The sequence below is a fragment of the Microcebus murinus genome, chromosome X, assembly GCF_040939455.1.
Source record: "Microcebus murinus isolate Inina chromosome X, M.murinus_Inina_mat1.0, whole genome shotgun sequence".
Lineage (NCBI taxonomy): Eukaryota > Metazoa > Chordata > Mammalia > Primates > Cheirogaleidae > Microcebus > Microcebus murinus.
The window spans coordinates 56,118,708-56,239,425 of NC_134136.1; the positions used below are offsets into that span (position 1 = coordinate 56,118,708).

General features: G+C 49.8%; 2 protein-coding genes across 6 annotated transcripts; one reads left to right on the top strand and one right to left on the bottom strand.

The window, feature by feature from the left end:
* Nucleotides 1–8,133: 8,133 nt before the first annotated feature.
* Nucleotides 8,134–72,097, top strand: BCORL1 (BCL6 corepressor like 1). Of its 4 annotated transcripts, XM_075999073.1 has the most exons (16): nucleotides 8,134–8,236; nucleotides 9,532–9,611; nucleotides 27,946–28,074; nucleotides 32,088–32,124; nucleotides 32,422–32,512; nucleotides 32,782–36,054; nucleotides 41,122–41,287; nucleotides 42,355–42,435; nucleotides 44,423–44,812; nucleotides 49,233–49,456; nucleotides 53,723–53,944; nucleotides 55,905–56,071; nucleotides 56,943–57,088; nucleotides 64,418–64,495; nucleotides 65,579–65,732; nucleotides 69,299–72,097. In XM_075999073.1, exons 6-16 carry the CDS (start codon nucleotides 32,899–32,901, stop codon nucleotides 69,576–69,578), a joined length of 5,064 nt encoding a protein of 1,687 aa, XP_075855188.1. In that variant the 5' UTR covers nucleotides 8,134–8,236; nucleotides 9,532–9,611; nucleotides 27,946–28,074; nucleotides 32,088–32,124; nucleotides 32,422–32,512; nucleotides 32,782–32,898; the 3' UTR covers nucleotides 69,579–72,097. The 4 variants fall into 4 exon arrangements, with proteins under 4 accessions (XP_075855188.1, XP_012605869.1, XP_012605875.1 ...); XM_012750415.2 differs by lacking the exon at nucleotides 32,088–32,124 and having other exon boundaries at nucleotides 69,299–72,095; XM_012750421.2 differs by lacking the exons at nucleotides 32,088–32,124; nucleotides 44,423–44,812 and having other exon boundaries at nucleotides 69,299–72,095.
* Nucleotides 72,098–77,289: 5,192 nt separating this feature from the next.
* Nucleotides 77,290–117,545, bottom strand: ELF4 (E74 like ETS transcription factor 4). Of its 2 annotated transcripts, none has more exons than XM_012750436.3 (9): nucleotides 117,395–117,545; nucleotides 89,954–90,232; nucleotides 85,174–85,345; nucleotides 84,685–84,777; nucleotides 83,461–83,652; nucleotides 82,551–82,634; nucleotides 82,277–82,469; nucleotides 80,704–81,063; nucleotides 77,290–79,809 (listed from the first exon to the last, which is right to left on the bottom strand). In XM_012750436.3, exons 2-9 carry the CDS (start codon nucleotides 90,023–90,025, stop codon nucleotides 79,005–79,007), a joined length of 1,971 nt encoding a protein of 656 aa, XP_012605890.1. In that variant the 5' UTR covers nucleotides 90,026–90,232; nucleotides 117,395–117,545; the 3' UTR covers nucleotides 77,290–79,004. The 2 variants fall into 2 exon arrangements, with proteins under 2 accessions (XP_012605890.1, XP_012605892.1); XM_012750438.3 differs by lacking the exon at nucleotides 117,395–117,545 and adding an exon at nucleotides 117,098–117,359.
* Between the last annotated feature and the right edge of the window lie 3,173 nt (nucleotides 117,546–120,718).

Below are 120,718 nucleotides of genomic sequence, written 5' to 3' on the forward strand. Positions count from 1 at the left end.
CATGGAGGAACCTCAAAAACATGCAAAGTGAAAGAAACCGGATACAAAACGCCATTTATTACATGATTCCATTTATTTTTTATTTTTTTTATTTTTTTTTTTTTTTGAGACAGAGTCTCGCTTTGTTGCCCAGGCTAGAGTGAGTGCCGTGGCGTCAGCCTAGCTCACAGCAACCTCAAACTCCTGGCTCAAGCAATCCTGCTGCCTCAGCCTCCCAAGTAGCTGGGACTACAGGCATTCGCCACCATGCCCGGCTAATTTTTTGTATATATATTAGTTGGCCAATTAATTTCTTTCTATTTATAGTAGAGACGGGGTCTCACTCTTGCTCAGGCTGGTTTCGAACTCCTGACCTCGAGCAATCCGCCCGCCTCAGCCTCCCAGAGAGCTAGGATTACAGGCGTGAGCCACCGCGCCCGGCTACATGATTCCATTTAAATGAAATATCCAGAGTAGGTAAATCCACAGAAACAGAAAGCATAGGTGGTTGCCAGAGGTTCAGGGGAGGAGAGAATGGGGGAGCAACTGCTTAAAAGGCATGGAGTTTCATTTTGGGGTGATGAAAACATTTAGAAACTAGAGAGATGTGGTGGTTATATAACATTGTGAATGTACGAAATGTCACTGAATTGTCCACCTTATTTTTTATTTTTATTTTTTTCTGAGACAGAGTCTTGCTCTGTCACCCCAGCTAGAGTGCGGTGGCACAAACACCTCACTGCAGCCTTGAACTCCTGGGCTCAAGCAATCCTCCCACCTCAGCCTCCCAAGTAGCTGGGACTACAGGGACATGCCACCATGCCCGACTAATTTTTCTATTTTTTGTAGAGACAGGGTCTCATTATGTTGCCCAGGCCATGAATTGTACACTTTAATATGAGTATTTTATATTGCATGAATTTGACTTCAATTGAAAAAATCTTACTAGCTGGACAACCTTGGACAAGTCACTGAATCTGTCTGTATCTCAGTTTCTTCATCTATAAAAGGGGAAAATAATAGTATGTACATTATGGGATTGTCATGAGTATTAAATAAATTAATATTTGTAAAATCCTTAGAACAGTGTTTGGCACATACTAAGTGACATATAACTGTGTGTTAAATGGGGCCCATGAGGGGAAAGAAATAGTAAAAGCCTTGGTAGTGAAAAGTTTGAGAATCTCTAGTGAAGACGAAAATGGAAACAGTGCTCAATGACTTTTAAGGTGTAGTCCAAGAACCCACTGGTTCTAGAATTTACTGTAGAGATTGGTAGAAATGCCACCCCAGAGACACCACCCCAGACCTATTCAACAAAGCTCTGAATGGGAGGGTGCCTTGGAATCTGAATTTTAGCAACCTCTCTGGTAATTCTGATGTATGTTAAAGTTTGAGAAAATTTGGTGTAAGAATATAGACTGAATGTGTACTGAAGGCGGAACATTCATTCCCTGGATTCTAAAAAATATCCAAATCCCAGGATTTAACTTGTTTTTTAATAATCTTCTGACTTTCATCACAACATGGACAACCCTCCCCTCTGGATCCCCTTGTAGCTTAATGAGCAAGAACAGACACACATGAATACAAATAAACACAGACACACACACCCAAAATAAAATGGTATCTGTACCAAGTTATCTATAGTAGCGAAACTATGTGCTTACTCTCTGCTGTTAATGTTGGAAGCTCTGAGCTGGGCCATGTGGCAGACACAGTAAAACGTGGCCCCCTTGCAGTCCAGATACTTACACATTCTAAGAGACAAGATGGCTACTGAAAAGGCTGGGGTGTCTGTGGGTGGTTGGTTTGAAAAGTGTGGTGTGTGTGGAGATGGAGGCTTGGTGGGACGCTTGGTGGAAGGCGTGGTAGGCATGACTTGAAGGGACCTGTGCCCCCACTGCTCCTCATGAACGCCTACTTGTCCATCAGTCTCAAAAGGATTCATGGAGTGCTGTCTGCTCAGATGCTGCCAGGCATGATGGGAATGCTGCTTTCTATGACAAGGTGCCTGCTCTCAGATGGGGTGGTCTAATGAAGGCACAGAGCACAGAAGAGCACTAAGTGCTAAACTGTGCAGTACTTACCTACAAGGCCAAGAGCTCAGGGACAGGAGAGCTTCTCAGAGGGAGGTGGTGCTGGAAGTATTTGCTCAGGTGGAGGGGACCTCAAGTGTAGGCACACGGATAGGTTCAAGAATGGTACATGTGGGTTCAGCAGGGTACCTCAGTCTGTGCCAACATCCCTAAGCCTATATATAATAGGATTACCATCACTGCAAGAGGAACACAGACGCTCCAAATTCAGTGGAATTTGGTGAGCATTCACTAACGTGGGCCACTGAACTAGGTGCTATTCTCAATATTCTTTTCTTTTCTTTTTTGTTTTTTTTGAGACAGAGTCTCACTCTGTCACCCTGGTTAGAGTGCTGTGGTGTCAGCCTGGCTCACAGCAACTTCAAACTCCTGGGCTCAAGTGATCCTCCTGCCTCAGCTTCCCAAATAGCTGGGACTACAGGCATGCGCCACCATGCCCGGCTAATTTATATATATATATATATATATATATATATATATATATATATTTAGTTGGCCAATTAATTTCTTTCTATTATTAGTATAGACGAGGTCTCGCTCTTGCTTAGGCTGGTTTCAAACTCCTGACCTTGAGCAACCCGCTCACCTCAGCCTCCCAGAGTGCTAGGATTCCAGGCGTGAGCCACCTCGCTGGCCTATTCTCAATATTCTTTAGCCTCTTTGGGGGAAGAGGTAATAGTTTTACTGAAAGTTCTTGCTAAATGTTATTACACTCCTCTTACCCAAGTATACCTCTTTTTTTTTTTTTTTAATGTTCAGGCTATGGCTTTTATTCCTGGGCTTGAGTGAAGCAGGTGCTCTCAAGTTCTGAATTCTTGAAAAATCCCTTAAGGTTTTTTGTTTGTTTGTTTGTTTTGTTTTGTTTTTGACAAGATCTTGCTCGGTCACCCAGGCTAGAGTGTAGTGGCGTCATCGTAGCTCACTGCAACCTCAAACTTCTGGGCTCCAGTGATCCTCCTGCCTCAGCCTCCCGAGTAGCTGGGACTACAGAAGGGCACCACCACACCCGGCTGATTTTTCTTTTTCTGTAGAGACGGGTTTCACTCGTGCTCAGGTTAGTCTTGAACTCCTAGTGTCAAGCAATCCTCCCCCCTTGGCCTCCCAAAGTGCTAGGATTACAGGTGTAAGCCTCATGCCTGCCCCCTCCTAAGTTTAAAAAAAAAAAAAGACTGCTACGAAGCATCTACTAGGTGCCAGCACTGTTTTAAGTGCTTAACACATGAGAACTCATTTGATCCTTATAACATTTTCAGGAGGTACTCATTAGCCCCCATTTTATAAATGAGTAAACTGAGGCTCAGAGAAAAGTTGAGTGTACAAGGTGATGTCTCTAGGAAGTGGTGGAGCCAGGATTCAAACCACATCTGTCTAACTTCAGAGACTGTGTGCATAACCACTGATTGGGAAGAGAAAGACTAAAAGAGACCAAGATCTAAAAATGAATGTTTGATGAGAAGGGAATTCAGGTCTGGGCCTCAGCTTCTCCATTTTAAAATAAGGGGAATGGATTAGATTATCCATCCATTCATCCACTTAACAAACATTGGTAGAGGTCCTATTCCATGACAAGGTGGGGTATCTTGGGAGGAAAGGAAAGAGGCTGTGATGCACAGATGAGAAATATTGGGTCCCTTCATCTAAGGAACTAAAGATCTAGTTGGAGAAATAGATAGGCAGTGTGTCAAAGTGCTAACTAAAGGGACAAGCTAAATACTGGGGGGGTGGGGATACCCCAGAGGAGTAGTTAACTTCCATGGGGAGGGTTTAGGGGTCAGGGAGGGGGCATGAAATAGCTGGCTTGAGTAATGGTTGAGTGAGATTTCAATAAGCTGAGAAGAGCATATAAAAAGTTGAGGGAGCAGAGTGGAGAAAATGCATGTCTTGTCCAAGGAATGGCAAGAGGGCTGGTTTGGTTGGAACAGAGGGCTTGTGATGGGCATGGAAGGAAAGGAGGCTGGAACCAGATCAGGGAGGGCCCTGAAAGCTAGGTGAAGGCTCATGGACTTGATTTTGTTGGCAGTGGGCAGTCATGGCCAGTTTTTTAGGAGGGCAGATAATTTCTTAGAGTCCCTTCCCACCCCTAGCATTGTATGTTAGATTGAGAACTTTATTAAGGGGCTTGGAGTCTTAGGGAAGAGGGGAGTGGTCAACGAGCTGAGGGGCTTGACCTGGTGAGGCCTCTGGGGTGATCGTAGCCCCCTTCCTCAGTTTTCCTCCTCTGGCCATAAAATCCAGAAAAGTTGTTAGTTGTTTACAGAGTTAAGTTTAACCAGACATGCTGTCTCCCCATCTAGATCCGGGGCTCTGAAAGGGCAGAGACCAGGCCTTTCTCAGCCATTTATTCTCAGGGAGCCAATACTTTTAGTCCCCAGATCTTGTGGTCTGCTGGAATGCATCTAAGGCAGCAGCTCTGCTTGCAACAGGGTTTGTGCCTTTGAGGATTTAGGGGCAAAGAATCCTCCTCCAACCCCACATTGCCCCTGGAACATAAAGTGAAACACTAGGGAGCACATAGTGTAACATAAAATCACTCTTCCACATTTGCAAGGCTCTGTCTGTACCTTTCCCTCTCCTGGTCCCTTTTCAATGGGAGTGACTTAGAATGAGCCCTTTGGCAGTCTGAGACCCTTAGTTCCAAACCTGACTTCACCTTCAATTGACTGAGGTGCAGGGAATGAAGGGACCGCTACAAGCTTCACATTTACTTCAGTCTGGTAACTCTAAAGATCTAAACCACTGGGATTTAATTTTTTTGGTCATAAGCCTGGGCTATCTTACCAGTAAGACGAGGCCTCTGGTTGCAAAACACAGCAGATAATTAATTATCCTATGGATTTAGTCAGAGGTTGATTTGGGGCCTAAATTACTCCAGGAACCCCAAATGCCCTGCTTTGTCTGGCAAGCTTCAGGAGGACAGGGCCCAGGCCAGCATCACCCCTAGTCTCTGTGCTACACTCAGGGAAGCTGGTGATAATAACATGCATGAGTCCAGGAATTTATGCTGTACAAAACTCTACCATCCATAACTCATTGGATACCCATGTGGTGTCCTTGTGAGGGAGGTAGGGCAGGTACATTGATTTCCACATGTAAGAGGGAATGGGGGGACTGGGCGTGGTGGCTCACGCCTGTAATCCTAGCACTCTGGGAGACTGAGGTGGGCAGATCGCTCAAGGTCAGGAGTTCAAAACCAGCCTGAGCAAGATCCAGACCCTGTCTCTACTAAAAATAGAAATAAACTGGCCAACTAAAAATATATACAAAAAATTAGCTGGGCATGGTGGTGTGTGCCTGTAGTCCCAGCTACTCAGGAGACTGAGGCAATAGGATCGCTTTACCCACAAGTTTGAGGTTGCTGTAAGCTAGGCTGACACCACGGCACTCTAGCCCAGGCAACAGAGTGAGACTCTGACTTAAATAAATAAATAAATAGGGAATGGGGGAGACCTAAAACATGGTACCTGGCATCAGGCTGACATTATTCAGTCAAATGTCAGGGCTTGCTTGAGGTCCCATTGCTACCTAATGACAAAATAGGACTAGGGCCTTGTTCTTAGAACTCCCCCAAAACAGTCCTCTTTCCATTACACCAAGCTGCTTCTCTGAGAGTCCAGACCTGGGTCAGTAGATGTTACTGATGGGAGAAATAATTAAGAAAAACAATCTGAAAAAAGACCATTTTGGCATTAAATGGAGGTGCTATACCATATTGAAAAGAACTTTGGATGTAGAATCAAGACTACTGGGGTTGAGTCCTGGCCCAGGAACTCACTAACCATGTGACCTTGAAGAAGCCACTCATAGACACTCATAGACTCAGTTTCCTCAATTACAAAATCGAGAGTTGTAGCCAGAAACAAATGAAATAACACAAGTGAAAGGGCTTTGTAAACACTCCAATGCTGTACAAAGGTAAGGTATTATTATTATGGTTATGTTGTAGTCCTAGCCTTAAATAAAATAATCATTAATACCTACATTCTTTATAAGGTTTCCCACAGCTCTCCCCACCGTGCTCCTTGGTTTCCCATCATCTCCTGTAGGGCAGGAAGCCTGGCCCCCAACAGGAAAGGGCTCAGAGAAGCTAGAACTTCAGCCAGGAAATATTCATCTTACCCCAAACTTCATTTCACCAGATAAATGAGGCAGCCAAATGGTGAGACACAGACTAGTGTGAATCAAGGGGTTCAGGATTCATTTCAGCCTCAAACCAAGGAGCAAAGTAGCCCTAAGGCCTCATAAAGGCCTTAAGAGAAATGGTGATTTAGTAATTACTAGATTAATTAAAATCAGTGACAACAGTCCACTTGAATCAAAGTAGATTTGGTGGGGTCTGCATTATCAGCCCCCCAGAGAGGCAATTTCCCCCTTAATAAAGCATTTTGAGTTCATATGTTGATTAGCTCAAACAAATCATTTCCAAATCTTCACTTTCCCTTGGTGTAACTTAGGCCAAACACTTTTTAAGATGTATGTGTGGTGCATAGGAGGGTAAGAGTGGCCAAATAAAATAACTAGTGAGGAGGTTCCCGAAGCAAAATAAAGTGGCTAGTGCCATGTCCACGTTGCTGGCAATAGATTTTGAAGTTGATGAGGATACACGTGTGTGTGCGTGGGGGTCACATAACACCAGGCCTCAGGCAACAGCAAAGCCCGGGCAGCCTTAGATAACTTGCTCCAATACTCATGCACATCCCTCAAACCAGGTGAGGGAGACATATCAACTGCCATTTCTAAAGTCCTTCCAAAGGAGAGAAGACATCCCATAGCTCAGAGATGGAACCACTGGGCCTAGGAGAAGCGAGGGGGGGGGTTGGGCAGGGAGGAGGCGGAGGAAGACATTAATCCGACATGGCTTCCTTCTAGTCCAAATGACTGTCTGGCTTTTTTAGTATAGATAAATATATAATAAATAATATCAATATATCTGCACATAAAGATTAAAAAAATTCCTGCTATTCGTTTCACATTCCGTTTCCAAAGCACTGAATCCTCCAGGAACTGCTGGGCACCTCCCCTAATACCCTCTAGGCTGAGGCGATGCCTTTGAAGTCCCCATCACGGGCTCAGGGTTGGGGCTGCTAAGAAACACCCTAAGACTGAAAGCAAATCGGCCGGCAGCTTCAGCTCCTTCGCGAGCTGCTCTCTTTCGAGTCAATGTAAAGTCATCAGAGTTCGAATGTGGACCGTAAGGTTCTCAGCCCTTCAGTCCCGGGGATGGCCTGGGATGTAAACACACACGAGGATTTATTCCTTTGGCCAGGCGGGGAGACGTTAGGGTAAAGGGTAAGGGTCAAGGGGCTCGGATTGGTGACTGAAGAACCCGGGGGAAGCGGGTAGAAGCCCAACTGGAGGTAGGTTTTCAGCTCAGAGTCGTGCAGGCTTCCCCCTTTAAACAGACTTTTCGTCCCCCTCCTCCTCCTTCCTCCCTCAGGTCTCTCGCCCCCCCCCATGCCCAGATGACTCCACGTCCAGGTGGGGGTTGCCCACTGAGGGTGGCCCAAGGGGTTTGCAACCCAGGAGATTGCCACGAAGGGTGGGCCGCCCCGGAGACGCGAGGCGAGGCGGCGAGCCCCGGCATTTTCCCTTCCCCAGCACCTGTCCCACTTCGGCGCTGGGGCTGGGCTGGGGCTGCGCCCGCGGGCAGCCTCGGTGCCTGAGCGCCAGAACCACGCACCGAGGTCGCCCGGGGTGGGGAAGTGGGGGCCGGAGGAGGGGCGGGGCGAGCCGCTGGGGCGTCCCCCCCAACGCACGCAGGACCCTCCGCCTCCACCCCCCACATACACTAGGCTAAACGGGGGTAGAGAGAGTCATATATAAAGCGTGAGCTAGAACGCTCGCTCTCTGGCTCGCTCTCCGACCCCGAACGGCGTTGCTCGGCCCCCCTCTCCTGGAGCCGGGGGCTGGCGGCTCCGTTCTTCCCCCGTGGCCAGTGCGGGGTCTGCGGCTGCCCGGCTAGGTTCCGGCTTCCCCAGGGCTGGCAGGGGGAGCCCCGAGAACTGCAGGCCCGCCCCCCCTTCCTCCTCCTCCTTCCCCTCCTCCCCCACGTGTCCTCCCGGAGCCCAGCGGCCTGATCCCAGCACCCCCTGCCACCTCCCTCCTCCTCCCGCTTCGCCCGCTTCCCCGGCGGCGTGGAGAAGAGCAAAGTTGCGACAGCGGTAAGGGGCTCTGCCCAGGTGAAGGGGGCGCCTTAGCGGGGGCGGGGGGGGGGGGGACGGCGCAGCCCTGCGGCGGGGGCGGGGGGAGGATAAAGAAACTTGCTTTCCGCGGCCCCCACCCCGCGCGGGTTCGGATCTTGCGTGGACCGAGTCCTCGTGGCGAGTCGCGGCAACGCCGCCGGGACCGAGGCCGGCACCGGGACCCGGACCTGGACCGCGCTTGGGGTGGCTAGGCGGGCGCAGGCAGCGGGCCAGGCCAGCACCCAGGCAAGGGCGGGGTGGGTGGCCGTACACCGGACCGAATCGGGGATTCCGGTGGCGTGGGTGCGGGCCGAACCCGGACCGGACCGAGTTGGGTGGCGAAGTAGTACGTGGATTCGGGGGCGGGGCGCGGCGGGAGGGGGAAACCAGGCCCGGCCGGACTGGCCTGGGCGTGGGGGCGGGGGGCGAGTTCGGGGCACTTGCTGGGCTCTGGACCGAGCGGTAGGGCGGGGCGGTGCTAGGGGCAGGGCCGGACCACGGGGAGAGGGCCAGGGGAGGGGGAGCCGGGGGTGGAGTAGGGGCGTGGAGTTGCGAGCGGGGTCTGGCCTCGGCCGGGGGCGAAGGTAGATCGGCGGGGCCGGGAGCGGAGGGAGGGAGGCCCGCAGCAGCGCAGCGACAGCGAAGGCCAGCTTCCGCGGAGTTTGTGCCGGGGCTTCCCGGGCTCCGGTGGCCTCACGCGCACAAATGGGGCTAGGGGACTGAGTGGTAAGCAGCTCCTAGTGTTAGACGGTGTTTGGCTGCGATTCCGGGAAAAGCGAGGAAAGACACCGTCCGCGATTATGCCGAACCCCCCACCCACCCCTTAGCATCTGAATTCTGCTCTCTGGGGGCCCGTAGACCCTCCCCACCACAATCCTTTCACTCTCCAGCACTCCCACCGCCTCCCCCCCTTCCTCAGCCATCTGATTATCCTAGGGGTACGTGTTTTGGGGTGCATGGCGACGGGGGGTTTATACTTTCTCTCCCGCGGCGGCAGCCTAGTTGGTATCTTATTCCTATGAGGTAGCGTTGCTTCGAGTCGCTTGGACATTGGGGTTTAGATAATTTAACCCCCACCCCAAACGATTTGATGGCTTTTAAGGAAAAGGGCGAATCCCGAGATTTCCACGGCTGGGATGAGGTTTGAGAATTGGGCTTCACCCCCAGCTCACTTCCACTACCGACCCCTCTTTCCTGTGAGCCACTTCCACGGGGATCCAAACCTGGGGGGAGGGGGGACGGGAGTATTAACGTGCTTCTCTATCTCTACACAGGGTCTGCGTGGCGAAAGACGTCTAGTCTCTGAGGGAAAGTACTCACCAGTCCAACTCGGGTCGCCCCCAGTATTACTTCGGTGAGGGGGGCCCTTGCTAAGAAGGGGATACTGGTGGGTAGGAGCCCAGTATAAGGGAGGGGGCTCAGTAGTCGCCCCCAGGGGGAGTCCGTTTCTTGGCGGGGCGAGGGAGAGGCGAGCCCTGGCTTCAGGGGAGGGGTTCCGGGGAGGGAGATGCGGGTGGCGACGACGGTGGGGGGCGGGAAGAAGGGGGGGAGTCACGCCCTGCCTGCAAGGGGAGCCTCCCTGGGCCCCCTGGGAGAAGGGGACTGAATGCGTCTGTTCTGGGCTGCCCGGCAGGAGAGATCTGGGGTCCTCAGATTTGCACACTAGATCGGGCACTAGTGGTCTGAGAAAGTCAGGTCAGGGCATAAGGTGAAGAGCGTTGGAAGAAAGAAACCCCTGGCCTCGGCGCACCGATCTTCTCCCTTCCTCAACTTCCCCCTTCGAGGGGCGTCGAGGTGTGGGGGGGCGTGGGGCTCCTGCAACCCCGAGGATCGAGTGCCTCCGCCTCTCCCGGGAGTCTAGCTTTTTGCCCGGCTTGCTGCAGCCACTGCTGCCTCCCTCTCCGGAATCCGCTTGGTCCTTGCAGCGATCCCCTCCTCCCCTCCCCTCCCAGTGTCACCGGGGCTGCTTGGCTCTGCCCCCTTCGCCGCCGCTTGCTCCCTGCTTTCGTCCCTCCCTCTCTTGCTCGCTCCCTCCCTTCGCCTCCTCCTCCCCATTCCCCCCCCCGCGTAGGCGGCATTCTGGGAGTTGTAGTCCTGGGGCGAGGGGGTGGCGCCGCCCGCGAACCGGCCCGGACTCCACTTCCCGTCGAGCCCTGCGACCGGCACCCACTCCACCAGGCTTCGCTCGCACACAGACACACACACACTCCGCTCTCCCCCTCACTCTTTCGCTCGCCGCGGCTGCTGCCAGTGTGTGGCTCTGTCTCTCCTCCGCTTTGCTGAGCCCTCCCTTCTTCCTCTCAGTTCCTAGAGTCCGACCGCCGCCGCCGCCGAGAGAGAGGAGAAGGAGGTCGGTGGTGATAAGGGGCGGAGGGGGTGATCCGATCGGGGCAGTATTTGGCGGGTGGCGGTTCTGAGGGGGTAAGAGTGAGCCCGGGTGGCGGCCTGAGCCTCCCCGCGGAGCCGACCCGGGAACAGGTGCGTCTTTTTTCTCTCTCCCCCAACCCCTCCACCCCTTTTGACTCCCTGGCTTTTTCGTATCCCCCCACCCGCTTCTTCTATCTTAAGCCTTTCTCCAACCCTGTCCCTTCTTCGCCCTGCGGCCGCTCTGCTTGCCCCCCGGGGGCGCCGTCCTCTTCGTGTCCCCGGACGTAGCGCTCCCTGGAGCTTGCTCTGTCCTCGCCCCTCCCTTCAGGACAGCTCCCCTCCACTTCCCACCTTCCTACCCCATCCCCTGCCCTACCCCCTCCTCGACCCCCTTCTCTCTTAGCCAGGTGAGACTTGTTCGCCACAATCTGAGAGAGTCTTCTTCCCGGCTGGGCGGGGGTCTCCATGGAAACGGGGGTCGGTTGATCCTGGGGGAGAAACCATAGGAATTACCCCACTCCTTGGAAAGGGAGGTGGAGGCTACGATCTTTTTAACTACCTGGCCCCAACCCCCGATCCGATCCAAGGATCTGAAGGGAGGCTGAAGGGAGGCTGGCTAGTAGGGCAGGGTGGGAAAAGGGTTGTTTTTTTTTTGGGGGGGGTGTCCGTAATGAAGTCTTGAAGAGACCAGGAGAAAATAACCCTCCAACCTCTGAGGGGAGGTGCGACGGGTGCTCCTCAGGGCTGCTTTCTTCCCGGTACTGGGGTGCGGGAACCGTAGGGTAAGGGGTACCCCTAGGTGGCGGCGGGGCCTGGGTTCGGGAGTGGGAGTGCTGTGATGGGGGCAGGGGCAATTATCTGAGTCCCTGGAAAAAAGGCGGGGGATGACTTAGGAGCGCCCTGGCTCCGCTGCCCTCGCTGTAGGGGCGGGGGCCGCCGGGCCGGGCGCGGCGGAGAGGGGGCTTAAATTGAAGGAGGGTGAGATCGGGGGCAATTCCTACTAGCCCCGGCAAACCAGGGGGGAGATCGGCATGCAAGCCCTCCACCCGCTTCGCGCCAGGCCTGGAGGCTAGGGGTCGGCGAGCGAAGCAGAGGGCTGGAAGGAGGGAGGCTCCGGTTACGGGGCCGGGTTTTGGGATCAGGGGTAATCCCCCAGCCCTTGGAGATGGAGGGAGAGGGATGGCCGTGAACCCCAGGGCTCCCCCACCCCAGGTCTTAAGGGGCGTGAGGAACGGACAGCAGGCCCAGTGGAGCAGGATTCGAGCGGATCGCGGCCGGGGAGTGGGGGGGCTTAGTGGTGGGCTTCGGGGGGAGCAGTCCGGCGGCGGGGCGGGCGGGCGGGGCGTGGGGCTCCGGCGGGCGGCGGGGCGGGGCCGGGGCGGCGCTGCTGCCGCCGCCGCCGCTGCCGCCGCCGCCGCCGCCGCTGCTGCTCCTGCTGGGGCCGCCGCAGCCGTTGCCGCCGCCGCCGCCGCCGCTTCTGGGCGGGGAGCGGAGGCCAAAGAGAGTCCCGTGCCGGGGCAGAGGGCGCAGGCGGCGCGCGGTGGGGAGAGGGCCGTCCTGGGGGCGGGGGCAGGCGGGGGGGTGGAGCCCCCGACGGGGGGCGGTACGAGCCGGGAAGACGACGTTGAGGAGCCCCGGGGGCTGGGTGCATGGAGGACGAGGTGCTGGGAGAAGGAAGGGGGGTGTGGGTCCCACGACGGGCCTCGTGGGCTTGGCTCGTCGAGGTTCGGCTTCGGGACAGAACCCTGCTGGGGCGCTCACAGGCCCGGGAAGGGATAGGGAGGTGAACTGGACTGTGGAGCGGGCCCTCCTCGCCAGGGTCCCGCCGAGAGGAAGGCTGGGCCAGAGGGACGTCCGGGGTAAGGCTGGGAGGAGCCGGCTGCACCTCGGCTAGGGATTTCGCGTTGTGGAGGTGCCAGGAGATCGTTGTAGGGAGAGCTGTGGTCCAGGGAAAAGGTGGGAGGGAAGCACGCTGCGAACGCGGGAGGCCAGTAGCACAGGCCGGTGGGGGTGCCCTTCTATTTCGCTCGCACCTCCCCCCTCCCCCAGTGGAAGCACTATGTTTTTGTTTTATTGTTTTGAGATTTTTCAGTGTTGGCTGATCGAAACTGTCGATGTGGTGATACTCGTTCTGGGTGTCTCCTAGAATAGACAGTAAGCACAGGCGTCCCTTGGTGAGCACCAGTCTAGCCCAGGGTTTAGGAGCTCTTTATGAGAGTGTGAGAAGGAGGCCCAGGAACTTTGTACCACAGCAGAATACTCTCAAGGCAGTTTGGAGGTCGTCCCTGTGCCACAGAGGTGGAATATAGTTGCAAAAATCTTTGGTGAGACTTCTCAGGATGCAGTTGTAGGTTAGCATTGCACTGATTAGCCCCATGGTTCTTTGAACTTTGAAGGCTATTCTCAAAAGCACGCTGCTGAAACGCGTTATGGGAAAATAAACAGGGGATGCATTTGGGGTTGGGAGTGGATTAGGTGGATAATAAAATTCTAAGGTTGGAAGGGACTTTAAAGGTTATCGAGTTCTCTGTTCCCTGTCCTGTCTTTGAATGTTGGAATTGAGGGAGCTTTATTATGGGGGAGATGGTAGGTGGCACAACAGAGGATGTTTGGGGCAGATGATGATGTCACCATGTGGTACTGAAGATGACAGTATGTAGGAAAGAAATTTGGGGGATTCCACTGTGGATTAAATGGGATAACCCAATTCCAAGAACCCAATTCCAGGAGCTCCAAATAGAAGCAAAAGGTTGGGGAGGAATCTGTGAAATTCTGATGGAGAACCAGTTAGTAGGAAAGACTGGGGGAGCTGGGAGGGAGGAGCAGGGGGCTTGGTGAGTCAAGAGAATCTGAGGGTTGATTGTAGAGTTTAGGAGGGACATGGCCATCTGGACTAAGTCATGAGGATATTGATAGGCAGACATCTTTTGATAGGGCAACTGAGGCAACTGCCCTTGGGGTGGATGTGGGGAATGAGGGGGAATGAGAGGCACAGGCCTTGGGGCATAGAGGTTTACTAAAATTGACTTTAAGAGGGCGGACCCTGTTACCAGCTTTGCAGCAAGGGTAGGTAGGTTTCTTTTCATTCTGGCTCTGAGAAGACCAGGACTTGGGAAATCATTGCTGGAGGAAGGGGAAGGGATGTTGATGTCTGGGTTAAGGAGGACGAGTTCTTTAGGCCAGTAAGGAAGGGATGGCAAATTGTTGGTATAGGGCAGAGAAAAGCTACGGCCTTGGCAAGCTCTGCTGTTGGAGTGGGGATTGGGCAAAATGGAGGGAGTTCCAGAAGAATTGGTGGCTGCACCAAGGGTGCTCATATGGATCTGGCTGTTTCGATTTGCCAGGAAAGGGTAGGGAGAGAGGGAGGATCCCTTTCTTTCTCAGTGGTGTAGGCAGAAGGGGTTACTCCTGAGGTCTCTGCTCTATTCCTGATGCAGTTCACTAAGTAGAAAAATGTTTAGTACAGGTGGCAGAGATTCTAACCACATGATTAGTCTGGATTATGGGTTGCGGGAGCCTTCTTTGAGAGAAACAGAATTATGGGGGAAAAAGACTTGAACATTAGAAAGGAGGAAGGCAAATAGAAAAGTCAAAAAGAGGGTTGATTAGGCAATGAAGGGGGAAGAAAGGTGGTCATCACTTGGTCCCATGTTAGGGCCAACTAAGGAAAAGGTAGAAATCTTCAGGATAATGTTTTCAAAGTAAAATTTGAAGAACCCTGAAGGCTCATTTCACTTTTATGCTAGAATCACTAAGTTTGGGGCAAGAGAGAAGGAAGAGCTTGAGTAAAAGTAGGGTTGGGGAAAACTGGCATTTTGGGAGAAATACAAATATATTAACCTGCAAGGGAATAGAGAACTTAGCATACAGGTTAAAAGTGCAGAATGTGAGAGAAAAAAAAGAGAATAAGCCAAAGGGAGAAGAAATTTACCCAGCTGTCTTTGGAGCTGGTGTTGGGAAATGGAGAAGTTTGCCATTGACAGCCACTGCTCCGGGAGGGCTCAGGAAGCAGAGGTTAGCTGGGATCTAGGGCTTACACATCTAAGCATTAATTAGAAAATCTTTACTAAAGTAAGGATACTAAATAGGGGAAAGGATTCACTTTCCTAAATATAATGGCCTTGAAAGGAGGAGAAAGTGGGAATACACTAGTTTTTCCAGTCAGCAGGTGGGAGGGATCCTAGGTATAAGGAGGTGACTGATGGAAATTCCAGAGTGAAACCAAATTAAGAACAGTGGCATGAGAGCCTTGGGCCAGAATTGGAAGGTAAGGTAGGGGCATGGACGAGAGGCTTCAATCAGGAGTTGCACTGGAAGCCATATGGAGCTCATTGATTTTGGGCTGAGCTAAGCTTGGAATGGACAAGAATGGCCATGTAGAGTAGAGAGTTGTTCTCCAGGGCCAACCAGCATCTGAGAATCAGAAGAAATTTGAGGTTAAGTTTGGATAAGAAAGTGAACACCAGAGTGGAACAGAGTGAGTGTTGTGTAAAGTGGAAATTGTTGGGGTAAAATAAGAAAGGGGAGAAGCCACTAATGATCACATAAGGGGAAAGAATACCCTAGATGTTTGAGTTTTCAAAAAGAAAGGAAATTTCTTTTTCTTTCTTTTCTTCTTATTTTTTTCAGACAGAGTCTCACTCTGTCACCGTGAGTAGAGTGCAGTGGCACCATCATAGCTCACTGCAACCTCAAACTTCTCGGCTCACTTGATCCCCCTGCCTCAGACTCCCAAGTAGCTGAGACTACAGGTGTGTGCTACAGTGCCTGGCTAATTTTTTCTATTTTTGGTAGAGACTGGGTCTTGCTCTTGCTCAGGCTGGTCTCAAACTCCTGACCTCAAGTGACCCTCCTGCCTTGGCACTCCCAGAGCACTAGGAGTACAGGTGTGAGCCCCTACGCCTGGCTGAAAGGAAGTTTCTTAATGCTGGAGTTTGAATTAGGTGTGAGTCCATGCTTGCAAGAATGTTTAGCATCAGGACGGCCAAAGAGGGAGCTAATACCTACCTTTTGGTCACTAGGATGCTAACACAGTATTTTATATAACCTCATATACAAATTAGTTTTTATTTTTATTTATTTATGTTTTTGAGACAGAGTCTCACTTTGTTGCCCAGGCTAAAGTGAATGCTGTAGCATCAGCCTAGCTCACAGCAACCTCAAACTACCGGGCTCAAGCAATCCTACTGCCTCAGCCTCCCGAGTAGCTGGGACTACAGGCATGCGCCACCATGCCCGGCTAATTTTTTCTATATATATATTAGTTGGCTAATTAATTTCTTTCTATTTATAGTAGAGATGGGGTCTTGCTCTTGCTCAGGCTGGTTTCGAACCTCTGACCTTGAGCAATCCGCCCGCCTCAGCCTCCCAGAGTGCTAGGATTACAGGCATGAGCCACTGAGCCCGGCCAAATTAGTCTTTATTAATACTAGTTTTCTTTCTTTTTATTTTTGAGACGAAGTCTTATTCTGTTGCCCTGGCTAGAGTGCCGTGGCGTCAGCCTAGCTCACAGCAACCTCAAACTCCTGGGCTCAAGCAATCCTTCTGCCTCAGCCTCCCGAGTAGCTGGGACTACAGGCATGCACCACCATGCCCGGCTAATTTTTTTTTCTATATATTTTTAGTTGGACAATTAATTTTTTTTAATTTTTAGTAGAGACGGGGTCTCACTCTTGCTCAGGCTGGTTTTGAACTCCTGACCTTGAGCAATCCTCTCGCCTCGGCCTCCTAGAGTGCTAGGATTACAGGTGTGAGCCACCGTGCCCAGCCTAATACCAGTTTTTGAATGGTCATCCTTATAATAATGTAGAAACAGTTCTCTTTCCAAATCATCCCCTTTTACGTTGTTCGTAACTTAAAAACAATCTTTTATGATGAGAACTTTCTTTGGTTAACTAAAGCTGCATTCTGGTCAAGAGTAAAATTTTAACTCTGTTTCTATCCTCATAATTCAAATATGCTGTTCTAGTTCCCTCTTTTTTTTTTTTTTTTTAAAGCAGACCCACCCTTTCCCCATAAAACATTAAGAAATGGATCATTTTTTAAAAAGTAATTGCAGGCTGCTTGTCAAGGTCATATTTTTCCTGGTCAATGAATTGTGATGAATTTGAAGAGAAATGATTTATTATTTGTAAAATGTGGTAATTTTCAGATTTACTCATCAGAATATGTGAGACAGGATATATCTTCATTTGGATTTTAAGAAGACCTTAAGCTTCTTGTCTGTGAACAATCGAGAGTACTAAGGAGGAGGGAAAGCTTTGTGTTTTGGGCTTTTTTACTGACTGTCTGCTAAGAAACAAAATTTGGTTACCTCATTACTAAGGTATGCCTAGAAATCATAGTGTTAGTGCTATTTAAGGATACAGTCGAGTTTGGTTATAATGCTGGTGTCTAGGGACAAGAACAAGCAGATTTTTATTTTCCAAAGTTCTGTGGAAAAATATACCATATGTGACTATGATCCCAAGGATGAGTTGGTACACTTCATACCTGAATCCATGAAATGGTTAGGTATCTTCTTATGATGAGGCTATACTTGGGTTTGACTTGCCTGTAGTGTGCCCACGTTAGTATAGTGCAGTTGTTCTCAAACGTGACCACGCATCAGAATTACCTGGGGGGCTTTGGAGACATACAGCCTTAGGGTTAGGGTCCTTGATCTTCTACTTCCTAGCTATGTCACAGGAAGCAAGTCACTTAACTTTCTTGAGCCTCAGTTTTCTCATCTATACAATGGAGACGATAATACCAGTCTCACAGGGCTGTGAGGATTACACAAGATAATGTATATATATAGCGCCAGGCCCATGATAGGTGCCCAATAAATGGGATCTATATTATACTGTAATCTAATTTTTCTTATTCAGTTGTATCTTATGATATTACCTTTTATATTATGTTATAGTATACATGGTGCTAGAATGAAAACTATCAGTAGCTCCTGAGTGTTGCCTTATAGCTTGATTCTCTGTCCTCTTTCTTCATATGCCTGCTGTATTAGTACTCTTTTAACATTTACAGCATGATAGGAAGAAATAGCTTGGCTCCTCACTGTATCCACCTTTGAGGTGGAACTGGCAGCTTCTTTAACAGCTGTGTTGTAACACTGCTCAGTATTTCAGGACAGGAACTGAAGAGTGTATATCCCATTGAAACTTTAGGGGACATTTTGGGCCATGGATGACATTTTAAAAACCCATTGCTTTCTTAAAAGGGCTGCTGTATTTAATTATGACTGGTTGGGTTTTCCAGCTGTCTCTGACATCTGGAAATTCTACAAAAGCTTGTAGATAGAGCCAGGGGCTGGTGTGGCCCTATGTCAAGGATGTTCATCAATGATAGAATGGGAGAGAATAATATCTCAAATTGCTCTGGATTCCCCAAGCTAAACTTCTGAGCAGAGAAAACTGATGACTTGTAAAATAGACCTCCCCTCTATAGCTAGGGTGGACTTTGATGCCAACAGTCAATTCTCTGTTAGCTATGCCAATATAGGGAGAGAGTGATACCAGGCCAATCTAAAATAGTAGATTGGTTAACAAATTAATAATTTCTGTTTGACTTTGAAAATGCATTATTATTTTCTACCTGCCCCCCTCTCCAGCAGATTTACCTTCCTATTTATATTGTTTAGGCAAATATTAAAATGAGTTGTTCCTTGAGCACATATTTACTGACAGTGGCAAAAGGCAGTCCATAAATTGGCTGGGTTTAAAAATTAGCTATGGCGGCTAATTTAAAAATTAGCTATGGCGGCTCACGCCTGTAATCCTAGCATTCTGGGAGGCTGAGGTGGGCGGATTACTCGAGGTCAGGAGTTTGAAACCAGCTTGAGCAAGAGCAAGACCCCGTCTCTACTATAAATAGAAAGAAATAATTGGCCAACTAATATATATAGAAAAAATCAGCCAGGCATGGTGGCACATGCCTGTAGTCCCAGCTACTCGGGAGGCTGAGGCAGGAGGATCGCTTGAGCCCAGGAGTTTGAGGTTGCTATGAGCTAGGCTGATGCCACGGCACTCACTCTAGCCTGGGCAACAAAGCGAGACTCTGACTCAAAAAAAAAAAAAAAAAATTAGATATGGCTAAGCCACACTCAGATAATTAGAAGTTGATTTTATTGTTTTGCCTGGCTCCATTTTATTTTATTTTGGTGATTGTCTTTATCATGGAAGTAAAGAAAAGAAAGAAGAGAAAGTTTATGTGAGAGCAAGGGAAGTAAAAGCAATCCATAGACCCAATGATTTTTACATGGGATACTTGGTCTCCATGTGAAATAGGATTTCAGTTTTCCATAGTAGTTTAGCAAGTATTTATTGAGCACATATTGTGTGCCTTGTATCATGCTAGACACTACTGGGAGGGGGATATTAAAAGAAGTAGAAAATAGCCGGGTGCAGTGTGGTGGGCTTATAGTCCCAGAAACTTAGGAGGCTGAAGTAGGAGGATCATTTGAGGCCAGGAGTTTGAGACCAGCCTGGGCAACATAGCGAAACCTCTTCTCTACAATTTTTTTTTTTAATTAGCTGGGTGTCGTAGTGTGTGCCTGTAGGTCCATCTATTTGGAAGGCTGAGGTGAGAAGATTGCTTGAGCCCATATGTTCAAGTCCAGCCTGAGCAACATAGCAAGACCTCGCCTCTAATTAATAAATGAATGAATGAAGTAGAAAATATTCTTTTTAGCCTTGAGGAACTGTGGACTGGTAGCAGATTGAGTCAATACCAAGAACTGGAACCTCTTTGTGCTAATACTGTTTAGTGAAAGATGTATACCTTTGAATGAGTAATATATATAAAATTAGTTGAACCCATAGCTGGGTCTGGTCTGGGCTAAGAGAATAGAAAAAATAACCTAATAGTGGTCTCTTCAAATATCTGTGTATGCATTCCAGTAGGCTTTTTTTTTTTTTTTTTTGAGACAGAGTCTCACTCTGTTGCCCAGGCTAGAGTGCTGTGGCGTCAGCCTGGCTCACAGCAACCTCAAACTCCTAGGCTCAAGCGATCCTCCTGCCTCAGCCTCCCAAGTAGCTGGGACTGCAGGTACATGCTACCATGCCCGACTAATTTTTCTATGTTTTGTGGAGACGGGGTCTTGCTCTTGCTCAGGCTGGTCTCGAACTCCTGGCCTCAAGCAGTCCTCCCACCTCAGCTTTCCAGAGTGTGCTAGGGTTACAGAGATAAACCAGCTCGCCCAGATGGACTGTCTTCTTTAAATGGAGTAAAATAATTTCCTTACTGCAGTAAATGGAAGTGAGTACTGTTTGTATAATGGGAAAAAAGTATCATGGCAACAGGTTGAAAAGCTAAAATAATCTAGTGGTATGAAAATGTAAGTGAAAGATTAAAACTTTTGCCTACTTCATTGTTGGAGTAGATTTCCTTTGGTCCTTTTAAGTGCTTTCACATTATTCTCAATTTTCGGTAGGAACTGGTTTATTCCCGTTTTGCACGTGACATGGTAAATGGTCATAGTGAGACAGTCTGAGATGGTGAGAAGTGGGGACTGCGAGTGCTGTCCAAGTTTTCCTACCACAGTGTGTAGGCTATGGATGCTGCTTGCTTAGGCAGATCTGTTTAATATTGCTGCTGTTTGATTGGATGGTTCTGAATGGATTTTGGATATTCCTAAATATGAAATCATCCCTGAAAGAATGGGACTTACTAGTGAGGAGATTGACAAGGGCGTGGCATGGGTTTGGATGGTAATGCTCACAGAGGAGCTTCAGCAAGATTGCAAACCTGGGCCACTTAGTTGAGATGAATGTCCAGCCTCCTGAGGTGACTACTTTGGAGGTAACTACCTTCATTTGAATGAGTAAACTCTCAGATGTTTAACAGACAGTTAACAGTCCTTTGTATCCAGTCTCTTAAATGTTTATAGACAAGGTTTTTAAACACGGAGGTACCCAACTAGTCTATGAAGGGGTCCATGGTGGAACTTTGTGCATGCAACTACTCAGCTTTCTCAGTAAATATAAGAATTAATGTATCTGGGAACAAGATACAAGGTCCCTTATAAGACTGATCCCTTGGGGTAAACATACGAGTGGAACTATTTAGATAGGAAGAAAAAAATCCAGGGAACTAGAAAGTGCTAGAATAAATTTAGTCAGGCAGAAGGTTGGGATGAACAGCACAAAGGGCCCTTCTTCCTTCTTTAAATTGCCTGGCATATTATTTCCAGTTGATTGTGTGTGTGTGGTGATAGAGGAACCCACTTTGCATGAAGGGAGACAAAGTAAAGTGATTGGGACATGTCTGTGGAACTCTTGGATTTCAGGGAAAGCTATTTGGTTAATAGTAGGGAAAGATGAGGGGATATAAATATTGGGGGGAAAGCCTGAGGAGAATATTAGAAACCCTTACACAGGACATCATTAAAATAGAACAATTTAAATTAGGAGAACTTCCTCATTGGGGACAGAGGTTGGGGTATGTAATGAAGTAGGGAAAACAGGAATGTTAGTCTCTTGTTGAATATAGGTCCTGTTGAATATACATGGAAGGAAGCTGAGCAACCAGGAGGTAAGATCTGTATAGCAAGAATTCCATATCTAAAGCCAGGTAATGTTATCCTTGCTGGGTATGTGTACACTTTCCTATGGAAAATGATGAGAAGCTTTATTTTCTCTCTAAAGGCACTTCAGTGACTAGGCAGAAGCCATGGCCTTTTCCCTTTAGCCTGGGATCTCAATGTCAGTGGTCTCTTGGATCTCCTCAGGGAAGTGGTATAATGGGGTAGCCTCTCCTTTGCTTCTGTGAGGTTTGCCTCTGTCTTATGGGAACTTTACCAAGAGCTCTGGGTTTCTATTGGAGCAGTAGGTCCCAAAGTTGGTTTTCTTTACTCATTAGTCATCACGGACCCAACCCTCCTCCTTAAACTGTCTACTGGCCACGCCTATCCTCTTGAGGACAGATTCAGGGCCAGGCTTCAAGATGAATATTTTCCGGCTCTTTCATTTTTTAAAATCATAATTGCTTCCAGGTCACCAGGCAGTATGAACCAAAAGGAGCCTGGGGAAGTACTACCAGATTTAGTTTAGCTGAGACCTTCTTAATCGTGGGTTTCTAATTTACTGTCTTGATGGTAGAGTTTAACATGAATAAATGGGCAGGTTCATGCTATGTGTAGAGGGACTAGTTGTGTTCCATAGTTGCCAGCTCTGATTGTTCTACATTAAGGGGTCTTTGGCCACAAAGGGAGCTACGTGATTCTGCACATTTGTCAACTGAATGAACACCCTGTCTGATCATTTTCAAGGTTAAAAACTTTAAACAGTGCCTACATTGGTAGAAAACATTTGTCAGATAGATGTGCTATTGCCTCCTTTAATGTCCTTCTCTTCCTCATATGCATGATGACAACCATCCTTTTGCTTGTAATTGTTGTGAAATCTGCTTGTTTTGGCATCTTCATTTCAAAACAAAATACAAAAAAATTCTACTCCATCTGTACAATCTCCTTTGAGATTTTAGTGCTGCCCATTCCCTTCTACTAACTCCTCTAACCCTGACTTGTGCTGTAATTTGATGTTGTTCTTTCCCTTTTGAGCACATATTCTCTCTTAACTTTTCTAAAATGTCTGTCTTCCGTGCTTCCCCACAGTGTTTCAGTTTGGCCCATGATGGTGAAATATTCAGGTTCCCCTATTTCATTTTTTCCCTTTTGGTTGTGATATGCAATGGGCTTCTCTTTCATGCCTGTCACACCTGCCATTGTCTTCTAGTGTTTTTCTTTTGGATTTTTTTTAAAGATCTCTGCTTCCTTATGATTTTTCCTCCACTCTGCCCTCAGCTTAGCTGCTATTTTCACCATTTTAAAGTTATTGCTCTCCTATCAGTCCATTTCCTTTTTGGTTTATCTCATTCCATAGTGTGGTGTTTGTGTCTGGCTGCCTGCTCTCTGCTGCCTGCTGGTTGGATTCATTTCCTCATATCTTAATCTTTTTTATTCAATTATTTTTTAGCAATGGGGTCTGGCTATGTTGCCCAGGCTGATCTCAAACTCTTGGCCTCTCACGAGGCCAAGGATAGGATTATAGGTATGAGCCACCACACCTGGCCATTTCTTTGGATCTTGGTCAGTCCTAACTTCTGAATGCGTGTCCCTCCTAAATTGAAAATTTTTATTTTTATTTTTTTCAGCCATGCTCCTGGCTTTGGGTTGGTTGAGCATGTGCTCTTCTTTGTCTTCACATGAGTTGGATATGTCTTTTGAGTCCCCCCCCCCACATGGAGATAGCTCACAGTGGTCCCACTGACTTGCAGGCAGTGACCAACATTTGGTTCTTGGGCCATGCAGCTGTTCATTTCTTAACAATTACATGGTTGTGACATCTGGGAAAATCCTTTGAGGTAATTCATATCCTTGTGCCTCTGCTTCCTGGGTCATTTGGGATTACCAAGTTTCATCCAAGTTCCTTTTTGGAACTTCGCCTTGGATGTGATGGTTCCCTTCAGAGACAGAGAGAGAGAGAGAACGAACACGAGTATGGTTGCTTCAAGTGAAATCAAGCTAGTATTGGAGTGTGTACACCAGTGGAACCTACCAAGTGTGGCATGTCTGTAAGGTTTTTCCTTTTTGCTCACCTATCCTGAGTAGTTTACAGTTGAGTGGTTACTAATTTGATTGGGCATGATGTATAACAAAACAAAACCCTAGACCTACTGAATCAGAATCTCTAGGGCTGAGACCTATGACTCTGTATTTCAGACAAGCTCTTCAGTGATTGTGGCTTGGGAAATGTTGGTTTACATTGACCATCCTGACTCCTACCTTTTTACGTGGGCATTGATGCAACGAGGAGCCTGTTTTCTAGTGCTGTGTCAGGAGTTCCTTTTGCTTTCTCTCTGGTTCAGGGGGACAAATCTTGATTTATTTATTTATTTATTTTTGAGACAGAGTCTCACTCTGTAGCCTGGGCTAGAGTACTGTGGCATCAGCCTAGCTCACAGCAACCTCAAACTCCTGGGCTCAAGCGATCCTCTTGCCTCAGCCTCGCAGGTAGCTGGAACTATAGGCACGCGCCACCGTGCCTGGATAATTTTTTCTATTTTTAGTTGTTTGGCTAATTTCTTTTTATTTATAGTAGAGACGGGGTCTCACTCTTGCTCAGGTTGGTCTCAAACTCATGAGCTCAAGCAATCCTCCCACCTCAGCCTCACAGAGTGCTAGGATTACAGGCGTGAGCCACTGCGCCTGGCCAATCTTGATTTCTTGTATGACGTGTCCAGTATCAGTTTTGCTCTCTAGGTAGCCATAAAATATGTATTGCATAGTAATTATTTTGGTTTTAACTTGGTTTTCTCTTTTTGGTTTGTTTTTTATTTGGTCTGAAAACTCTTTATCTAGGTGATGTTTTTTTTATGCATTTTCTTTCCAAATGCTGGGATTCCCCCTCTGATTTCTGCCCCAGACCCTATAAACTACTAATCCCCTCTAAACAGAATAAAAATAAATGTGAGAATGAAAAATCCATAGTCACTGACTTATATCTGCTGCCTATAGGTATTTGGGTAGAAACTAACACTTGTACTTTGTGTTGAAGTGCATCTTATGGCAAGAATCGCCCCTTCCATTGCCTAAGTCCTTTAATGCTTCCTAGAGAGAAAAGATGAAAAAAGTACCTCGTGCATCAGCCAATAGGCTGAGCTCCTGTTTCTTAAACTGAGGATATTCTAAGAAACAGTCAAAACTTGATTAACCAGGATGTTCGGGGAATGGGGTCCTTGTTAAAAATCTTTCTAAAATTATGCTAACCCACATAACTGTCTTAGTAATGTTTAAAGATAATTTTTAGAAAAAGGTAAAAAAAATCATGACTCTTGTACAGATACAAAAATGAACACGTGTTAAAGATTTTATTTTACTTGTTAATCAACTAGAGAATAGATATTATAGCCAGTTCAAAGAAAAAATCAAAAAGCACAAATTTATATGGAGTAAAGGATTCAAATTGCAAATAGAGGCAAAACTGATTTTTCCACAGTGGGGAGGAAAGTTAGTCCAAACTCTATGGATAAGACAGACTTTGCATATCCATCAGTTATCTGAAATTTATAGAGGTGCAAAATAGCTCAAACACAATGAACCGGGTTAAAATCAGACAGCCCAGAAGGGTGTGCTATAGACAATTCATAGTTTTTTCATTGGAGTACAAAATTCTTTTCTACAGTAAGCAAGCATGGTGAATGTTTTTTTTTTTTTTTGGTTGATTTTTCTTCTTGTGATTTCTCAGGGTCATCACCTCAGTTCTCATCCAGAATTCAGTTCCATATAACTCGCATTTACTAAGTGCTTACTATATATAAGGTGTTGTGAAGGAACAAAAAATGAAAAAGAATGCTGTTTCTCACCTTGAGTAGTTGATTGTTTGGTGGGGGAGACAGACATTCCACGCCCCCAAGTAACCACACTGCAGAGAATAAGAATCAGTGCTGTGGTAGAGGTGGAAATTAGATGTTTGAGGAGAACCAGAGAGGGAGGGGTTAGCTGATCAGGGCCTGGGGGATGACATGATGACATTTAAGCTAGGTCTTGGAGGATGATAGAGAGAGGAAAGGGGGCACAGGGAGAGGCTGTTGCAGGGTGAGGAAGCAGCGGAGTCCTAAAGCTGGATGGTCTTCTTAGGAAGGGTCAGGAGCAGGGAGTGGCAAGGGTGGCAGGGAACTGGCAGGATGTGGCTGAAGAGGAGGTTTGAGGCCAGGTCATGAGGGCTGTGCTAAGAAATACATGGGCTTGATGCTGAAGGCCCAGGAAAGCTATTGAAAGCTTTTGAGGAGAGGAGAGGGTGACATGATCGAACGGGAGCTATAGAAGATGAATTGATTGTAGAATCAAGAGATTGGAGGCAGAGGGAGCAGTTAAGAGGCACTTGTAATATTCTGGGTGAGAGCTGATGAGGGTCTGCACCAGGATAGTGGCAAGAGAGGTGGAAGGCAAGGATGAAGATGGCATTATTGAGGCTTGATTCCTGATTGGATATGGGTAGCCGAGGGAGAGATGGAGTTGAAGATGACAAGGTGGAAATTTCCAGGCTAGGGGACAGTAGTGCCATTAACTAAGACGGGAAACACACTGCATGCTGGTGCTGGACATGGGGGGTGGGGAGTGGGTTTATGGGTACAGATAATGAGTACGGTTTGAGACACGTTGAGTTTGAGGGGCTCAGTGGACATCCAATTAACAGTGAGTTGCTGGCAGCTGGAAATTCTGGTCTGGGCCTTAGGAGAGAGGTCAGGGCTAGAGATACAGATTTGGGAGTTACCAGAGCACCAAGGAGTGAGTTGAAACATGCACTTAGAGAGGAGGGGCAAGGCTCACAACTCACACAGAGGGAAAGAGATGGGGTGGGAGAGCCAGGGAGAGCCAGAAAAAGATGGAGGAGGAAAAGAGAAGCAGAGGGAGACAGACAGACAGACTGAAGGCCAAAGAGTAGAGGGGAGGATGAGGCACAGAGGAGGGAGAAAGGGAAGGAGGGGGAGAGGGAGGAGAGACTGAGGGAAATAGGGAAGGTGAGATAAAGTGAGGAGAGCACAGGGTAGAGAGGTGGGAAGGGGGAGGAAGTCAGAGGAGAGGGGATGGTGACAGAGGGAGAGAGGGGAGGATTGGGGAGGGAGGGAAAGAGAGAAGGAGCCTTGGGAAATAGGAAGGGGAAGGAACGGGAGGGGGCAGAGGTGAGGAGAGCCAGAGAGGCAGATGCAGGGCAGACCTCAGTGAACGCCCAGGTCCCTGAGGCGGGCAGTGGGAGAAATGGGCCTCAGAGAAGCCAGCAGGCACTGGGTCAGGAGAGCCAGGAGAGGGGAAAGTGTAAAGAAAAGGGGTGAGGGCAGCAGTGTCTTGCTCTGTAGAGATGGGGAGCAGGATGAGGCCCAGGAAGGGCATGGGTGGACACACCTCTGCTCACCTCTTACTACCTCCCTCCTTCCTTCCATGCTGGTCTCCTGGCTCTTCTTAGCAGGCAGCCTCCTGCCCAGGACCCTGGCACGCACCCTTCCCTCAGGCTCACTCCTTCGCCTCCCTCAGGTTCTTTAAATGTCTCCTTCTCAGCAAGGTCTACCCTGATAACCCTATTACAAATTATAGCCAACCTGCCCCACACCACCCAGACTGTCCCCATGGCCCTAGGCCTATGTTGTACCACCTTCTAACATGCTGTGACATAGAATTAGTTAACATTTTTTTTTTAATCCATCTTGTCCCACTAGGATATATGCTCCATGCAGGTGGGAATTTTGGTATGTTGTGTTAAGCATTAAATCCCTGGTACCTAGGACAGTACTGGCACTTGGTAGGGGCTCAATAAGTTGTGATATTGTGCTGAATGGGGACAGTTTCTGAAAACTGAACAAAAGACAAATGAAACAAGTTCCTGATGTGACTATATTTTAATGTGATTTACTTCTTTGGAAAATGGAGGATAACATAAAATTCTGATCACCATAGGGTTCTGTTCAGTTGAGCTTTGATGAATAAGGATTTTAGCTAATAAGCTAACTCAAGAGTTTAAGGGTCTTAAGACAAGCCTATTGGATAAAGCTTTATCTTGATGCTTCATTTTCTCTGGAAGGTGAATTGACTGTGCCCTGGTTGTCAACAGCGAGAGCTGGACATTGGCTGGTGAAGGGGGTGGTAGGTCATTGGGATGACAGACTAATAGGAAGGGACAAGGACAGAAACTTACGGTTCTTGATGGAACATTGTTTTTTGTTTGCTTATTGGTGATCAGAGTACAAGGAATATTGCACCTGATTTGGAGGAATCTTTAAACCAGGTTATATGTCCAACTTGAAGTCAGAATAGAGTATAGTTGAAGGGCTTATACAAAAGCATGTGCTTCCTCTGGAGAGCTTAAATTGCCTACGTCACTCAAATACTTCGGTACCCATGAATTACAGAGTAGATGAGAAAAAGATCCCCACAGTAGTCTTTCAATGCACTGTTCATATATGGGTACAACCCTCTAATTGTAGTTGGTTAGGTTAAATGTGTAGAAAAATACACTGTCATCTCATTTGTCTGAAATAGATTGAATTTCCTCGAATGCTCAAGCATATCTGTCTTTTACGATAATTTAAAAATCACTCTAGGTGATTAACAGTGTCCTCATCTCCATCCTGAAACCTATGGATTCCTAGAAGGCTGGCGCTCCCTCTTCCCCATTTGGACCTTAATTTTCCATAGCAAGCTGGCTTGTGAGAGAGACTGCTTCAACATTTCAGTGCTATAATTACCTTTATTGAAACATTTCTGTGTAAAAAGTGGTTAAAGCAGCTGTCCCTGTTACAAGTTTTGATTGTGCTGGCTTCTTTTTTCCCAGGGGAGTGGCCACAGTGGGTCCTATCTGGTGGTGAGTGGCTGTCATGATCTCTACAGCACCGCTCTACAGCGGCGTGCATAACTGGACCAGTTCTGACCGGATTCGCATGTGTGGCATCAACGAAGAGAGGTGAGGAGGCTGGGAAGGTGGCTGTTGCTGGCCTCCATTGAGTGATACCTGGTCACCAGAGGGGTGGCCACATGGAATAAGGCCTGGGGAGGGAACCTGGGGAGGAGACCCTTGGTTGTTTTTAATGTTCCTTAGATGGGATGGGGATGAGTGAGTGGCCTGTTCTGCCATACTGTCCCTGTTCAGATGAAGGTGAGGAGGCCAAAAGATGACCTTTTTCCAGCTAGTACTTGTCTACTCATTAAGAACTGTCAGATTGTGGAGTAAGGAGAAGCTCAGGTGATTGCAGTTTTTATTTGCTGCATCAAAGTTTGGTGCTTGAGGATACATGTAAGATATTTTTGGTCTTTGATCTAGGCCTGGAAGAAAAGCAGTTTCGTCATTCAGCTTTATGCTGGGAACTGGTAGTGAGCATTCTGGTGGTCAGCGCTTTCTTGCCTCATGAGGCTAATGCTGATTCGAAGTAAGATCCTTATGAAGTATCAAGGGAAGATGAGCCCATCTAACAGTGTTGTAACACGGCATTGAAAGTTGGCGATGCTTGCTTGATGTGTGTGTGTTTTAGTTTTCTCTTCACCAAAATATTTGGTTGACCACGACGTGCCATTTCCTCATCATGCCCCATACCAAGGGCACTCAAAATGGCCTTCAGAATTCATACTTGACGTTCATAACCCTTGGCCAAAGAGCTCTATATGATGGCTACAGTGCCTCTTTCATCTTTAGAGAAGGCATGGCATGCTTGCTGGCGTTTTGCTGTTGTTTCACTCCATTGACTATTTAAATTCAAATACAGCAGTTAAATCACCAAGAACATAGAATGACATGGGTTTTCCTGAGATTCAAAAGCTGATGTTTCTTGAGTAAATCTTAGAAGTGTGTGTGTACTTGTAGAGGGGTATTGGTGATTTTGAAGGGAAAAGGAATAGATGTCTTTGTGTTTATCTACTTTCTTTTTCTGTTCCTAACTGGAGAAGTGTGTACTTGTTCAAGGTTAAGGTTAGGAGAATAGACCTTTTTATTTTCTTAAGCCATTAGTGCCTGATAGCTTAATGTTCTCTGTACTGAGGAACAAGTGAGAGATGGACTTAAAAGGAATTGAAATTCAGAATGCAAAAGTCAAGACTAAGGAAAATAAGACAGAATTTCTCTCAGATGCTGAGGAAGAAAAGTATTTTCCTTTGTGTATGAGGTATGTCCTTAGATAATTACTAAGAGATGATCTAGGGCAAGGCAGAGTGGTGGTATTGATTTGTATAAGTATTCATTGGCAGATTATGTTGATCTAATTATAAGTAGTTGAGACTCTGATGCAGAGATCTGGACTAGAGCCTTCAGAAACCCAGTGGACCAGTTCCCTTGCCAAGAACAGAGCAGGAAGTGAGCTTGAAACCTGATTTTGCCTCCTCTGGACCTTTCTTGGATGCTAACTGACCAAATGTGCCTAGTGATTAAGATGACCTTTTAAGTGTTATCACTTCTGTTCTCATCCATCCTTTGTTGTCACTTTCTTGCCACAGTCTAGGCCATGCTACAGCTGATTTCCAAAATGTGATCTTACTTTATTTAAAAACCATCTTCCTCAGCCCTTTACAATGTGTAGAACGTAGAAATTTGGGGTATAATGCTGCACTTGGGGGTTAACTCTTAAAGAGATGTTAAGAGAGCAAACCAATAGTCATAGTACATTGGTGGTTAGTGCTCTAGAATGGCATGTAGAGGTCCTGTGGGTGTCTAGATGCAAGAATAACCAATTTCCTGAGGAAATAAGGGAAGGCTTCCTAGAGACAGTGCCATTTGAGCTTGAGGGATAAGTAGGAGTTTGAGGTGAGAGCTGGTGTTTCCCTGGGACAATTAAGAGAGCACGGTGTGTTTGGGGAAGGCCTTGGCTGGAATGAAGGGAGTCTTGGGATGTGGTGAGACTCGAGCCAGGAAAAGTCTGAAGGGGTTGGAAGGTAAGGAGCCTGGTGTGTGCTGGTGGTATATTTTTCTTACGAGTAGTCTGAGCCCAACAGGAACTGAAAAAGATCTGGTTTGACAGTGGTGCTAGCCCTTAATAATTAGGAAAAAGCCCTGAGAGGTCATGGCTGTTTTTGGTTTAAGTTCAACAAAGCTTTGAGTATAATAGCCCTGTGACCTCGCTGGTGGGAAGAAACAGTGGGATTGATTTTCCATCCTGATTGAAGCCTGCTTTGACCCTTGTTCCCTCCTGCCCCTGTATCCCTACCCGCACCCTCATAACCCTGCCTGGTTGACCCAGCTCTCCCCAGGACCCCTCCCCTGCAAGTTATCCCTGTCCCAGGCTCTTCTCTCAATGGAGCAATTTAATGTTTGCTTAGCTCTGCTCACCCCTCTCCTCAGAGGATTTGAAGCATGGCCATAGGACCATTTTCCTAGCGCCTTGAGGGCTGGCAGTTGGGCTCAGGGATGGCTGGAGTAGCCAGGACTGCTGTTGCTCCGCCTGGCTCTGCAGTTCTCTGGTGGCTGCCTTTGTAGACAGGGTTCCTGCTTTCAAGTGTAATTTCAGGTGGAGTGGGAGACCAGCACAGGGCAAGGTGGGGGGAGCGAGTATGCAACTCATTCCCCTGTGTATGGTCAGGAGAGGAAAGAATGTAAATAAATAGTGCCTTCCCATGTGGGGTTGGTAAAGAGGGGACTGCTGCCACTACCGTCCTCCCCCTAAAACCATCCCTGGCAAGGCTAGTCGAACACACTTCCTCAGCCCAAGGCTAGGTATAGGTCCTGCTTTTCTGGTCTCTCAGTAGTTGATGTGAAAAGTATTTTCCCTTTCCCCTGGGCCCTCCCTTCCTCCAGACCCTCTGACTGCATCTAAAGCCCTTGCCTCTCCTTACGGTCATTTCTGTTTGTCACCAACAGTCATTTCCAGCAGTGGAACCCTCCTATTTCTGCCAGCCTGGCTACCTTTTAAAGGGAACAAGCCTTTCCCCCTTGATTACCCCCTTCTATGCCCCAAAAAGCTGGGGAGAGGCCTGTGGTGCCTCCCCTTATTTTTGGAGTCCCTATTTCAGCGAGGAGGGAGTTAGCAGGGCTTTGTCCCTCGTCAGTGAAGTTGGCTTAGGCACCCTGACTAGCCTTTGGCTAGGGTGGCTGGTGAGGTGGGAGCCGGCTTCTCCTGTGGCTGTCTTCAGGAACTGGGATGAGGCTCTCAAGAAGGAGTGTGACCCCAGGGGAGTGACCCCAAGCACAGCATATTTCCCCAGGGGCATGCAGAGCAGCCCCCCGTACTTTGTCCATGCAGGAAACACTGTTTATATTGGGGCTTTATTCTTTAACCCAAACCTCCTCCTTGGCTGCTCCCACCTCAGGCTCCTGCCCCAGTGGGTCTCTTTCCTAAGGCAGAGGGCAGTAGTTCTTGCCTTACTTAAAACACCAAACTTCACCCTCCTGCTCTGACTTTTTTTTTTTTTAGCTAGGTAGACCATTTTCTAAGATTCTTACCTACAATTTGGAAAGGACTTTTGAGCAGGTGGGGATACAGTTGAGTTTTCCTCCTTTGGAACCCAGCTCTCTGGCCTTGAGCCTTTTTCTCTGGGCTATACCAACCTGAATTTGAGGTCTGTGGCCTTGAAGGGCTCCCTTCGGGATGGGAGAGAGTGTGGTGGTGCTAGGAGGCCAAGGAGGGTGTGGAGCACTTGCAAGGAATGGAATGCAAGCAAAGATAGAAGGCAGGTAGAAAGGAAGATGCTGGTTGGAACTCTAGAAAAGGGGGAGATGTCCCCTAGAAGGAAAGAAGTAGTGTCCTTAATATGCCCTCAGTACCCAGTGACCTGGTGGCCTCAAAACAGTATCATTACCTTTGCTAATAAATGTGATTCAAATTTACACTAGACCTGAAAATACAACGCGGGTGGTTATTTGTTTTAGAAAAGGATTGCCCATATGGTACTTTCAGCCAGCTTCCCTTATAGACTTAAAATAAGATTGTATTGAAAAGAAAAACGGTTTGCATGCCTTTTGAGGCCTTTAGTGGTTCCTATCTCTCTCCCTTTCAGCCAATGCCCTGTACATCCTGGATGGTGACCCTGACGGGTAAGCTCTGGGGAAAAGGTGAAGGTGCTGGGGTGTTTGCCACACTCCTGGCAAGAACCTGGGACAAACAGCCCAAGGGGGGAGGCTAGTCAGATCGGGCTCCTTGGCCCGAACTTGTAAAGCTGAGTGTGGAGGCTCCACTTTGCAACCTGGACCCTGTGATCCCCCAAACCACCAAGGGAAGCGAGACAGGAAGGTTTTATGGGAACCCAGGGAGGTGTGGGCATTCTGGGGAAGGTGGTGATAGCTCAAAGACTGGGCCTCATATCCCTTCTCTGGTTGTGTCTTCCATGCTAGAAGAGCACCTCTTTCTGATGAGGAGTGCACGACAGGTGACTGCCAGCACTTTGGATCTCAGGAGTTTTGTGTTAGCAGCAGTTTTTCCAAGGTAAGGGGCCATGTGGAGCTAAGTACTACCTGCCAAAGGGTGGAGCTGAGCTGCCCGGGAGAAGTGCCCAGCCTGCCATCCCAAGAAGGGGGCAGAAAGGGACAGGGTACTTTCCAGGAGTTGACATGGGGGGACAGAAATTAGCCAGCTGCCCTTTGCTTCTGCTGAGATGTGGTTGGTTGAGCTGCAGTTGCCTCTCAGGGGCCTCAGGACATTTGCACCATCCACAGGGAACTAGCTAAGACGTGCGTGCTATTCTGTCATTGCAGGTGGAGCTCACGGCAGTTGGAAGTGGCAGCAATGCCCGGGGGGCAGACCCAGATGGCGGTGCAACAGAAAAACTTGGGCACAAGTCAGAAGACAAGCCTGATGACCCCCAGCCGAAAATGGACTATGCTGGAAATGTGGCAGAGGCTGAGGGCCTCTTGGTACCACTGAGCAGCCCAGGAGACGGGCTCAAGCTTCCTGCTCCTGACAGCGCTGAGGCCAGCAACAGCAGGGCTGACTGCTCCTGGACTCCCCTCAACACCCAAATGAACAAACAGGTTGACTGCTCACCAGCGGGGGTAAAGGCTTTGGACTCTCGGCCTCGAGTCGGAGAGAAAAATACTTTCATTTTGGCAACTCTGGGAACTGGAGTCCCCGTGGAGGGGACTCTGCCTCTGGTTACCACTAACTTCAATCCAATGCCAGCCCCCATCTGTACCCCTGCGCCGGGTTCAGCCTCTGTCCCCCAGTCTGTTCCAGATCCATTCCAGGTTCCCCTCTCCGTCCCTGCCCCTGTGCCCCATTCTGGGCTTGTTCCAGTCCAAGTTGCCACTTCAGTTCCAGCTGCTTCACCTCCCTTAGCACCAGTCCCTGCTCTGGCGCCAGCACCACCATCAGTGCCCACACTCATCTCTGACTCGACCCCCCTTTCGGTTTCGGCCTCGGTCTTGGTGCCTGTGCCAGCTTCTGCTCCCCCCTCTGGCCCAGTTCCCCTGTCGGCTCCAGCTCCCACACCCCTCTCAGTCCCAGTTTCAGCTCCTCCCTTGGCTCTGATCCAGGCTCCCGTGCCCCCTTCAGCACCAACCTTGGTCCTCACTCCTGTCCCCACTCCGGTTCTGGCTCCCCTGCCGGCATCCACACCTCCAGCAGCTCCTGCACCCCCATCCGTGCCAATGCCCACTCCAACCCCATCTTCCGGCCCACCTTCTACCCCTACCCTCATCCCTGCCTTCGCTCCTGCGCCGGTGCCTGCACCCACCCCAGCCCCAATCTTTACTCCAGCCCCCACGCCCATGCCTGCTGCCACACCAACTGCCATTCCCACCTCTGCACCCATCCCAGCCTCCTTCAGTTTGAGTCGAGTGTGTTTTCCTGCAGCTCAGGCACCAGCTATGCAAAAAGTCCCCCTGTCCTTTCAGCCAGGGACAGTGCTAACCCCGAGCCAGCCGCTGGTATATATCCCACCTCCAAGCTGTGGGCAGCCGCTCAGTGTGGCTACACTGCCAACCACCCTGGGGGTCTCTTCCACTCTCACACTCCCTGTCCTGCCATCCTACCTGCAGGACAGGTGTCTCCCGGGTGTGCTGGCCTCCCCAGAGCTCCGGTCTTACCCATATGCGTTTTCTGTGGCCCGGCCTCTGACTTCAGATTCAAAGCTGGTCTCCCTGGAGGTGAACAGGCTCCCTTCCACTTCCCCATCCGGCAGCACCACCACCCAGCCTGCACCCGATGGGGTCTCCGGGCCTTTGGCAGATACCTCTCTGGCCACTGCTTCTGCCAAGGTGCTTCCAACTCCACAGCCTTTGCTGCCAGCCCCTAGCGGGAGTTCTGCCCCACTGCACCCCACCAAGATGCCAGGTGGCACTGAGCAGCAAACAGAAGGGACTTCGGTTACCTTCTCTCCCCTCAAGTCACCTCCACAGCTGGAGCGAGAGATGGCCTCTCCACCTGAATGCAGTGAGATGCCCCTTGATCTCTCCTCTAAGTCCAACCGCCAGAAACTTCCATTGCCGAACCAGCGCAAGACACCCCCCATGCCTGTGTTGACCCCTGTGCACACCAGCAGCAAGGCCCTCCTCTCCACGGTCCTGTCTAGGTCTCAGCGTACAACCCAGGCTGCCGGCAGCAATGTCACCTCCTGCCTGGGCTCTACCTCCTCGCCTTTTGTCATCTTTCCTGAGATTGTGAGGAACGGGGACCCAAGCACCTGGGTGAAAAACTCAACTGCGCTGATCAGCACCATTCCTGGCACTTATGTGGGAGTGGCCAACCCAGTGCCTGCATCCCTGCTGCTGAACAAAGACCCCAATCTGGGCCTCAACCGTGACCCCCGCCATCTCCCCAAGCAAGAGCCCATCTCCATCATTGATCAAGGAGAGCCTAAGAGCACTGGTGCCACATGTGGCAAGAAGGGCAACCAGGCTGGTGCTGAGGGACAGCCAAGCACAGTCAAACGTTATACCCCAGCCCGCATCGCCCCTGGGCTGCCGGGGTGTCAAACTAAGGAGCTCTCTTTGTGGAAACCCACGGGGCCGGCAAATATTTATCCACGGTGTTCAGTCAATGGGAAACCCACCAGCACCCAGGTCCTGCCTGTTGGCTGGTCACCATACCACCCTACATCTCTGCTTTCCATTGGCATTTCCAGTGCCGGGCAGCTGACCCCCAGTCAGGGGGTGCCCATCAAGCCCACCAGCGTTGTTTCTGAGTTTTCTGGTGTGCCATCTCTTGGCTCCAGTGAAGCCGTGCACGGACTTCCTGAGGGGCAGCCACGGCCTGGGGGCTCCTTTGCTCCAGAGCAGGACACTGTCACAAAGAACAAAACTTGCCGGATTGCTGCCAAGCCTTACGAAGAACAAGTCAACCCTGTCCTCCTGACCCTCAGCCCTCAGACAGGGACCCTGGCACTGTCTGTTCAGCCTAGCAGTGGGGACATTCGAGTAAATCAGGGGCCTGAGGAATCAGAGAGCCACCTCTGCTCTGACAGCACTCCCAAGATGGAAAGCCCCCAGGGGGCTTGTGGCGTGAAGCTGGCAGGAGACACAAAGCCTAAGAACCAAGTGCTGGCTACCTATATGTCCCACGAGCTGGTCCTGGCCACCCCCCAGAACCTGCGCAAGATGCCTGAGCTGCCTTTGCTACCTCATGACAGCCACCCCAAGGAACTCATCTTGGATGTGGTTCCGAGCAGCAAGAGGGGCTCCGGCACAGAGCCTTCGCAGCTTGGAAGCCAGGTGGATCTGGGGCGGGTGAAAATGGAGAAAGTGGATGGTGATGTGGTCTTCAATTTATCCACCTGCTTCCGGGCTGATGGCCTCCCAGCATCTCCCCAGAGGGGCCAAGCTGAAGCTCGGGGTAAGGCCGGGCAGGCTCGAGTGAAACAGGAAAGCGTAGGGGTCTTTGCTTGCAAGAACAAGTGGCAGCCAGATGATGTGACCGAATCTCTGCCACCCAAGAAGATGAAGTGTGGCAAAGAGAAAGAAGATGAAGAGCAGGAGCAGCAGGAGCAGCAGCCACAAACCAAGCCCATAGTCCGGAGTTCCCACAGACCAAAGGTGAGTGCCAGGCTATAGTCGAGGGTGGTGCTCAGACACTGCTGGTCTGCTTCATGCTCCAGATGGCAACCTCCTGTGACCCTCCTTCGTGGCACAGTGTTCTTGAGTAGCTGTGTGAACTGAACTGATTGGAAGGCTTTTCTAAAGTGAATAATGACCTGCTGTCCCCTTTCTAAGTCATATTTTCTATATACAGTGTTTTAGTATCGGATGTGGGAAATTATTCTGTCCCTGGGGCTAAGGAAGCGACTGTCCCAGATGAGGTTGGAAAGCAGAAGAAGGTATTGGTGAGGGAAATCAATTAATAACAGGCTCTTTCTTCCCTGAATAACCATTCTTCCTTTTCCTTTGCTGAGATGAGCATGGCCTTGAGAACTGGGGGACTGAGGAGGGAAGGGACCTTTGACAGGGTCATTCCTTGCACCACTGCGGGGGGCTGTCGGGGGAGCCTGCTTAGGATTTGCTTGGAGTTTGGTGAGGTCAGAGCCAATTTAGCTTCAGGGCTAACCCACTAGTTTCCTACCCCCTCAAATGCTTGAGATGGCAGCTTTGGGTTTTGGCCCATTGGGAACGTGGTGTATAAGGCAGGTGGGCATCTGGATCTTGATTCTTTTTTCTTTTTTTTTTTTTGAGACAGAGTCTGTTGCCCGGCTAGAGTGCCATGGTGTCTACCTAGCTCACAGCAACCTCAAACTCCTGGGCTCAGGCGATCCTCCTGCCTCAGCCTCCTGAGTAGCTGGGACTACAGGTGTATGCCACCATGCCTGGCTAATTTTTTGTATATATTTTTAGTTGGGCAATTAATTTCTATTTATAGTAGAGACGGGGTCTTTGCTCTTGCTCAGGCTGGTTTCGAACTCCTGACCTTGAGCAATCAACCCGCCTCGGCCTCCCAGAGTGTTAGGATTACAGACGTGAGCCACCGCACCCGGCCTGGATCTTGGTTCTTAATAGGCTCCAGATGGTGGCAGAGTTCTAGGCAAAAAGATTGGCCAGGAACACTAGACTCAAATCCACTCTTCCTCCAGAGGGGGTCTGGAGGACACTGGTGATCCTCGGGGAGTCTTAAAATAGTTGAGGATAGGGTTTGAAATGTGGAACAATTTGCAGTTCTGTTAACAAGCCTTCAAATCAGATGTTGATGTATACTAAGGGATGGATTTCTAGCCAGAGTGCTGTGTTTGTGGCATAAGTTCTTAGTCTTTTTTGGATCATAGACTGCTTTGGAAAGCTGATGAGAGCTATGGACCCTGTCCTCAGAATTTTGCCAATAATTTCAGGGCGTTCATGGACCCACCCCCTTCCCTAAAGCCCACACAGGGACTCCAGGTTAAGAACCCATGGGAAAGAGTTGGGGTGGGTTTTACCCAGTGACCTCACAACCACCCCTGTAAGTCAGAGACACACAAAATAGGAACATGGGTCATGACATAGTATACAGCAAGTAACATTTGGTCTGGTAATTGCAATCTACCCTCAGTGGTAATAAGAACAATAGTAATTCACATTGTCAGAGTTGTTACCATTTGTTGAACTCCTACTATATGTCAAGTGCTTTTTACATATGTTATCTAATTTAGTCCTTACAGTAACTGTATGAGGTGAATGCTACACCCAATTTCCAGGTGAGAAAATGAAGGAAACATAAGCTCAGGTTAAGTTACCCAAAGTTACAGAGCTACCAAATGGCAGAGCTGTAAGTTAAATTCTGTCCCTTTGGCTCCAAAGTCAATGTTCCTCTTTAACTTTGCCACACTCTCTTCTACTCTCCTTCTATATAACTGTTTCACTGAGCGTTTAGCAAGTGTTTGCTGAATGGCTACTATATGCCAGTCCCTCTCAGGCAGTGGGGATGTATCTTTAGGAGGGTGGTATGGAGCGAGGCACAGAGCCCAAGTTTGAATTGTGGCCCACTTCTTCCTAGCTGTGTGATATTGGTCAAGCCACTTAACTTCTCTGGCCCCCAGTTTCCTCATCTGTAGGTGAGACAATAATGGTACCCACTCATAGAGTTCTCATGAAGATTAAATTAGATGATGATGTGAAATGTCCAGAATAGGCAAATCCATAGAAACAGAAAGTATACTGGTAGTTGCCTAGGGCTGGGGAGGATGGGGTAACTGGGGGAGTGACTGCTTAATAGGTACAGGGTTTCCATTTGGGGTGATGGAAACGTTCCAGAACTAGATAAGTGTGATAGTTGCACAACTCTGTGACTACACTAATAACAATTGAATTATATGCTCAAATAAGTGAATTGCATGGTATATTTCAATAAATTGTATCTCAGTAAAGCTATTCTGAAAAAAAAAAAAAGGATTAGGCTAGTCACGGTGGCTTATACCTGTAATCCCAGCACTTTGGGGGTCGAGGCAGGAGGATCACTTGAGACCAGGGGTTCAAGACCAGCCTGAGCAACAATAGCGAGACCCCATCTCTACAAAAAAGTTTTTAAAAATTAGCCAGGTAAGGTGGTGCATGCCTGTAGTCCCAGCTACTCAGGATGCTAAGAGAGGAAGATTGCTTGAGTCCAGGAGTTTGCAGTTACAGTGAGTTAGGATGATGCCACTGTACTCTAGCCTGGATGATGGAGTGAGACCCTGTCTCAAAAACAATAAAGATTAAATGAGGCGATATATGTAAGTGCTTAGAACAGTACCTGGCACATGGTAAGTGCTCAGTTAGTATTAGTGGCTGCTGCTGTTATTGTTGGTATTACAAACAAAACAGATATGGACCCTGCCCTCATGGAGCTTATGTCTTGCAGATGACTCAGTGACAGGCAAGCACTACCCCTTCCTATATTAGATCAACAGTTCATTATGTCCACTGACAGATGCAGAGAGCAGAGAATAAAGTTACAGGACCAAGGGCCTGCAAGCAGCCCTTTGTGACTATCTGTAACAATTTAGTAAATGTGCATTTTTCAGTAGAGCAACTATTAAAATAACAACTCTTTCTTTTGTTATGTTCACTTTTCCTGTGAAGGAAACCATTGATCAGCAAACCTAGATCAGAGTTTCATTCCAAACAGCCCCTTTCAGGGCATGGCCAAGAATCAGAACAGTTTCATGTCGCCTGCACCACCTGCCAAGGCCTCTCAGAATCCTAAAGGGCCTTCTTTCTGAATCATTGGCAAAGAGAGCTTCATTTGGTGCTGGGCATATTTTATTGTCTTTTCATTCTTTGGAAAATTCTTTGGAAAATATTTCAAAACTCTGTTAACCGGAACATTCATCTCACGTAGCCTCCCCTATTCTCCCAATTTTTTGTATAAGTTGGAGTGTGCAATATATTTTTACTTTCAGTGTTGCCCTGGAAGGAAGAGGCAGACAGAAATCCCTTCTAGATGTTCTGTTTTACTTGATTTTGTCTATCTTAGGAAGTAAAAGTTAATCATCTGCACTTGAAAGAGCCAGCTAAAAATGATATTCAGAAATAAATAGGACATGTTCAAATTTATGTGTGTTTTGACTTTATTCCCCCTGACTTAAAAATAGTTTTTTTCTTGGCCATACCTGAAGGTCAGATTTTAAGCAGCAGTTCCACATCTTCCTCTTTCCTCTCCAGTTCTTTCCTTCTCCTAACATTTTGGTTTGTAGGAACTGGCAGCAAGCAAAGGGAGAAACTGAACTTGTATTTCAAGCTCAGCCCTCTGCTAAATAATAAGCAGGAGGAGTTCATGGGATGGGAGAGTCCCCAGAATTTGAAGGGTAGTGGTGATTCCCTGTCTCTGGAGAATTGAGATACACTCCCCTCCCTGAAAATGTTCCATTAGATATCTGCTATCCCCTTAGCTGGAGCTAGACAGTGATAACATTCTAGAAGGTGAGGTGTGGGTCTGCTTAGGGGAAAATCAACTCAAGCAGGTTAACTCTTCTTTTCCTCCTAGTACCTGCTTTTGTTGTTCAAATGTTTTGCTTATTTTGCACTCCCTGGATCCTAGAATACTGGAAATCCCTACCTTGCCCTATTTCTTGTTTGGTGGCATGGAGAGACCTTAAAGCTCATGAGAATACACAACTACTAGGCTGAGAGTGTCCTTGCAGTGTGTGAGCATAGCCATCATGCACCTTGGATGCACCAGGCAGTAGGTGTGAGAGGGGCTGAGCTGAAGCAGCCAAGGACGCGAGTAGGGGAGAAGTAGTGAGAGCTGATGCCAAGAGGCCTAGGCTGGGGACCAGGAGCCCCAGGTACTAGTCCCTGCCCTGTGTCTTTGTCACTGCAAGCACAACTGGGCTAGCTTGCAGGGTGGCCTGGTAAGTAGCAGCCCCTGAGCAAGTAGACACATTGGGCTATGCGTTGCCCTGGACAAATCATTCAGCCTGTTGTCTTGGAACTTCAGTTTCCTCACCTGTTCAGTGGGAATGATATTAGCTTCTCCTCTCAGGGTTGTTGGGAGGATACAGTCAAATAATAGAGATGAGAACATTTTGAAAAGTTGAAAGTGCTGCAGAGTATAAAGTGGTATTATTAATGTCTGGGCCTTTTCATTGTGTCTCATAAGTATAGGGAGGTTTGAATTGCTTCTGTCTCATGTTTTTCTTCTTTCCTTAGTTGAATCTATTTTCCGGTATTAATTTGCATGTGAAAATAGACAATTTTTGTTGAGTTGGCCTGTACTGGGAATTTTCAGTTGTTGGTGTCAATACCATTCACAGTGAAGTTATTTGAACAATGTAGTCACCCAACTTGCAGAAGAGGCACTTTGTTTAATGCCCATCTCTCCATTGGTGTTTGGATATAGAGAGTATGGGGCCTGACTTTGCACCTTTTAAAATGACTTTGGGTGTTAATTCAATGGTTTATGCATGCAGACTCTCTAGACATCTGTAAAGTGGTGGAGCGTGCATGCCTTTGGGGATTAGCTAGGGCACTGGATTCAGTCCAGAAGAGCCTCTTTAGCCCACTGTGGAAGGGTAGAACTTGGCAGCCCCTTCTCTCTGGTCCTCTACCCTGGGTGGCTCATGTCCACATGTCAGAAACGGGACACATGGGTAAACCCTGGGAGAGCTTTCTGATGAAGTGAAACTGACCTCAGACCTGACTCTCTCTACCTCTCCACAGTGCCGGAAGCCGCCCAGTGACCCCCAGGAACCCACCAAGAAAAGCCCCAAGGGGGCTTCAGATTCAGGTAAAGAGCACAATGGAGTCAGGGGAAAGCACAAGCACCAGAAGCCAACAAAGCCGGAGTCCCAGTCTCCAGGAAAACGAGCCGAGGGCCACGAGGAAGGTAGGCTGAGAGGGATCCCTGTGGCACGGTGGTGAGGGGACAGGGGTCAGAGACTGACTGGGAAGGTGAGACTTCTTCACTTGGGAAAGGAGGTATGATTGACACCTATGGAGGCTGAGGCAAGGGAGGAGGAGCAGGGGCTCATTCTGTTCTCCCTGGGTGCTAGAATAAGGCACACTCTGAAAGCCGAAAGAGGTGATTTTCAGACAGACAAATGTGGGTCCTACAATAGAGTAGCCAACCCATTTTCCTGCAGTGGGTCTAGGCTCAAAGAAGAAACAGGCTTAAGGAGGATTTAGACAAAAACAGAATGGGGGTTCATTACACTGTTTTCTCTCCCTTTGAGTATATTGGAAAAGTCCCATTCTAAAAAGATGAAATTAAATAGCTAGCTAGCCAGCTAGAAGGGTTTAGAGAAATGCTCAACTTTTATTATCATTCAGGAACACACAGGGTGTTTGGGGTGTGGGTGAGTATGTATGCTTAGCCTGTGCACTTTGCCACATATAGTTCCTCTGCACCCTCATCAGGGAGAGATTCCCAAGCATTCCTGACCAGACTAGTCCATGTTCATAATCTCGCCTATCTGACATGACCTGCCTCTTCTAGTCTGTTCTTATATAGCAGTTTTCCTCTGTTCACCACTTCCTGCTCCCATCCTTGACCACCATGCTCAGTCCTGTAAGATTCATTGAGGTTGCCCTTCTCTGGGACCTGCTCCAGCTCAGTTATAACTTTGTTGAGGCGCAGCAGCCTCAGAGTCACACAGGTGGCCGGGCCTCCTTTCTGGCATGTAGAATCGATACTGTGCGCTGCCTTCTTTGGTGTCAGCAAAAGTGACCAAATTCCCAGTTTTCAAAAACTACTGGGAAATACTCATTCTCTACAAGAGGTACACATGTGATAGCAGCATAAAGTGAGCTAATAAGTATAACCCAGGATAACCACAGGGTAAACGCAAACCCTCCCTTGATTTTTCTACCTGAGCCATTCAGGTAGGCTTTCTGGTTTTTAGACTCTGATTGTGATATTTCTGCCTTCTGCCCTGAAACCACACATTCCTCCAGGTTCCTTGGAAAAGAAAGCAAAGAGCAGTTTCCGTGACTTCATCCCCGTGGTTCTGAGCACCCGGACGCGCAGTCAGTCTGGTGAGTGAGTCTAAGGTGACGGTCCCTCTTGGAATCGTCTGCAAAAAAAAAGAGGCAGCAGTCTGGTTGAGCGCTTTGCCCATTGGTCCTGGTGGAGTGCTGGGAATTGAATTCACTGTGCCAAGATGGCCAGTTCCTTGCAGAGAAAAGAGAGCCCTGGGTGGGGATAGGGAGGATTGCCCATGATTTTAAGACTAACTTTTCAGAGCAGGGATTTGACATCTTTTGTTGGGACCCATTGAGAGAAAGAGGAAAGTCCTGTTTCATTCAAGAAAGCTGGTTCTCCTCCATGCTTTGGCATCTCATGATTTGGGGCCAATCTCAGGCACAGGCATTTAACCTTTGGGCCTCAGTCTTATTGCTCTTTGTGACTGGCATCATCAAAATTGGAAAGGTCATTCATTGATTCATCAGGGCCAGCAGAATCACATTTGGCCCCCTGAGTTTGTATCAGTCAACCTCCAGGGTCTAAAAAAAAATAACCCTTTCCTGTCCCCACTGCCTTCTGCGAGTCTCTGTGTTGGTACACAGGGACAGAGATAGTGGCCCAGGTTCACCCAGATTTCCATGCAAATTGGACAGAATGGGGAGGCAGGGTGCAGTGTAAACTCAGTTGACATTCTATTAAGTGGCACCTCTGCACATGGTAAGTGCGGTGGTGGTAATTGGGGCTCATAATGATGGCCTGGAGGCCTCGCAAAATCGTGAAGTGTCTTCTGAATCATCAAAGAGCGATTACATTATAGCCAGTCCCATTTTAGTGTTAAACACGCCGTACTGCATTTGATTCTTTGGAAATTGGTGATCTCTGTGATCTCTATGGTGATTGTGTGTAACCAGACTATTAGATTAACCAGAACACTTTGTTCCCTGCCTGGTCTATACAACGGAAAGATCGCTGGTTGTTTGCTGTCTTTACGTGGTTTGACTGACTTGAAGCTTTGGTCAAGGGCTGTTCTGTTTCCCTCGAACCATTTCTTTCTTCTGCTGACCTTGCTTGGGTCTGTGGATTGTCGAGTAAATAGCTGGGCCTTGGGAAAAAGATGGTAGTGTGTCACAGCTGCTTCCGAGGAAGGTGTCAGATCTCCTGTAGTGCGAAACTGGGCCAATTTAGGATTGGACTTTTGTTGTTAGCAGAGTTGGAGAAAAGAGTGGCGCGAGAAAATGGTCTCTTGGCAAGTGGGCTGAGGAGGGCAAAAAAGGTGCCATCCATCCCCTGGTGGTTGGGAGAGAAGGGGGAAGAGCCTGCGCAGTGGTGAGGAACAGCTGCAGCACAGTGCCAGTGCGGGAGGTGCCAGTGAGAAAGCTCCACCCCTGAGCTCTTGGCAATTCAGGAGGAGGTGGGGTCAATTTAAGGGAAGAGGGCCTGGCTGGGTGCATTTGGGCATGACTCAACCAGGCTGTTTCACAGGAAAGGGACTCCTTCTGGCTTTGCTTTTCCTGAGACTCTCCTTTTGTGATGATTCTGCTTGTCCAGGGTGGCTCTGTCCCTGAGATTGGTGGTGTCACAAAGTGAGCAGGGGCTGGGGAGCCCTCCCTTGACCTCTTCTAGACCCCGATTTCCCAAACACCAGGGGCTTTTGGCCCTCTCCTGCCCCTCACACAATGCTTGGTGCCTCGTAAGTACTAAGCAAGAGTTTGTGGAGTGAATTCAAGTGACACAGTAATGTGGATGCATAAGGGTGTGTGTGTTTGTTTAATACTTGATAGTTGTCTGGTATATCAGACTCTGCAAAGCACTTACAGGTGAAAGATCTCATTTGAGCCTCAAAACAGCCCTGTGCAATCCATAAGGGGAGAACAGTATCCCCATTTTATAGATGAGGAAACCGCAGTGAAGGAACTTTCCCAAAGTGTACAGCTAATAACTGGCAGAGCCTGAACTTGAACCCAGACCTTCAAACTCCTAGTCCAGGGCACTCTCTTCGACACCATACTTTGTCCTTTGAAGAGGTACCTGACCGTCCTCTGTGCATCCTGTCCACAGGAAGCATCTGTAGCTCCTTTGCTGGTATGGCAGACAGTGACATGGGAAGCCAAGAAGTCTTCCCCACAGAAGAGGAAGAGGAGGTGGCCCCCACCCCAGCTAAGCGTCGAAAGGTCAGAAAGACCCAGCGGGACACCCAGTATCGCAGCCATCATGCCCAGGACAAGACTCTGCTGAGCCAGGGCCGCAGACACTTGTGGCGAGCCCGAGAAATGCCCTGGAGGACAGAGGCTGCCCGGCAAATGTGGGACACCAATGAAGAGGAGGAGGAAGATGAGGAGGAGGGCCTGGTGAAGAGGAAGAAACGGAGAAGGCAGAAGAGCAGAAAATATCAGACTGGGGAGTACCTCACCGAGCAAGAAGAAGAGCAGCGGCGGAAAGGGAGAGCAGGTAAGGCTGGCCAGGGTTGCTGTCACTGCAGCGAGTGTGGCTTCTGGCAACCCTCAGGCATCTCTACACCAGCCAAAGACCTCAGGACCCAGAGAAACCTGGTGCTATGACCTCCAGCTGCCAGAGGGGGTCACTCAACTCCAGCCCCAAACTTCTGGCTTTGGGTTGAGATTGCATGAGTTTGGATTGGCCTACAGGTGAGCTGAGGATGAAGGGCCCAAGGCCTTTGCTTTCTTATAGAAGTCTGAACCTGTAGGCAAGGCCATGGTGACATCCTTGGCATGGGACAACTCGATACCAAGGAGTTCTCTGGTTGGCTTGAGGGAGTCAAGTCTTTCAGGAGGACAGGTTCTCTCTCCTAGAATCTTGGGTTTAAGAAGAAAGAGGGCATCGGCTGCCTTTCCTGGGATGCCTCAAGCCCCTAAACTAAAAAGAAGTATAGTGGTTCCCTCAAACCAATAGAAGAACTTCAACTAGAAGCGGGCACGACTTTGCTTTTTCAGTTAAAGCCACAATGATTATTCAGAGGCGGAATGAAGCTTTGAGGTGACCCAAGCAAGGTGGCATCATTTTTGTTGGACCTGAGTTGGGAAAGCAGGCAGCCCAAAGAGAAAACCAGGCTTTCTTTGGCTGCATCAGATGCTATGATATACAATCATGGAGACACAGACTGTCACAAGAGGCTAATAGCAGTATGTTCCGCTACGTACTGTTCAGGCCCATTCCTATAGTGGATTTCTAAATGAGCAAAAATTGTATCTCTGGGTTCCATAAGAACACATTTGTTTCTCACTCTCATTCTCTGACCTCTACCCTGGAAGCACCAATTGATTGCCTTCTATAATGCATTTGTCCTGAGCTGCCAGTTAACATCTGTAGTTTCCTTATTAGCTATAACTGAATAATCCCATTGAGTGGGCAGTAGATTCTGGGTTTGCTATAATACAAAGAAGGCTTAACCTCATTTCCAGCTCTGTTTAAGTGGAAGTATATATGATACCCATCCCTACACTCAAGTGAGTAATTGAGCTAATTTTCATCAACTATGTGAGAGAGTGGGGACAATTTTCTCTTTTTTCTCTCAGAGCCATAATGGATTGGTCAGGAATGAGCTGTCAAGCCATTGGCCTCAGCCACTTGTGTTAAGATGAAGAGGAGCTTTTGTATATTACCCGATCTTCTCTAATGGCGACTGGTTTGCTAGCTTGGAAGCTTCCTATGGAAATTATCAGCTCTTGGAACCAGAAGGACCTTCAGGGTTGCCTGGTCCAGTTTTCCACCCAATGCAGAGATACAGATCTCCACAGTATTCTTGAGTGGTAGCTAGTGTTCGTGTGAACACCTCCAGTGACACGGAGAACACCACCGATCGAAGCATCCTATTTGATTTGGGGGCAGCTCCAATTGTTGGAAAGTGGGTCATTCTCCTTCTATGGATGTGTCTAAGTGTTTTTCATTGAGGCAGCTGGCTTTGGCATGTGGTGTGGTCACCTTCCTCAAGATCTGATGATGGCATCTTCATGCAGGAATTGCCTGACAAACATCTCTCTTCTCAGAGAGCTCCAATCCCTCCTACTGCTACCTATCTTTCAGGTTGACATCAGAGAGGCAGGCAAAGGCCAGACCAGGTCACCCTACTCCTGACTGAGCCTTATGACCTTTCCTTTCATCCTGGGCTTGGCTATCTCCCTTCTTGACCTGTGGAGGAGGTAGGGAGAGTCACTTCCACTCATACATTTGCTGCCTCCACTCTCTGGTCCTTTGTGTGCTTCTATAAAGCCCTTGCTCCTCTGTAATTGAATAAACTCCAGAGCCTGCCCTGACCTGGATAAATGGGGTATGGGGCTGTTTCTTTGCCTGGGTATTAGATACTGTAATATGGCTTCCCCATGTTTCCTGAGGTCCTCAGAAGGCATGGTTCTGTTCCTTCCTCTTTTGCCTCAGCCCAAACTTGTTAGATCAAAAGCCCAAATTTAGGCCAGGCGCAGTGGCTCATGCCTGTAATCCTAGCACTTTGGGAGGCTGAGGTGGGAGGAACAATTGAGGTCAGGAGTTAGAGACCAGCCTGAGCAAGAGCAAGACCCCATCTCTGTAAAAACTAGAAAAATTATCCAGGCATGGTGGCACTAGTCTCTAGTCCCAGCTACTTGGGATGCTGAGGCAGGAGGATTGCTTGAGCCCAGGAGTCTGAGGTTGCCGTGAGCTATGATGGTGCCACTGCACTCTAGTCCAGGTGACAGAGCAAGACCCTGTCTCAAAAAAACAAAACAAAACAAAAAAAACAAACAAAACCCTGAGTTTAGAACTTTCTGGCTGGAATTGTCATTATATATTGTGTAGTACAGTAATTCGTGGACAGTCTGTAGGGACCCACTAGTGGCCTGGGGCTAGTTGGGAGAAAGGGGTGGTATGACAACTGGCCTTCCAAAAGCTGAGCATAAGCTAAAGCCAGCTCCTCATACTAGAACGATGACTCTCACATCTGGATCTGCCCTTGGCAATGTCACATGCAAAAGCCTGTATCAAGGTCAGGGGAGGCAACTTGAGAACTCTTGGATCTCAATCCTTTAATTTCACAAATTGGAGAAACTGAGGGCTGCAGTTAATTCACTTCACAGACATACTGATCTTTTACATATGCTAGGCATGGTGTTCAGTCCTGTGGGGGAGACAAAGAACACATGGGCATGGCCCTACTTCAAGAGCTTGTGCTTAGCCCGGGCGTGGTGGCTCACGTCTGTAATCCTAGCACTCTGGGTGGCTGAGGCATGCAGATTGCTCGAGGTCAGGAGTTCGAAACTAGCCTGAGCAAGAGCGAGACCCTGTCTCTACTATAAATAGAAAGAAATTAATTGGCCAACTAATAGATATAGAAAAAATTAGCCGGGCATGGTGGCGCATGCCTGTAGTCCCAGCTACTCGGGAGGCTGAGGCAGCAGGATCGCTTGAGCCCAGGGGTTTGAGGTTGCTGTGAGCTAGTCTGATGCCACAGCACTCACTCTAGCCTGGGCAACAAAGCGAGACTCTGTCTCAAAAAAAAAACAAAAAACGAGCTTATGCTTATTAATAAATAATACTATAATGGTGCCTTATTCCTTATAACACTTTACAAAAGGGCTTTGCATGAATTACCTCATTTAGTTCTCATACCACTCCTGTGATGTGGATTATATTCTCCCCATTTTATAGATATGGAAACTGAGGCTCAGAGCAATTATGACTTGCCTCTAGCCTCCAAAGTTAGTGACCCAGCCACATAACACTAATGTTAAAAGATAAGGGTAAACACAATCTGTTCCCCCTACACATGGGGTTTAGGACAGACCCTATGGGACGAAGCTCTTGATAATGGAGTCTCCAGCAGGCCTTTTTGAAATTAGAATGTGCTTTGTTCAGCAAGATGTGGCTAGAATTAGAGATGTTGTCCAGTATGTTCTAGTGGCACTGGTAACTTGATTTCCAGGGAGGACAGCAGGTTTCTACTCTTGACGGCGAGCTAAGTAGGTCCATGGTACCTTCTGGTTTGGGGACATTTCTGTGGCTTTGATCTTTGTGTTCTCAGAGGGTGACATTTGGGGCAGTCAAGTGGATAGAGCTGAGGCTATGAAGGTAGCCTTCTATCACTTACTCCCCACTCCCTTGTACATGATAGTTAATGTCAGCAGAGTGGCTAAATTTGCTTTCATACTGGAGTGGAGAAAGAGACAAGGGGATGGGCCGGGTGTGGTGGCTCACGCCTGTAATCCTAGCATTCTGGGAGGCCGAGGCGGGCGGATCGCTCAAGGTCAGGAGTTTGAGACCAGCCTGAGCAAGAGCGAGACCCTGTCTCTACTATAAATAGAAAGAAATTAATTGGCCAACTAAAAATATATAGAGAAAAAATTAGCCGGGCATGGTGGCGCATGCCTGTAGTCCCAGCTACTCAGGAGGCTGAGGCAGGAGGATCGCCTGAGCCCAGGAGTTGGAGGTTGCTGTGAGCTAGGTTGATGCCACGGCACTGTAGCCCAGGCAACAGACTGAGACTCTGTCTCAAGAAAAAAAAAAAAAAGAGAGAGAGAGAGAGACAAGGGGATGGAGGAGAAGCTGAAAAGAAATCCCCGTTTGCTCTGGGCTGTGGGGAAATGTTACAGTTAAAATTACCCTCGTCTTGGAGACAGCCCGATGGGCCGCCCCCTGCTGGCAGGGCTGGGAGCTGTCTCCTGTGTGTAGAGGAGGGACTTTGATGTGGAAGTATAGCATGTCCATTCAAGAAGCATTTAGCGGAGTAGGCAGCACTGCATTAAGTACCGATAGCTGATAGTTATACATCTTTGCACTGCAATTCTAATCCCCGAATTCCTCTGATTCGTCTTGGAGGAAAGCGTTGCTTTTCTGTGTTCCATTTCTCTGACATCCGTTCTTTCCTGTTTCTTGCCTTCAGATTTAAAGGCCCGTAAGCAGAAGACTTCCCCTCAGAGTTCAGAGCACTGCCTCAGGAATAGGAACCTTCTTTCGCCCAACAAAGCCCAAGGGATCTCTGATTCACCAAATGGTTTCCTCCCAAATAACCTGGAGGAGCCAGCCTGCCTTGAAAATTCAGAAAAGCCATCAGGAAAACGAAAGTGCAAGACCAAGCACATGACGAACGTCTCGGAAGAGGCAAAGGTACGTTGTCATCAAGGGGAGTTGTGCAGGAGAGGGGAGCAGGCCAGAGAAGGCAGGCTTCCTACCATGCTCCTCAGCCAGTAATCCTCTGTGAGATGGACAGAGGGAGGGAAGGAGTGGAGGGGGAGGATCAAATTAACCTATATTTATGAAAGTCTTCTAAACTAGTTCTAGAAGGGTTGGAGGGCATATTTGAAGAAAGGGAACTACTACTATAGTTATAGCTAACTATAGGGTTTGGTCCATGATGGCTTTTCCTCTACAATCCTTGGATCTCCTTTGAGTTAAGGAAGAGTTAAAGAATATGGCAGGATGTTAGCCTGAATAGCTTGTTAACATCCAATCAAGAAGCTTTTGTTTGGGCTTAACTCACTGGAAATCAATCATGGAGCTTTCTGGGTCAATCAAGGTAGAAAACAACTTGTAGGAGCAAGGTTTTGATGTCCAGACAATGGTTGCTTGAGAGTGGGGCCAAAGGAATTCCACTTGGGCCCAGGTTATAGCTGTTTTTCTCCACCGCTGCTCCCCAGTTTCTTTGCTTTTCATGGAAGCATAGGAGCGAGTGGACACTCACCAATTAGTAGCCATGCAAGCATTCCTAGAACCCCAATGTTCAAAATTGACATCTCTTTTGGGTCTGATGTTCATGGTATTGGTGTTGGGTTCCATGTTGTACCATTAGAAAAAAAATCAGATGGTCTTCATGCAGGGTAAGCCTTACATTTGAGAGAAGTGAAGGTCCAGAGTTAAGTGTATACCTGTAATATGTGTTTGTCATTGGCAATTAAAAGCAAAAGGTTATCTTGGGCTTGTTTTGGTGATTTTGATTCCTGTGGCTCTCTCCAGTTCCAGAGCAGGGGTCCCTGAATGGCACTGCTGGGAGACCCAGGTGTTTGTGTTCCCTTCTTTTCTTTTCCTCTTCCCCAAATCTCATTCCAGCTCAGACAAGGTACTCAAGCTTATTTCCTTATCTTTAAAAATGGAGCTGGTGCTCCATGCCTTCTCTATCTCACAAGGGTACTTGGGGGAACAAAGGAGACAATGTCTGTGACAGGCCTTGATATCATAAAGTGTTCTCCAAGGACTGGGGTGCATCATTGTGCTTCAGGTGGGGGCAAGAAGGAGGGAACAGAGGCATGGCATGGCAAGGTAGCAGTATCCATTTTTTCTGATCCTCTGCGTGGGAGAAAGACAGGGGCCCTGGGGAAAAGCAAGGAACTCTGGTGTGTGCTAAGCACTTCATTCACATTATCACTTTTAATTCCTGCAACGCCTCTTGGAGGTGGGCACTTTAATATCCTCATTTTATATCAAGGAAACTGAGGCTCAAGGAGGTTAAGGGACTTGTGCAAGGTCACTCGGTGGTCATGAGCCACAGAGTTGGGACATGAAGCAGGCCTGTCTGCCTCTGGAGCCCCAGCTCATTCCATATGCCTCCCAGGCTCTGAATGGGTGGCTTCTGTTTGTATCCGGGAGACACTGGGGAAGGGGGGCAGTTGGACAGAAAACAGTGCCACCCCAAGCAGCTCTGGCAAAAGATGGACATCCCAGGCTCCTGGTCTCCCCCTCCCCTTCTCCGTGCTCCTCCCCAGACACTCACATGGACGGCCCCATCCCACACAAAGGTAACCAGCCGCCTGACATTCAGTAGCACATGCTAATGCTTCTGTCTGGTTGTTCTGCCTGGCAGTGTGTCTGCTGAAATGTTCTCCTGGAGAGGTTTTTGTCCATCCCCAGGGCCTCTCTTTCTCCCTCCCGCCTTTCTTTCTCTCCCAGTCACCACCACCTGCTCCAGTTGCCCCCATGGCACAGGGCTTTGTAGTGGGAAGCAAGGGGGGGGAGGGGGGGACGCTCCTGTCACACTAAAGCAGGGCATTGGCCAAGGGCTTCTTCCCACAGGGGCTCAAAGCCAGGGGGAAGGGAGGGAGGAGGGGTCCCCCGACTTGTTCTTGCTCCTCCCCGTCTCAGGCAGCCTGCTTCTCTGCTCTCTGGCTGCTCTGGCCCCCAGAAGGAGAGGCACCCTTTGGTTCCTGGCTTGGCTTAGCAAAACCCTGGGTACTTTACCCAGCATCCTCCAGTCCTGCCATTGTATACTCTATCCTCCTGGTGATAAAGCAGCATTATACCCTCATAGCTGGTGCCTTCCTGCTAGAGCTTATACCTCTCTGCCCTTTCAGGATGGGGTCTCATTGTGGCTTCTCCTTGTCTTGGGGCTTACCAGAGGAAACAAAGGCCTTGAGCCCTCATTTTTCCTCTGCTACTTCTCCTTTCCTGACTTTGTCTTTCTAGGCAACTTTTTTGGCTGCCCAAGGCTCTTGCTCATGGCTGGCTGGAATCAAGTCAACAAATATTTGTTGCAATAATGTGCCCAGCCCTGAGTTAAGTGCTTTAAGGAACAGAAAAAAAGATGACGATACAAACCCTGCCCCCAAGGAGCTTAAAGCCTAGGAGAGGCAAGACTTACCTGTGAAACACTGGAATGAAAGAAGAAAGTGAGGCATCAGGCATCAGATTATGTGATTCAGACTAGGTGCTTTGGATATGCAGAGAAACAGGGCAGTGGGACCAGAGGGTTACAGAATATTATAGAAGACATAGGACCAAAGTGAGACCTTGATGCTCAGAGGGATTTGGATAAGTAGGGAGTATTAGTTATCTTTGTGGTATAACAAATTACTCTAAAACTTAGCAGCTTTATACAACAATAAGCATGTATAAAATTTTCTCACAGTTTCTGGGAATTCAGGAGCAGCTTAGCTGGGCCTGGCTTGGGGTATCTCAAGAGATTGCAGTTGAGGTGTCGGCCAGGGTGGCATTCATCTGAAGGCTTGACTGGGACTGGAGAATCTGCTTCCAGGGTATATGCTCACATGGCTGGCAAGTTGATGCTGGTTGTTGGGAGGAGGCTGCCTTTCCTAGTCCCATGGATCTCTCCAAAGGGCTCCTTGAATGTCCTCAGGACATAGCAGCTGGCTTTCTCCACAATTAGTGATCCAAAAGAGAACAAGGCAAAAGCCACTGTGCTTTTAGGACCTCGCCTTAGAAGTCACACACCGTCATTTCTGCAATCTCCTATGGGTTACACAGGTCACCGCTACACAACACAGGAGGGGGCTACACAAGAGCATGAATGTCAGGGGGTGGGGATCACCAGGAGCCATCATGGAGGCTGCCTAACACAGTCTGCCCTCTGCTCACCCCCAGTGATTCATGTCCCTCCCATATGCAAAGTATATCCCCTCCCAAACCCCCCCAAAGTCGCATCCAATTATGGCATCTGCTCCCAATTGAGAATCTCATCATCTAACTTAGGTCCAGGTGCATACGAGGTTCCTTCGATTGAGTTCTTTGAGCATAGCTCCTCAAGCACAGTTCCTCCTATTCTGAAGACCCTTGAACTAGGTACAGGTTACCTGTCCCTATAGCATGGGAATCCCCTGTATATTACAGTTCAAAATGGGGGGAAAGGGGAGGCACACAGGAGTTGCTCAGGAGGGTACAACTCCTCATGTTTTGTGAGAACCCACTACATTCATTGTTCTGGAGCCTTTATAGTTCATTATCTCAAAGACCCTGCAAGGAAGAAAGTGAGGCCCCATGAGGTTGGCCCTTGCCCCAGGTCCTATAGCTAATGGATGGCAGAGGCAAGTTTCAAACTCCAGCCTGTCTGATTCTCAAGCCTGAGCTCATTCCACCACTCCAGGTGGGCCTGAGTATGATCTGGGGACATGGTGTGGTGAAAGATGGGAAACGCCTGTGAGGGTGGCCTGTGGGGGGAAGGTATTTTCAAAAAGAGTGTAGCTGTGACTCTTTAGTCAAAGATAGCTGTCTGCACTTCTCTTTACTCTCAGAGTGTGCTTCTGCTTATTTATACATAGTACTTATAAAAACCTCAATAAATGGGGATTAGAGACAGGTAAAGAAGGCATGCAGAGTGCTTGAGAGAAGCTGGGATGTCTCCTCAGTCTCTGATTTCCAGTCCCTTCATCATTCCTTCATTTATGGGATTGAGGATTTGAGCCTCTTCACATCTCCCCACTGAGTAGGAATGCATGGGAACCTGTGCTGATCCTGGCAGTACTTCATGTGGCTAGTGACCTGCCCGGCCTCTAGCTTCAAACCTGACAGTAGTCCAAGCCATTTAGGGTACTGTAAGCAAAGCATGGCATGGACACAGGTGAAATGAGATGGCCTTGGCAGCAGAGTGGCGTAGCCATGATAGATTGGAATATGTTGCCTGGCCTGACCCATATCTCTGCTTTCCAGGGCAAAGGTCGTTGGAGCCAGCAGAAGACACGATCTCCCAAATCTCCCACCTCTGTGAAACCCACAGAACCATGTACACCTTCTAAGTCCCGAAGTGCCGGCCCCGAGGAGGCCTCAGAGTCACCTACAGCCAGGCAGATCCCCCCGGAGGCACGTCGACTCATAGTGAACAAAAACGCTGGTGAGACCCTCCTGCAGAGGGCAGCTCGTCTTGGCTATAAGGTAAGGGAGATCTCCAGCCACGGGGTGCCTTTGGGCTGAGCAGCTGTGGGGAAGCTTCTCTCCATGGGCCTTTTTGGGGCTTGAATTCAGGCTGGCCTCCCTCTACTACCCTGATGGCCCCTGGGGCTCCTTGACCCTCATTGCTCTGATATCAGTGTGTGGGAATGCAAGCTCATTTGAATGTCACTTTGGGATGAACGCAGTTGAAATGGTAACACAATATCATGCAGTATATTCCTAGACCAGGAGTGGAATTTTTGGATTTTCATGTTGTATTGAATTTCCCTGTATGGTGGCTCCCACCTCAGAGAGGAACAAGGGGTGATCATTGCTCATTCTTATCTCCTCCTCCGGCATCCTCTCATTTCAGTTTCCAGGAGAGAGGGGTCAGAAGTATGTTTAAGGGACAAGGCTGAGCTAACCCCACCTTACACTACTTCCCTATAGATTGGAAATAAGGCAGGAAAGGAAGCTGGCCTCTTGAGCACCTCTTTTGTCATGTTAAGAGCTCTAATTACTTCATATCATTTAACCTTCGCAGTAAGCCTGTGGAGGTAGGATTTATTATCCCTATTATATGGATGAGAAAATCAAGGCTTAGCAGTATTAAGTGATATGTCCAAGATCACTCAACTACTACATATATGTGAGTCTGAAATCAAACCAAGGCCTTTGATTCCCAAGTGCCAGGGTAGGGGTGCAAGACTGACTCATTTACCATCATTAAGTTATGTTGTTGGACATTTCAGTTGTTCCCCATTTTGTGTTGAACATGTATCTTTGTCCACAACACTGATTTTTTCCTCAGGGTTTGCTCCTGGCAGTGGAGCTCTGCTGGGTTAGTTACAGAGTGTGTCTTTTGTTCTAAGACTTTCGATCCCCATACCTGACTTGTTTCAAGCCAGCCGTGCTCCCAGCTAGGCTGGTCAGCCCAAGAGAGCTGATGTGACCGTGTGTCACCATTAAGCTGCCCATCTTTTCTAAGCACCTAGTGTGGGTGCCTGTATAGCTGCCAAGAGAGACCTGAAGCAGAAATTAAGATCAATCTGTGCCGTCAAGGCTAATTGTCTTGTACCCTGGGCAAAATCAGCAAAGAGGAAACCGTTGGAGGAGCAAAGAGGACAGGGCTGAGGCACAGGGCAGCCAGTCGGGAGGGCAGGAGAAGCCCTCTGAGGCTTCAGCAAAAGACAAACATGTGCATGGGTATAGAGAGTAGGACGCTTGGCGCTTTCTCCTAGGTAAAGGCAACCTGACAGTTTCTGTATACAGGCGGCAGAACCCCCAACACAGGCACTCCAGCCAGCCAGCCAGCCTGGGAGCTGTCAGGCATAACAGCGGAGCAGCCCATCTCCCCAGTGCACTGGAGAGGGCCGGCGATAGTGCACCAGTGGTGTCCGATGCTCAGAAAGCCCGGCAGCCAGTGATGCCGCCAGCCTCTCCCCTCCCCCTCAGCTTATCCACCAGCTTCTTCTCATTCTAGCTAGGCCTCTTCAGGTCCCCGCAGTCCAGCCTCTGGTCCCATCATCTCAGCCCGAGGAAGTCAATCATTAAAGTGTGCATGAATGACTACTAGGTTATACTCAGATGACTCCTGATTTGAGGGGAGGGCTAGAACTGACGACCCTGGCATGAATATTGGTCCTGTTGAGACCAGCATCCAGGGATGGTCCTTAAAACAATTCTTTCTTCCTTGTTCTCGAATTACCACCAGGGGCTGTGCTCATTTCCCTGGTCTGGGGCTGGCTTGCCAAGCTCAGAGAGTCAAGGTCTGAGCGCTTGAGTTCTCGGTGAGCAGATGAGCCTGCCTGAGGACTTCACCCCAACAACCACCACCCAGAAGAGTGTTCTTGGCCATAAGAAATGTCTCCCCACTGCCAAAGAAACAGCCCAGAGCTGGGGCACTGGTAATAGCAGCTCAGGACAGACTTCTTTGCTCATGGAGCTGTCCCTGTCCCCACAGGATGTTGTTCTCTACTGCCTCCAGAAAGACAGTGAGGACGTCAATCACCGTGACAATGCTGGCTACACAGCCCTGCATGAGGCCTGTTCCAGGGGCTGGACCGACATCCTGAACATCCTCCTGGAGCACGGGGCCAATGTGAACTGCAGCGCGCAGGATGGCACGAGGCAAGAAGGCTGCTCCTCCCCCGGGCTCAGCCCCTCACTCAGCCTGGACCTTTCAGCACTCCAGGCTGCAAGTTGCAGAGAGGACTTGTCAGGCATTTCAGAAAGACCAGTCTAGACTAAAGAGGGAACTGTTTTAGGGCTGGGCTGATAAGCTCCTGGGTGGCCAGTCCTCATTGGTTACTAAGGAGAGGGAGGCTGCAGTGGTCTGGGAATCATTCCATCACATGCAGGGGTCACCAGGAAAACCATGCAGGCTTCCCTGCACTCATCTCGGCCGGGCACTTGTCTCAGGCAGAATCTGAGGCTTTAGGAATTGGGAGACTGACCTGAGGGTCACATTCCAGATTTTATTTCTTAAATTTGATCTCTATGTACTTTTTAAAAATTCTACCTGCCGTGTCTTAAAGAAATTGCACCTATTCTCTTCTGTTCTACCAGAGAGCCTACTTCCTGGGCAAAGTAGAAACAGGAGCTGCAGACCAAGTAGAGGGGGCTCTGCACTCTGCTCATCTTCCTCTTGGGCAGTCACCTGGCTTCTTTGCTTTTATCCCCCACAGCTGCTTTAGCTTAACCCAAGTTGGGGACCCATTCTCTGCCCAACTCCAGAACCACCAGTGGAGCTACACTGTGCCTTGCCCCAAGACATGGGAAGAACATAAGAGAGAGAGAGAGTAATGGGAAGGAGGAGGTGGGGAGATGGTAGTGAGGGTTTCAGGCCAGAGGTGACTCCCTTGCCATAAGCCTCAACCCCAATTACACCAAGGTTACCCTGGGCTCATCTCATTTCTTTCCCCAGTGTGGCAGCCTGAAGCCCAGAAACCCCTGTTCCTACTTGAGCCCTGTTGTCCTCACCCTTGTCTCACCTCTGCAGGCCAGTTCATGATGCAGTGGTCAATGACAACCTGGAGACCATCTGGCTCCTGCTGTCCTATGGGGCCGACCCCACACTGGCTACCTACTCGGGCCAAACGGCCATGAAGCTGGCCAGCAGCGACACCATGAAGCGCTTTCTAAGCGGTAAGCACAGCTTGGATGTGAAGCCGTCATCCTTAGGGCTGGCCTCTGATTCCTGAACTGTTGAGGATGTCCTCTCCATCTCAAATAGCTCCCATGAGGAGCATCTGCCCTCTTTACATGCTTTCTTTCCAACATCTCAGAAATCTTTGTCCACTTAAAAAGCCCAAAGGGCCACTTCCTCTCATCCCCTAGCTATGAGTGCCTGCATCCTCTTCAGGGTCTGGGAGCCAATGGGGACCCATTTCACAGCTAGGTATCTTGGGTGTGCATGCCTCTTTGTGGGACAGCAGTCCCACTAGCAGACATAGTTGGGGGAAGAATTTGTTGACCTGTGCTTAGAATGGGATGTCAGTTGCAAAGCAGTGACACTTAGCAGTTTGCTTTTGTTTTTGCAATTTCTCCTTGTTTATGATCAAAGTAGACTCCCTGGGACCCTTCCCGAAGCTTTATTCCTCACAGCCCTTGCCTGTGCAAACTGTGATGTTTTCCCTTTGCATCTCAGTGTCCCCCTTCTTTCCACGCCTTCCCCCCCCTCACCTGCCCCTCCTAGAAAAGTGTCTAGTGTGGAAGCCCATGGCAAGGGCCACAAGCCAACACACATTTATTTCTCATTAGTGGATAGCAGCTGTTTGTCTGCAGTTAAACAGCTCTATGGAGTTGGGCAGGGGAGGAGGGAAAAAGGGGAGTCTAGCTTGGGCATGCTCAGTAGCAGTCTCCTCAGACTTGACCTCTGAATGAAGGAACCCCGCCTCTTAGTGACATCACAGCTTGGCCCTTGCTCTAGCAGTTACTTCTTCAGACTGCCTGAGCGACCGGGGCAGCTGGGACTTGTATCTCTGAGCCTCCTTGGAGGCTTCAATGTTTATGATAGAACCGCTCTTGGACCAGGAGCCAACAGGACCAAGGATTTGCCCAAGACTACTCCCTCCTCTCACCCAGGCTTTGGCCCCCATTACTCCTGAACCCCTACCCCACCAGAGATACAGTTCTGGGCTTCCAACCAGGGGCTCATTTGTTTATTGAACAAAGGTTAACTGAGCTGACGATGGAGGAAGAAACAAAGGGACTTGAACTGAAGTTTCCATGGAAGGAGGACTAGGCAGAGGCTGGGAGGGGATGACAGGAGGCCGCCAAGGGAGATCTTGACTCCTGCTCAGCTAGTCTCCACCCAGGTCTCAGTTGAGCTGTCTAATCCCTGGAGTATAGGCCTTAGACCCACACAGTCTGGCCCAGCCTCTCCTTGTGGGAGGCAAGAAGGCTGCCTTTTCCGTTTCCCTCCCCCCCCCAGCTCTGGCTTCCTAAGCCCCTGTCTTTGAGGGGCAGAGCAGCTTTGGGATGCTCATTCAGTCATTCCTCCTGGGCCAGTGATGACTGCTGTTCCCTTCAGCTGAGCCATAACTGGGGTACAGGGCTCAGGGCAAGCCACCTTTTGTGGCCCCCTCCCACATGGTGTGCACATGTGTCTCTCTTTTAGACACACACACATGTTGTCTGCACTCCACTGGGTTCCCAGGAAAGTCTGACACAATGTCTAGAGCATCTCAATATGATAAAGACACCACGTGAAGCTCTGCCTTTGATAAACTTGTCTAGTCCAGAGGCCTCATTAGGCTAGAACCTGCCTTCCCGAGGGTCCTGGGGGTCTCTCTGACCACTTTCGTGAGCAGATGAACTCCTTGCTTCTCCACCCTCTCCTCCAAAACCCCAAAGGAGTCTGAATGTTGAAACCATTTTAAGTAGTTGAAAAATGAGAAGTGAACATTTTTCTCTCACCTTCTTCTTTCTGTCAATTCATCCTATTATACTAGCCAGCCTTTTGACACCTCCTTAAACTAACTTGAATGCCAGTCTGTGTCATAGAATGTAGAGAAGGCTTTCCTTAGCTCTGTAGCTCTTCCTAGCCTGTCCAGGCTGGGCACCCTCATTCAGATCTTGATGCCCTTGCTCAATTTATGGACATGGGTCTGGCTTAATAGTGGGGTTTGGGAGCCAATGGAATGTTATAAACTGAGCCACCTCTTTTCGATGCAAAGCAGGGCTCTGTCTGCCTGTTAGGGAAAGTTCTAGGACCTTGGCCCAACACCTTAGAGAGGCAGGTGGTAACAGAACTCAGCAGGTGCCCAGGAAGGGGTACTTGGGCACAAAGGCTGCTAGAGGGGATAGGGGTGAGAGGACAATTCTCAGAAGCTTTTTCTTAGAAAACTGAGGTGAAATTTACCTAACATGACCATGTGTTAGGTGAGCAATCCAGTGGCATTTAGTGTATTCATAATGTGGTGCGGCCATCGTCAGGGGCTATTTTGATGCCTTGAACTGAGTCCTTGTCTCTCATTTTTTTTCCCTGTCCACCCCCCTCCCACAGCAAATCTGCAGGAGCCTCTGGGTGCAGTGGTGTAGTGGCTGTAGGGTGTGCTGGAGGTCAGAGGTCGGAGTTTAGGGAAGTTTTGCCCTCCACTGTTCTGCCTCCCCACCCCCTACACCTGGATACATTTTCATGGAGTCCTGGATTTTTTTACTTTGCCTGTCTGGCTGAGTGAGGTATTTAAAAGGCTTTTTCCTTTCATCCCCAAACGTTTGCCAGACCAGACTCTCTGTAGATTAATTGTCTTCATCCTCCCCTAGTGGAGGTCCCACTGAGCAGAAAATGAAGGCGAATCCCCATAGGGTGCAGAGGGCTTCGTTTTCTGCAGGAGGAAAAGGTGAGCAAGAGCATCAGGTGCCTCATGTAGAGCTTCCCTGGCTTTGTGCAGGGCCCTTGTTCTGGAAAAGTTGTTGGGGCATCAAATCCTTTCCTAAGTACACACGAAAAGGTCTCTATTCATGGGTATCCTGTAGTGAGTCCTTTTGTAAAGCAGAAGATGCTGGTAATTCATCTGGGCTATAAACATGGATTTTCTTATATTGGATTGGCTTAAGGTGAGGCCCATTTCTGCTGAGATTGTGAAGGAGGGAGTGGCACTCCTTCATTCATTCATCTATCCATTTATTTATTTACTTACTTACTTATTGAGCACCTATTATTAGATTTCAGGTGCTGTGCTAGGTGTAGGAGGCCAGAGAGTAGTGGCCTCTTTCTACCTCAGGCTTGGGCTTGGAGCACCAAGCTGTCCAAACTCCCTAAGAGGCCTTTAAAGGGCCTCCCCCTTGGGCCAAATTATAGGCAGGCATGTGGCTGATTTACCTTTGACCCTTTGAAGAAAAGAGCAATAACCAAGCTAGCTGAAGGAAAACAGACTCGTTTTTCCTCCTCTGTTGGAAAGAATGTGGGGGTTGGGGGGAATTGGCGCAGTTTGGTTTGGGGCATCAGAGGAAGTATCAGGACTGCTCTGCCTTCCACTGATGAAAGGGTTAGCAATTTACCACTTGAGGTCACTGAATCACAGGTTTTTGTTTTTCCTGCCAGAGACCTCTGCCATCTGACCTCATGTTGAAGACCACTTGTTTTTTGTTTCCCTCTCCTTTCATGTCCCTCAGCTGGTGGCTTAGTTGGAGGAGATGGGGAGGGGTGTAATGGGATCATGGAAAAGAGAAACTGATTGTTGGGGTGGCCGCTCACATTGAGATGAGAGGCTCTGTTCTTACAATGAAGCCCTGAGCGTGCTTTCTAAAATAAAAAGAATTATTGAGACGAAATTCACATAACATAAAATTAGGCATTTAAAAGTGAACAATTCAGTGGCATTTAGTGTATTCACTACCTTGTGCAACCACTACCTCTATTTAGTTCCAAAACATTTTCAGCAGCCTAAAACAGAACCTCGTGCCCACTACTCCCTATTCCCCCTTGGTCCCTGCCCCGGCAACCACTAGTCATTCTGTCTCTATGGATTTGCCTATTCTGGACATTACATATAAATGGAATCATATGATATGGAGCCTTTTGTGTCTGGCTTCTTTCATGTACTATACTGTTTTCCAGGTCCATCCATGTGTTAGCATATTTCAGTACTTAATGCCTTTTTAAGGCTGAATAATATTCCATTGTGTGGAGATATATATACACACACACACACACCGTTTTGTTTATCCATTCATCCATTGATAGACATTTGGGCTGTGTCCACCTATTTGGCTATCGTGAATAGAGCTGCCATGAGCATGCATGTACAAGTATTTATTTGAATATCTGTTTTAATTCTTTTGGGTATATACCTCAGAGTAGCCTTGCTGGGTCCAGGGTACTTTTTCAAGGAAAGGACTAAAAGTTGTGGCTGGGGGTGGGAGAGAGGGAGAATCAAGGAAGAGGAAGGTCACTCTTCATCCTGATTGTATGTGAGCATTTATGAGGAAACGTGAATCGAAGCTGCACCATAGAGCAAAGCTTGGCACTCCTCCTGTGTGCCACTCATGGGCCTATTCCAACTTTAGCATCTTAGCTCTTGCCAGTTAACTTTTGGCTATCTCAAAAAGGCAAATTCACCTGCAAATGACAAAGATTTTCAGTCAGCAAAGAGAATTAGAGGAATGTGCTGTAGGCTCTGAAGGCAGTTCCTAGAGAGGAGCCCCAGGAATGTGGTGAGCTAGGGCTGCTCTGATGGAATCCTTGTGTGATCTCTTGTGGGGGGGGGGGCAGCAGTCATTTGAATGCATGTGTTTAAGCATGCTGGTAAAGCATGCACTTCATAGTTGCACCTTGTGGTAATTCGTTCCTGCCTTGCTCCCTCTCCATATATTTATTAAGCTCCTTACTATGTGCCAGGCACTGAGCTTAGGGACATGGGAGGTAATGGTGAACAAGACAGGCATGATCCCTGCCCCTTTGGAACTTACACTGTTGTTCCATTATCTCCCATGACACCTAGCACAGGGCTAGGCACACAACAGACACCTACCTACCTGACAGATGCTTCTGGAAGAAACTACTTCCAACTCTCAAGTGGCGCAGGGTACAGCAGAGCACATGAGCTGGCAGCGGGACCTCAAAGTCTTTGTGGAGGACACAGGCAACCTAATGTATATCACTAAATGTTTCCCACTCTGCTCAGTCATTACTTTGAAAGCTTCTTACTGGACGCTTTATCCTACCGGGAGAACTCTTCATTGCCGAGAAGATTCCTTAAAAATGAGTTTTTTTAGTAGCTCACAAGAGCTAATTCTTGTTCTTGTTGACAGGATGATCCCAGAGGATTATTGGGTCACGAGGATGCTTTCCATTGGAGGAAACTAGCTCCACTCCTCTAAGAGTGGCCACCAACTTCCTCCTGGGATTTGGTTTTCAGGGGACACCCTCACCTCACCTGTGCCCTTTGGACTCTCCTGTCCAGTTGCACAGGTGTCACTTGAGGGCTGGTGGCAACCACATACAACTGAGTCAGTTTGCCAGTTTTACTAGGTGGCATATTGGCAACCACTGGCCATGTGCTCACAGATGACATGGTTGAATTTGTCACGAAAGCCAGTGGACCAGCTTTTTGTTCAGGTGGGACTGAGAGGTGAAACAGTACCACTAGATAATGCCTAGCTAGGAAACAAGGAGGCTAAGGGGGTGGCCTGATATCTGTCTTCAGAGCAAGTAATCAAAAGGTTGTTGTTAAAACTGTTTTATTGTGTTCAAGTATATGTAACACAAGATTTACTGTTTTTTTTTTTTTTTTTTTTTGAGACAGAGTCTCGCTTTCTTGCCTAGGCTAGAGTGAGTGCCGTGGCATCAGCCTAGCTCACAGCAACCTCAAACTCCTGGGCTCAAGCGATCCTCCTGCCTCAGCCTCCCGAGTAGCTGGGACTACAGGCACAAGCCACCATGCCCGGCTGATTTTTATATTATATATATTAGTTGGCCAATTAATTTCTTTCTATTTTTATGGTAGAGACGGGGTCTCGCTCAGGCTGGTTTTGAACTCCTGACCTTGAGCAATCCGCCCGCCTCGGCCTCCCAGAGTGCTAGGATTACAGGCGTGAGCCACCGCGCCCGGCCAGATTTACTGTTTTAACCATTTTAAAATGTACAATTGAGTGACAGTAAGTGCATTCACAATGTTGTACAACCATCACCACTATCTAGTTTCAGAACTTTTTTGTCATTCCAAAGGAAAAACCATGTCTGTTACCGGTCACTCCCCACTTCCCTCTCTCCCTCGCTGCTGGTAGCCACGAGTCTGCTTTCTAGCTCTACGGATTTGCCTCTTCTGAACATTTCATATAAATGGAATCATATAATGTGGGGCCTCTTTCGTCTGGCTTCTATCACTTATCATGTGGCAATGTGTCAGAATTTTCATTCATTTTTAGGGCTGAATAATATTCCACTGCATGGATATACTACAATTTGTTTATCAACTCATCCATCGATGGACACTTGGGCTGGGTCTACCTTTTGGCTATTTTGAATAGTGCAGTTGTGAACATGCATGCACATGTCTGAGTGTCTGTTTTCAGTTCTTTGGGGTATGTATGTACCCAGGAGTGGAGGTCATATGGTCATATGGTAATTCTGGGTCATATGGTAATTCTGTGTTTACCTTTTTGAGGAATCACTAAACTGTTTTTACTAGCAGCTGAAGTATTTAATATTTCCACCAGAAATTTCATCAGTTGATGGGCATTTGGATGGTTTCCACCTTTTGGCTATTGTGAATAGAGCTGCTGTGAACATTCGAGTAGAAGTTTTTGTTTGAACACCTGTTTTCCGCTCTTTTGGGTGTATACCTAGGGGTGGAAGCCAGTGGTTTTTTATGAGGATAAACCTGGCGATTCCCCCCATGTTTTCCAAAGACAAAGCCATATTTATCTTACTATAAATTGGAGAGATAGTGATCAGATATGTAAACATTGTGACCAACAGGGAATTAAAATGCTGGGCTAGGTCTAGGATTCTGCTTGTAGAGTAATTCCCTATACCATTTAAGGCAGGGGTCTCAAACCTAAATGCCTTCAGGATGATCATGTAAAAGAGGGAAGCAGGCTGGGTGGGGAGTGGTGAACTGAAGCCCACATGTGTCGCCATTCTCTCTAGCTAACTGTTGACAGGCAGGAATTTGGACACAGTTTGCCAGATCTTCTGATTTTTTTTTTCACAAGAAAATTGGAAATCTGGATTTCTAAGTGGAAATTGCCCAATTTTAAAATGTTGGAAAAGAATTAAAAAAATTTTTTTTCCTCTGAAACACTGGGCCAAACCTCAGGTGGTCAGTGGGCTAGATTGGGCTCCTGGCTGCTGGTTTGCAATCTCTGACCAAGAACAGGAAACGTCTCTCTCTGGTCACGCCTGGCTGCTCTCGTGGTCCTTCCTTCCCTTCTCCCATTCTCCTGGCCCTATATGCATGGACTTTGCTTCAAGATTCCTTCTTCAGCGTACCCTCCTTGTCTCACTGCCTTCTCTTCTTTCATCAGATCACCTCTCGGATCTTCAGGGCCGGGCAGAGGGTGATCCTGGTGTATCCTGGGATTTTTACAGCAGTTCTGTGCTAGGTAAGTTTTAAGTGGGATTCTTCCCCCTCTCATCTGTGCCACAGAGATGTGGAGTTTGGGTTGGCTTTCACTGATTCTTCTCAAAGATAGGAGTAGCCATGTGGAGGCATCCCTTCTTCACCTGTTAATAGCTTACAGACCCTTTTAGCCCAAACCCTAATACCTCCTTCCCCAGACTCAGAAGACATTGGCCTAAACCAGAAGATTCAGCACTGATTTGGATTAAAGTCATCCCTTGTTAGTCCTCTACCACTCCCCAGCCTGGGCACTTTTTAAATTCTCTCTCTTCCAAAGTCTCTTTCTCCTCCCTTGCTAACCCCACCAGATGCCCCTATGAACACTGTCACCTCTTTTGGTATTGCTCATACTCAAGAGGGGCCCTGCCCCTCACTTGGAAGCTGTCATTCCCCCACCCTGCCCCTACAATGTACACATAGTTTTGAAATAGCTGCTTTCTCCTGAAAACCTTAGTCTTCTAGGCCCAGCTTTCCTTTCCTGAAAGATCACATCTTTATCCGTGGTGGTTGTCTAGCATTCACCTATTGGGCTAGCAGCTGAAGGTGAAGGAAAGCACCCTCCCCTAAGCTTGGGGGAAGCTGGAACAGGAGAAGGCTGGGGTGGAATGCAGCAGGCCACACCCAGACACATGGCTAGGGAAGAGAACTGTCTGGGCCCCTGCTGGACTTCCAGGGAGCCTGGCAGGCAGTGAGGCAGCTTGGGAAAGTCGCAGCCAGAGAAGGGCAGGTGTTTTCACCTTGCCCTTGACTGCTGATAGTATCTTCAGGCTTCTATCTCCAACAGCTGAGCAGCTCATCCTTCACATCACCTTGCTTTTTCCGGTTGGAGGGTAGAGGAATATAATAAATCTCTGGCCACAAAAGATTTTCTTCCAGGACTAGAACTTTCACATCCCCGCCCAAGGATGAGAGCCGTGGGATCAGCAAACCTTGGCCCCAACCAGGGTCTATGACCTTCTTGTCTCCCCAGCACCACCTTTCACATCCCTTTATTTGGTTGGAGCATTTCTTTTCTTCAGTTTTGTGCATGTAGCCAAGACCTAATCACTATGCGCTCTCCTTACAGAGGAAAAAGACGGGTTTGCCTGTGACCTCCTACATAATCCCCCTGGGACCTCTGATCAAGAAGGAGATGATGGGGAAGAGGATGATTTCATGTTCGAATTCTCAGACAAGCCTCTTCTCCCTTGCTACAACCTCCAAGTGTCAGTGTCCTGCGGGTAAGTGGCTGAGAGATCTACAGGGACCGTGCGCCAAGACCTGCCAACCCCTGGCTCACCTCCCCCAGAAGGTGCAGTTCTGTAGGAGGAAGTGAAGACCTGGCAAGTGAGCGCTAGAGCATGGGAAAGATAATATGTGACAAAGACCCTTCCAGCTCAGATTAGTTATGTTCAAACTAGAAGCTGTAGGCTCTAAGTACATCAACCATGTGGATTTCCTGAACCCAAAATCTAGATTCACTCTGGAGAGGTTTTTTGCAGTTCTTCTGTGTGACAGAGAATCTGGGAGATATTTGGGCTGATACGCTATTAGAATCTTTGGAATATTTTTGTGGTTTCTGGGGACAGCCAGACAGAATATTTGAAATTGAGATTGTTGGAAAAGCCAGGACATACAGTTGCCATGGCTGTGAGTTCACTAGGGTCCTTAAGTAATCCACAGCTTTGTTTCTCATAACTGTAGTGTTGATGAGGTGGTGGCACCAACGCTGTCATCAGCTCAGATTACTGTGCATATTATAACAGGGATCTCCCATTTTCAGAGACTAGAATATACCTGGAACTTAACATTAGACACAACCAAATTTAATCTTTATTTGATGATGCAGAAGGGAGTTGGGACAGCCAGCAGGGCCAGGGTTGTCGGTCTCCCGAACAGTGAGCATGTGAAAGTGCAGGTTTAGAGAATGAGAATGTGGGATGAATTAATTGCCCTTTTGTTCTTAGCCTCCGTTATTTTTTTCTAGTGGGTTGTCTTCACATATCTCAAATACCTTTGCAAACAATTTTAAGGATAATTTTTCTTTGATATCTCTTCGTAAAATATCAGACCCTATTTGAAGAACCAGTGAAGTAGCATGAGGTGCACAGGATAGGGAGCCCGGTGGACAATGGATTAGGAACCCTTCAAGTGAGACCCTCTATTTATGACCCTATCCACTGGACCACAGTTTCTTTGCATCCCTTCCCCCATGGCCTAATAAGAATAAAAATAGCCTATATGATGACACTAGTAGGGTCAAGTTTCAGGGGTTTTTGGTCCTTATTCTTCTGGGCATAAACTGATCCCTGAGGGTGGGGCAGGGCCTCTGGGATATAGTATTGCACAGTTAATTAATTCCTCCAAAGTATTCAGCACCTCCTTCTCTGAAACAGGATCTTAGGCCCCAGGCAGTAAGAGGACCAGGGTAATCTGCTTTAGGTGTGGACAGAACACAGGCCACCAAGGGCCACGTGTTACTCAGTGAACCAGGCAGCAGGCACCTTGTCCGGCTGGAGCTCAGTACCGGCAAAGCTGGTTTTCCTGATGTTATATCCTCCAGCGCTTGTTCTGAAGCTGCCTTTCTCATAGCTGTAGCACAAATGTGAAATTTTCTGTTCTTCAAGAAGGTGGGGGTGGTGGTGGTATAAAATGATGACTCTGTGGCCCCATGGGGTTCAGAAGGACCATCTGAATCATCAAATGGGTAAGACTGAATTCTGATGACCAGGGTGAATGTTCTGAGGGTTTTTTTTCCCCATTCTTACTAGTGTTTGGTATCTCTAGCCCCTTTTTCTTAACCCAGAACACTCATTTCCCTAAGCATGTGAGATGACAGAGTTCGCCATATTTGGAAGAAATGTTGCACTTTAGGGATAAGGATTATGGTTCTGGGCAGATGTTTTAGGTGCTATATAGAACAATCGATTCCATAAACATGTCTTGAGCTGCTGCACCAGATCAAACCCTGAGGACCAGAACATATCTCTGGCCTTCAAAGAATCCACAGGCTAGTGGAGTAGGCAGACAAGTATATAATTAACTCTAATAAAAGACAAAATGGGTCAGGCACAATGGCTCACACCTGTAATTCCAGCACTTTGGGAGGCCAAAGCAGGAGGATTGCTTGAAGCCAGGAGTTGGAGACCAGCCTGGGCAACATAGTGAGACCCTATTTCTACAAAAAATAAAAAAAATTAGCCCAGCATGGTTGTATGCGCCTGTAGTCCCAGCTACTTGGGAGGCTGAGGTGGGATGATGGCTTGAGCCCAGGAGTTCAAGGCTGCAGTAAGCTATGATCATGCCACTGAACTCCAGCCTGGGCAACAGAGTGAGACCTTGTCTCTAATAAAAAAGACAAAATGTCCTAAGCAGATTCATTATTGTAAAAAACTCAATTCATCAAGTAAAAAAAGTTCTAGTCATCCCTAATCCCCTGTTCCCGTGTCATAGAACCTCAGTCTTAAGTTTCTTGTGCATCCTTTCTGAAATGGGCTCTGTTAGAAGTGTTGTAATAGGGGTGTGAACCAAGTACCACAAGACCATGAGAAAAAGGTTTCACAGGTACTATGGCACCTGAGGTAGTCCAGAATGGAGAGTAGGATAGAGGGCAAGGCACTGGGGACATACAAGTTCAGAAAGTTCAGAAAGCAGGGGTAGTCTTATATCTCATGGCTGGCATGTGATAGGGTGGGAAATATAGTGTGTGTTTGTGTGTATGTGTGTGTTTTACTGGGTAGAGATTGGACTCAAGAGGTTGAATAGGGTTATGTTTGGAAGGTCTTGTATAATATCATGCTAAAGAATTTGGAGTCTTTCTGGAGGCACTGGGAATCTACTGAAAGCTGTTTAGAGAAGGAGTAGGTCAGTTTCTTTTTAGAAAACTCTAATGGTAAGAGAGGATCTGATGAGTGTGGGTGGGGGTGCAGAAGAGTGACTTTTGGCAAAAGGAAACCAGTTAGGAGGCTGACGCAATATAGCCCAGGCCAGAAATGGTGAAGGCTGGAACTGGGACTGTGGAATGGTGAGGAGGTTAAAACCCTGTAAACTGGGACCACTGACGTGGGGAGGCAGCGCTTTCTTCCCGGTTTAGTCTGTGGAAGCATTTGGCCCCTGACTGGCCTCTCCAGCACTCCTCCCAGCTGTCCCCAGGCTGCCGCCCAGTCGGGTGTGCTCAGCAAAGTCAGACTCGCTGTAATGTGAGCTCCGGCCCTGCAGAAACGATGGTGCTGCCTCGGAGAAAAAACTTGTCTAATGCATTCCAGAGCCAGAGAGAAATGCCTTTTGGATTACCCGCAGTTTAGGCCTTTCTCCACGGCTCCCCCTCTGCTGGGGAAGATCTTGGAGAACAAGAAGGCAGGGGAGGCTGGAGAGAGAACGGGAGAGGGAAACCAGCCCGGGTTGGCAGGGGCAGGGGTGGGCGGAAGACTGAGCCCAGCAGATGGTAAATTCCAGGTCACAGGGGTGCGGGCTAAGCCCCGGGGAAGCCTGCTAACAGTTTTAGGCCCTGGCAGGCCCATTTCCCTCCTGCTTGCTCTTTGTTGGATGAAGTCAGTCATGGATTGAGTACTTGCCATTTAGCTGAAATCTGGGCCAGGCAATGTAGGGGACAGGAGAAAATATTTGCCTCCAGTACACCCAAGAAGCCTGTGGTTTAGTGGGGTTGGGGTAGCCAGACTGGCAGCAAGACACAGTGGAAGACTCCTGTGGGCACGCAGCAGCCTCCATAGGCCTCGCAGGTGTGCCCGGTAGGTCCTGCCTCTGCTTTCCGAGTCACCTTCCCTAACTTCTGTACTTGCTTTTTCAGGCCCTCCAATTGGTTCCTCTTCACCGATGTCCTGAAGAGGCTGAAGCTTTCCTCCAGGATCTTTCAGGCCCGGTTCCCGCACTTTGAAATCGTCACCATGCCCAAGGCTGAGTTCTACCGGCAGGTGGCCTCCAGTCAGCTGCTGACCCCTGCCGAGAGGCCTGGAGGGGAGGACAGATCTCCCCCAGGCTCCTCTGAGACTGTAGAGCTGGTGCAGTATGAGCCAGAGCTACTTAGGCTCCTAGGGTCGGAGGTGGAATTCCACTCTTGGAGCAGTTGACGGGGCAAACAGCCCCTTCCTTTTTCTTCTTTCTCCTCCTGAGTTCACCCTTCCCCCACCTCCCATGTCTTCCCCCACCGAGCACCAGACTGCAGAATGAGGCAATAATATGGACCAACAAGAAGCCGCCTTATCAATGCCAGCATTAGTGACTGGACCGTTTTTTGTTTTTTTGGTTACAATTAGTTCTCATCTCCCTGTCATCGTCATTGTTGTTGTGGTTGGTGATGGGGGTGGAAAGTTGAACTTTGTCTGAGGACAAGAGGTCCCAGGGTGGTGGGGAGGTGGCACCAGGGTACCTTGGACTGGCCTCCTTGTGTATGACCAAGACCTGACAAGGGCCCTGGGTGGCCACGGCCTGTCCCATGGAGAAATGAGAAAAGCCCAAATCTTGAGCGCCCCCCTCCATTCCCCTGTGTTCTTCTGTCTTCCATAGTATTTATTTTATTAGTATTTAATTTGTATTGTTTCATTGGTTTCTGATAAGTCTGTATCACTGTGACAATTTGAGACAACTTGTTGTATTGAGGGACTTTCTTTACCTCCTTTCTTTTTCTTTCTTGATAAGCTCTGACAGATTTATTCCCAGGTGGTTTTTTTCCCCCCACTGGGGAGGGAGTGGGGTGGAGTGGGATTGGGGGACCTGGATTTGTGACTAATGAAGCCGGCTGCTGCTGGCCCAGGGCTGGGGGTAAATCCGGAGGCTTTGGTGCTCCCTCTCCTTCCGGTTTTCTTTCCTCTCACCCACCCCCAGCAGCCCTGCTATCTTGAGATGAGTGTTTACGGGGAGGGGAGGATTGTAGGGCGAGGGGTTGGTGAGTTACTCTGATAAAGGAGAGTGGAAAAGGAGCCTGTGGGGTGAGTGTGTCCCCTCCTGATGCCTGCTTCACCTCAAAGGGCACGATATGGGTTTGTTCCTGCATCTTTCCCCCCTACACCCCCATCCCGTCCTGGCCTCCCCCTCTCAAGATACTGAGCCTCAAACCTCCCAGCCCTCACCTGCCATCTCTGCCCCTTCCCAGACAGGCAACACCCCTTCCTCCTCTCTCCTCCCTCTGGCCCCCCCATTCTCTGGAATCTGCAGAGGGCTCTGGGACTGACTGCCAGATGTGAAATCCAGGCGTCAGCTGTTTCCTAGGCGAGCATAGGAAACTGGTCTCCAGCCCGGGCTCCACTCCTGCTGGAGACCTAGGGCTGAGTGTGTGGCCCCACCAGACCTCCCCCCAAGCCTCTAGGCCTCCAGTGCTGGATTTGTTCAGGGAAAGAGGGAGAGAGAGAGGAGCTTGGGTTGCTTCCCTGTCCCCACCCTCTCTGTGGCATTGTCTTTCCCGTCCTTGTTCTTATTTTTCTACTGATTGCTATTTTTCCGAACAATCCTTGTAGAGAGTACGTACCATCCAAAGGCAGGAGGGCCTCGCTGTGGCCAGCTCTGGTTGGAGATGGTACAGTTTTATTGTACAGGTGCTAAAACAACAACAACAAAAGAAGAAAATGGAAAAAAAATTTTAAAAAAAGAAAAAAAAAAAAAGCCAGTTTGAGGATGGGACAATCTGTTCTCTGGAGGCTCCTGACCCATGCGGGAGCATTGGTGGTTATTTTCTTTGTATTGTGTTTGTTCTTTGTTCCCCGGGGCAGATTCTGGGCCCCCTTCTGTAGGACTGCACCCCACCCCTGCCATACTGCCCAGTTGGTTTTGAACAGTTGTTCTCCCTTTTTAAGAAAAAAAAAAAATATATATATATATATATATAAAGTTGAGGGGTTTTGGATTTTAATTTTTTGGTTTTGTTGGGGTTCCTGGTATTGTGTGGTTTATTTTATGTTTTACGTTTGCCTTTACTTTTTTGCATTTGGGTGTGTATTCTGGCTGCCCTTTATGTTTCATTTTAAGCAAATGGCTGTGGAGTCAAAAACACTTGCATACTGAAAAACCTGTGTCGGGGCTTCTGTCTCTTGTCTCTCTTTTCACTTTTCTCCCCTTTGTGGCTTTTTGGTGCTTTAAGAAGATGGGTGTCCCAGTTCAGTAAATGGGGAAACGCCTGATCCAGCCTCGCAGTTGTGGGTCTTGAGGGGTATGATGCACGAAGGCAAGGTGCAGTGGCTAGTGAACATTTGGGTCACTGGGTCACGATCTGGAAAGGAAAGGCAAGATGGGCAAATCCAGGGGAGGGGAGCTGATGGGGAAAATTGAGTATCCGGCTTATGTTGCAGGGGATGTGTGTGCCCCTAAGCCTCCCCAGGCTTAGGCAGGGGATGTGTGTGCCCAAGTGTTCTCATTTGCCATAGAGCCCCTCTCTTTGGTGTCTGTGGGGAATGAGCCTCCTTGAGGAAATCCCCTGCCTGCTCTGGATCACCCTACCTAGGTGGCTTCTGGCTATGTGGTCCTCTCACTGCCCCCTCCCTGTTATGCCAGCACCTCCCGTCCACCCACACAGTGTGGGCCTTCCATGGTTCTGTTTGCCTGTGACCCAGCTACTAGGAAGGCAAGATGCCCATCCTGGATTTTACAATTTTTCCTCCCACTTCTGAAAAACTGGTAGAAGCTATGATTCTTGTGACTGCTGGTTCCAGAATGTACCACCCATTTCCATCTGAGGGGGAGGGGGTGGGATGAGGCCCTTTGAAGCTATATTCTTAGTGCCTCTTGCTGTGGCTTAAGTGTCTGGAGAGCCCTATCAGAGTGTAGAGGCGAGGGGAATCTGTGTGTCTGGCAGGCTGGAGTCCAGCCATCCCCAAGAGTGAACTGTGAGCTGTGCAGTCTTTGCTCGGGCCTGCTTGTCCTGGGTCTTGCTGCTCAGATGTAGAGGGATCATTCTCTTTGAGCCATAGCATTAATCTTCCTCACTGGCTTTCCCTTCCCCACTTTCTGATCCTGAGGCCCTGTACAATAGCCACCTTTCTCAGTTCCCAAACAAGCCCATAATGGTTCTGATTTCAGATCCATCCTCTCTTTGGAACTTGCAGCTAAGTAAAGTCAGACATATCAATAGGTCATGAAAGCCACGTGGTGAGTGTAGCACTCAACTAGGTCCAGGATGCTGTGGGAGCTCGCAGGGATGAGCAAGGGCACTGGAGTGGGTGGGAAAGACTTCCTGGGAGAGGTGATGCCTAGTTGATACTTAAATAAATAGAAATATAAGAATTAGATGTGGCAGGGAAGAACATCTGAACCAAGGGGACAATCTGAGCAAATGCTTGGAGACAAAAAAAGGAGAGGAGTTAAAAGCAGAGCCAAACAGCAGTTTATTCTTTGCTTGCTTTTGGGGTCCTTTACCACATTACTTGGGGGTCTCACTGTCCTTCTGCCTGTTGTGAACATCAAGGACTGATACTAAATCTACATCCCTAGTGAGGTTTGGGGTGAGGAGTCAGTCGGTGGCCTCTTATTAAATGATCTTCTAATCCTTTCAGTATGGTGTGGGAGAAAGAGCCAGCACCACCACTACCTACCTACTAGGCTGACCTTGGGTGAGAACCCAATCTTTCTGAGCCTTCGTTGCCCCATCTCCCAAATGGGGCTCAATTTGCCCACCGAATGACAAGAATCATAGCGAGGACAAAACATGACTGTTTAGCCGAAATTAGTTCCTCCTTCGCACCGAGGTCTCGAGCCTATCATTAATGACTGCCTTCCCAGAATTTCCTCTTTGGGGTTTAAAGAACGGCCCTGTTCAAGCCTTGGTATTCCCAGAGAAGGGACCATATCCGCATCCCTATTTGATGTGGGGTAGGTGGGTTAAGGGGTGGGGCGAAGGGCAGTAAACTCCTGCCCCTTCAGTACTCTAACCCACTAACCGGGAAGCCTGTTGGGTATTTTACCGTGTCCCACCCCCGCTGGGATCGGCTCGTGTGTTTTAAGAGTGGGGGGTCTGACCCGAGGGCGACTTGCTTAGCTGCTAGGGCGAGGAGCGAAATGCTCGGGCCTTCTGGACCTGCAGCGGGGCGGGGCGGGGCGGGGCTCCACGTGTTTCCCCAGCGCACGGGCTTCCACCGCGAGGGGGGCTGGCAAGCCGCAGCGTCCGGCCTCTCGGTGCGACGCCTCCCCGGCTCCGCGCCGGCCCTCCGGATCCCGGGCTCGCGCGGCGGGCGGTCGGGGCCCTCGCTGGCAAACGGATGTCGCGGGCGCCTCGATCGCTCTATTTCAAGGTGGAAAGCGGCAGCGCGTACAAATGTAGCTAAAGGCAGGCCGGGCGAAGAGTGGCCCAGGTTCAGTGCCCCGCGGCAGTGGCAGCGACAGCCTGGGGCTCACGCCTGCGGCCCCGGGGCAGGCGGCGGCTGGTGCGGGAGGCCGGGCGCAGGGTGCGCTCACCTGCCGGTCTGGGAGGCTGGGGGAGGGGGCCGCTGGGGGCGGGGCCAGGGCGCGACTGGCCAATGGGGAGAGCGCATTCACTGGACTGCTAAATTCCCCCTGGAAAGTGAAGGGGGCGGGGGCCGGGGGAAAGTTCGAAGCTCTGGAGCAATGGAGGGCGTTGGTGGGGCCGGAGCCGCTCAGGGACAGTTGGGGGCGCAGCGGCATGGCAGAGGACGGGAAGACGCTGGCCGTGGCAGCCTCTGCCAGGAGCGGTAGGCCCCGCCCTGGCTGCCCCTCCCTCCTTTCCTGGGCTCCGCCGGGCCACCCGCCCGCCATCGCCGGCTCGACAGCGCCACCTGCTGGACGTCGGCCTCCACGTCTAGCGTGCCAGGGCCGAGCCTCTCAGAGGCTGCGATCTCTGGGAGGGGAACGCGCCCTTACCCCAGGTCGGGCGGTTTCGGAGCTATCACTCTTGCTCCGATGTCAGCTGCCTCTTTTAGAGTACGTGGTGGGATCAGAAAGGCCTGTGACTGTCAGAATAACTTCTCTTCCCGCCCCACCCACTAGGGCTGACATTTCCACCACTCAGTCCCACCCAGGGATGAAGAAATAGTGGTGAGGCAGTCCTTGGAAGGAGGCAGCAGCAGCAAAGGGCCAGAGTTCTGGAGTCGCCTGTGGCACCTGGTGAGGGCAAGGCACAGCTGGAAACAGCCCTGGGCTCCCTGTGGACCTTGTCTAGGGGTGGCTATAGACGGAAGCAAAGGAAGTAACTGCCTGCAGTGTTACACGAGGGGGCAAAGGCTGCAATAGCTTCCAAGTATGAATTGTCCTCCCTCTCTTGTCTGCCACAGTAGAGGGCAGAAGCCCTCACAGTTAGAATCAGGACTCATTCATTCTTTAAATAAACATTTATTGAGCACCTACTGTGTGCCAGGCACTGTGCTAGGTGCTGGGAATACATCAGTGACTAACACACAGTCCCTGTCCTTGAGGAGCTCACAGTCTGTGTGTGGGGGGGACATACATAAACACATAATTAAGGAACCACAGTGTGCTATGTGCTACGATAAGAAGTATATACAAAGTGCTGTGGGAGCCCAGAGGAGGGAGTGACACATCAGCTGCCGGTAGATACGGGTCATCTCTTGACTGGTGACTCTATTAAACCATCACAAAGGCAGAGATGTTGTTGCCACATGGCCCTGGCTAAAATGGACCATTCTCCTGAGGCTCTCCTCTAGTCTTCTCCCATAACTACATCAGCACAGGTTAGGTTATGTGATTAGCTAGTTTAACACTTTCAGAAGGAAAGAAACTGGACAGGGAAGTTTCCTTAAGGGCAGAGAATGTTCAAAGTAGTAACAAATCTCAAATGCTAAGGTGGGGTGGGATGGAGTACCATGAGGGTACAGAGCCAGAGAGGGCAGGCCCTGGGCAGTGGAGAACCTGGGGTGAGTGCCTGTGCAGACGGAAGGTCAGGGGTCACCAAACTCCAAGTTGGGTCCCCATATCCCATTTGCTCCATCAGTAACTGTTCCTTGATGATGTCTGCTTCGTACTCTGCCCTGTTCTGTGGGTGATCCAGCTCCCCTGTTCCTTAGGAGGTAACATCCTAACTGGGGAGACTGAATAGGTACAGGCCATTGAAGGTTTAAGTAACAGTTTGTGATTTATTATAATAACCACAGGAGATGTCACAGGCTGTTTATGATCAGTCAGTGGCCTTAAAAAAAGTGGCAATTGCAATGAGTTTAAAATAAAGAACTCACTTAAGGATGGGCTGGTCTGGGGAGGCAGCTTCCATGAATTGAGTGTTGAAGGATGGACACAATTTAGTTGGTACCAGCAGAATAGGAAGGGCATTCTGGTTGAGCAGAGCCAAGTAAAACAAAAGCTCGGAGGTGGGCAACTGTGCACAGAGGCATCTTCCAAGGCCAGAGGAGGGAGCAGGGGGAGTTGTCAGGGGAAGTCAGTCAGGACCTGATGGTGAGGAATCTTGACGGCAGGCCGAGGACTTGGGCCTTTGTCCCAAAGGGGGGCTGATGCTAAACTTAAAATATTTCTGGAACTACTGCCCTGAGCCCTACATGTGTTCCCCGTTCCTCCTCCAAGATCCCTGGCCTGGATTCAGCAACTAAATGGTTAATGCCAGGCCACCTAGAAAGGATTGGAGGTTCAGTGTTTTGAGTATCACCGCTACCTGCAGGCCAGGAGGGGTCACTGAAGGCTTTCTGGCAGAGGAAGGGACAGAATGGGTACCCTGGCAGATGGGAGGGGTTGCCACAGGTCACACTGGGGGCCATTGATGTGTATGTTGGAGGGAGCTTTTGGGTAGTTGGGGCAAGGCTGGGGGTTCGGGGAATGTGGAAGAAAGGCTAGATTTTAGGACATCACAAGTCGCATGCTGGACTTCGGGGACATGGAGGAGAGGGATGGGAGAAGTGAAGGCAGCTGTCAGGTGGCTCTGAAATTTTGAGCTTAGAAGGCCAGGAAAATGGTGGCACCATCAACAGAAATATGTAAGTCATGACAGCCTTTTGTTTGTTTGTTTTTTGGAAAGGTTTTTCTGTGAGTGTGGAAAGAATTTAAAAATCCATTTTTGATAGAGCAGCTATCTTTGAGGGCCTGAGGGGCATCTAGGTGGGAATGTCCGACAGATCATTGGAAATGTGGGCCAGGAGCTTAGGGAAAAAAGTAGGAGCTGGAGCCCTAGATTTAGGACTAGGAATGAGCCCAGAATGGCTGAGACCCATGGGGAACACCCACACTGGATGTGGCAGATGAGAGGCGGCAGTAGCAGCCATAGCACAGACACAGGGCGTCAGGGGAGGCAGGAGAGCCCAGGTGGTGCGGCTCATGGGGGCCAGAACTGTGAAGAAGACATTTGCTTTCATCCTCAGGGCACACATGACCTTCCGATGATGACTTTTTTTGTGTGTGTGTGACAGAGTCTCACTCTGTTGCCCAGGCTCGAGTGAGTGCTGTGGCATCAGCCTGGCTCACAGCAACCTCAAACTCCTGGGCTCAAGTGATCTTCCTGCCTCAGCCTCCCAAGTAGCTGGGACAACAGGCATGTGCCACCATGCCTGGCTAATATTTTCTATATATATTAGTTGGCCAATTAATTTCTTTCTATTTATAGTAGAGACAGGGTCTTGCTCTTGCTCAGGCTGGTTTCCAACTCCTGACCTCGAGCAATCTGCCCACCTAGGCCTCCCAGAGTGCTAGGATTACAGGCATGAGCCACCGCACCCGGCCCCGATGATGACTTTCTATGAAGTTGGGGCAGCAGTGGCAGAAACCAGATTTTAGGCAGAGACAGGGCCACCCCTGACCCATGCAGTGTCTTTGTGCAGTTTTTTTTTTAAAAAAACAAAAAACAAAGCAGTGACCTTTTCTGAAATACTTTCAACCATGAAATTGTCATAATAAACTGATTTTATTAGAAAAAGGCACTTTAATGCCAACTACTGGAAATGTGTAGTAAACGCACCTGCACAACCCCCCCCCCGGGGGGCTGGACAGGGAGGAGAGAGGAGGACAGAGAGGAGCAGCCAGGGGAGGTAGTTAGGTCACGTGGATGGTTTTGTACCAAGGACATAGCACACAGGTCCTGAGGCACTGATTCACATTAACCAAAGCCACCAGATGATACAGTTGTTTCTGAGGCTGACATTTTTTAGCCTTTCCCCCAAACTTGGCAGGAGAGAGGCAAATTAATTCAGAGGGGAGAAGGGAGGGGGATCCAGGCCCTGCGCTGCCAAGGGGTTGACTTTAAGAGAATGGGTTGAGGACCGAGGGAAGCGAGGAGCCACGTAGCGACAGGGGAAATGCCACGGGAACTCATGTCTGCTGGCTCCTGTCTTCTTGGTGCGGAAGGAATCAGGGGTAAGTGTGAAAGTTGGTGATGAGGGGCAACAGGCCACCCGAGAATGTCTGCGGGAGCCATTGTGGGAGCGGCTGGCCGACCTGCGCACTGAGCAGAAGGCAAGCTGAGCGGCAGGGCATACGTGCCCCGCCACACAAGCAGGAATGGAGGTGGCCCGGTCTAGGTTGTGCCGGACAGCTGGAAAACGTCAGGCACGAAAGTAATCAAGAGGGAACCCAGGATTGGAATGTAGGTTGGGGTGCCAGCAAAAGCTGTTTCCGGCATAGGGCTGCTGTTACACAAAACAGCACAATCCCTGGGCACAAACGTCCAATTAATCCAGCCCTGACTGGGGACTCTGTGGCTGGGTCTGACCCTGGGGTTAGGGGGCACTTTGCCCCTGACTAATCCTTCAGCAAAGCACTCTGGGGTGGCCAAGCTTCCAGCCCAGTGGCATGGAGACTGTGGTGGCTAACCAGGCAAACCGGGAACAGTACCTCCGTCTAACCTATGTGGGCTGCTCCCCAGGCTGAGTTCTTTTCCCTTTCCTTGTGATTTTGTCCTACTTGGCCTTCTCGTCCCTTAGGAGCACGTCTTCTCACATGCCCACACGCATGCCCATTGAAGCTCTCCTACCTTGTACCTGTTCCAGCTCTGTGCCATCTCTCCAGATTTGGGGGATCAAACCTGTACCCCATAGTCTCCGAGCAATTGAATGTTGGTGTGTACAAAGGGAACAGGAGAATATTTTCCCTTAAAAAAATCCCCATCCCTGTGGCTGACCCACAGAGAGATATGCACGCCCTTGAAGACCAGACCTCACAGCTACACCCCTGTCCTCCCCAAAGAAACTAAGATACAGACTCACAAGTACACACAAATACATACAGAGATATTCACATATGGGATAGCAAGTAGGGAACGTACGCGTCAAGACCCAGCCAGGTGGAAGGACCTTCTCATGGAGCCCCTGCACCAGCCCTGGCTACAGAGTTCTCCCTGGCTCTGGGGTTTTTCCCTCCATCACCAAGTCAGCCCATTATCCTGCCAAGAGCGTATCCCCTAGTGCTCTTGAAGGCCACAGTCTGATGCCAGGGATGCACAAACTGGACAGTTTGGCCACTGTGAAGCCAGGCAGGGCTGGGGGCCCAGGAGTCAGGTGTATTGACATCCCACTGAAACACAGGGGCAGGCGTGCTACTTAAGTCACTTCGTATAAAAATGAAGCTCATTTTCGCCAGGTGGATGACACTTCTGACCCCTTTGTTTACATGTCATGGGGCTCCATCTTAATGAGGGAAGTGGGATTGAATGGGGAGAAAGGAGCCGGAGTTGGGGATCTGGCCAGCAGGCTCCCAGATGCGGTCACACTAGGCTCAGCCATAAACAGGGACCCTGAGCCTGAGGAGAGCTCAAGTTCAGCCACCGGGGTCAGCCCAACAGTGGGGCGGCTGGGAGGAGAGAAAGTCTGGTTCCCCAGAAGGCTCAGATTGTGGGAACCCCTTGAAACCACCTGGGTTGGAAGTGGCTGAAGATGAGCCTGATCTCTCAGGAGCTCCCTCAGGGTCTCTTCAGGAACCAGCAGCCCCTCCATGGGGGCCCCAGTCACCATGCCCTGCACATATGAGGAAGACCTCAGTGGCCCCTCCTTGACCCCAGGGGCTGCTGTGGTGCCAGAAGTCCTGATGAAGGCAGCAATGACAGTCCCAGGGGCCGGAGAGCTGGGCACTGCTGGTCCAGCCCCTGTGACCGAGGGTGGCGCTGGGTTGGTTGGACGGTTGGCCCCAGCCAGAAGTTGGGGGAGGCCACTGAGGATCAGCGGAGCCCCTGGGGCTGCCACCTGGCTGTCTGGGAAGCTGGCGCTCAGGGGAAAGGAGGCCTGCAAAGCGAAGGTGTCCTTGAAAGTCGAGGCAGGCGGAACACTCTGCAGAACGAGCTGGGTGGAAGCAGTAGTGCTGGCGGGGGCCCCGCTGGTCAGCACCCTGGTCAGCGGGATTGTCTGCAGGGTCAAGGCCGAGCCTGATCCCACAGGGGCCACTCCTAAATGGATGTTGCTGGGCACCGAAGTCGTACTGAGAAGAAACAGAGAACAGAGTTGGTTAGGGCAGGAGATATCCCGCAGCTGGCTAGGAAGGAGGGCATGATTACAACAGAGCTGAAGGTGCTTTGGCCATTTCTTTGTTGTTGTCATAACTTTTATTGAGTACTTAGTATAGTCAGAGATCATTCTGAGTGACTGACATATGGCATTTCGCTCGATCCTCAAAACAGCTCACAGGTTGTATAAGGATAATCTGATTTTGCAGCTTGAGGAAACTGAGGCACAGAGAGGTTGTGTAACTTGCCCCAAGACCATACACCTAGTAAACACTAAAGCAGGGACTCACATCTAGACCTGGTGACCTCAGAGCTCATGTTCTGCACCATTCCACTCTGCTGCCGCCCCTCCTCAGCAGGGCATCTCGGTGACCCATGCCAGCATAGTGAGAGCTACCTAAACATAACGCAGACAAAATCCAACATTTTCAGGGAAAACTGGAGGCCCTTTAGCAGGGACGTGAAGTAGTGAGAGCTGGCTGGGTGGACCTGGAAGTCCTGAGGAAGGCAGAGCAGGCATCCCTGTGACATTCTCTGTTGCCTCTTTTCTGGAGTGAAGGAGGCTTAGGGGGATGGGCCCAGATATGGAGGCCCTGGTGGCTCCTTGGGGAGCCCTCTGGCGTAACAGGAACAGCCCTAGCTGGTGGCAGAAGCCACCTAGGTCAAGTGCTGATTTTGCCATTACTTTGATGGGTGACCTCGGGCAAGTCACCTTTCCTCTCTTGACCAACAAGTGCCCCACTGGCTTCCCAGGGGTTCTGTGAGGATCCCATGAGCCTGGAGACACAGCAGGGCTTGGCAAGAAATTGAAAACCGACCCCGAGCGCGTGGTACTGTGTGAAGACTCGTAATTACTTTGGTGCCCTTACCTCACAGCTTTGGTGAGTTTGGCCTGGCTCTCCGCTGGGGAGACAAGCATGGTGGAGGTAGTGGGGGTCTCCTCGTCTAGAGACAGTCCCAATTCCAGACTCGCAGATGGCTGGAGACCAACGTGCGGGACCTTTGGCTTCTCCCAGGAAGAGCCGCTCTTGACCTGGGGGGCAGCTCTGGACGAGACCCTGGAGCTGGCTCGCCGGGTGGTGCTGGTGGAGGCCTGAGGCGGCGCCGCTGTGGCTTCACTTCTCTCGTCCTCATCTTCAATCACCACCAAGTCCTTGGGCATCTCCTTAAACTGGTACACTAGCCTCTGCCCTTCCACTTTGGCCAGGATGCCTCTTTGGTAGTAATATCTGGGGGACAGAGGGCGTGGAGTTAGACAGAGACTAAGCGGGGTGGCCCTCCATCTCCTTCTCCCCAGCACACCGCCCTCCCGGAGGACCCAGGGACACGAGGAGGGACACAGCCAATGGTTGGGCTTGGAAAGCTTTTACAAAATTCCTGAGAGATTTCCCCCTGAGGACTCAAAGGATCTACAAAAAGGGTTTTCAAACACCACCCTCCAGCCTGCTTTGGGGCAGGGGACAGGGAGTGGCTAGAGGAAGGAACTATGCGTGAGGGGATGGATGGGCAGGCTCAGCGGTCCTCTGGCCTGAGAAACCACCTCTAGGGCAACTCAAGCCCACCCCCCTGGGGCTCCGGCTCGCAGCACATGAAGAAAGCCCTTCTTGGGGAAGGAGACAACTAAGCTGCTCTTCCACTACGACAAATAAAATGGCCAGGTCAGAGATGCAGGAGAGGGGATTTTTTGCCTCTCAGAGGGGGCCTGGGCGAGGGGCACTGCGATAAGCCAATGGGAAAGTTATGAGACCTGTTTTTTTTGTTTTGTTTTTTTTTTTTGAGACAGAGCCTCACTCTGTAGCCTGGGCTAGAGTGCCGTGGAGTCAGCCTAGCTCACAGCAACCTCAAAATCCTGGGCTTGGCCGGGCGCAGTGGCTCACACCTGTAATCCTAGCACTCTGGGAGGCCGAGGCGGGCGGATTGCTCGAGGTCAGGAGTTCGAAACCAACCTGAGCAAGAGCGAGACCCCATCTCTACTAAAAAACAGAAAGAAATTAATTGATCAACTAAAAATATATATACAAAAAATTAGCCAGGCATGGTGGCACATGCCTATAGTCCCAGCTACTCAGCAAGCTGAGGCAGAAAGATTGCTTGAGCCCAGGAGATTGAAGTTGCTGTGAGCTAGGCTGACGCCACGGCACTCACTCTAGCCTGGGCAACAAAGTGAGACTCTGTCTCAAAAAAACAAAACGAAACAAAACTCCTGGGCTCAAGCAATCTTTCTGCCTCAGCCTCCCAAGTAGCTGGGACTACAGGCATGTGCCACCATGCCCGGTTTATTTTTTCTATATATTTTTAGTTGTCCAGCTAATTTCTTTCTATGTTTAGTAGAGACGGGGTCTCACTCTTGCTCAGGCTGGTTTCGAACTCCTGACTCCTGGGACATAGGAAGAGCTCAGTGGCTTCCCCAGGGCAGGGATTCTGTGTCCCAGCAGCTCCTACCTTAGTGCCCGCCCCATCGTCTCGTAGTTCATGTCAGGCTTGTTTTTCTGCTTCCCCCACAGCTTGGACACAGCTTTGGAATCCACCAGCTTGAAGATGCCCTTTTCTCGCTGGGTCCACTTGATGTACTTGGGACAGGTGTTTCTGTCCTGCAGAAGCGCCAGAAGGAACTCCCACAGATAGATGGTGCTGCCTGCAGAGGGGCGGCTGGTGAGGGGCACCCTGGCGGCAGGGAAGGGCCTCCCTTCCCACCTCACCTGCCTCCCAGCCATACCTTTGCCATCCTTTGATTTCTTCCGTATGGGGATGCTGGGATCAGTGACAGGTGAGGTACTTCGGTTGCCCTTGGTCTTCCGGACTGTGAGAAGAAGGTGGGGGAGGAGGATGAGGACCAGCTCCCGAGAGGGAGGGCCCAGGAGCTGGCCACGTTGGGTGTGACAAGACTGACAAGGAGGAGCCAGGTCACCGGGGCTGGAGGCCCCAGGTCACTCTCCACAGCTCTCAGGTATCTGCACCCTCATTTTCAGGCCCCCAAGGTAGCGCCGCAACACGGCTATGATGTGGGGAAACGGAGTGGTTGCAAACGCGTCACATTTATGAGAACAGAATCGGCCTCGCCTCACTTTTGAAATGAAAAGTCAGCCAAAAGGCACCACCGTTGTGCAGGTAAGTGTGGCGCGGAGGTTTTGGTTGCCATGCTAACAAGGCAGTATCAACCAGCCATCACCTGAGTAAATCAATAACACCCGAGCTTGGGAAAGCCCAAAGTCCTCTCTCATATATGGCCTCAGCTTCATAAGCTCCATCGAAGGGAGATAAGCACCTGGCATGACTCGTTTTTTATGGGCAGAGGCCCCAGAGATCCAGGGACTGGCCAAGGGGCCAAGCCTGGTGTCTAAACTCCCAGCCTAGGACTCCCTCCGTTGGGATCGCTGGCATTTCTGACGGGGTTGACGCATACGCTGGGTAGACAGAGGCATTACAAGAAATGTCAGGCTGCAGGCAGGCCAACAGATGAGGCCAGGTTTTATGGAAGGGAGGCCTCCTGGCTACACCAGAGAGCTGGCCTCCTGCTGTGTCCCTGAGCCTTGGCCCACTCAGCCCTCAAGATCTTCCTGACCCCTCCCCCACCCGCACTGCCCACCCCCTGGAGACACACACACACTCACTCTCCCCTCCCTTACTTCTCTTCTTTGATTTCCCAGTCTTCTTGGCACTTTCCTCTCTGGGGACCTTCTCCTCCAGAGAATGCCCCTCCTGGTCACTAGTGTCACCCGCCCTGTTCAGGGCACCGGGCTCAGAGGCAGGAAACAGGTAGTTGGGCAGAGTGACGGCTGGAGCAGGGTCTGAGTCTGGAAGCATTTCGGAGGTACTGACTGCAAGAAGAAAGGCCTGGGGTGGGCGGGGCCCAGTGCAGGGCCAGAGCGGGGTCTCCAGAGCTGGAGAGAATGGTGGGTTCCTGGGGGGGGGCGGGGCTCTTCCCCATGGCCCCAGACACAGGATGCACCTGAAAACGCCTCATGTGTCTCGCACCACGAGGGGAGGAAACATCTGCAGAGCTGTGGGTATGAGTCGGCCCCAATCACAGCTGCCACATTTATAGCCCACTGCTGGGTGTGGGGAAGTTCCAGGCGCCATTCAGAGTAAAGAGCCACCTTGATTTAGTCCTTCGCTCATTTTATAGGGAGTGTTGGAAATCATTTAGTCCAATTCCTCTGCTTTCCTGATGAGGAAACTGAGACAGACTCAGAGATGACAAGTCATGTGCCCAAGGTCTCAGCGAGTCAGTGCCTGGTGTAGGCAGGCACTCAGTCAATATTTGTTGAATCCTGGATGAATATTAGCAAGAGTCTGGACTAGAAATCTCTTAATGTTCAGCTGCAGGGCTTTCTTTCCCCACTATATCACAGCACCCCCCCCCAGGAGAGGGGAGTTGGGGAAACCCTCCTATGGTGTTACAGTATCTGCTGAGAGAGCACTGGGAGGAGCCTGCCTTAGGGACCCTCTGGGGGGTCAGGAGCCAGGTAGGGCCAGCAGGGATCAGGCTGGCCCCTGAGAACAGGGGAGGGATGAAGATGTTCCAAGCCTGACACGTTCCTTAATAAGTCACACCCTGCATTTCTTAGTTTTCCTGGGAGCCAAACAAAAGGGCCCAAAAAAGTCACTCTGGCCAATATTATTCAGCCTTAGAAAGGAAAGAAATTCTGACCCGTGCTACAATACGAACTTTGAGGATATGATGCTGAGTGAAATAAGCAGTCACAAAAAGACAAAAGTCACGTGTGTATCGGTGGGTATGGGGCATATGCCTGTGTGTACATGTGCTTGGGAATCCATTATGCAGATGCAACATTTTAAAATGGAATTTTTTTGTTGCCTTTAGTTAAGGCACTGAGGCTTGAACTTACAGATCTGCTTCTCATCCAGGATGTTGTTGGGAGACTCCACATTGAGCAAGACTTCAGTTGTTGACATGGTGTGTGAGGTGGCCTCATTGTCATCTGGTTCCAAGTTCCACAGAGTGGGGGTGTCGCAGGAGAGAAGAAAAGGAGAAAAGTTCCCTCAGGGTACAGGCAGGGGGACAGCTATAATCAGGGCCAGCCTGAGGATGGTGACAAGCAGAGGAGCCCTGGGACCCTATCCAGAGGTACTAGGGACAGCCGGGAGGGGCCCGGTGCCCCTCCTGCCCTAATTGGTCTCTACTCCTTGTTGTCCCACCCCATCTGGAAAAATCAGGAATCCATTAAGATGGTTCCTCCTCTATTAAGCAACACTGTCTTTTGTTAAGGGCCTTGGCCATTCTGCATGGGGTTACTAGAAGCCACCATGGGCTGCTGTTCCGTGAAGATAGAATCCCTCTCTCCACCATGCTGTCCCTGCCCAGGAAGGGAACAGACCTGCCAGCAAAAAGCTGCCCTCCAGGATCTGATCCTGTGTCATGCACAAGGTCCCGTCCGTTATGATGCCATTGTGAATGTCGTCCAGCTCCAGTCCTGAGCACAGATGCAGTAATTCAGGGTAGGGTACCTGCTCCACGATCACAGCCGGGAACACCGAGGGGTCTTCCAACTATGGAGAAGATAGGGTCTGGTTCAAGGCTCACCCAGGTCTTCTAAGAAGCCCACCCTACCAGAATCTAGCCCTTTGTGCAATTCGTAACTCTTGCGGTCCTCACAGACTGTCCTTTGTATAGGATGGCATTGCTCTGGGTCCAAGCTCATAAGGTGATTCTTCCAGTGGGTTCTTAAATAATAGAGACGGGTTATTTCTGGACCACCTGCACTCAACCAAGGGCAAGCATTTTTAATTGGTTGTGCTTATAGGTTACTCCATGGCCACAGTTAGGGCTCAGACTATGAGAAGGGGCTGAGGACAGTGGGAAAGGATTAGTTAATGGCAAGTGTGAGGGGCTCAATCTGTAGTCAGGTGGGGGACAACGCAGCCAAGAGTCAGGGTTGGGGACCTAGTTTACGGCCAGGGTTAGGGACTCAGACATCTGAGGGCTCAGTCTGTGGCAATGACAGCGGGAATGAAGACAGAACAGGGGCATTATAGAAGTAGAAAGGTCAGGGTCCAGTCACTGCCTGCATGAGGGAGGGGGTTTCAGTTTCTAGCTTATTCAGTGGGCACGCGGGGATACTGCTAGTGTTAGGGAGAGCCTGGGAGGAGGAAGAACAGGTATTGGAGAAAGATAAGGGGACCCATGTCTGGATGTGGTGAGCTTGAGGTACTCTTGGGATATCTAAAATGGAGATGAAAAATATCAGGGAGTGATAAATAAGCATCCAAGAGTTCAAAAGGTGGTCACTCAGTCCCTTGGAGTGGATAATAGGAATGAGAATTCAACCCTAAGAGAACATAAGTGTTCTGAAATTAAGGAAAGCTAAATTAAAAAGGAGTGTGATTGCAACTGTTTTTTGTAAAAAAACAAAACAAAACAAAACAAAACAAAACAAAACTTTATTTAACCCATTTGAGTGCCTATCAAAAAAAACCCAAAAAAACCCTCCGTATATCAGAATGTTAATAATAATTATATTTTGGTTGTGGGATTTTGGGTGATTGTTTTTCTTTTCTTTCTACTTTTCTGTCTTTTCCAATTTTTTTTCCATGGAAATGTCAATTCATTTTTCATCAAAAAAGAATGAGTATTGGCCGGGCGCAGTGGCTCACGCCTGTAATCCTAACACTCTGGGAGGCCGAGGCGGGCTGATTGCTCGAGGTCAGGAGTTCGAAACCAGCCTGAGCAAGAGCGAGACCCCGTCTCTACTATAAATAGAAAGAAATTAATTGGCCAACTAATATATATAGAAAAAATTAGCCAGGCATAGTGGCTCATGCCTGTAGTCCCAGCTACTTGGGAGGCTGAGGCAGCAGGATCGCTTGAGCCCAGGAATTTGAGGTTGCTGTGAGCTAGGCTGATGCCATGGCACTCACTCTAGCCTGGGCAACAAAGCGAGACTCTGTCTCAAAAAAAAAAAAAAAAAAAAGAATGAAAGAATGAGTATTGTCTCGTCTAATGTTCTTGAAGGATCCAAAAGAATAAAAATTGATAAAAGGCCTTTGGGTTTGGCCACTGGACGATCACCCTGGCTAGAGCAGTTTCAGGGCAGTACTGAGGTCCCGGGCCAAGTTACAACAGGTCAGAGAACAGAGGCAAGTAGTTGGGTGTAATGTTTAAGGCCCCAGAGTCTAGAACTGTGCTAACCAAAATAATAGCCACTAGCCACAGGTGGCTATTTAAATTTAAATGTAAATGAAGGCCATCCTAGCACTTTGGGAGGCCAAGGCCCTGGGGTGGAATAGCTCAGGCCTGTAATCCTAGCACTCTGAGAGGCTCCCTGCCGAGAGCTCAGGAGTTTGAGACCAGCCTGAGCAAGAGCGAGATCCTGTCTCTACTAAAAAAATATAAAGAAATTAGCTGGACAACTAAAAAGTGCATATATATATATATATATATATATATATATATATATATATATGAATTAGCCAGGCATGGTGGTGCATGCCTGTAGTCCCAGCTACTCGGGAGGCTGAGGCATAAGGATTGCTTGAGCTCAGGAGTTTGAGGTTGCTGTGAGCTAGGCTGACACCATGGCATTCTAGCCTGGGCAACAAAGCGAGATCCTGTCTCCAAAAATAAATAAATAAATAAAAATGTAAAAAGTAAATGAAAACTTTGGAAAAATTAAAAATTCATTTCTTCAGTTGCGCCAGTCACATTTCACGTGTTCCATAGCCACATGTGACCGGTGGCCCCATACTGAACAGCACAAATATGAATTCCCAGCATTCTAGAAAATTCTATTGAATTGTGCTAATCTAAACTCAGACTACTTAGGTTTGAAACCAAGCTCTGCTACTTCTTAGCAGTATGACCTTGGGCCAGTTACCTACCCTTTCTATGTATCGGTTTCCTGATTTATAAAATTGGGTGATTATTTGATTGACCTCATAGGGTTGTTTAAACAGAACAATACACACAAAGCACTTGGAACAGGGTCTGGCATGGACTAAGTTCCTAAGTTAGTTTTATTTCTTAACCTGGGTGGGTTTCTTAACATGAGTGTTCGTATTATAGTTGTCTATATCTATATGTGATTTATGCACTCTTTTGTATTCATTATACATTTCACAATGAAAATTGTTTCCTAAAAAGAGTGAAAGGGGGGCAAGAAAGTAAAAACAGAGGGTGGAGAAGTGTCCCTCTGCAGGGAAGAAAGGAGCTAAGAAAGTGTTTTTTTTTTTTTTTTTTTTTTTTTTTGAAGGGGGCCAGTAGGGAAGGGAGGGTTTCTTTTAGGGTTGGGAGACCTGAAGATGTTCAAGGTTGAGAAGGAAGATCTGGGAGGTCTGAAAGATACAAGGCAGAGAGGAGGTGACTGATAGTTTGAGATCTTGAAGGAGGCAGGAGAGAACAGATTAAGTACAGAAAAGGGAGTTACCCTTGGAAAGAAGAGGGTACTTCTTTCTCGAAGGCCAGTGGGAAGAAAACAAGAACAGGAGATGTTGTAGATAAAAAGAAGGGAGGGAACTGAGGGCGTCCTTGGCTTTGAGCTCCTCTGTGGATTGGAGGAGAGGCTGTCTGCTGAGCATGGAGGAGTAAGCTGGGAGGTAAGAACATGTTCTGTGAAGAACAACCTCTACGAAGAACAGAAAAAGTTGCTGAGTGGACTAGAAGCAAGAAAAAATGACAAGTAGCATTGAGAACCCAGGTATGGTTAGATTTTTCTTCCCCTCTCCTCGCCTGATGCCTTCCATGAGGATGGACACACCAAAGGTGTTCAGTAACGGGTGCCGTGCCTGTAACCGTAGCACTTTGGGGGAGGGGGGCAAGGTGGGAGGATCACTTGAGGCCAGAAATTTGAGACCAGCCTGGGCAACAAAAACAACAAAATACAAACATAAAAATACAAAAAATAAAATAAAATAAACTAGCTGGACACAGTGGCGCACGCCTGTAGTGCCAGCTACTCAGGAGGCTGAGCCAGTAGGATCGCTTGAGCCCAGGAGTTGGAGGTTGCAGTGAGTTGTGATCATGCCACTGCACTCTAGTCTGGGTGACAGAGTGACTTGACTTGACTTGAAATATAGTTGGCATTGGCAATTTTTGACAGTCTCTATGGAGACTGAATTAAAAAGAAAAAAAAAGATAAAATACAATTGAGCAACTTTAGGTAAAAATGCACTGGACAGAAAGTTCAAGGTGCGTGAAGGCCACTAGGGGGCAGCCTTTGGTAGGCCGCTAGAAATTGGAGTTTTTCATCCTCACAAAGATTTAGGATAGAAAGTGTTGAGTTAGGTTGAGATACCCTTCGAGATAATCCAGATGGATGTCCTCTTGGCAAAGATGGGGAGATGGCAGTCAGGGTAGTGGACAGGACTTGCCCCAGGTGACACTGTGGTCAAACTGGGATGAGAACCCAGGACTCCTGTCTCCTAATCCTCCATTCCTTCCACCATACCTGCCTGCCTCTTCTTTCTCCATTTTATGGAAGGAGGAGAGTAGAAGGTAGCGATGGGTGTGCCAGGACACCATCCAATGGGTAGATCCAAGTGCGGGGAAAATGGACCAGTGCAGGGAAGGTATGGAGCAGTGGGGACCTGCGAAATACCAGAATCTTGTCCTATTTTCCAACTTCCTCCCACCAAAAGACCCCATTTCCAGTTTGTCCTGGGTCCTCAGGTTGAGACCAGAAAGATAGTTATGGAAGGGCCCAGCAACTGGGCTAGAGACATGAGTCTGACAATGCCAGGGCTTGGACTTTGCCCGCCAGTTCCAGCTGGTAGTACTCACTCTTGCTATGTGGTTGACCCAGCAGCTTTCTCTCTGTGACACTTCAGGTGAAGGGAGTGGCTGAAAACACATATGGTGGTCAGTGTACACCTTGTGCCTTCAGTCCACGTTGCTGACTGACTGGCACCTCAGCCGATTGACTTGGCAGCTGCTTGTCTGGCTTGGTGATCACATGTGGGCAAACAGCTCCCTAAATGACCGCCCAGTGGCTACTGAGCAGCCATATGAGTGACCAGCTGGTGTGCAGGCTGGCTACAGTCAGGCCCAGCGCCCTGAGCATATAGATGCTTGGTGGATATCTGCTCCCTGGCTATCTACCTGCCTGCCTGTGCCTATGTGATCCCCCACACTGGCCAACCATGCTTCATCCTCTGGGACCATACCTGGTGGATATCATCCATCCCGTTGCTTGCAAACTCAAAGATCAGGTCACTAGGCTGTAGGGTAATAGCCATGCTGTTTTCCCAGGGCACCAACAGTGGGATTCGCAGGGCCCCCTGGACCTGCGGTGCTTTCTTGATGAGGAGATGTGCTCAGGTACCGTGGAGCCTAGAGCCTACCCCGTGAGCAGCTGTACGATAGGGGTGTAGAGAGCTGGAGGCGGTGGTAGCCTAAGCCAGGCTCAAGGCTGCATGCTGGGCTGGGCCAACCACAGGAGTGACCTAGGGAGAAAGGAGAGATGGGGACAGTGGGTAAGTCACCTTCCTTGAGCTCTGTTGCCAGGACAGCTGGCAAACCAGAGAGACCCTGCTGTGCCAGGGCAGACTGCCAGTAGAGGGACGGCCAAAAGGGAGGACAACGGGTAAAGAAAGGGAAAAGAAGAAAGGAGGCAGGTAAAGAATGAAGGAAAAAGAGCAAGTCAATGGAATGGCCTCCAGTGGGAAGTGGCTGAGCCTTGGTGCCAGTGTGGGTCACCAGCACCTGTACCTCACACTAGTCCCGAAGACATGTGGCCTCCCTTCCCGCCCCCTTCCTCTGCAGAAGCTGCCAGACAGAGGGACTTTGGCTGTCTCCACCCTGAAGACAAATCCCCAGGGCATGGCCACTGGGGAAGTAGGGGCGCCCAGCCCCGGCTGCATGGAGGGGGCAGTAGCATGAGGATCCCTACAACTTCCTCGGCTTGGGGAAGAATTGGGTGTGAGAGTATGAAAATGGGAACTCCTGGGTGTATAGGGTGCTCTTCCCAACTCTGCCTGGCTCCAGTTGAAGTTAAGCTCAGTTTACCTTGGGGGTAGGAAGAAATGCCTCGCTTTGGGCGTTGTGTTGTGTCAGGGCCAGCAGTGGCCTAACTCTGCTCTTAGAGATGGGACTCTCAGATGAAGCTGTATGTCCAGAGAGCCTGGAGACAGAGGGACAGGTGGGCCACATGCCCTGTGTATTCATCAGCACCCCCACCCCCACCAGCCGCCAGAGAGGATGGCCTCTGTGCTCTATGTGGGTTTGTGTGCTTGGTTCAGCTTTGCTTTCAGTTTCAAGACTGAACTGTCACCCTGGGAACTTGCAAGGAGAGCCCCGGCTGGGGGAGGGGCGGGTGGAACCTTCCCCATCCTCCAGGGCCAGCTCAGGCCCCTTTTTCCAGGAAATCTTCTGTGTCTGCTGCAGCCCACACATGCCTCTTATCTCCCTGCCTGCCTCCCGAGCTGGTGGTCTGCACCTCGGTGTTCCCATGGCATCCGGGCCTGCAGTCGTTTCCCCAGCCTAAGCTCCTCAGGACTGTCAGCGCTCTGGCGGCCCATCCGCTGTCAGCGGTGGTCATGGTCATGGTCACAGCCATGCCTGCCTCCCACGACCCTAGCCCGGCTCCCACTTCCTCCTGCCAGCCTGCACTGCGCCTCCGCCCCCAGCACTTGGGCTTCTCCCCTTCCAGGCACCACGTCTCTAGCCCTTCAGGTTCCGTTTTGTGTGTGTTGGTGTGAGTGTAGGCGGGTCTACAAACAGCCTGGTTCAACTGTGAGTACCTGAAGACTAGGGTCCACGCACCACCGTAGGAGTGACACAATCCCACGTCCTTGATGCTCCCTTGGCAGTGCCAGGGTGGCAAAACCTTCTCCCGGCTTTGAAAGAAATGAGGAACTTCAGAGAGGGGTACAGAGGAGGAAAGGGAGGGGGACCACAGTGGTGACCTCCCTGATGACCACTCTGCCCCACAGGAGACACCCAGGCCTCTCCCACTTCCTTTCCGTTAGCCCACAGGGCTGGCCCCACCCTCTCCCCACCCCCACCTGACACCTTTCCACCCACCCCAACAAAAAGTCTGGAGAAGTCGCTTCACTCAACTCAACCTGTCAGGTCTGAGTTGCTCTTCTGGCGAATGAGAGACGGAGCCCTGCTAGGTCCACCCGGCACGACAGCAGGCGGCACCGGGAAGACGTTTCCTAACCCCGGGTCTGCTCCTCCCACCCCCACCCCGCCCCCACCCGACCCTGCCAGTGACCCTTCTCCTGTGGCCTGTGAAGCCTCCCAGGGCCATTTATGCTTGGAAGGTCTGTACCCTCCCAGCCTAAGTGCCCCAAGGCCGGCATTCCGCAGCAGCTCCGCCCTCCCACAGGCGGCTGTCTGCCCCCAGGAAACATTCTCATACTAATCAAATGAAAGGCGATCACTTTCACCTAATCCCACTTTGTCTAAACAAGAAACTCCTGTCTGCCCCCTCCCCCGAAGGTCATTGCTATGGCCCTTCCCTCCAGGTTTGCTCATCTCTTTGGCTTCTCTTCACAGATTACTATTTCATTTTTGCAAGTTTATTGCTAGTGCTTTCTCCTGGGGTAATTCTATGCACCTTCCTTACCTCTCCCCCGTTAGACAGAGGCTTCCTTGAAGGCAGGGACGACTGTGTTGGTTACTGACGAAACCTTAGCACCTTGCACCACACCTGGCATGTAGCAGACTCTCAATTCATATTTGTGGAGTGAATGGATGGATGGATGAACGGACGCGTGGGTGGTATTGGTCAGTCGGCAACTATGAGGTGTGTTTTCTGGGCAATGTGTGTCCATGTCTACACCAGGTGCGGGTGCCACATACTCTTGCATGAGACAGAGAAATGTACGTACTCACTGAGGTAACTTCTGTATATTTTTGCATTGTTATCTGCGCAGGTGTGCCATCTGTGTTCGCTGTAGGTGTGCACGCACCTTGTATGTGTGGGGTGTGCGCATGTGTCCCAAGTATGGCACATGTGCGTGAGAGTCTCTGTGTGTCAAAGGGCTGCCCTGGTCTGGCCGGCAAAGCCACAAGCTCAGTCTTCGGTTCCTCCTCCTCTGGGCTGTCTTGTGAGAGGGACAAACATTAGCTAATGCTGGCTCTAAGAGGCTGTGCTGAAGATTGAGGGGAGGAGGCAGACTTGGGGCAGGGCCAGGGGTTCCGCAGATCCTGTGGGGTTGTGCTTCTCAAGAAAGAGAATGCCTCTACAGAGCTTATGAGTGGTAAAAAAAAAAAAAAAAAAAAAAAAGAAAGAAAGAGAATGCCAGCCCTAGAATAGGTATGTGGCCCATGGTCTTTGGGGTGAGTCCCCCAAGAACAACCTGCTAGGGAGCTGGTGGGGGAGGGGAGGCAGCCACTGCACCGTGTTGATGGAACCCTTGGCCATCAATGTAGAGGAGAGATTTGAAATAAAAGAGACAAATCCAATCGCATTCTTGTGTGTGTGTGTGTGTCCACATGTTGAATGATCTAAGTCCAGGACTTGGTTGGTGCAGGTTCTGTTGGCCCAGGATTGTGAGATATTGTGAGGGCATAGCCAGCATCTGAGGCCGATCCTGGACATCCTCTGCCCTAGCCTGAAGCTAAGGTGAAGGGGTACAGGGAGAGGAAGTAGCTGTCCTACTCTCTTGGCTGCCGGGCTAAGAAATGCCTCCCCCTTGGAACCTTCCAGTCCAGAAAGTTCCCCCCTCCCCCTTCAGATGTTTGAGGATTTGAAAGTGAGAGGTGGGGAGAGGCTCATTTGCATGTTCACTCACTCTCCCCGGCAGAGGAGTGAACCACCCCCTCCCCTTTAAGTCCCTCAAAATAACCTCCCTCTCCCAGGAACCTGAAACCAAAGAAGCCACCACCACAGGAGGCCCGCCCTGCTGGAGGCCGGAGAGGCCCACACCAGGGGCTCCCCTCTCCAGCGAGCCCTTTGGCAGGGACATAGCTTGAGCGGCCTAAAGCCCTGGACTCTGCCTCGCCAGCAAGTGGGGGACAAGGGAGACACACACGGACACTGGGCTCAGGGAATTGAGGCTCCTGGGAGCCCTTAGTAACTGGTGGTGAATTCCCCCCCAGGTGCCCCGTCACTCACTGCTCAGCTCACCGCGGGCTCCCAGGGTGGCAAGAGCTCCACTCCCTTGCTCCCTTCTCAGCACTAAAGGATCCCTGGCTCCCAGGGCCTGTCCTACTTGGGCTGAAAGTGAGGCCTTTGTGAGAGGATATGGGCCCTGGACACCCCGTGTGAGCCTGTGTACCGCAGGAGGGAGCGAGCAGGCGAGGACGCCTACCTCCTGGCCTGCAAATGCACACCTCTGGCTCTCTGTAGTTCTGACTGCATTTCAAAACCAAAGCAAAATAGAAGTGGTTTGAGCTGCTCCCGTGTCACCACAACTGGGCCCCCTCAGACAGACAGACCCTTCCTGGTTCTGTCACTGGAACATATCAAGCAGTGTCCTGCACCCACCCATCTGGGCCTTCCCTACAGGAAACAGCCCTGATGTGAAAGCCACGTCCACAGTCTGCGTGGAGTGGGTTTAAATCTACCCTCGCTCAGTGGAGCCAATGGCTCTCACAGAATTGCTGGTAACACCCGTGGCATTTTCACACATGCCAGGAAACATGGAGGCCAGATGGTCAGCTGGGCCACAAAGCACAATTCTCCTCCAGTTCCTCATCCCCTCCAAGCCAGCTTTCACTCCTGAAATACCTCGTCCTCCATGAGACCTTTCTGGAATTCTCTGGAAAGGAAGTGACAATTTCCTTCATGCCATTTCCCACTCCCTCAACACCCCTCCCCCACGACCACAAACAAAATGGAAACTACCCCAGGAACAGCTGTACCCTCTGCTTAAAAACAGCCCCTCCTCGCCTAACAGTCATCAGGCAGGGAATTGCCTGCTGAACCACATGACCAGTGGCCTGCATTGAAGACACGGAAGGCCGGAGTCAGGGATCCAGTGAATAGTCCTGGACAGAGCAGAATTAATCGGTCCCCAGGACTCAAACCCACAACTTTGGCCCAGTTAGGGCTGGACTCCAATCAGCGAGCTAATCTTCCTCCTTAAGCAAGTGCCCAGAGAACGTCCCTGCCTCATACCCAGCTATTTTGTCAGCTTCTGCTCCTCTATTCCTTTCCTTCTACCGCCCCCTCTATTTGAGATGAAATCAGGAAGAGGGAGGGAAAAAAAATAAAGGTTTTGCAAGCTCTGTTGGTTGGGGTTTCTCTGTGCTTATTTACAAGAAACCTAGTTTCCTTCCTTGCCCTTCTGTCACTGCTTGATTCCAGTGTAGGGCTTGTCCCAATGCTGATGGCACGGTGGCTCCCCACCTTTCCTCTGCTCTCCTCTCACCCCTACCCTCCCGGGCCCTGATCTGTCCCAGAAGAGAGGTGATTAGGACGGCAGGAGGTGGCAGGCCCCAGGTAGAGAGATGCTCCCTCCTCTTTCTCCAGGGGCCCCACAGCGCACCCATGGTGTACCCTGTTGAGGTTGGTGGAGGAGGAGGAGGGACGTGCTCTCCTGGCTGCATCCCAACAAGATGTGTGACCATGGAAAAGTCGGCCATCTTACTGGGCTGTGGTTTCTGTCATCCTTCAAGTGGGTGAGGGTAATCCAGGCTTAGCAGGTGCTCACCAGGGAGTCTCAGGTCAATGAAGATGGTGGTGGGAAAGCACTTTGAAAATTAAAAAAGCACTCATCCAAATGATGAGTTTCAGGTGACCTCCCAGAGAGCAACAGGGGCTGGGGGCCTCATTAAGTGCCAGACAGAGGTCCCCCTTTAGCCCCAGAACATAGGGTGGGGCTAGAGGGTTCCAGTTGTTGATTGCGAAGGGGCTGGCTCCTCGCCTGGGTTGGGGGCCCTTTGGGGAGGAGCAGACTGCTGTGGCTGGGGCTGTACTCCCAGTCCCCTGTCCTCACTCCGCCCCAGCCTTTTGGGTTGTGGTTATGTGGCAAGAAGAACACTACAGAAGCCCCAGTAGGGGAGGAAGAGGCGGGGGGAGGGTTACTGACAAAGGGAACCTATTTCCCCAGCTGCCCTGAGAAAGTCAAAAGAGCACCCCCTGGAGGTGTCTGTGGCCACCACATCCTCAGCTCTAGTGCTTCAGGGAAGAGGAAGGGACAGAGTAGCTATAAGCCAAGGATGGGAGAACTCACTGCAGAAAAGGGAGCAAAGCAATGTCTGGGGCAGCTACGAAATCCCCTGCCAGCTACAGCCTAGGAGAGCCCCCAGAATTCCCTGCAGAGCCTTGGAGTGTGGGCTTCCCAGCTCGAACCCAGCTCTGCCTTAGGTTGAGACAGGTCACTTTCCTTCTCTGTAAAACAGGGATATCCTACCGAGCTCAAGGAGTCATTGCAAAAGGCCATTGAGTTAATGTGGGCAAAAGCTCTCTGCTATGTCCTGGATGTGTTTTTCAATATTCTGGTCTGATTTTTGACTTTGGGCCAAATTTTGACTTTGTCGCTCATTAAGGATTCAGCAGGCCTTTCTTTACGAGTATGGAGGGGAAGAAACAGAAATGGACATGGAGGGATGAAATGAAGGCTGAGGGGACATACCCAACTACTATAAAATTTATGGTAGAGAGAGGAAACCAGTCCGATGACAGGGAGAGGGGAGGATTGGTTGTGGAGCTGGATAAGTGGATAGGACCTAGATCTGTCAGACAGTGGAATGTGAACTTGATATGGAGAGCAACTGAGAATTATTGTAGATTCCTGAACATAAAAAAGCACTTCTTTATTTGTTTATTCATTTATTTATTTGTTTATTTATTTTTTTGAGACAGGGTCTTACTCTGTCACTCAAGTTGGAGTGCTGTGGCACAATCATAGCTCACTGCTGCCTCGAATTCCTGGGCTCAAGCAATCCTCCTGCCTCAGCCTCCCAAGTAGCTGGGACTATAGGTGTGCACCACTGTGCCCAGCTTTTTTAAAAAAAAAATTTTGTAGAGATGGAGTCTCACTATGTTGCCCAGGCTGGTCTCAAACTCCTGGCCTCAAGTGATCCTCCTGCCTTGGCCTCCCAAAGTTCTGGGATTACAGGCATGAGCCACTGCACCCAGTAAAACAGTTCTTTGGGAAGAGCAGTTTGCTCTGGGTATGAGGTTGGGTCATGAGTGGAGGAGATGGAAGGAGACCAGGTGGGGCAGCTGGAAGCCAGAAGGTGGACCCCAGAGCCACCCTGAAGGAAAAAAAATTGATAGCCTAATAGAGTAGCTGTATTAGGAGATGCCAAAATGTCAGCCTGTTCTTGCTGTAACAATGTTAAAAGATGCAGAGTGAGTGGGGCAGGAAATGGGGCGGGACAATGGGTTCAGCTTGGACATTTTGAAGGTGGGGTTATCTTGAAAACCCCAGGACTAATAGGGGGAAAAGAGGACCCAGACAGTCATTTTGCTAAGCCTCCATCTTGTCTGGGGCTGGGGCTGCAGGGCAGGAGGGGCGAAGATGGGCGCTCAGGGGCTAAAGGAGCCGACCTGGCCTAGAGCTGTCAGTACAATATGATGAGGTGGCAGAGAGTTGTGTGTGCTGAATGAACAGCAGCTTAGAATGACACCCACCCCCAGACTCCAGGAAGGCCTGCTTGATTCCATTGTTGGGGGAGGGAGGGAACAGAAACACTGACTAGGGACTAATTAAATTCATTGGTCAAGCCGGGCGCGGTGGCTCACGCCTGTAATCCTAGCTCTCTGGGAGGCTGAGGCGGGTGGATTGCTCGAGGTCGGGAGTTCGAAACCAGCCTGAGCAAGAGCGAGACCCCGTCTCTACTGTAAATAGAAAGAAACTAATTGGCCAACTAATATATATAAAAAAAAAAAAAAATTAGCCGGGCATGGTGGCGCATGCCTGTAGTCCCAGCTACTTGGGAGGCTGAGGCAGTAGGATCGCTTGAGCCCAGGAGTTTGAGGTTGCTGTGAGCTAGGCTGACGCCATGGCACTCACTCTAGCCTAGGCAACAAAGCGAGACTCTGTCTCAAAAAAAAAAAAAAAAAAAAAAATTCATTGGTCAGACACGGTGGCTCATGCCTGTAATCCTAGCACTCTGGGAGGCTGAGGCAGGAGATCGGGAGGATTGCTTCAGTTTAGGAGTTCGAGACCAGCCTGAGCAAGAATGAGACCCTGTCTCTATTAAAAATAGAAAGAAATTTGGCCAGGCAACTACAAATATAAAAAATTAGCCGGGCATGGTGGCGCATGCCTGTAGTCCCAGCTACTTGGGATGCTGAGGCAGGAGGATTGCTTGAGTCCTGGAGTTTGATGCTGCAGTGAGCGAGGCTGACGCCACGGCACTCTAACCTGGGTGACAGAGTAAGACTCTGTCTCAAAAAAACAAAACAAAACAAAACAAAACAAAACAAAACATTGACTAGAGACTAATCACATTCATTAGTAGGTATTTTAGCACTGGGGCAATCTGTGACTCGGCCTCAACAGGATATTAAGTCAGATAACTTTTATTGAAGGGACAGTGTTCTTTATCAAGGTCCCCGCCAGTGTGTCCTAGAAACTAATGCCAAGGCTCCTTGCTCAGATCTGGGACGTTCCTTGGTGGGAGGCGCCATGGTAGGGTCACTGCCTCCTTGGCAGCCCAAATATCCCCTTCCCCCACTGGCCACTCCGGAGTACTGCAGGCACAAGGCCGGGGACTCCAGCATCCCCTACTCAGAGACAGAGACCGAGAGCACCAGAAAGGATGAGGTGAAAAGATGGCCTCTAAGGCCTGCCCAGACAGGGCGGGCAGCTTCAGCTCTGGAAGTCATTGAGAGCTCTTGGGGCTCCTCCTCCTCTCTTACCCGCACTGTTGAAACCTCTGCTTGAGTCAGAGTCCCAGGACATCAAAGTTAAAAGGGACCTGAAAGATCATTGCATCCATCCCTCTTGTTATCCAACATCAGATACCAAGTCCCCATGGGAGGGGAAGTGACTTGCTCAAGGTCGCACTGCTAGTCTTGTCTGCTAGTCTCCCACTCCCAGGTGACCCTTCCTCCTCCCCTTCTCATTGTCTCCCTACAGCCTCAACAAAGCCACCCCTTTCCTCTGACAAGAACCACACAGCAGCCAAAGGCCCAGGGTTGGCAAATAACAATGAGGCCACACATGTGCAGAACACATTTAACTTTCACAGTGACTTCCCACCTCTGCCTTTGTTCACACTGTCCCCTAGGCCTGATAAGCCGTCCCCAACTTCTGCAGGTTTAATGCCCACATGTCCTGCAAGATCTGAAGCAAATGTCACCTTTTCAAAGCCTTCTGTTTCCTTCTCACCTGGTATCTTCTCTTCCTCCTCTTCCTCATGACACCTTAGCTTGGCTTCTCAGAACAAAGCAGGGCTTGGCAAACTATAGCCCATCTGCCAAATCCAGCCCGCTGTCTGTTTTTATATGGCCCATGAGCTAAGAATGGTTTTTACATTTTTGTTTGTTTGCTTTTGAGACACAGTTTCACTCTGTTGCCTGGGCTACAGTGCAGTGGTGTCATCATAGCTCACAGCAACCTCAAACTCCTGGGCTCAAGCAATCCTCCTGCCTCAGCCTCCCGAGTAGCTGGGACTACTCATGCGCACCACCGCACCGGCTCATTTCTTAATTTTTATTTATTTATTTATTTTTTGTAGAGATGGGTCTTGCTCTTGCTCAGGCTGGTCTGAAACTCCTGACCTCAAGCAGTTCTCCCACTTTGGCCTCCCCAAATGGTAGTATAACAGGCGTGAGCCACCATGTCTGGCCCTGGTTTTTATATTTTTAAGTGATTGGAAAAAAAATCAAAAGAAGAATATTTTGTGACACATAGCTTTATTGGAACACAGCTACGCTCATTTGTTTATGTGTTGTGTATGGCTGCTTTTCCCTTATAATCAGTTGTGACAGAGTTCATATGGGCCACAGTGCCTAAAATATTTATCATCTAGACCTTTACGGGGAAGGCTTGCTGACCCCTAGACTGCGAATGAATTCATCAGGCTCATTTCTGAGAAGAATGTCACAGAACACTTGGGGATGGGAGGTGCCTGGGAGGAGGTGTGGCACACCAAATACAAGTCAGCAGATTTTCATCAGAAAGTAAGTCCTGCTCTAGGGTTAGGAGACCGGGGTTCTGGCCCCGGCTGTACCCGTGATGTGACCTCGAACAAGTCATTTCTGCTTTGTGCACCTCTGTTGCCTCATCTGCACAATGAGGGGGTTGGACTGGGTGGTCTAAGGCCCTTTCTAGCCCTGTGATTTAGAAGTCAGTGATCTGTTGCATTTCCAACGCCCCCAGTTTTTTAGCAGGTAGGGTCCTGCTCATTTACTCTCAGAAGCAAAGCTTACAGAAGGGTCCCCTGCCCAGCTGTAGTTTTCCACTGCCCTTGTGGGTCCCCTCACTCCACACTCACCTGACCCGCCCCGCCCTTCCCTTCTGCTGACCTGTCTGCCCTTGTCTCTGAATTCCTGTCCCTGCTAAATGAAGATGGCCTCTTCTGCAAAAGCTCTCCCCTCCCCCCAAGTCGAGTGGGCCGAAAGCCTCCACTTTTTTAGAGAGAGAGGCAGGGAAAGGACTCTCACCTCTCCCCAACCTCTCAGGGCCCAGAGCAGACAGGCGGTGGGGCAGGAGATAGGGCTAGCTCTCACCGCACCCCAACTCTGCCAGCGGAAACAGCCCCTCTCTGCCACTTCCTGTCCCAGGGGTTTCAGCAGTTTCCCCTTTGGGGCCTGCTGGCCCTCCCAGCCCCGCCCCTGCCTCACACAGGTCAGGGAGTGCAGAGAGGGGAGGATCCCTCACAGGAAGGCCGAGGAGACAGCTGGCTACACAAGGGGACGCCCCTTCAGGAAAGGGGGCGGGTACAGAGGGATGTATTACCTGGGAGGGAGACTGGGGCTGTCTCCACAAACTGTCCCCTGCTACTAAATGAGTAGAAATGATGTCATCACTTTACCTAGCTATCGCCCAGGGGTGTGGTGAGCCTAGCCTTAGAGGATTGGATAAAAAACTGGAACATAAATGCTGAGGTCAATGTCCACTAAGGATTAGCCCTGGGTGGCTTCACGTGAAGGGACAGGTTGAAGCAAGAGGGCCTAAAAGCAGGCCAAGGATGAGGGGTTAATTCGGAGGGCCAGCTGACACTGAAATCAGTGTCACTTCACAGTTTTTCCGTGGGCTTGTCCCCTACAGCAAATGGACGAGGGAACAATGGACAGCAACGTCCAGTCATCCCTTGGTATCCACGGGTCACAGGCTCCAGGACCCCCAGGCACACCAAAATCTGAGGACACTCAACTCTCGCAGTCAGCCCTGTGGAACCCACATGTGTGAAAAGTCGGTTGTCCGAAAATGTGGGTTGTGCACCTGGCAAATACTGTAAAAAAATCCACACATACATAAGTGGACCTGTGCAGCTTAAACCCATGTTGTCCAAGGGTCAACTGGATTATATCACATGTGGGTCAAGGGTAGTGGCATTTTCTGGGTGATGGAGCAAGGAACTGTCACATTCTATAGTGGCTGATGATTTGGTGTGGTGGCTTATACTTGGAAAATGGCAATCCTAGCAGTAGGGTTGTGTGCCTGTGATGGATCCTGCAGACAGGTGACCTGTTTGGTGAGACCTTCCCAAGGCCATGGGTCAGAACAGCAGCAGCAGCTGTTCAAGATCCTGGACCTCTGCCCAGTTGTCAGTCCCCCTGGGGACAGGCCAGAACACGTGATGCTGTTTGTAGAATCCTTGAGGCCTGGGACAGGGACCTACTGGTAGGTGGACACAATCACCTTAGTCCCCCATGGTAATGTTGTTCCATGAGGGTCAAGGATTTGTGAGAGAAGCTATGGGGACTCCTAGAAATGATTGTTCTGGATGCACCAACAAAAAATGGATGAGAAGATGATCTTGATACCTCCCCTGGCTCTTAATAGTTATCCTCTCGCACCTTTGGGCAAGAGCCCTGCCCAGACAGGTTTCCTGTCAAGAGAGCAGGGTCCCACTTTTCCCTATCCCCTCTCCCTCCCTTGCCCCCAAACAAATAGGAACCAGTTCCCCCTGGAGACAGGCCCTGTCACCCCTGAGGGGAGCGCCTGGTTCTCCACCCCTGTGAGTTGGAGTGAATACTGTTTCACAGCTGGCACAGGGGACGCCAAGGAAGCCTCAGAGACAACATCTGGATGTGCACCTGGGCCCCTGCCAGCCCCTCCCTACATCTGCAGTGCAAACCCAGGGCCAGGGTTCGGTTACAAGCCCTGCTGAAAGCTGGTGGCACGTGTTCGGAAAGCACACTGTGCCTGGGCGGAGGGGGTGGAAGTACTTGAGGTCGGTGCCAGCTCAGGGCAAGCATTTGTGGGGCTGACACCGATCTGAGCCGGTGGTGGGCCCAGGGTGGCGGGTGTGGCCACTGTGGCCTTGCTGACGGCCTGCTGGGGGAAGGGCAGAGGGGCGTGGGTGGTTGTGTAAATGTGGGCAAGATTTTCTTCAGCACCCTCTGATATCACTTTCAAGTTGCTCCCTCTGCTTTTTTTTTTTTTTTTTTTGAGACAGAGTCTTGCTTTGTTGCCCAGGCTAAAGTGAGTGCCGTGGCATCAGCCTAGCTCACAGCAACCTCAACCTCCTGGGCTCAGGCAATCCTGCTGCCTCAGCCTCCTGAGTAACTGGGACTACAGGCATGCGCCACCATGCCCGGCTAATTTTTTCTATATATATTAGTTGGCCAATTAATTTCTTTCTATTTATGGTAGAGATGGGATCTCGCTCTTGCTCAGGCTGGTTTCGAACTCCTGACCTCGAGCAATCTGCCCGCCTCGGCCTCCCAGAGTGCTAGGATTACAGGCACGAGCTCCCTCTGCTTCTGGGCAAGGGGGCCAAACAGTAAAAATTACAGGGTGACAGTGTGGAGCGCAGGGAAGGCAGCAGGGATTTACAGTTCTGGGGTTCAGGCTGTGGGGTTGGTGTTGTGCCAGGTACTTGACGTACGTTATCTCCTTTCAATCTCACATCATCCCTACAACGTTGCTAGTGAGTGGCAGGGCTGGGGTTTGAACCCAGGTTTATTTCCAACTACTACCTGTGTTGAATTTTGTTTTCAGTGAAATCTTTTTTGCTAATAATGCTGTTTTAACAGTTCCATTTTAAAAACAGCAGAAGTGACGCTCAGAGGTTAGGTAACATGACCAAGGCCACACTACCAAAGAATGGAAGCAGAACTCAAACCTAGGCCTGCATGGCCTTGATCTCCAAGTCCCTGCTTTTCCCTCTGCCCTAGGATCACTACCTCAGGGCTTGCTCACAACTCTCAACTTCAGAGCCTCAGAGACCCTGTTAGGTCCCTTTAACAAAAGATTCCCAGGTCTGTGTCCTGTGCCCCTTGAGGCCTCAATCTCAAACCAAAGCTAGGTCTCGTAAGAGAATCCTAACTTCCTGGGCCAAGTCTGCACCAAAATGGTGACCACTGGCGCTCCTGTGGCCAGCTGCGGAAGAGGGGGATTGTGAAGTAGGAGGTTTCCAGCTCTGTTGATGTAGAAGCTGATTTTTCCTGTACCTCGGGGGCCTACTGTTTCCAGAGTTCCTGGCTTCAGACTTGAAGTAGCCATGGCATGGTCCCTGCCTCATAAATATACACTCGCTCTTGGCTTACACATAATGTAAGTTTGAGTTCTTATCTTGGGGTGTTGGTTCACATGTTTATTCAAATATTTATGGAAAGTCAGCCCTGAGCACCTCATATGTGCCAGGCCAATGGCCAGGGGCTTTATCACCCGGCCCACCCTATTCTTCTCGGTGGTAGGTATCTAAATTCCCAGTAAGCTGGATTAGCCCATCTGCCTAGACAACATTGCAAGGTTCTTCCCCGCCCCCAAAACACACATCTATAGCAAGTATCTCTTCAAAAATGAGGCCCATCAATTTGACTGATGAGGAGAAAAAAACCCAAACTGAGGCCCAGAGGTTGAGGGGAAATGGGGACTGAGGGGTATGGGGTTTCTTTTGTGGGGGTGATGAGAATGTTCTAAAATGGATTCTGGTGATAGATGTACAACTCTGTGAATGTACTAAAAACCACTGAAGTGTACACTTTAAGCGGGTGAACTTTATGGTATGTGAACTGTATCTGAGAAAGCTGTTTTTTAAAAAAACCAAGGCCCACACAGGGGCCGCAGCCCATCCAAGGCCACGCACAAGTTGAGGTCTCCTGATTTATGATTCTGAGGCTCTTTCCTCCTCCCAGCCTCCCTGTGACCCTAAGCAAGGCCAAGTTCAGATCCAGCGTGTGTGCACGGCAGGTCCAGCCCTGTGTGTGCAGGTTGGAGGCTGGACTGAAGAGTTAGGGTAGGCAGCGGAAAACATGCCAAACCAGGGGCTTTCATTTCAGGTCTGCCATGAATGTGGCTGAGTCCCTGCCTCTGTCTCCATCCCAGCATTCCCAGCTGTGAAGGGAAGTGCATGCATTTGGGGGTCCTTTGCTAAAGGATTGGCTGGCTCTGACCCTCTGAGGTCCCAATTAGAAAGCACCGCAAGACAGAACACAATGGAGTATCAGATATGGGGCTCTTCTCCAAGTGCTGCAGGAGGCCTTTGACACAATTAGGTGATGGAATCGGTGCTCCTCACTGATAGTAATGATCAGGGTTTTCCTGTGAGAGTCAAATTCTCTCAGATAATCCTTCTGCCTCGTTTCTCCAGGGGGCGTAGCTTGGTTCAGCTTCCCCAGCCCCCAGCAGCGTTAGGTGGCGAAGCAACTCATAATAGAGACCCATGGACCATATCCTTTTGACATGTCAGGAGCCAGGGTCTTGGCCGGGCGCCCAGGCAGGCAGCCCCACCTTGGGTCGAGCTAGCCTCCATGGTGGAGGGAGTGATCGCCGATGGCCACCGGTCCAGTCTCTGCTGGACAGGATGTTTCGATGTTTCCACCATCAGGCCCCACTTCCTGCAGCTAGGTCTGGGCTCCGGTTTCCCCCCTCTCCTGCCATCTGGTCGCCTGCCCTCTGCCCCCTCCCCTTGCTGGGTGTTTACAGGCTGCCTTATCAGCCTGGGGAATCTGGGCCTCACCCAGCCGGCTGCCCTGCCCCGCCCAGCCCAGACAGCCTGCCCAGGGCCCTACCTGCTCTTTCGTCACTAAAGGCACCCGCAGCCTGGAGCCCCCTGCGTTGCTGGCAGGCAGGGCGTGTGGATGAAGTCTTGCTGCCTGGCACCGGTCCTCAGTGCCTGAGGCCCTGCCTGCTAGAGTGGAGCCTCAATAGGCACAGTGCTTTACCCTGCTTTCCCAAGCTGGGAGGGCATGTGTTCTTTTGAAATTGTCCTCTTCTCTATCTGCAGGCTATGGGGACAGGAATGAGAGGCTTGGGCTGCTGAGGAGGCTAACTTTGGCCTGGAATGTCTTGATGGCTCTTCGATGGCTCTTCTGTCCTTAGCCACCTAGGGATGAGCAAGGGGCCTGGAAGGCTCCGAGACTGCAGGAAGATTGATTTATTGTTTTTAACTACAGAGCACTGTAAACACTAAGCTAAAGGAGAAGCTGAATGGGGGGTTGCAGGCTGAGTGCAATGGAGGAGGTGAGGCTGGGGAATGCCTGGGCACAGTCTTGGCCATTCCACACCCAGACTTCCAAGCCTCATGGATCCCAAGCTGTCTGGGTCCGTCCCACTCCAGGATCTGCACACCTACCGAGTGGCTGGAAGGAGGCAGGAGCTAACCACTGAGCAAGTCAAAAGACCTTCCCCCAGAATATAAGGGCCTAGATTTTTCCATCAAATGTATTTGAACCAAGGAGGGAGACAGGGATGAGGATGGCAGGCGAATAAAGATGCTTAGGGTAATGGATTTCCCTCCCAGCACTTGGGGCTAAAATCCCAAAAGTTCAAGTTCTGACCTGCCTATAGGCAGGTCCCACAGGGACAGGGCCTGTTTACTAAAGCTAACCAAGCTCCAGACTGGGAGTCAAAGCCACGGTCCAGACCCAGCTCATCTTCCAGAAGCTTTCATCTTGTTCACTAAATCATAGAAAATACATTTCTTGCAGTCGAGTGCAACATTCACATTTAAGATCAATGCCATATTTCCAAGAAATTTTATGAGACTATGTCCTTCTCGGTCTCTGGAATACAATTCAATAGTTTGAGGCACTTGGGTGGGAAACTTTAGAAAAACTCTGCTAAGGCAATTTTGCCATTAATGGGCTATGTAACCACAGGCATGCCATGTCACATGGCTCTCACAGCCTTGGGCCTCCCTGCCACTGGAGATTTCAGAGTTCCTCGCAGGCTTACTGACCCTAGTAGCTGTCAGGGCTCCACGTTTCTTCCCTCTATCAAAACTGTCAGGTTGCCATCTCATCTCCCTGGGGAATGGACTTTCCTACCACTCAGAAAAATCATAAACCATTTAGTATTAGTGTGTTAATAGCTGATATTGGGTTAAGTGTCATCTCTATCCTTAATACATTTTTATTTAAGGAGATCACCTGGAATTGCCATGCTTTAACCCAAGGAGAGGCTCCAGGGTAAGTGGTGGGGCAGACCAGTGGGGTAGGTGAGCTGGAGGGTGCTTCTCGGTGGTTCTACCTCCCGTCGCATCAGTAGCCATTGAGCGAGCTGGCTTTCACATGTATGCCCCATGCCTGCCAGCTCTGTTAGAATGCTATGTGGAGTGGACGTGAAAGTCTTTTGAAAAACTAAAAACCAGGACTGGTGCAGGAGAAAGCCCATTTGACTGGGAGTGAGGAAGATCAAGTTCCAGTCTTGGCCCTGCCTCTGCCTAGCTCCTCCCTCAGCTTCTGAGCTGGTGCCAACTCCTACTCTAGGACACACATTCAGATCTATGGCTGTGGCCATACCAGCCGGACACAGCAGAGCCTTAGAGTCCAAACTCATCTCCTTGGTTTCCAAAGGTCCTTCACAGTCTGACCCCACCCTACCTACTCAGGCTTGTTTCCCATGATTTCCCAACTCAAGCCTGGGCTTCAAGCCCAGTGGTCTCCTCATGGTCCCCTGAGGGAACATTCCAGGCTCATTCATGGAGTTTCTCAGGCCTGCCATGCCCTTATTGCTCCTTTTTGGCTAATCAAATAGTGCCCATCCAGAAAGATCCCAACCAAGTTCCTCAACACCATGGAGGTGGCTATGCCCCAATAAATATAGTTCACACCCATGGAGCCCCCTTCTATAAACTCCCGCAGCCCATAAATTCTACCACAAAAATCCCTTAATCCCACGGGGCTTTGATTTGCTCTTTCATTATTTCATGTGTATCTCTTGTTTCCCCAACAGGGAGTAAAATTCATGGAATTGAGGGTTATTGCATCTACTCCTGACTCTAACACATGTCTGGGCATTCGTGAATTAAGTCCGTGTAAATTCTCAACTGGAGTGAAATCTCTAGAAATGAGATTACAGGTCCTGATAGATCTTAGGGCTACAGACTAGGCGTGGGTTGGGGTAGAGTTGGGGGAAAACTGTCTCTAGGGCTTCACCATTAATTTTTTTTTTTTTTTTTTTTTTTTTTTTGAGACAGAGTCTCGCTTTGTTGCCCAGGCTAGAGTGAGTGCCGTGGCGTCCTAGCTCACAGCAACCTCAAACTCCTGGGCTCGAGTGATCCTTCTGCCTCAGCCTCCCGAGTAGCTGGGACTACAGGCATGTGCCACCATGCCCGGCTAATTTTTTATATATATATCAGTTGGCCAATTAATTTCTTTCTATTTATAGTAGAGACGGGGTCTCGCTCTTGCTCAGGCTGGTTTTGAACTCCTGACCTTGAGCAATCCGCCCGCCTCGGCCTCCCAAGAGCTAGGATTACAGGCGTGAGCCACAGCGCCCGGCCGACCATTAATTTTTCTCTCTTGCTTCAAGCCTCTGTTAGGGGCAACACGTACCAGCTAGAGTCATTTATTCCAAGCAGCATTGAGAAGGCGGTTGATGATCAGGTCATCATCAAAGCATTCTCTCTTTGTACAAAACCACAGTATTTCCACCCTGGGAATATTGATTGCTGATCTGATCACTGGACCCTCAGGAAAGACTTCATGATGCTGGAGCAGGTCTAAGAGCTAAAATGATTCAAGAGAATGGGGTGTGAGGATAACTATATGAGGACACAATTTTATTCAAAGAGGCCTTTTGTGGCCGGGTACAGTGGCTCATGCCTTTAATCCTAGCACTCTGGGAGGCCGAGGTGGGAGGATTGCTTGAGGTTAGGAGTTTGAGACCAGCCTGAGCAAGAGCGAGACCCTGTCTCTACTAAAAATAGAAAAAAAATAACCGGACAACTAAAAATAGAGAAAATCAGCTAGGTGATGTGGCGGTGCGCGCCTGCAGTCCCAGCTACTTGGGAGGCTGAGGCAGGAGGACACTTGAGCCCAGGAGTTAGAAGTTGCTGTGAGGTAGGCTGACACCACGGCACTCTACCCTGGGTGACAGAGAAAGTCTCTTTCTCTAAACTAAACTAAAATAAAAATAAAAAGAGGCCTTTTGTGGTCTAGACAACAAAGCTGAACAGGGATATAATTAGCCTCTATAAAATGATGTATGGGGAAGATAGTCATGCACCCAATCACCAAAAAGGGTTATAAATAAAAACCAAATAATAAATAGTCCTATTTTACAAATACATAGTACAATCAAGGAACTCTTTACCCTAAGAATATCAATGAAAAGATAATCATCTAAAATAACAGTAACATCAGGGATAAACATGATTATAAAATAAGATTTAAAAAGCAAGACTAAACATATTTGTTACAATAACAATTAATGCAAACAGAATAAATTCAAGTATTAAGAGAAAATGAAGGCTGGGCGTGGTAGCCTACACCTGATGATACCACTGCATTCCAGCCTGGGTGACAGAGTGAGACTGTCTCCAAAATAAAGAAAGAAAAGAAAAAGAAAATGATATGGATAATTCCATTCTAAAATTCATATGGAATTGCAAAGGACTTAAAATAGCCAAAAACAACTTTGAAAAAGAACAAAGTTGAAGGGCTAACACTACCTGATTTTAAGAATGATTATAAAGCTGCAGTAATCAAAAAGTTGGTACTGGCATAAAGATAAACAAGTAGATCAATCAATGAAATAAAATATAGAGTCCAGAAGTAAACCCATGTATATGAGGACAACACTAGTAGATTGATCATAGCCTTTTCAACAACTGGTGCTAGAATAATTGGATATCCCCATGCAAGAAAATAATTTGGATTCATACTTCTCACCATACAGAAAAATTAACTCTAAATGGATCATAGACCAAAATGTAAAGCCTAAAATTATAAAACTTCTAAAAATATATAAGACAAAATATTTGTGACCTAGGGCTAGGTGAAGACTTCTCAGATATAGCACCAAAAGCATGATCCACAAAAAGAAAAAGTGATTAGTTGCACTTCATCGAAATTAAAAACTTCTCTTCAGAAGACACTGTGAAGCAAATAGAAGGCAAGCCACAGACTAGGAGAAAGTCTTTGCAAAGCATGTGTCTGATAAAGGTCTTGTATAATATATAAAGGTCTTGTAAAATATATAAAGAACTCTGAAAACTCAACTACAAGAAAACAGACAACTCAATTTAAAAATGGGCAAAAGACTTGAAAAGACACCTCGCCAAAGAAGATATATGGATGACAAGTATATGAAAGGATGTTCAACATCATCAGTCATTATGGAAATACAAATTAAAACCACAATGAGATACCACTGCACACCTATTAGAATGGCTAAAAATAAAAAGACCACCCATACCAAGTGTTGGTGAGGATGTAGAACAACTGGAATTCTCATATCCTGCTGGTGCAAATGTACAGTGGTGCAGCTACTTTAGAAAACAGAGGCCGGGCATGATGGCTCAAGCCTGTAATCCTAGCACTCTGGGAGGCCAAGGTGGGAGGATCGTTTGAGCTCAGGAGTTCAAGACCAACCTGAGCAAGAGCAAGACTCCGTCTTTACTAAAAAAATAGAAAGAAATTAGCTGGACAACTAAAATATATATATATATATATATATATATATATATATATATATATATATATAATTAGCCAGGCACAGTGGCTCATGCCTGCAGTCCCAGCTACTCAGGAGGCTGAGGCAGAAGAATTACTTGAGCCCAGGAGTTTGAGGTTGCTGTGAGCTAGGCTGATGCCACCACACTCTAGCCTAGACAACAGAGTGAGACAAGAAAGAAAGAAAGAAAAGAAAAAAAAAGAAAAGAAAAGAAAAGAAAAGAAAAGAAAGAAAGAAAGAAAGAAAGAAAATAGCTTGATAGTTTCTTAAAAAGTTGAACCTATACTACTGTATAATTCAGCTATTCTACTCCTAGGTATTTAACCAAGAGAAGAGGAAATATATAGCCATAAAAAGATTTGTACACAGATGTTCATAAGCAGCTTTGTTTGTAACAGCTAAAAACTGGAAAAAATACCAATTGTCCATCAGCTGATGAATGGATAAACAAGGTATGGTCTATCCATACAAAGGAATGCTATTTAGCAATAAAAAGGAATGAAATACTGACGTATACAACAACATGGATTAATTTTAAAATAAATATGCTGAGTGAGAAAAGCCAGACCAAAAAGGAGTATATGCTATATAACTCCTAGTATATAACACTTTAGAAAATGCAAACTAATCGATCGTGACAAAAAGTAGAGCAGCGGTTGTCTCATGACAGGAGGGTGGGATTGCACAGGAAGATGAGGAAACTTTCCAGGAGTGAGGCATATGTTCACTCACTTGATTGTGGCGATGATTTCACGAGTATATGTATATGTCACACATTATCAAATGTACACCTGGAAATACGTGCAGCTTATTGTATGTCAATATTACCTCAATAAAGCTATTAAATAAAAAGAGAAAAGAAGGTCCCCAGATTGGATGAAATTAAACAAAAACTGGAACAATAATACCAAATGCTACATATTTCTGCTATGTAACATTAGTATGTAACTTTAGTATTTAACATTATTGTGCAATAGTAGTAAAAACAACAACAAAAAAGCCCATGCTCTCCTAAAAACCACATTCCTGGAAGCCATCAGTAGAGACAAATTCTCAATCTTGGTGCTTAGTGAGTGTGCTGATTCTAATGGGTTTGTGTTGTTTTCTCACTTGCTTACTCGCTGATGCCAATGCTATTGTCCTCCTGAGCCTGGAGTGTCCCTAGAGCACAGCCAATGGTCTCTCTTTCCTCTTTTGAAAAGTCTCTGCCCTCTTGCCTCCAGGCAGCATTCCCCAATGAAGCTGAGGAAGAAGAATGATCTTTCTCTAGACAACCAGGGGACCCATCATCACCCAATCTACAGCTATGAAGTGCCATAGGGCGGTGGGCACATCAGCTCCCACCTGCTATGGGGCTAAGTGCACGTGCATTACTACAGCTCTAGAATTGAGTATAGATCTTTCCGAGCAGGAGACTGGGCCTGTTGTGTTTTTTTTAGGATCAGTGTGGCGCCGAGAAAGTGGTCCCCTAAAGAAACAGGTGTTTTCTGTGCATAGATTCTCACAGAATCAGTGGAGCCGAACTAGGCTCAGTTATCCTCAGGGGGCATTATGGGAAAAAGACAGATTATCTCCTAAGTCTAAGTCTAAGTACCTCCTTGTTATCAGGTCATCAGGAATTTGGGGAGGTTAAGACTAATTGCCCACCCTCCCATCCCCCAAGGCCTAGCAGTTCTAACCTGATGGGTGGGGACCAAGGGACTGAGTGGAGTGCTCCACTCAGGGGTGGTCCAGTTTATCTGGGGCTGCCTGTCCCTGCGGGTGGTCACAGACTCGTCAAGCAATTGACAGTCTGGTCAATAGCAGATGGAACCTCCAAGTCACTTTCTGGGAGGCCCTTGGAAAAGGAATGGCCCCTAGCCCCCTGGGAGCTCTTCTAGGCAAAGGCAGCGCCCCAGCCTCAACCCAAGGCCGCCGGGCATTGGCCCAGAATGGACCCATCACTTATTCTAGTGAAAGGGGGAGAAGTGAGCAGCGGTTGGCTGGTTGGCTCCCAGGATTCTACACTTAGTAGGGTAATAACAACAAATTGATGATTACTAAATAGTTCCCGGGGTAGAATGTTAGATCTTTCCCTCAAAGAAACTACCTCGCTCTTATTTCTGCAGCAAATGATACTCAAGATGGAAATGGTGAAGTGATAAAAATGCCAATGTTAATACAAACATTAAAGATTTGAGTTTCACTCTTTACTACAGCACTGCCTGTCACTCAGAAGGACTTTATATGTCACACACACAGACACACACACACACACACACACACACACACACACACACACATGTTCTACCACATCCTCTCCCCATCCTGTGCAATGGCAGAGTTAACAAAAAGTTAGCAGAGAAACCTGGAAAATCTCCCTCTTGTTTTCAGGAATGGGTGTGGCATGTCTTGCCAGCACTGCCAGAGAAGTGGTTGATCCTAGGAGCCTATCAAAGTCAAAGATATGTGAAGGGAAAATAATCACAACAACAACAATAATCACCACAGGAATAATAACAGTGAACACTTACTGGGTGGTCTCTATGTGCCAGGCACTCTGCTGAGTGCTTTGCATGCATTATCTCACTAATCTTCACTCCAGCCCTGTGAGCTGGGCACTGAGGCCCACAGTGGCTAAGGAACAAGCCCATAGTCACACAGCCAGTAAGTGGTAGGTCCAGGGTACGAAAGAACGCAGAGAGCCTGTGCTCTTCCTCCTCTAGACAGTGAGATTTCTTGGCAAGGGCGTTGGGTCAGACTGGAAGAGGATAGGAAGCTTCAAGAGGGGTAGGGGTTCCGAGAGGCAGGAAGTGCCAACACTGGGACAAGAAAATGTCCTACCAAGGAGGTGGGAACCCAAGGCAAAGCGTGCTCAACCTGGGCAAGCTGCTTAATTTCTTGCTTCTTATTCGCCTCTTTAAGAAATGTTCTGGCACTTTCCTTTGCAGACCCTCCTGTGTGAACACCCTTCCTTGCTACTTGACCCTCCTCCTCACCCTGGGTGTAGGCTGGGGTCTCTTTGCCAAGAAATGCACCTTAAAACAGGATTTCTCAACCAAGAAGTCAGGCCACTCTGGTATGTCCCTTTGGTGTTGAAATGTGCTGGGGGGAGGGCAAGAGGGCAGTGAGAGAGGAAAAATGATGAACGTGTGTGTGTGGGGGGGCAGGATGTCAAAGTGCTTTTATCTAAATAAACCTAACAAGGGCCAAGTCCCCTCCATCCTCAGCCACAGGAGACACAAAACCAGCAGAACAAATATATAGCTAGTCCTTGGTGGTCTGGGGAGAAACACGTGAGACTCTTCTAGATCAGGCGTCCTCAAACTATGGCCCGAGGGCCACATGTGAGTGTTTTGCCTGTTTGTTTTTTTTTACTTCAAAATAAGATATGTGTAGTGTGCATAGGAATTTATTCATAGTTTTTTTTAAACTATAGCCCGGCCCTCCAACTGTCTGAGGGACAGTGAACTGGCCCCCTGTTTAAAAAGTTTGAGGACCCCTGCTCTAGATCTTTCCGTTCCCAGATGGCAGAGGGGGAAACAATTCTGAAAACCTCTCTCCTCAACCTGAACCTCTGGACTTCCAGAGAAATTCCAGAACCCTGGGGAAAACTGGGACCCAGCCAGCCCATGTCCCCTGTGAACACCTGTGGCATGTCAGTTTTCCCGTCCCTTTGGTGTCCCCTATCTCTCCCCACTCCTTCCCCCTCCCCTGGGCCTATGGGGGGGCGGAGGAGTGCAAAATGAAATCCCCTCAGCTTGGGTGGCAGGGAAGCCTGGCCACCCCTTTGTCTTATCAATGCATGCTGGGCTCACTGAGCCAGCCACTTTGTATCTCCTGGAGTGGAGATCGGGGTTTGCACCAGCCACCCACACTCGCTGACCTGGTCTTTTATGTGACATGCATTTGCCAAACAATTATCCAGGCTTCGAAGGTCAGTCCATGGCTAGGGAATAGAGAGAAAGGCGTCTTTTCTCCCTTTTCTGCTGAGCCAAATCTCCCCCTCGCTGCCCCCGCCCCCCTTCAAGGTCTAGCTCGAGCCCGCATCCCTCACAAAGCCTTCCCTCCCTCCTCCAGCCGCTGCTGACCTCAGAGTCCTGGCCGGGCTGGCCTCTGCTCCAAGGAGCACAATTAGCACCTGACCAGCCACTGGCCTGGCTGCTTGTCCTCGCCTCTGATTGTTTCAGTGTCTTAGTCATCTATTTCCCCACCACACCTCCTTCTCTCATCTCCCCCACGGCGCCTAGCACAGGTTGGGCACACAGTAGGTGTTAATAAATGTCTGCCGAATTGAAACTCAGCAGCCCCTATGAGGTCAGAACCCTCATAAGCACCTCGACCAGCAGTTTCTTGGCAACCGGCACTGGGGCCCGAGCTACAGGGCATTAGCAGCGTGGCCGCTATTACAGGATACACGAGGCTCAGCAGCCAGAGATTCACAGGCAGGTTGGTGTTGATGAGAAAAGCCCCTGACCCCTAGGAAAGAGCCCACAGGATTCTGGGTACCTCGCGTGAACTTCTTTTCTCCCCTGCAGAACTAGTTTTCAGTCTGAGAACCACAAAGGGAATAAATTGGCAGTGAAGCCAGAAACCTCTCTGCAGCTGAGAAATCCAAGCCCAGGTTGGGGTCGAGTCCCCCGTCTGAGGAGAGAAGGCGACCCCAGCAAGATGCAAGGGGCATGGCAGGCATGAGCCTTGCCACTCCAGGGGGCTATAGGAGTGTTTCGGGGTGGCCCTAAGTAATGCCACCCTGCCTTGGAACCCAATAAATGACACCCTGCATGCTTGCCACCTGCAGCCTGTGCAGAAACCAGTGTCCCTTTTCCTCTCATTTACCCAAATCCCAGGGCAGGACTCTTTGTGTGTGTCTCTCTGTGTGTGTGCATGTATGTGTTTATATGTGTGTGTGCGTGTATGTGTGTGTGTTTATATGTGTGTGTGTGGTGGGGGGGACATTGAGACCAGAACCTAGCCAGTGTTTCCATGCAAGGAAAAGCCTCCAAGTCTGGGGTACCCAGCTACCCACACTGGTTCAGGGATTTGAGCCTGGTTTCAAATTATGGTTGTTTATAATTTAATTTTATTAAATTATCAATATCTCCTCTTGCTGGCCCCCTCCCACATCTCCCCACCCGCACTCCAGCCCACACAATAAGGTACACACAATCCTGCAAGGCAGGTGGTGTCTTCTTCACATCAATATTTTCCTCACTGCCACTTCTTTGGGGCCCAGTACTGGGACTGGCTCTCAGCAAATGTTTCCTGAGTTGAATCTGAGTTTTAGGCACTGCATTAGACAACATCATAATGCCAGCTCGCACTTACTGTGTGCTACCCACTGTTCTAGGTAGCAGCTTATATGTATTAATGTAATCATATGAGGTAGGTCTCATTTGACAGATGAGGAAACTAAAACAATCGACTAGGAGGATCACACAGCTAGTAAATAACAAAGCTGGGATTTCAATCCTCTCTGGCTCTAAGAACTGGAGAGAAAATGAGAAAGCTGGGGTGGAGGCAGTGTGTACAGGACGAAAGCTAAACTTGGGGGCAGAAGTTTCCCTGTGAAGGCAATCCCCTCCGCCTGTGTCTGGTTGAGTCTCTGAAATTTGCCCCTAAATTTCCTTTAGGGGCATTTTGGACAAGCTATCAATCAGGTCCATAAAGACAGATCACTGTACCCTCATTTTTAGATCCCAACATATAACAGAGGAGACAGAAGCCACTGTGCTACCACTTAGCACTAGGTGGGAGAGGATGGATTTCAGGCCCCCAGCTCATCCAGGGGTGGGTGCCAGTTCCTGAGCAACCACCGAGCAAACAGAGTGCAGCAAAGGGAGGAATGCCAGACATAGTTGCAAACAAGCCACTCCTTCGGCTCACAGCAAGAGGCTGGGTGAGGGTGGCAACGTGGAGCCTGCTTCATGGTCCCCCACCCCAACAAGAGATCCCAGGCTTTGAACCCAGCCCCAGAGACAACCGCATGCAAGGCAGCCTCTTCCCCATACCGGCTGATGGGGATAGAAGCCCTCCCTGATAAACCTCACTTGATTCAAGATCGCTCCCTTCATGCTGCTTCTGCACTGGGTGCGCTGAATTAACAGTTGCGAAAACACTTTATAACCAGGAAAACCCTGTGTAACTAACTGCAAAGAAGGATTGGTATTCTTGCTGGGCACACGTGTTCTCTGGCCATTTTCAGTGCCAAAGTGTCCCGTCTCCCCAAAGGGAAGAAGTAGAACTGTTCCCTTACCTCCCTCCAACCTGGCACTCAGGGTTGGGGTCAGCTCGCTGGGGATGAGTCCCCAATGGGCGTGCCCACCAGCTGTTGAGGCTGAGCAGTGGTGGCTCAGGCCCTGGGGTGGTGACCTCACTTCCGTTCCTACCTCCCCACCTCCCCAGCACTCCTCCCATTTGAGGCCCCACCAGGCCAAAATCGAGAAGTCCAAGGTTAACTGTTCCTCCCCACTTTAAGAGCTAATTAAAATGATTAGCCACAATGAACTGTCAAACATTAACCAAAAGAAGCTGCAGGACCAGACAGGCCTCTATCTCGGGCAGAGGGATGAGGGGCAGGAATCAAATGGCCATCAAATCCCTCGGCTGGGGTGTGGTGGGTGGGGGGTGGGGGCAGACCGAGAGAACCTCACTGAGCCTAAGTGCCAAGGGGTCAGGAGGTGACTGTGGTCAGGAAAGCATATAGTCATGAGGAAAGGGCGGCAGAGTTAGGGTGCGGTGAAGAGGTCAGGAATTCATTGACTGGTTACCGCCTCTGCAGTCCCCCAAACCCCGAAAGCAAGGCGCTGGCATCAGGGGACCCGCGCTGTGCGGCTGCTGAGTCCCATAGGCGGCATCAGAGGAGGGAAGAGAGAGGAGGGAGAACCCGGGAGAGCGGGAAAGCGGGAGCAGGAAGGCTGATGGCTCCCTCCTACGGAAACTCTGGCCCCTGCCAAGAGGTCTCTATTTTGGCGATCCGTGTCTCCAAGTCATAGTTTTGCGTGCGTGTGTCCCTAAAGCGCCTGGCCCCAGAAGCCCTAGGAGCCGCCCAATCAGCCTAGCTGCCTCTCCACGGTCCGCCCAACCTCCTGCCCTCGGGCACCGAGCTTTTGGGGGCCCGCTGTCACACTCGGCCCTGTCACGGGACCTGGGCTGCCTGGGGAGTGGGCAAACCGGCTCCCCACCCCGACTCGGGGGATCGATTCCACTTCTACCTCGGGATCAGGAGCCCAGTTCCCCAACACACACGCGGTGGGGTGAGGCAAGAGCGACACCGTCACGCCGCGGCTCTCCCACCCTTTCCCCGGGCCGCCAACCCCACTCCGGGGCCTCGGCTTTCTCAATCCCGCCCTCAAGCAAACTTTCCGAGGTCCCCGAGGGCTCGAAGAAGCGGCGCCATCGACGTACCTGAGGCCAAGTGGCTCGCGGGCCAGGCTCGGTCGCCGAGCCAGGGTCGGTCTCCGAGGTTCCCTCCCCGATCCGGGGGCCGAGTCGCGGGTCCCCAGCCCCGCCAGCCCGCCTTCTCCCCTCGGAAGCCGGGCCGGGCAAGCGGCGCCGGGAACTCGGCGCCGGCGAAAGGAGAAGTGGAAGTTGAGCGCGGCGCCGGGTCCGTACCCGCGGCCGCCGGGGCCGTCGTCCCCTCCCTCGCTCCCCCGCCTTCCCTCCCTGCCCGCCTGCCCCCGCCGCCCCGCGCCCGTGACTCACCTCGGCGCCGGGGCAGGCTGGTCCGGGCGGGTGAGGCTCAGAGCTCTCCCACACGTCGCGCCGCCAATGGCAAGTTGGAGGGCGAGATGCAAATACCAGGTGAGAAGGTGGCACCCCCGATAAAACGACTCGGGGGGCGGGGTGGAGCGCGGGGGTCAGGGCTCACGCAGGGGAGGGCCAGGCCGAGGGAGGGGGTGGCGGGGGCGCCCAGGGAGGGGGCGCGAGCGGCGGAGACCTGCAGTGAGACAACTGAGCGAAAGGGGAAATTGCACTAGAGACACACACGTCCCCACAGGCGGCGGCTGGGGCGGGCGCGAAGGAGGCTGGGCGGGAGGGAGGGAAGAGCTGGAGGGAGGGACCGACGGGAGGGACCTTAGGCGGGCGGGGTGGAGGAGGGAGCGAGGGAGGGACGAGGCATCTCGGTGGAAACAGCGCCCCTCCACCCCCAGCCCGCCGCGGTCGCCAGCACGGCAGGGGGAGCCGTGCCAGGGGCCCGCGCCGCCTCTCTTTCCCCTCGCGGCTTGGTCTTGCCCTGGGGACGGCGGGGACAGGGCTCCTGCAGAGCCCACGTCGCACGCTGGGCCAGGGGCTCGCAGCTCTGTCCAGGCCCTTCCCTGTGGGAAGTCCTCACACAGAGAATGGGAGCCCCGCAAAGAAACCCATTCCGTGGGGACTCTGGAAAGCTGTGTCCAGCCCCCCGCCCGGACCGTGCAAGTGGAGACTCGCTTGACGCCTTTGGGCCCAGCCCTGTGCTCCACATTATTGAGCGCCTGCTGTGTGCGGCCCGGGCGGGAGGGCGGGCCGAGCAGTGGGTGAGGCCACAAGATGCCCAGAGGATACAATTCTGGAACAGTACGCTGAACACCGCAGAATCCCGGGCCAAATACATCCTGCGGTTGGTTGATGGAAGAGTTTCTGGGGACATCTTAAGGGAAGTTGAGCCTAGGGCTTCTGCGGTGCAAGACAGGGAGGTGACGAATCAGGGGAGGGGCTGGGGTAGAGGGGCTGGCACAGCAGGTGCAAAGACAGCCAGAATTGGAGTGCTGGGAGGAAGCCCATGCCCACCCTTCTCCAGTACAAAGCAAGGCTGCTCTACTTGAAGTGTTCACCTGGACCCCAGTCTCCCATTCTGTCTCCCCTTTGTCCCTTCTGACCTGTCTCAGCATCCATACCAGCCCCCTTCCCCGGGCCTCCAGTTAGGAGCCTAAACTGGGAGGGAGTCTGTTGAGAATTGACACTCCTTAGGGCTGTACACGGTCTGGGGGAGGGGCCCAGCCAGGCTTCAGCCTTGGCAGAAAGCAGCAAAGCTAAAGGGGCCCCAGGGGAGGTAGGCCCTCTGAGGGGTGGGGCCAAAGGGCCTGAGGTTCAAGGGCTCAGCCAGCAGCAGCCACCTGCTTCTCCAGCCTTGAGAATGACCCGGGGCACAGGATGGGGGTGGGGGGCAGGAGTGGTGGTGATGATGGCAGCAAAGGCGGCTGCAGATTACAAGGTTCCAGGAAAAGATCTAGTGACTAGACCAGGGCACTGGGCCTTGAGATCTTCTGGCTACCCATAGCTAAGCCCTGCAACAAGCACCAAGAGCAAGTGTCCACTTCTTTTTCTTTAACAAGTGGACGTGCTTTCCTCAGGGGATTCTGGATCCTTGAGACACACAGTTCTTTGCTGGCCTCTTGCCCATGAGGCTCCCCTCTCAAATTTGTGGTAGGTCCCAGATGCCCCTAAGCCCCCTTTAACTTCACCTCAAAATTCACTAATGGACACACACACACACACACACACACACACACACACGCAATGTATGCACACACTCTTTCTCATTTTGCTAAGAGTTCAGTGATCTCTAACATCAGACCAACCTGGGTTCCTAATCTAGCTGTACTTTTACCAGCTGTGTGACTTTGGGCAAGTCAAACTCTTTGAGCCTCACTTTCCTTATTTTTAAATTGGGGATAACAAGAACCTACCTCTCAAGACTGTGGTGAGGATTATATGAGATAACCTATGTCTATAGCAGAGCCTGGTGCCTAGTAAACCTTCAATAAATGCTAGCTGTCTTTGCCATCATCTTAGTCCTCATTTCTCGCTCTCCTCCCAGCTCCTGGGAGAAAGTATGATAGGGCCAGGGCAGAAGCTGCTGAGGACCAATGGTTGATCCTTCCTGTGAGCGAGTGTGGTTTGAAGCCCCAAGGCAGAGGTTGAGAAGACATTTTCCTCTCGGGAAGGGTGGGGAGAGAGGTCAGCGCTGCCAGCCAGCTCATGGTGACTGGCCTAAACTCCTGCCAGTGACCTGCAGCCCACGGCCTGTGGGAATCCCATAAGTTCCCACCTTCCCCAGCTGCTCACTGGGAACTAACCACAGTCCCATGACCTGGGAGTTGTAGCCAAAGCAAACCCCACCCCCCTTGACGGAAATCTTGGGCCAACCTGGCCTTGGGGAGCCATGGGCAACCTGAATGACCTTCCTGGCTGTCCTTCCCCATGACCTTGCTGCTCCCCAGCCTGCCAGCCCATTCCCTATCTGGCTCCCCACTCTGACACTTACCCGTTGGGTGAGCCCCCGCCAGGTGGGGCCAGCTAGGCTGAGATCACCACTCTCCTGACGACAGCCATACTGTCTCTGCCAATGGCTCATTCCCTGACTTGGCAGGAATTCCCCTTCTCGAGTTGCCCGTGGATGCCCAGGCGTGCCATCAGCAGCACACTCTCAGCCTCTCTCCTTCCAGCCCTGTTTCCCCCACTCTCCAACCCTGACTTGGTGCTCTCAGGCCTCATAACCCGGGTCCTGCCGGGAGCAGGGGCCCTCCTGGCTGCCCACAGCCCGCGTGGGACTACCTCTCCATGTGCACACTCAATGCAGTAACCCTGATGACTTTCAGAGCCCCAGGTTCTTTGGAGACAAGGTGGCTGGTTCTTCCCCCAACCCCTTAGCTCCTTGGCCTCAACAAGTTCCATTCAAACCTGTGGCCAGAACAAAATACCACAACTCTGCAGCCTCTGTGGCCAGGTGCCTTACATGCCACCATAGACACGTGCTAGAAAAGTTGCCTATGGATCAGACTTTTGGAATGAGAAGCATATTCAAAAGCCAGGAGAGAAGTTATGGTTTAAAAGGAATCCTCCCATCTATAAAGCTGAGAAGCCCCCTACAGTCCTTTCTAGAAAGCCAGTAGTCATTCTTCTGTTGCGTTCGGTAATGCTAGGTTTGCATCTATTGGGTTTACATGACAAGGTCTTAGGTATCTAAATGACAGACAGAAATCTGGAAGTCCAGGTTGTGGCTGGTCAGCATAAGCAGTGTTTGTTCTAAAAGGCAGTGGCTCACAC

Bases quoted from the DNA above. Each gene is read 5' to 3' on its own strand.
- BCORL1 (XM_012750415.2), top strand. From the start codon at position 27,989: ATGATCTCTACAGCACCGCTCTACAGCGGCGTGCATAACTGGACCAGT. The intron at 32,513-32,781 runs GTAAGGGGCCAT...CTGTCATTGCAG, and splicing joins TTAGCAGCAGTTTTTCCAAG to GTGGAGCTCACGGCAGTTGG. The intron at 65,733-69,298 runs GTAAGTGGCTGA...TTGCTTTTTCAG, and splicing joins CAAGTGTCAGTGTCCTGCGG to GCCCTCCAATTGGTTCCTCT.
- ELF4 (XM_012750436.3), bottom strand. From the start codon at position 90,025: ATGGCTATTACCCTACAGCCTAGTGACCTGATCTTTGAGTTTGCAAGC. The intron at 85,346-89,953 runs GTATGGTCCCAG...TCTTCTCCATAG, and splicing joins GGATGGATGATATCCACCAG to TTGGAAGACCCCTCGGTGTT. The intron at 82,470-82,550 runs GTATGGCTGGGA...GCCCCTCTGCAG, and splicing joins GAAATCAAAGGATGGCAAAG to GCAGCACCATCTATCTGTGG.